General features: G+C 44.7%; 10 protein-coding genes across 31 annotated transcripts in view; 4 read left to right on the top strand and 6 right to left on the bottom strand.

Annotated features, from left to right (window-relative positions):
* The first annotated feature begins 5,527 nt into the window (after window positions 1-5,527).
* On the top strand, window positions 5,528-38,204 carry ppp4r4 (protein phosphatase 4 regulatory subunit 4). Of its 6 annotated transcripts, none has more exons than XM_023952866.1 (26): window positions 5,558-5,845; window positions 5,930-6,023; window positions 11,437-11,510; window positions 20,593-20,695; window positions 20,771-20,918; window positions 21,908-21,981; window positions 22,125-22,231; window positions 22,324-22,431; window positions 22,526-22,647; window positions 22,723-22,845; window positions 23,532-23,671; window positions 28,961-29,080; window positions 31,340-31,417; window positions 32,157-32,228; window positions 32,333-32,506; window positions 32,589-32,694; window positions 32,783-32,930; window positions 33,031-33,175; window positions 33,266-33,304; window positions 33,382-33,453; window positions 33,554-33,614; window positions 33,684-33,758; window positions 35,568-35,658; window positions 35,754-35,815; window positions 35,887-36,184; window positions 37,641-38,204. In XM_023952866.1, exons 1-26 carry the CDS (start codon window positions 5,817-5,819, stop codon window positions 37,678-37,680), a joined length of 2,703 nt encoding a protein of 900 aa, XP_023808634.1. In that variant the 5' UTR covers window positions 5,558-5,816; the 3' UTR covers window positions 37,681-38,204. The 6 variants fall into 6 exon arrangements, with proteins under 6 accessions (XP_023808633.1, XP_023808634.1, XP_023808635.1 ...); XM_023952867.1 differs by having other exon boundaries at window positions 5,560-5,845; window positions 5,916-6,023; XM_023952868.1 differs by having other exon boundaries at window positions 5,560-5,845; window positions 5,913-6,023.
* On the bottom strand, window positions 13,121-14,795 carry LOC111947062. The gene is made up of 2 exons (XM_023952873.1): window positions 14,081-14,795; window positions 13,121-13,507 (listed from the first exon to the last, which is right to left on the bottom strand). Exons 1-2 carry the CDS (start codon window positions 14,626-14,628, stop codon window positions 13,222-13,224), a joined length of 834 nt encoding a protein of 277 aa, XP_023808641.1. The 5' UTR covers window positions 14,629-14,795; the 3' UTR covers window positions 13,121-13,221.
* LOC101174720 (protein Z-dependent protease inhibitor-like) lies at window positions 38,163-44,897 on the bottom strand. Of its 2 annotated transcripts, none has more exons than XM_004083953.4 (6): window positions 44,713-44,897; window positions 41,802-42,104; window positions 41,400-41,690; window positions 39,964-40,237; window positions 39,571-39,718; window positions 38,163-39,294 (listed from the first exon to the last, which is right to left on the bottom strand). In XM_004083953.4, the coding sequence occupies exons 1-6, from the start codon at window positions 44,813-44,815 to the stop codon at window positions 39,109-39,111; spliced, it is 1,305 nt and encodes a 434-aa protein (XP_004084001.2). In that variant the 5' UTR covers window positions 44,816-44,897; the 3' UTR covers window positions 38,163-39,108. The 2 variants fall into 2 exon arrangements, with proteins under 2 accessions (XP_004084001.2, XP_011490419.1); XM_011492117.2 differs by having other exon boundaries at window positions 44,573-44,723.
* A 135-nt stretch (window positions 44,898-45,032) lies between these two features.
* xrcc3 (X-ray repair cross complementing 3) lies at window positions 45,033-50,163 on the bottom strand. Of its 7 annotated transcripts, none has more exons than XM_020714626.2 (7): window positions 49,889-50,163; window positions 49,637-49,815; window positions 47,506-47,643; window positions 47,225-47,437; window positions 46,722-47,155; window positions 45,765-45,799; window positions 45,033-45,681 (listed from the first exon to the last, which is right to left on the bottom strand). In XM_020714626.2, exons 2-7 carry the CDS (start codon window positions 49,779-49,781, stop codon window positions 45,462-45,464), a joined length of 1,185 nt encoding a protein of 394 aa, XP_020570285.1. In that variant the 5' UTR covers window positions 49,782-49,815; window positions 49,889-50,163; the 3' UTR covers window positions 45,033-45,461. The 7 variants fall into 7 exon arrangements, with proteins under 7 accessions (XP_020570285.1, XP_020570288.1, XP_020570286.1 ...); XM_020714629.2 differs by having other exon boundaries at window positions 46,722-46,934; window positions 47,001-47,155; window positions 49,727-50,156; XM_020714627.2 differs by lacking the exons at window positions 49,637-49,815; window positions 49,889-50,163 and adding an exon at window positions 48,630-48,847 and having other exon boundaries at window positions 46,722-46,934; window positions 47,001-47,155.
* A 291-nt stretch (window positions 50,164-50,454) lies between these two features.
* LOC101168760 (transcription factor IIIB 90 kDa subunit) lies at window positions 50,455-79,048 on the top strand. Of its 2 annotated transcripts, none has more exons than XM_011492124.3 (19): window positions 50,455-50,755; window positions 50,981-51,187; window positions 61,296-61,376; window positions 61,444-61,617; window positions 61,727-61,758; window positions 61,823-61,895; window positions 68,943-69,092; window positions 69,165-69,258; window positions 69,419-69,545; window positions 70,875-70,914; window positions 70,998-71,093; window positions 71,158-71,448; window positions 76,020-76,081; window positions 76,168-76,249; window positions 76,318-76,370; window positions 76,440-76,705; window positions 76,779-76,827; window positions 78,320-78,497; window positions 78,568-79,048. In XM_011492124.3, the coding sequence occupies exons 2-19, from the start codon at window positions 51,004-51,006 to the stop codon at window positions 78,603-78,605; spliced, it is 2,070 nt and encodes a 689-aa protein (XP_011490426.1). In that variant the 5' UTR covers window positions 50,455-50,755; window positions 50,981-51,003; the 3' UTR covers window positions 78,606-79,048. The 2 variants fall into 2 exon arrangements, with proteins under 2 accessions (XP_011490426.1, XP_004084058.1); XM_004084010.4 differs by having other exon boundaries at window positions 76,437-76,705.
* On the bottom strand, window positions 51,549-58,904 carry LOC105357248. Of its 3 annotated transcripts, none has more exons than XM_020714618.1 (21): window positions 58,794-58,904; window positions 58,658-58,713; window positions 58,497-58,577; window positions 58,304-58,431; window positions 57,917-58,057; window positions 57,773-57,850; window positions 57,343-57,513; window positions 57,184-57,280; window positions 56,890-57,113; window positions 56,620-56,785; window positions 56,343-56,551; window positions 56,129-56,246; window positions 55,848-56,050; window positions 54,688-54,805; window positions 54,432-54,601; window positions 54,141-54,238; window positions 53,964-54,073; window positions 53,691-53,901; window positions 52,779-53,617; window positions 52,469-52,723; window positions 51,549-51,603 (listed from the first exon to the last, which is right to left on the bottom strand). In XM_020714618.1, exons 1-21 carry the CDS (start codon window positions 58,817-58,819, stop codon window positions 51,587-51,589), a joined length of 3,516 nt encoding a protein of 1,171 aa, XP_020570277.1. In that variant the 5' UTR covers window positions 58,820-58,904; the 3' UTR covers window positions 51,549-51,586. The 3 variants fall into 3 exon arrangements, with proteins under 3 accessions (XP_020570277.1, XP_011490421.1, XP_011490423.1); XM_011492119.2 differs by having other exon boundaries at window positions 52,785-53,617; XM_011492121.2 differs by having other exon boundaries at window positions 52,797-53,617.
* Window positions 62,174-69,086, bottom strand: LOC105357249 (BTB/POZ domain-containing protein 6-B). Of its 3 annotated transcripts, none has more exons than XM_023952870.1 (6): window positions 69,002-69,086; window positions 67,371-67,623; window positions 66,757-67,009; window positions 65,929-66,019; window positions 63,377-63,495; window positions 62,174-63,294 (listed from the first exon to the last, which is right to left on the bottom strand). In XM_023952870.1, exons 3-6 carry the CDS (start codon window positions 66,984-66,986, stop codon window positions 62,262-62,264), a joined length of 1,473 nt encoding a protein of 490 aa, XP_023808638.1. In that variant the 5' UTR covers window positions 66,987-67,009; window positions 67,371-67,623; window positions 69,002-69,086; the 3' UTR covers window positions 62,174-62,261. The 3 variants fall into 3 exon arrangements, with proteins under 3 accessions (XP_023808638.1, XP_011490424.2, XP_023808639.1); XM_011492122.2 differs by having other exon boundaries at window positions 66,757-66,966; XM_023952871.1 differs by having other exon boundaries at window positions 66,757-66,969; window positions 69,002-69,085.
* LOC101174068 (activator of HSP90 ATPase activity 1) lies at window positions 78,714-86,624 on the bottom strand. 4 transcript variants are annotated; one of them, XM_011492125.3, is made up of 11 exons: window positions 86,498-86,624; window positions 86,320-86,379; window positions 85,616-85,718; window positions 81,369-81,559; window positions 81,061-81,143; window positions 80,870-80,987; window positions 80,704-80,798; window positions 80,484-80,621; window positions 79,846-79,947; window positions 79,708-79,759; window positions 78,714-79,639 (listed from the first exon to the last, which is right to left on the bottom strand). In XM_011492125.3, the coding sequence occupies exons 2-11, from the start codon at window positions 86,327-86,329 to the stop codon at window positions 79,482-79,484; spliced, it is 1,050 nt and encodes a 349-aa protein (XP_011490427.1). In that variant the 5' UTR covers window positions 86,330-86,379; window positions 86,498-86,624; the 3' UTR covers window positions 78,714-79,481. The 4 variants fall into 4 exon arrangements, with proteins under 4 accessions (XP_011490427.1, XP_011490429.1, XP_011490428.1 ...); XM_011492127.3 differs by having other exon boundaries at window positions 85,616-85,814; window positions 86,498-86,623; XM_011492126.3 differs by having other exon boundaries at window positions 85,616-85,787; window positions 86,498-86,623.
* vipas39 (VPS33B interacting protein, apical-basolateral polarity regulator, spe-39 homolog) lies at window positions 86,320-100,728 on the top strand. Of its 2 annotated transcripts, XM_020714620.1 has the most exons (21): window positions 86,320-86,520; window positions 86,628-86,849; window positions 88,064-88,156; window positions 88,656-88,758; window positions 88,836-88,973; window positions 89,042-89,080; window positions 89,583-89,644; window positions 89,715-89,771; window positions 92,824-92,856; window positions 98,782-98,874; window positions 98,962-98,995; window positions 99,067-99,169; window positions 99,233-99,260; window positions 99,351-99,424; window positions 99,523-99,598; window positions 99,668-99,802; window positions 99,880-99,921; window positions 99,993-100,169; window positions 100,248-100,337; window positions 100,408-100,512; window positions 100,585-100,728. In XM_020714620.1, exons 1-21 carry the CDS (start codon window positions 86,335-86,337, stop codon window positions 100,603-100,605), a joined length of 1,911 nt encoding a protein of 636 aa, XP_020570279.1. In that variant the 5' UTR covers window positions 86,320-86,334; the 3' UTR covers window positions 100,606-100,728. The 2 variants fall into 2 exon arrangements, with proteins under 2 accessions (XP_020570279.1, XP_020570280.1); XM_020714621.1 differs by lacking the exon at window positions 92,824-92,856.
* A 16,720-nt stretch (window positions 100,729-117,448) lies between these two features.
* Window positions 117,449-122,656, top strand: part of LOC101168513 (probable G-protein coupled receptor 132) — a 5,493-nt gene continuing 285 nt past the window's right edge. The window contains exons 1-2 of the mRNA XM_004084009.4: window positions 117,449-117,725; window positions 120,552-122,656. The exon at window positions 120,552-122,656 is cut by the window's right edge and continues 285 nt beyond it. Of these exons, the coding sequence (XP_004084057.2) occupies window positions 120,574-121,566 (993 nt within the window). The 5' untranslated portion in view covers window positions 117,449-117,725; window positions 120,552-120,573 and the 3' untranslated portion in view covers window positions 121,567-122,656. The remainder of the gene's footprint in view (window positions 117,726-120,551) is intronic.

The following is a 122,656-nucleotide window of genomic DNA, read 5'->3' as shown; positions in this document are numbered from 1 at the left end:
GCTAAAGCTCGTCTTTAGCGGTGTAGCTTTCCACAGAATCCGGTATCAGACTGGAACAAGTGAACAAAACCATGAAGCTCCGAAAAGCGATCTCCGCCGGCCGTTTTTATGCACTACATCTCCCATGATGCATTGGGTTGTGAGAGTGACAGCGTAAAAGGAGTTCTGTTGTTAAACGTCTTGAAAACAACGAACACACTTCAAACTTTTTTTTAAATCTTCTAACTTAACTTTTATTGCATCTTTTAGAAAAACAGATGCAGCTTCCAGCTTTTTCTGCAATAATTATCAAAAAAAATGCATGTGAGATTGTGGAGGGAGGGGCTGTAGATCAATACAGACTATGAGTTTCTCCTTTTTTTTTCATTTTTGGATGCTGGTGTGCCGCGGGATTTTTTTTTAAGCTTAAAGTGTGCCGTGGCTCAGAAAAGGTTGAAAAACACTGCCCTAGAGAAACAAATCGATCAGAGCCATGAAACGTGAATGCAGAAGAGCGGACAGGAAGTGGAGAAAATGAAATTAAGTGTACATCACAACATTTTTAAAGCACATCAAATGATGTACACTCATGCAATAAAACAGCTAGAACCCTCCATTTCTCAAACTTAATCATACAAAACAAAAATTACCCTAAAGTCATCTTTAAAAAATAGACACTCTAACTAAAATAGCTTTTCAGAGGTCTTCCATAGCAGCACTGAATACTACATGTGAGAGTTTTGCAGACCACTTCGGGTGTAAAATCAATGCTATTATATCTAGTCTTTTAACTCAAAAAGGTGTTGATTTTAATGAATTCATGGCAGGGCTGGCCAATTCTGGTCCTCAAGAGCCTCAACCCTGCCTGTTTTCCAGCTCTAGCTGCACTGCTTGGTGCTGACAACTTAAACCAGGTGTGTACAGTCAATCAGGATGTGGAATCACTTGAGACAGTCAATCAGTAGCAAGCTGGTCAGGGAGGACTGGAAAACAGGCAGTGTTGAGGCTCTTGAGGACCAGGGTTGACCAGCCCTGATCTGTAGCATTGTATTCATCAGAGGAACCACTGGAAAGTTTTGTCCTGGTTGATGCTGTGGCCCCAACGCATCTCTAACAGAGCCTTAAGAGCCCCAAGCCTCCTGACTTGTTGTGCAACGCCGGGCCGATGGTTCGGCCACGTCCTCCGTCTACCCTCTTACCATCCGACGCGAGCCATTTAGCAGTTTAATCCAGGGGCTGCGAGCTGGAAATGACCTCAAGGCAAACCCCGTACTCGGTGGACAGATGTCATTGCGGGAGATGTTATACCTCATGGGGTTGATATGAAGGATGCTGAGCTTCTGGCAGAAGACCGGAAAATATGGAAAACCCTTGATTTTTTGGTCGGCTCTACGCAGCCCCCCCTGCAAGAGCCTTGATTGATTGATTGATTGATTGATTGATTGATTGATTGATTGATTGATTGATTGATTGATTGATTGATTGTGTAACTGACGTTGCAGTTACATTCGGATATCTTGGGGAGCAGGAACCGTCTTTACGCGTGCTTCATAAAAAAGTTGTTGTTCTTCCTTTTAAGTCATTGATTTTCTTGCACTTTGTTGAACAATAAAAATATAAAGTACAAACCACAAAAATACTCTTTAAAGGCATGAATACGTCCTTACTATGAAAATAACATGTTCTAAACACAGTCTAAGCACGGTCTAAGATTAATGTGCTGCCGTACTTCCCAAGTTCAAAATCCAAAAGCAAAAACCAATAAAAGACACGGTGGCTCCCAAAATGCACCTAACCAATAGGAAGCCAGAACACCTGTATGGCCAAGGAATGACAGGCACATGCATGCATAAAATCTAATAAATAACCTAAGTTCAGCCAAATGGCTCCAACAGATTGGTTTGTTGATTGGTTGGTTGGTTGGTTGATTGATTGATTGATTGATTGATTGATTGATTGATTGATTGATTGATTGATTGATTGATTGATTGATTGATTGATTGATTGGTTGACGCTGTGGTACTTGGTTGAGTTTTCTCCCAGTTAACCCTTGTGCTATCTTAGATGACCCCCCCTTCCATTGACGTGTTCTCCCTACCATGACAAAGGTGGATAAAGGTGGAAGGATTTCATGTAATCCATGGACACCAGTGAAGATCCCAAATCATTGAAGAAAAAAGGTTCAGAGCACTGTCTAGTGGGTCTAGATGACCCAACTCCCAACGTTAAAGTGCCTAGGATAGCACAAGGGTTAAAGCCAACCTCCTGCCTCTTAGACCCAATTCCCACATCGCTGTTAAAAATATTTTATTACTTCTAGTAAAATCTAGAAATCTAGTAAATGACTCTCAAAAGCCAGGTGTCTCCCCTGCTGCCTTTAAGACGGCAATGGTGAGGCCTCTTCTGAAGAAGAGTAATCTAGATCCAAACAACTATAGCAGTTATTGGCCAGTATCCAACTTACCATTTTTAAGTAAAATGATAAAACAGTTTAAATGGAATTCAATGAGTTTTTAAAGAAGAAATAACATCTTTGAAAAGTATCAGTCTGGTTTTAGGACATACCACAGCACAGAGACAGCCCTTGTTAAAATGGTAAATGATATTAGATGTAACTCAGTCCTGGAACTACTGGATATGAGTGCTGCATTTGACACAGTAGATCACAGTATTTTACTTAACAGACTGAGAGGTTTGGGCATCGCTGTTCTGAAGTGGTTTTGTTCCTATCTCACAGATTGAAGATTTCATAAAAGTATGGATACATGCTTAAAGGTCTTTGAAATCAATTGTCGTGTCCCCCAAGGTTCAATTGTAGGCCCACTACTTTTTAATTCATAAATTATGCCACTTGGGAACGTCATAGGAGGCCTGGCATTTGTTTTCATAGCTATGCCGATGACACAACTCTACATCGCTGTGTCTCCTGAGGATGAAGAGTCAATCAACATACTCTAAAAAATGCATTTTAGACATTAAGTCATGGATGGCTGAGACCTTCCTACAGCTCAACCAGGACAAAACAGAGGTTTTAGTGATCGGTTCTGAAGACAAGAGAGAGATTGTTTTAACCAAACTAAAGAATGACAAAACTTCTCAGTGTGTGAGAAACCTCTGCATTTGTTTTTTTGACCCCGAGATGAATTTTATTCCACAAATTGAAAATAGAACAAAAACAGGATTTTATCATCTTAGATATATTGCCAGAGTCAGCCCATTTCTCTCTATTGCCCGCATAGAGGTGTTGATGCATATTTTTATTTCCAGCAGATTAGATTATTGTAAGGCCCTGCTCTCTGGTCTTCCCAGAACAAGGATATTGAATCTTCAACAGCTGCAAAATTCAGCAGCAATGTATTGACGAGGACCAAGGGGCGGGAACACATTACACCGATTTTAAAATCACTGCATTGGCTCCCTGTGTGCTTCAGGATTGATTTTAAAGTTCCTTTATTGGTTTATAAATGTTTTTATGGTTTCAGGCCTTCATATTCATCTGATATGATTTTAAAGTGTGAGCCCTCGCGGAACCTGAGGTCCTCTGATACAGACCCTTTGGTTATTCCAAAATTGGAAACTAAAACATACGGCGAGGCCTCATTTAGTTATCACGGACCTCGCGTGTGGAGCAGCTTCCCAGCATGCCTCAGGGCCGCAGAGACTGTTCATGTTTTTAAAGAAAGGTTCAAGACCTACCTTTTTAATATAGTTTAAGTTGAATTTAGTAATGAATTTATTTAATTTTTTTGTTATTTTGTTTTTTCTTTTCACTCATTTGATATTTTTTATTCACTTTTACTGATTTATATCTGTCTATTAAGGTTTATTTTTATATTTATTTATCCGTTTCAACTTTATTTTATTGCTTTCACAATTTATTTGTAACTTCAGTGTTTTCCTCAGAGGGATCCTCCACATCAGTGACTGACCTTTTTCAGTGAACGGGGTCACTGCAATGGGATCTACCAGGTCTGGCTCTTATACTTAGATCTGGGGGGTCCCGTGGCAGCTGTTCTGTGAACTTTAGTGGGGGTCAATGATCTGGACATGTCCCTGGACATGCAGATTTCTACATTGCATCATTTCTCTTACCATGGTGTGTGTATGTGTGTGCGGGGGGGGGGGGGTTCTGGGCACTGTATTGGTTTTGGACAAATTATTTGGCTATTGTCTTGTCTTTTGTTTTTAAATTTTAATTGTTTTCATGTAAAAAAAGGACTTTGATTAGCATGGCACATAACAATTGAAAAAGTGCTGTAGAAATAAAGTTTGATTTGATTTGATTACTGGACAATCATCTCTGAAGTCGGCCATTACTTCTACACTCCCCTACTGGAAGGCTAAAATGGCAGCTCTCATATTGGCTGATGTTAACTTGAACCTTTCTCATATGGGGAAAAAAGGCAGGACCGGATTAAGTCATTTTTTTTCCCCTTTTGTTTTTGTCCACACCCATGTTGTACGCCGGACCCTCCATACTAACGCTAACTACTTCAGCTACTTCAGCTTGGAAATGTTTTTTAACATTTAAAGCTTTTATAGTAGAGTGGTGCAACAAACATTTTCACTTATTTTAGTACAAACAGCCCCTTCTAACACATGACAAGTTTGAATGTGTTATTTCTGTGGTCCTAATCTGTCATATCAAAATATGATATCCTATTGTCATTAATCTCTTGATGCTCAAGCTAATATTTAAGTTAACCCTCTTCACACACAGTCACAGCAGGACCCCATAAGCAGAATGAACATCTGTGGCCACAGACCCCAAAATGTGATGTCCACCCATGTGGACCACATGTCTGCAGAGGGTAAAAATGCCTGATGCTGCCTCCTCTTCTGATGACAATCCAAAGAAAAGTAAATACAGAATTGTTCTTTTGAATTCAAACTCATTTACTTAAAAAATGTTGTCAAAATATATTTACATATGGTATGTATGTTGAGTATGAACAAGATTAAATAATAATTATTAAATATTTTCCATTGTGTATTTCAGACACATCTTTGCAAAACCAGCGAGTGTCCAAATGTTTTTTGAGTGAAATCTATTTTATTTTCCTCACAATTGCAGTCTGAATTATCAGTGATGGTTAAGTCTGCCGGGCATCAGAAAGTGCAGCTCAACAAAACCAGATATATCAACATTTACTACGGCGGCGGACGGGATGAAAGAGGACGTCCAACATGCCACAATGCTTACCCCCTTTTTTCTTTTCTTATTTATTTAAAATTTTACATTTTAAATTCTTATCAAAACATTTGGATTCTTGACATTGAGGTTGTCTAAAAGTGGACCAGTAAGGAAGTTATTTGACGTTTTACCCTACAGATAAGGATTTAAAAAAGTGAACAAAACCGCAGCAGAGGGCCCCGTGTCAAAGTTTGCCTGGGGCCCCCAAACTGCTAAATCCGCCAGTGCTCAGGTCAGGGTGTTTTTGTCATTCTGTCCCGGATCAAGCCGTATGCTTCGGAGTTTCCGCAGCTCCGAACTTTGCGTTAGAAATACTTACAGTCGTGTTGGGTTTCTGTTTATTTTGTGTGCGCTGCCACTTTTACGGACAAGGCTGCTGTGGACGACGTGCGTGCTTGCGTGCGTGTATGCACAATGTACTGTAGGCAGTAGTGAGGGGGTGATGACATGCGCACACATAATGCGCGTGACCAGAAGGAGTGGGCATTCAAAGTAGGCTAAGCTCTGCTATTGGTAACACACGCCCTCCCGGGACCAGTTCTGAGAGATCCAGGATGGAAGGTGTGCGTACTGCGGGTTCGGAGGATTCGGTTCGACTTATGTGACGTCTCCCATCCGCGAGCAGGGATCTCCTTGGAAACGGATGGTGGCAGCCTCCCCCCTCCCTCCTCGGTTGGTGCTGAGCTTGCTGCCTGGCTTCCCACAGAAACTACTGACCGACTGGGCCGCTTTCATTCAGCAGATGTTTCCCGGCAGGATGGCCCTGAGCCCCCCCAGCCCGCTGTGCGGGCCCCCAGAGGAGCTGCAGGAGCTCGCCTTCATAGAGCGGCCGATTCGCAGGACCCTCAAGGTAGGGATGCCCTGTCCACGCGCCGGTGGACAGTTCTAGCACGCACGTGCGCGAATAGGCGCGTGAAAACTATGCTGATAGAATGATGGTTCTATGAAGAAGCGGGGGGAGGAAGATGGGCAGCCGAGGAGAAGCAGACGGAGACCCGCAGCGTGACGCAGTTCCTCAGCCTGTCCATACAGAGACGGAGTTAAGATGACGGGCACGCGCTCTTCCACTCTGTTCGAATTTGAAGAAAGAAAGACAGCACGTTTAAGTAGCTGTCACCTCACTGGTCACGCGAAGATGGTAATGACATGTTGGGACAGAGCAAGGGGGTAACTCTAGCGGGCGGGGGGGCAGTACCTCTAATGACCAGAGAGGCTGGTGCTCAGACTGAGCATTTTGTATTGACGAAGTTACAATTGGGATTCCCCCCATAAATAAACCCTTTTATTGCCTGGTGCTTAAACCTTTTTTGCCTAAATGGTTGAACATTTAATACATGACAATTCTGGGGGCAGTGTATATTTTTTAAATTTGTAGCTTTTTTAAACAGTTTATTTTTGCTTAATGGGGTGGCACGGCTTTATGATTGACCGATGATGATCGCGGTGGATTCAAGTATTTGCGCTTGGAGGAGGAGGTGATATTTGAGCCCAATCAAAATTGACATATTTCATAAAACTGCAATAAAAACACTTTTTTTCAAATTAAATGAATCACGTGCCCATTAACTCTGCACAGGTAGCCAGTTTGCATCCATTTTCTTACCCACCGGGGTGCTGAGTTTGCGGAGACTGTCCGGCTACTGTTGGCCGAAGGAGGGAAACACCCTGAACAGATCGCCAGCCGGTCGCAGGGCTATGGGGCTGGAGCGACTGCGCTGGCTACGCCGGCTGAAGAGCAGACAGAGCACCACTGCTGGATGGGGAGGCAAAAAAGTGCACTTTTCTTATTTTTTCATTTTGAATACTTCTTCGTTTGGACAAAATAATATTTTGAGGGAATTATTCAATTATTTCACTGGTTCCAAATCAATCCCCTGGTGCCATTTGTCGTCACTCCATTGTCATCCTGGCATACATGGAACTGCTACTGTAGTCAGAAAGAGTTTTTGGTGGCCTTCCTTACTCTCTGACATGAGGAAATATGGGACTGCAAGTCCAGTTTGTGCCAGGAACAAAACCTCCTGTCTACGACCGTCTAGTCTCCTCAACCCTCTACTATTCCCTGCTGGCCCTGGTCGCATGTCACCATGGACTTTGTGACTGGTCTTCCAAGCTCTGAAGGTAACAACACTATACTAACAGTCGTTGATAGATTCTCAATAATGGTGCACTTTATCGCTCTACCAGGGTTACCTTTTAGACCGCTGAGGTACTCTTGCGTCAGGTTGTCAGGTTGCACGGCATCCCTAGACACATAGTCTCGGACAGGGGCCCACAGTTCACAGCAAAGATCTGGTCTGAGTTTTGCAGACTGCTGGGTGTATCTGTTAGTCTCTCATCACGTTTCCATCCCCAATCCAATCTCCATCAGAGAGACTTAACCAGCAGCTGGAGACCAGCCTAAAAATACTATGCTCTTCAGATTCTTCGTCCTGGTCACGCAATCTGATTTGAGCAGAATATGCCCACAACACCTTACATTGACCTCTACTCGTCCTTTGAGGTTGTCTACCACCTGTGTTTCCCACCCTGGAGGGTGCTGTCTCTGTCCCATCAGCTCAAGCATCCATTCGTATGATCCATCTTTTCTAGTGCAGGGCTAGGTTGGAAATTGTTCAGGACTGTGGACTCCTAAAAGCACCAGGCAGACAAACACAGAAGACCGGCACCCGTGTACGGACACGGTCAAATTGTATGGCTATCCACCTTCTGCTGTGTGTGACCCATAGGAACCTGGCACTCCGTTTCATCTAACCCTTCCCTATAACCAAAGTAATTAACCCTGCTGCTGTAAGGTTACGGTTGCCCTAGCCCCATATGAGTAAACCCCACCTTCCATGTGTCCAAGCTCATGCCTGTCCAGGAATCTGACCTCGTTCCCCCTGACAGACCCCCTCCCCCTGCTCGGTTCATAGATAGGGGTACCGCCTACACCATTAGGGCTCTTCTCAACTCACGACGCAGGGGAAAAGGCTACCAGTATTTGGTCAACTGGGAGTAATACGGTCCAGAGGAGCAATTTTGGGTCCCCTCCAGGCTCATTTTGGACCCTGTCCTGATTGGTCAGTTTCATCGGGATCACCCTGGGCAACCGGGTGATCCATCAGTAGACGGCACTTAGGTGTGGGGCACTGTCAAGATTTGTTTCTGGTTCTCCATTTCTGCCTTCCTATCCCCACTCGCTTCAGCTGTGACCCGGGGTATATTAGATTGGTGTGTTCGCTCATTCTCTGCCAGTTCGTGGTTCCTCATCTGTCGTTGAATCCAACCGTTTGCTCAAGTAATTCTTGTCTGTCTTGTTTCTACTGGCTTCCCAATACATGACTTCCATGGAGTCTGCTCCCCTCAGCCCTTGTCGCTCATGCACAGAGTCTGCTGGCCCCACCTCCCCAACACTCACAGGATTCCCCTCCATGTCAATGACGTCACACTTCCTCAGACGCTCACCAGGACATCGGGCCATTCAACGATAGGACCTTTGGACTCTAAATAAACTTTTTCCTTCCCTGTGCGTGCCTCAACTTAGGTCTCCACTAAAACATAACAATAAAAATAATTTAACGTTTTTGTGAATGACAATTTACTTTTCATTAGAATGATGTATTTATGAGTTATGTTATGTATTTATTTTTAAAATATATCTATTTATTCAAAACATTAAAAGTCATTAACACTGATAATTCTGTACATTTTTTCCTTCATGTAAAGCAGGGGTGCCCACAGTTTTTTGCCGTGCGAGCTACTTTGGAGGTGACAAGCTCTAAAAGATCTACCCATCTATTTATATATATATACCAGGGACGGAATCAACTATCAAGGCTAATGGGGGAATTAAAATAACAATGGTGAGCTATTGACATAATCCAGTGAGGGCCCCCCTGAGAACCCATGAGAGACAATGAATCACGTCATGCCAGACGTCGCCCGTCCAAACAAGATCCGCGTCAGGTGCTGGGGAACCAGAGCACACTGATGGAAAGTGAGCTACTGGAACAAGACGGAAATGGACTAGATGTGAGAACAAGGTTCTGTTGGAATGTTACTACTCCAGTAAAACTACTAATAGAGGTTATGTGCAGAGAATGTGGAGTGAATGGATGCTTCGAAACCCACAAGAAAGGCTAACTGCCAAGCTCAATGTTCCAACATCCGCAAATGGCAACTCCTATCACAACTTGAGATTGAAGCGGTACAACACAATTGTAACACAACGGGAGTGCCAGAACACCAGGTCAGAGAGAAGGCTAAACCACACTCCTAGCCTGGCAGCAAAAGAACCAGCTGCTAAGAGACAGGGACTTACCCCGAATGGCTAACAGAAGGGCGAACAATCCTGATCCAGAAGGATCCCTCAAAGGGTGCAGTCCCATCCAACTACCGGCCAAAAACCTGTCTCTCCACAACATGGAAGCTCATGTCAGGCATCATTGCAACCAACATGGATCAATACATGAGAAACACACAGAAGGGCATTGGTAGAGACTCCAGAGGAGCAAAACACCAACTCCTGGTTGACAGAACAGTCGCTCAAGACTGCAGGTCACGACACACCAACCTGTGCACTGCCTGGATTGATTACAAGAAAGCCTATGACTCAATGCCACACACATGGATCACTGAATGCTTGGAGCTGTACAACATCAACAGGACTCTAAGACCCTTCATAGGAAATTCAATGAAGCTGTGGAAAACCTCTAGCCCAAGTGTCTATCAAATGTTCGATATACCAAGGTGACACTCTGTCCCCACTGCTGTTCTGCATAGGTCTGAACTCCCTCAGCCAAATAATCAACAAGACCGGCTATGGATACCGACTTAGAAATGGGGCCAACACCAGTCACCTCCTCCACATGGATGACATCAAGCTATATGCTAAGAGCGAGCGTGACATTGACTCCCTGATCCACACCACCAGGATCTACAGTACTGACATTGGGATGTCATTCGGGCTTGAGAAATGTAGCCGGATGGTGACAAAGAGAGGCAAGGTAGTCCACACAGGAGGGGTCTCACTCCCAGAAGAAACAATCACAGACATTGAGGACAGTTACAAGTACCTTGGAATTCCGCAGGCAAATGGCAACCTGGAGCAGGCAACAAGGAAAGCTGCAACAGCTAAATACGTCCAACGAGTAAGGCAAGTCCTGAGAAGCCAGTTCAATGGCAAGAATAAGACCCACGCAATAAATAGTTACGCACTGCCAGTTATTAGACATTCTGCAGGAAATGTAAGATGGCCAAAAGAAGAAATACAGATTACAAATGTTAAGACACAAAAGTTCCTCACAATACATTGAGGCTTCCACCCCAAATCCAGCATCCTGAGACTGTATGCCAACCCAATTAAAAGGAGGCAGAGGATTAGTGAGCGTGGAAGCCACTATCCAGGATGAAACATCCAAGATGCATGATTACATCAAGCTGAAGGCCTCAACTGACAGTGTGCTCAGTAAATGTCTCAGGCAATGGACAGCAGAGAATAAAGTGCTGGAGGACAGATCCTCATGGGAGGACAAACCCCTGCATGGGATGTACCACCGGACCATAACTGAAGTGGCTGATATCAAGAAGTCCTACCAATGGCTAGAAAGGGCTGGCCTACAGGACAGCACTGAAGCGCTCATCCTGGCAGCTCAGGAACAAGCCCTGAGCACCAGAGCCATAGAGGCTCAGATCTACCACACCAGACAAGACCCAAGGTGTAGGCTGTGCAAAGAGGCGCCTGAAACAATCCAGCACATAACTGCAGGGTTGAAGATGCTGGCAGGTAAAGTATACAAGGAGCACCACAATCAAGTGGCTGGAATACAGTACAGTACAGGAACATGTGTGCAGAAGATGAACTGGAAAACCCAAGACAGGATGGTATTGGCGAACCAACCAGACATTGTAGTGGTGGATAAAGAACAGAGGAAAGCCATTGTGGTGGATGTGGCAGTGCCAAGCGATGGGAACATCAGGAAGAAGGAACATGAGAAACTGGAGAAATACCAGGGACTCAAGAGAAGAACTGGAGAAAGCCTGGAAAGTGAAGATGACAGTGGTGCCTGTGGTAATTGGAGCACTCGGGGCAGTAACCCCCAAGCTAGAGGAGTGGCTACTACAGATACCTGGAAAGACCTCAGACCTATCAGTCCAGAAAAGAACAGTGCTAGGAACAGCTAAGATACTGCAGGACCCTCAAGCTCCCAGGACATGTCAATGGGGCAGAGGTGTGGGGTTATTGCAACAAAGGCTTCACACTGATTTGTTTGCCCTGACAGACTGCTGAGGAGATTGATCAGCTGACAGTGGATGAAGGCCTGAATGAAGTTGAAAGAGCCGTGTACCTGCTCAGGTGAGTTGTGAACCTGTCCAACCATCACAATGATAACAAAAGTCAGCAATATATCCTTTTTCAGCAATTTTATCCAATACCCTGCTGTTGTTCATGTTTCTTCTGACTGGCAGAAGATATGTACTAGGATATGGACTTCAGTTTCATGGACTCGGGTTTGAAAGTTTTTTCAACCCTGAACCCTCCTTGAGATTTATTAGTGCTGTTCAATTAAAAGTTGCGCACTTTCCTGTGCGTCCCTAGCGCACAGGGTGCATGGGCAATTGCGTGGGCATCCTTCAAGAACCACCTTCATGCCTTTTCAGCAGTATTGCTTGGACTCAGTAAGGAGCCAGTGTGTACCTATGGGATATGATGACTGTCAATAAGAAACGTTTGCATGAATTGAGACTTTGTTTACAATTAAAAAAATATGAATACAACATCTAGTGTTACGTTTGACAGATATGTTTTGAATACGACTTGCTTGTCTTGAATACAAAATTTCGCCGGTTAAAAAACTGTCAAATATTCGTCATGGGGTCCCAGACATACACATCCAGAAACATTAATTCAACTGAGTGAGCATGGGCTTTGAGCCTCATTTATTAAACTAAAATAGAATAAAATGTTTTAGAATGCTATTGATCCCCTGGCAGGGATAGTATCTTAATACCATAGCTCTGTTGAATTAAAAAAAAGTATTTAACAGCTACGTCCTGCTGCATGCTTTGTTGTTGTATGTATGTTTCCCGACACAATAGTCATGCCTTTGACCCTGTCACGTATTTTTGACAGTGAATTAATCTGGGTAATTTGGTATTCAAGACAAAGACAAATAGTAATAACAACAGACATGTTAAACGTCAAACTAAATATTATACATTTTTCTGTAAAGTTGTGCAAAAAGTATTAATTTGTGCAGAACTTTGTCTTTATGAATATGTTTCTTATTGACAGATTAAAACTAACTGACTAACGACTGGAGTGCTGTGTAAAGGGTACCATACGACAGTATGCTTAGCAATACATAACGATACTACACAATGGTACATTCCATTTTTCTGACTAAGGTGACTGCAAGAGCCTCAAGGGAACTGCAAGACGCACCTGCGCTCTACCTGAGATAGATCTGCTTTTCTTTAAAACATTGGATACTCTAATGCTATATTTTGGTCATATACATAGGGGATTAGTATTTGTGCCGGCTTGGTCATTTTTTCACACAGACGAGAGGCGTTCGAGTTCCTTGTACTGCTGTTTAATGTGGTGTTCCTTTCTTTAAACTTTACACCGCATCAACATCCGTAGAACACTTTGGCCTGCTAATGAACCAACCGGTGAACTAAAACACAAAAATTCTTCTTAATTGTTCTCTTATTGCCGTCTGTCGTGCTGACTTTGCATGTGCTGCTCTTATAGGAAACAGGAAGTGCCTATTACAACCTGTAACTGAACTCAGGTAAACTAAACATTAAAAACTCTTCAAAATTAAATCTTACTGCTCCTAAAGCTTCATAGGTGTGATATAAAATGTAGAAAATACAAATATTTAAATCTACAAATTAAAGAAAAATAATTAAAAACGTTTTAGGTAGCACTGCGGCAGAGCGCCCTCTGCTGTCAAAATAAATAACTACTAAGACATCAACTGCTATACTCCCACCATCACAATACTAACAGTATGTGATTCTGAATAGAAGCTAATACTATAAATAAGCATTAACAAATACTACTCTGCTTCAAGTAAGAGAACAGTCTTGTGGACTGGTCTTTCCAGAACAGTCTTGTTGGTACGTGTTCCTCCTTTATCTTCAGTAGAGTCACCAAGAAGAAGTTTAACCCTTCTGACCTTGCCGTCGGCTCCTGGAAGGACTTCTATGACTCTGGCGAGCTTCCACTGGTTTCTTGGAACACACTCATCTTGTAACAAAACGATGTCGTCCACCTTTGCATTTCTCCTGGTCTTGTTCCACTTACTTCTCTGTTGCAGATTTAACAAATATTCCTTTCTCCATCTAGTCCAGAACACATTTGTCAAATACTGCACTCTTTTCCATCTTCTCTGCAAGTAGAGATCCTCTTTAACGAATTCTCCAGGTGGTGGTGAGATTACTGTTGATTTCATCGTCAAGATGTGATTTGGGGTCAGCGCCTCAGGTCCAACAGGATCGTTGAGGAACTCCACAGTTAGTGGTCGACTATTCACCACAGACATAGTCTCATACAAGAATGTTCTCAGTGATGAAGTATCTAATCTTGAGGCAGACTCATCAAGAATAGAACTCAAAACATTTCTTATTGTCCGAATTTGCCTCTCCCAGACACCTCCCATGTGGCTGGAAGCAGGTGGGTTAAAGATGAAACTTATACCCAACTCTTTCGCCTTCTCTTTAGAAGCTTGTGTTAAGCTCAGGAACTCATGCTTGGCACCAACGAAGTTAGTTCCTTGATCACAATGGAGTTGACTGACATTGCCCCTTATCGAAATGAAACAACGTAGTGCATTGAGGAAACAATCTGTGCTGAGATCGTCCAGGACTTCAATATGAATAGCTCTGGAGCACATGCATGTAAACAAAAGTCCATACCTCTTCATCTCCTTCCTTCCTTCCTTCACATAGAATGGTCCAAAGCAATCCATTCCGCTGTATGTGAATGGAGACATAGCTTCCGTTCTTTCTGATGGCAGGTCGGACATCTTCTGCTCCTGACTGTTTTGTCGATATTTTCTGCACTTGACACACTTGCGTATAAATGATGCAACTTCACTACTGCAGCTAATGATCCAAATGCCATTAGCACGTATTTCATTGACCGTCATACCCCTTCCCTGATGATGAATCTTTTCATGGAAGTGCTTTATAAGTAGACGTGACACATGATGTCCCTTTGGAAGTATGGCTGGGTGTTTGACGTGTGGATGGAGTGATGCTTGCGAGAGTCTTCCTCCCACCCTCAAGACATTGTGCTCGTCGAGGAATGGGCTTAATTGATGAAGCTTGAAGTGAGAACCCTCCACTTCTTTATTTTGCTTTAAAGACTTGATTTCCTCGTCAAATGCTTCCTTCTGCACAGAGCGTATTATGAACTCCTCCGCTTCTTTCCTTTCTTCCAGCGTGCTACTTTCATTGGACATTGCCTTGTGGTTTGTTGCATATTTGGCTCGTCGCTTCAATCTTGCTATTGCTTTCACAACTCTTTTCCAGTCAGAAATTCTTTGTAGTCTGTCAACAACTGACTTTTCTTCTCTTGCTTCAACTGTGAAGACTTGCGTGACCTTGAATTCCGGATCTTCTGAGTTGATCTCTTTCATTTCCACTTCTTCTTGAGGCAGTTCTTTTTGCCATAAAAAACTTGGTCCTGTGAACCAATTAGACTCCGCTAATTGTTTTGTCATTTCTCCTCGAGATGCCCTATCAGCAGGGTTTTGTTCAGAGGCAACATATCGCCATTGACTTGGTTCTGTAGTTGACCTGATTCTCTGTATTCTGTTGGCAACAAATACATGGAACCGTCTGGCGTCATTGTTAATGTAACCAAGGACAACCTTGGAATCGGTCCAGTAGTATTCTTTTAAACCTTGAATGTCCAACTCCTTTTTTAGGAAACTCGCAGTTCTGACAGCTACTACTGCAGCTGTGAGCTCCAATCTTGGGATGGTTGTCACCTTTGTGGGAGCTACTCTGGCCTTTCCCATTATGAAGTTGCATTGTACTTCTCCTGTCTTAGTTACAGTCCTGAGGTATGAGCACACGCCGTAACCGGATACACTGGCATCAGAAAAACTGTGTAGCTCACACTGCTGAACGTGTTTGAATGTTGAGGTGATGTAGCATCGAGGTATGTTTATGGTTGGCAAGTTCTTGAGGTCTTTGAGCCAGGCTTCCCATTGTGGTTTGAGGTCTAGAGGGAGCGGCTCATCCCAACCCAGCTTTTCTTGACACATCCTTTGTAAAATTCTTTTGCCGACCAGAATGAATGGGGCGACAAATCCAAGTGGATCAAATATAGATGCCACTGTGGAGAGCACTCCTCTTCTAGTGAAGGGATTGTTCTTTACATCAACTTTGAAGCTAAATGTGTCAGACGTTACGCACCACTGGACTCCTAAGGCCCGTTCCATCTTTGGTTCTCCCAAAGCCAGGTCCAGATCAGTATCTCCTGCTGCACGTTCTTCTTTGGGGATTGTGGCGATCACTTCTTTGCTGTTACTGATGAACTTGTGCAGGTGCAACTTTCCTGTGTCACAAAGTTCTCTGGCTTCTTTCACAAGGTGAATCGCTTCTTGCTCTGAGTCTACAGCAGCCAAACCATCATCTACATAGAAGTTACGTTGTATGAACTTCACAACAGCTTGACTAAACTTGCTTGCTCCCTGTGTGGCTAGATGCTTGAGCCCGAAGTTTGCACATCCAGGTGAGGAGGCTGCACCAAACAAGTGGACTTTCATGCGAAACACAGATGCTGGATGTTCCATGTTGCCGTTTTCCCACCATAGGAAACGAAAGTAATCTTGGTCTTGTGGAGCAACATGAAATTGGTGGAACATGCGTTCGACGTCACACATGATGGCCACCCGTCCTTTCCTAAAACGACACAAAACTCCCACTAAAGTGTTAGTTAGATCTGGTCCTGTCAAGAGCTGCTCGTTCAGTGATGTGTTTTGGTACTTGGCTGATGCGTCAAAAACAACTCTGATCTTATTCGGCTTCTGGGGATGATAGATGCCATGGTGAGGGATATACCAAGCTGGTAGGTTGTTTATTTCGTCTTCCGGAACTTTCTCAGCATCTCCTCTGACTATTATGTCTTGCATAAACGCCACATAGTCGTTGTAATAATGTTGATCCTTTCTCAAACGTCTTTCTAAGCACTTCAGTCTGTGTTCTGCACAAGCCTTGTTGTTGGGTAGGTCAGGTCTTTCTTCTTTAAAGGGTAACGGCATTTCAAAATGACCGTCTGCCTTTTGCCTTATGCCTTCCTTTACTTTAGCCAAGAACATCATGTCTTCTTGTGACATTGATTCTTCTTCAGCCATGTTTTCAACAAAGTCCTTTTCCAATGCTTGGATTATCTCAGATGGAACAATCATTTCCCTTACTTTGCTTCTCTTTACAAAGTGGACTTGAGTTTTAATTTCTGGAGATGACTCAATTACTGGTAAGACTTGTTTTACAATAACACGATGACTGACTCCGATCTCATCTTCATAGTCGCTTGCAGAACAGCTGTAACCAATAATGCTCCAACCAAGCAGAGACTTTTGTGCGAAAGGCTGGTCTCTCTCCCCGCTGATTACTTCTATGGGAAGTAACGCTTGAGGACAATTATATCCTATGAGCAAGCCAACTTCACAATCAAGCTTGGGAGCCATTTCCTTTGACAAATGCTTTAGATGGGGCCAATTCTCTGCTGTCTTGTTTGTGGGAATATGAGATCTGTTGGCAGGAATATAGTCTCTGGTGTAGGTCGTTGGTAACTTGACTCTCAATTCTGAGTTCATGCCTCGTACTTGTAGGTCATTCAGCTTGTGACTGGACACAACCTTAGTTTTAGATGTTATTGTGGAGATCTTGAGCTTGACTGGCTCTGATGTTGTATTGAGTGACTCTGCTGTGTCCTTTAGAATGAAGGTTGTATCGCTTTGAGTGTCAAGCAATGCATACACCAACTTCTCCTCTTGTGGGTTGTCTTTGGTAGAGATATAAACTGGAATGACTGAGGAAGTGCAACCTTGTAACTGTTGTTGCACCACTCTGTTCGATGTGACTTCCTTAGACTCTTGCTTGGTTTCTTGTTCCCGTGGATTAGGCACATTTTCTTTCACTTGATTAGTCTTTAGAGCTTCTTGATTTGTCTTTGGATTTTGTTCTTTGTCTCTTTTCTCTCTTTCTTGGTGTAAACATGTTGGGTGTGGCTTTTGGCATTTATCACACACGCTTCTGGAATAACAGCTTTTGGAGTTATGGCCTGACTTGAGACAGCCAAAACACAACTTCTCAGACTGCACAAACTTGATTCTCTCTTCGACTGGGTTTTCCATTAATTTCCGACATTTGTGGAGTGAATGACCTGGTTTCTTACAGAAAAGACACGTCTTATTTGGCTTTTCACTGGTACTTGTACTCAGAGTTTTAGTATTCAAAGCGTGACTTCTTTTTGGCTTGTCTCTAAGGAAGTGGTGTTGTTCTATGTCAGATGGCTTTAGTGCTTGCAGTGAGGTTATAGGATTGCATGCAATTCTTGCTTCTTTGTTCAGAAACTTGACAAAATAACTGAAATCAGGGAACACTTTATGTTCGTCCAGGAATTTTGTCACTGTTCTATTCCAACGTGCACTCAGCCAATCTGGTAATTTTGCTGCGATTCTCATGTTTTCAACACAGTCATTCAGCACTTGTAAGCCTTGTACGTACGGAATTGCGGACTCGACACTGCTCAAAAAGTCTGCAAACTCACGTAGATCTTTGCTGTCTTTAGTTATTTTTGGCCACATTTGAATCTTGTCTCGATATGCCTTGCCTATTACAAAGGGATTTCCAAATCGATCTTCAAGTGTGTCCCAGGCTGCAAGATATGCTGTGTCTGTTCCAACTAAAAAGTGACCTTCAATAGCCTTTTTTGCTGAACCTCCAACATACTTTCTTAAGAAAAAGAGCTTTTCATGTATGGGCAGGTTTTTACGGTCCACTAATGTTTGAAAGGACAGCTTCCAATCATTATACTGCAGCGGATCGCCTGTAAACACTGCTGGTTCAGGAATTGGAATTCTGTTAGCCGTGATAGCTTCAGCGAGTGTCTTTACAAGTTCGATGGAAGCCACTTGTTCAGAAGAAGAAGCTGCAATTTGTGTTACAGATGCTTGAGGAGGAGCATGGCAGCTTGAAGGAATCATGGGTTTAGATGGGATGAAAGGTCGTGAATGCACATTAAGGAAACTTGGTAGTAGGAGAGAACTGTCCTCTTTTACTTGTGTGTGCATAAGAGGCTTTTCTTCATCCTCATCTTTAATACTTTCAGCGTAAACTCTTAACCTTGCTTGTGCTGCGTTATGCTTTTGCATCTCTTTTAATAGTTCCACTTCTTTTCTTTTCTCCTCCAACCTGTTTTTTATTGTTGCACTTTCTGTTAGAAACTGTGCTCGTTTTTTTGCATCTTCAACTTCTAGTTCTCTGATTTCTTCTTCACGTTGATGTTGGGTTTTCATTATTTTGATGACTTCTTCTGAGGCGGCTACTTCAGCTGCTGCTAGTTGTCTTTGTACTGTGTCAGAAGATGACCGCTTGGACATATCAGACATGACCTTTGATTTGTAAGACATGCTTGAAGAAGTACTACTTGAACTACTGTGAAACACTGATTCAGAATCTGGCCAAGGAATATCTTCTGGATTGCCATCTTGTTCGAGTAAACACTGTGCTTTAGCTTTGGCTGTGTGACTGATCGTATGGCACATGTCACATTTTCTTCTTATTTCAATGTCTGGACTTCTAATTTGTCTTATTGAATCATAGATATTGCAGATTTCTTTCTGAAACGTGTCTATTGTGTCCACAGCTTCAGCGATTATTTCTATGTCTTTACCTCTCATAAATCTCCTGAAACAGTTTATGTGATACTTCCACTTTTTGTATAGACACTCAAATTCTTTTGTTAAATCAGTCAGGTGAGCTTCTTGCAGAGATTTTCCCTTTTCAGTTAGTGTGCGTTTGCGCTGACTTTTGCGAACTGCTGTTTGTTTACTTTCAGCTGATACTGATGTTTGCAGAGTTTCTTCTCCATCTGACTGCTCATTATCATCATCTTGTGTTTTACATTCTGCACCGTCTTCCTTAGTGCGCCCTTCTGTATCCTTCTCCTCATCTGCCATTTTGAGTGTAAATTGTAGCTTGTAGTTGTCTTAAGCTTGATATGCATTCACTTTTTGATGCCTCAGCTCTCTATCTTTAGCTTTCACATGCAGCTGTCTAGTTTTGTGCTGCTCCAAAAAATGCACTTTGGTTCTTGTTTGTCTAACTCTCACTTGATCACTTTACCTTAGATTTTGCAGTGCTTCGTTTAAGCATGTGATCCTTCCCTTGTATTTGCAGCTTCTTGCTTGCAGCTTGCTTCAGTCCCGACAGTGCTTTGCCTTCTCCGGGGCAGTAAAGTGTTCTACTGTGCCGGCTTGGTCATTTTTTCACACAGACGAGAGGCGTTCGAGTTCCTTGTACTGCTGTTTAATGTGGTGTTCCTTTCTTTAAACTTTACACCGCATCAACATCCGTAGAACACTTTGGCCTGCTAATGAACCAACCGGTGAACTAAAACACAAAAATTCTTCTTAATTGTTCTCTTATTGCCGTCTGTCGTGCTGACTTTGCATGTGCTGCTCTTATAGGAAACAGGAAGTGCCTATTACAACCTGTAACTGAACTCAGGTAAACTAAACATTAAAAACTCTTCAAAATTAAATCTTACTGCTCCTAAAGCTTCATAGGTGTGATATAAAATGTAGAAAATACAAATATTTAAATCTACAAATTAAAGAAAAATAATTAAAAACGTTTTAGGTAGCACTGCGGCAGAGCGCCCTCTGCTGTCAAAATAAATAACTACTAAGACATCAACTGCTATAGTATTTAATTAAGTCTATCTAATTGCATTGTAATGGTTGGACTAAACTGGATTGTAACATCTGTAATGAATCTGGACATGTTTATATTGATTTCTCATGGCTTATGTGCAGCTCTTTGAGACACCCTTGGTTGTGAATCGGTTCTCTGTAAATAAACAGAATTGACCTGAAAAACGAGAAATAATGACTGTTCATGCTTTACTGCACATAAGCAAAACTGTGATATAGCATGATATTTAGGTCTGGGGTCTTTTCTATTCTCTTGTGTCAGGGCTCAGTAAGTTCTGCAGCCAATTTATCAGTTGTGCTAATCCTCAGTCTGGTCCTGGAAGATCCAAACTAGTTCACTGAAATGATTCTTCAACAGACCTGAGGCCTGCAGCTAAAAAGGGAACCAGAAGAACATAGATTGGTTAAAGTTTTTAGAGTCTGAACTGGTTTTAGTTCAGATATTCTAGCTCTAATTAACTCTCATGTCTTTAGCCAGGGTCAGGAGATGCAGAGGGCCTGCGTCATCAGTAACTTACCCAGTCTAGTTCGCCAGAACCCTGCTGAGACATTCCGCCGGGTTGTACCAAAGGTTCGGGTATGTAAACACCATAAAGCTGCTTCAGATTTCAAGAGGTGACGGGGTTTCACCTGATATGCTTCTGTTCTCCAGGAGGTCCTAAATGGTGCAGGTGTTGAGATCCAGCTGGCAGCAGCAGCTTCGTTTTTAACCATCTTGCAGGATGACATAATTCTGATCCACACTCACACCTATTCCATTCTAAAGACTGTCCTGCAGCAACTGAACCACAGAGACACAGGTAAACTCACCTGAACCACAGAGACACAGCTTGGATTTGATTTGGATTTGAATGATTTATACAAGTATTTAAATAATACAATTTTAAAAAGTATAAAATTCAGAGTTATCAAAGCTATTTTACATATTAGGTAATACATTAATTAAAAAGCAAATATAATAAAAAAAAAAGGGCTGCACGGTGACGCAGTGGTTAGCGCTCTTGCCTCACAGCCCCTGGTTCAAGTCCCAGCTGGGGGACCTGAACCAGAACATCAATGGGGGGCCCTTTCTGTGTGGAGTTTGCATGTTCTCTCTGCGTGGGTTCTCTCTGGGATCTCCGTCTTCCTCCCACTGTCCAAAAACATGCTTCATAGGTTAATTGGTCACTCTAAATTGTCCATAGGTGTGAGTGTGAGAGTGATTGTGATTGAGGCCCTGCAACAGACTGGGGACCTGTCCAGGATGTACCCTGCCTTCGCCCACAGGTAGCCGTAATTAACCAATCAGGACAGGTAATTAATAGGCTCCGGCAGCCCCGTGACCCCGAAAGGGATAAAACGGGAGAAAATGAATGAATGAATGAATATAACAAACAAAGGAGAAAGAAGATGCCATCTTTTGACAGAGTAATTACTCATAACTAAAAATAAAGGTATTTTCCCCATACATAGAGTACAGACACAACACACATTAGATTCCTTAACCCTTGTGCTTTCTTAGATGACCCCCCCCTTGCATTGACGTGTTCTCCCTAACATGACAAAGGTGGATAAAGGTGGAAAGATTTCATGTAATCCATGGACACCAGTGAAGATCACAAATCATTGAAGAAAAAAGGTTCAGAGCACTGTCTAGTGGGTCTAGATGAGTTGCAGAAACTCAGATTGTCTTTGTAATGTTTACGTTTTATTACAACCACTGAATTAGGATGCTCAGAGCTGAGATGTTGAAATGAGGCCAATGCTGATTTTGCCTTGTGTTTGGCTGACATTGTTGTTTCTGTCACAGTGGTGAGCAGCGCCTGGTTGGAGACTCTGCTGTCAGCCATAAATGTTCTTCCCAAGGAAACCATCAAACAGGAGGTTAGCTCCAACTCAAACTTCCTGTTGTATTTGTGATTGTGTTCACCTGCTCTTTGCTAACTGATGAAAAGAACTCAGTGGATGTTCAACATTATAAATCTGTAAAATATCTTTGATAGCTGTGCCTGTCTCTGTCCTTCCAGGTGTTGAACTCTCTCATGTATCAGACGCAGATGTCTCATTTCCTTCAGGGTCGTTTGGCTGCTTGCCGTATTTTAGGAAAAGTTGCCTCTAGGTTTAATTGTCACATGTGAGTTCCACAAACTGAAACACAATGCTCCTTGTTTATCACACCTTCCTGGTACTGTGAAGACCTGAACAGGTACATCGTCTGCTTGTCAGGGTGATGAAGGAGTTGTTGCCACTGGCTCGTTCTTTGCTTCAGGATGTGGAACCTGAAGTCCGTGCCTGCATGTGCAATCACTTGGAGAGCATTGCCAGAGCCATTGGGTAACTGCTCCCAAACAAAAGAGAAACTGAACAACAGGTGACCAATGCACACCACATGTCTCTAATAAAAGCTTTCCTTGGGTTTATGCTTCAGTGAAGACAATTACAGGACAGAACTTTGGCCAGAGCTTGTTGAGCTTGCTGGAGATGAGGAGAACAGTGTCCAACTGGCAAGCTTTGACACAATCATCAACCTGATGGAGATGATAGATGGCAGTGAGTGCAGAATGAAAGCCCTCCTTGCTGAGCAAATCCCTGTACAACATATTTAAATTCCTAATTTCTTTTCAGAGGACCTACTTCCTGTCATGGTTCCCATGGTGATGATGGTTTGTGAGGCTGCAGCACAGGCGGATGAAGCAGTTATGGTGTCCCTGTCCTTCCAGTTTGGGAAGCTTTGCAATGGATTGGCTGGTGAGACCAGCACTGCTTGTTTGTTTGTTACACCTTGAAGTGTTCTTGAATCCTTACATGGATAACAAAGGCTGTAAGTGGATGTTCAGGCACCACATGAACTAAAGTTGAATATTTTATTAAGAAATGTAATTTTTTTAATATGTCTATCATTATAAGAAAAATGCTCAAGAGCAAACACCAAAAATATAATTTTCATTGGAGTGTGTCTTATAAGAACCCATCAGTGTAACAGAACATTTTCTAAATGTCTTCTATGGTCTACTTGGTCTGTAGTATATTACACATAATTTTAGTTTGAAGGAAAAGTGGATCTGGATTCGGATGGGTTTAAGAGAAATACACAATGAATTCAAAAATGTTCAAACCAAGAAAATCATAAATCTTTTTGCTACGAAAGATCATCTGAGCCTGAATTAAATTCTCAGTGTTAAAATGGCATTATAGATACGGTTTTGAATTTAGAAACAACTTCTACAAATCAACAACTTTGTTCTCTTCGATCTTTACTACCTGTAAAATATCAATACAATTTTTAGATTGTATTTTTAAACAAAATTATATGCATTTTTTGGAAACCAGAAGCTAAAAAACAATTTGTAAAAAAAAAAACTAAATAAATGGATTTAATAACAGTCTTTTGTTCCAGGCAGACACTCTGAATACTGATCCACATTTGTTTCCAGGGTATCTGTCAGAAGAGCAGAAGGGTCAACTTCTGCAGAGGTTTAGGCTCCTGTGTGTGTTAGGACTGCAAGACGAGAGCCAGCAGACAGACAGCAGCGCCCCAACTTTGATCCGCTGCAACTGCTGCTACAATATGCCGGTAACTCTCACACAGACACAGATTTGATGAAAAGCTATGTCCATGATGTCCTCTGGGTTTTTCATGCCAATAAGAGGTTATGTGATGCTAATGATGCTGAAGTGTTTTAGCAAAATGGTTTTATTGCTCTAGATCAGGGTTGCTCACACTTTATCAGGATTTGACCTACTTTTGGGGAGAGATGGGCATTGTGTGTATATATATATATATATATATATATATATATATATATATATATATATATATATATATATATATATATATATATATATATATATATATATATATATATATATATATATATATATATGTGTATTATAGATGTGTGCGGAATATGAACTGGAAACCCCAAGGTCAAAATGAGAAACACCTCTGAAGGTGGTAGAGAATGAGAGGGCAAAGATCCTGTGGGACTTCCAGATCCAGACTGATAGGATGGTAATGGAGAACCAACCAGACATTGTAGTGGTGGATAAAAAAAAGAGGAAAGCCGTTGTGGTGGATGTGGCAGTGCCAAGCGATGGGAACATCAGGAAGAAGGGACATGAGAAACTGGAGAAATACCAGGGACTCAGAGAAGAACTGGAGAAAGCTTGGAAAGTGAAGGTGACAGTGGTGCCTGTGGTAATTGGAGCAGTCGGGGCAGTAACCCCCAAGCTGGAGGAGTGGCTACAACAGATACCTGGAAAGACCTCAGACCTCTCAGTCCAGAAAAGAACAGTTCTAGGAACAGATAAGATACTGCAGGACCCTCAAGCTCCCAGGCCTCTGGTAGAGGACCCGAGCTTCTTTCACTTTCCTTATTTTTCTTTTTTTTTCTAACTTGTCCTGTCCAATTGTAGCCAGAGACAATTCTTGCATTGTGTGCGGCCAACAACAAAATCCAGCCTTGGTCGCACTTAAAATGCGTGCGGGGAATGCAGCAATGTGGCATCTTCTCTTCTCCTGCACCTTCTCCTGTTAGTCATTTATTAGTCGTCTTCTTTTTTGCAAAAAGTTATAACTGATAAGTCCATATCCAGGCTTTTACACTGACCCTGCCAGTTCAGAAAGCCTCTGCCAGTTCGGCTGCATGTTGGACAATTCAAGCATTTACTGAGCGTGCACAAGCGTTGAAGTTTGCAGCACCGCCCGAGGAGTCGATCTCTGCTGCTGCTTAGCACTAGCTTTAGCAAACTGCGCAGTCAACTCGTTTCTTGGATAACTCCAAAAAAGAGAGCGAGAATTGATTAAAAAAGAAGTGATGAAATCATTTCAGTGATAAATAGCAGACAAAACTCTGAGCAGCGGCTAAGCTCAGCTGACAGGTTGTGTCTGCTGGGACTGTGAGTGACGGAGTGAGACGAGCAGTGAAGGAAGTGGCCACTCGCTCTTTTGCATCAACTAATCAGCAGCTTCGGGGGGTCGGGTCCGGTCGGGGGGTCGGGTCCGGTGCCTGGGTGGGGCGGGCTGGGGCGCTGCGCGGTCTTCTGGGCTTGGGTGTGGAGTGTGTGGTGGGGGGGGATGGAGTGGTGGTCTGGCTCGGCTTGGGGGGTTGGTCCCTTTGCCTGTGCTGGGGGGAATTGGCGGGGGGCCCTGCTCGGGGGGGGAGGCCCAGCGGCGCTGGATGGGCTGCCCGTCTACACCTGGGGCTGGGATCAACCCTTCCCTGGCTCTGGGACGGGACGGGACAACCCTCTTGGGGCCCCCGGTCGCTTTGGGTGTCATCCGCTGTGGCTGCGGGGTCTGGGGTGGGGTGGAGGGGGGCTTGCCGGCTCTGTCCTGTGGGGGGGCTTTCTGGGGGGGGGGCACTATTGGTACGGGACCTTGGGGGGTTGACGGGTCGGGGTCTCCGCTGAGGCATCGGCGGTTGCCCCGGCCGGTTGGCTGCCCCCAGGGCCAGCACTTGGGGGTGGGGGCCTGGACTTGCCTCAACCGCCGGGGGGGCGGCGCTTTCTGGCTCCTCTCTCTCTGTGTGGGGTGGGTGGTGCTGGGCCTGGGGTTTCGGCGCCTCCGGGGATGGGACCCCTGGGCTGAGGGGACCTGGCCCCTATGCTGGGGGGGGCTGGGGGGGGGGGCTGTTTGACCACCGGGGGACAGTCTACCAGCTGTCCCCAACTTACCCCCTTCCTCATATAATCTCATATTAGGGTGAGGGGGTGGGGGGTTTAGCCTGCAATGCACCATGGGGGGGAGCTACTTGGCAGTGGTCCCCCTCCCAAGGTTGCCGTATGGAGTGGGCCCCCCCTCTCTCGGTTTTATTTGCACCTTAGACATGTAGGGCCCTTGGTAGGGGGGGTGCTTGGACATCACTGCCAGCAAGCAGCAGATGTCCTCCTAGCACCCTACCCGCCAATTTTAACTGCACCCCCTTAGTGCACACACCCTTTACTCCTCAAAATATACATTCAAACATAAACACACACACACATGCACACACACACCCTCACAAACACACACACATGCACACACATATTGCAAGGAAGGTGGGACATAGGACCATTTGTCGCCTAGCCCTTCCCTGGTGGGGGGTACTGGGCCCTTGGCAACGGTGGCCGTGGCCCCTGGGTGCCGGTTTCCTGGGCCCGGCGGTGCTCTCTCCGCGCGGGAAGAGGGTTCACATTACACCTGTGGGGTGGGTTCTGGTCCTTGCCCCTGAGCGCTGGGCCCCGCCAAATTTCCAACTGTCGAGCCATGTTTACAACACCCCTCGTGGGCCCCCCTTTTCCGCGGGGTGCTCCCCTCCTGGGCGGGGGCTGCTGGCCCCTGCTTTGCTCCTTCCTGGACCAACCGTGGGCCGGGTGGGTGGCTGCCTGGAGTGTGGAGCGGGTCTCCCTTGGGGGGTCCTGGCTCGTACCTGGGGTTGGGGCAGGGGGATGCCCAGAACTCTTGGGTGGTGATGGGGTGCTCGTCTGGGGCTGTGGGCGCCCTTCTCGGGTGGGGCCCAGCGTTGGGCCCTCCCGGTGCGGCGGGGGGGCTGCTCTCCTGGTTGGGCTGGGGCGGCGCTCTCTTTCCCCCCATGCCTCCCTGCTCTCTGGCTCTGGGGGCCTCGTGGCGGTATTGCTGGCCCTTGCCTGGGTGGCGGATGTGATTGCCGGGGGGCGGTTGTTCTCTGCCTGCTGCCGTGTGGCGTTGGGGGGTTACAGCTGCCGCTGCGGCGGGGGTCTTGGTGTGAGGGTGGCTGGGCACTCTCCCTCCTTCTTTTCACATTCCATCATCCATTTTAGAAGAACATGAACACTCACCTGAGCACAGGTGTTAGCTCACATTTGCAGTAATAGTTTGCGTGATTGAATGAATGAAATATTTCACACTAGTTGGTTTAAAGGCATGGGTATGCGTGTGTGAACACTATCTGTTTTGTGTACATGTTGACAAGTGGACATTTTTGCAGCTAGCAGGTGTGTTGATAACATTTGAGTGTGTGTGTGGACAGGCCCCGCCCTTTGAGATTTGTACCTTACCGTAATGATAAACAACCAGTAAACCTGTTGCTTTATGCTGCTTCATGGTCTTATCCTCCCCCCCCACCTATTATCACCCTCCTAACCCCCCCCCCCCTCTCTCTAACATCCCTCTCTCTTTTTCCCTTCTTTCCTTTTCCGTCCGGTCCAACACCAAAGATTTTCAAACATGACTGAAATTAATAAAGTCTGGCCTTGATTACAAAAGGGGTTTATTCAGACATACCTCTGGTTTGTCTGAAGATTAATAACCCCTGTTGTTAAAGTAAAATATGTCCAACACAAGAGGCCCTCAGTTCTCATCTGCCTGACCAGCTGTTGGACAGGACAAGTAAAAAAAATAAATAAATAAACTAATCAGCAGCTTCTTTGGAAGGAGGCCAGGGAGAGCAGAGAGCGCTCTATTTGTCTTTAAATTATTTTGAAATATTGTCCAATTGTCCAAAAATGGCGAGCATTATCCGATATTGCCCACCATTTTTGTTTCACCACTAATGTTAGGTTGGGGTTATGAGGGGCTGTAAGCCAGTGGGAGGGAGTGTAGACAAAGAAATGATAAGTGATCACAAGGTTCATGCGTGCATTTGCTCTGTATCCGTTTAAGTTGTAGTTTTAGTTTGATTGTTCCTGAGCACCTTTAACGCCACATCATCCATGTCTCCCCCTGCTTATCTGAGATAACAGGCAGCTCTCTGCCGGGACCCTCGCATCATTGCTCTTGTGGATTCAATGTTCTTCCCTATTTTCTTTGTTAGTCTGCATGCGTCCATGTATAAAGATGTCAGTGTTGTCTCTTTTAGGATGTTTATTCAGCTGTTTTAGGGATGTGTACTCTATTTTGTTCACATTCTTGAGTTTACTTAAATTAATGTCTTCCGGAAATGTTTAAAACTGAGAGGAAGTGGGTTTGATATGATTACACTTATGTTCAGGTCCATGTTTATTTGATCAAATCCTTGTGGTTTGGGGATGCACGGCCCTGACAAAGATGCATTGTCACGTTCTCCGGGACACATGATGGTGTTGGGGATCTTTTAATTTTGACATTTAAATGAAAGAACAGCTGTCTTTCATATTTTACATGTATGTTTATATTTAACAACATTGATTCTGTTTTGTTATTATTCTAATCTCTTGTCTTGTTTGGCTTTGTTTAATAGAAACCATGAATTATATGAAGCACATGAACAATTCCTTTGATAAGTAAGTGGCGTGTGGGTGGATCGGATTGACGTCTTATCATTTTTCAAAGTGTACAATCCTTGAGGTCACAAGGTTGAGATGAAATCACCAATACCTCCTTTACAATGGGAAATGAAGATAGGCTTACTTCCCACCAATGGTCCCACCAGAGTTGAATTTCTGATAAACTCCTGATGTCCTAGAAAAAGACACAGGTCTGTTGATTTGGGCTAAAAAAGTAATTAAAAGACCACTGCAAATGCTTTTCTAATAGATCAAATTTTGATTAAATGAAGACAGCTGTGGGTAATCAAAAACCTGACCTTGGGGTGACTCTGACAGACCTGAAATTCTAACATGACATGAAGCAACACCAACCTAAAGACAATCCATCCACACATCAATCCTTCTACCCTCCTATCTGTTTATTGTTCTTTTCTTTGGTCAACTAAATGGCAGACTGTTTTGTCAGAAAACATCAAAGTGTTCCAATAGTTAAGCAGGTTGCCTTATTCTTAAAAATCCTATAAGATACAAAAATATACTTTTAGACTTCTAAATAGAAAGAGACAACTCCTAACTTTTGTCATTTGGAAGCAGCTTCTTTTCACCTTCAGGCCCTAAAGCACAGCAGAGTCTTATTTTGTGTCTTCTTTTTATATAGGCCATGGTGGCGTTTGCGGACTCTGCTCACTTCCTTTCCAAGCTCTACTCCTCCTTCTCTAGTCTCTGCACTGACCCTGAGGTCAGCGTCAGGCGAAGCGCCGCTGCCAGTTTTCATCAGGTCAGACCATAACCCCTCACCCCAACAGTCAGGAGGTATGTAGGAAGCGTTCGTGCAGGGTTTACCTCTCCCAGAACAAAGTGGGCTGATTGTGAATGAGGCAGACATGAAACTTTTCATTTCCAAAAATGGCTTCATTTAACAAAAAACAAATGAAACTCATGATTAACTAATATATGTAACCTTTTGAATGCAGTTAGTGTTGATTTACACATCTACACAGGGACCTTCTTCCCTTACAAGTACAAACTTGGCTCATCCTGAATGCTTATTGTCCTTATTGTTACAGTAAACATTATTGTAGATCAAATTGAAGCATCTCAAATAAACATATTTAGTTCAACCTCTAATTTTCATAATATTCCCATGCTTCCTTGAGCCCTGAAACCCACCTTTGATCTCATTCTGTCTATTGAAAAGATACATTTTTATGCATATTTACACAGGACAGCAAGTCACTTAGGTCATCGTTTTACCCAGATTACACTGGACCTGAGAACAGGAGGGTCGGGTAAATGTTTAACACAGGACCGGTTAGCGTATTTCATCTATGAAGCACAATGTTTCATTTCCAGAGCAAACTTTTTGCCAATAAAGCATTTTCAAGGAATCTGACCCTCCTTGATCACCTACAACAGCCACATATGTTTGTGCAACTTTCTGTTGTGATGGAATCGTACCTTCACCCAAAATACAGTAGAGCTATTGGGAAAGCACACTCTCCAGCCTCCTCAGAAAAGTCTATTTCAGAATGTTGAAGAGGAGAGATCGGCCAATAGTTGCCCCTCAGATTTAGGAACAACACTGCGGTTTAAGTCCTGGTCGTTGAAATGTGAGTCAGTCTCTCTATTTGGTTGGTGGAAGTTCGCTCGTCCAGTCCATATGTGTTTTGTGGATTTGGAGAAGGCATTTGACCGTGTCCCTGTGGTTTCCTGTGGACGGTCCCTCTGGGGGTTTGGGGTCTGGGGAGCCTTCCTGTGGGCTGTCCGGTTGTGTTTTATGTCTTAAAGAAAAACATGTTAAACGCGGCTCCATCTTACCTGATCCACCCTTACTCGTGTGCTGTAGTGTTCACCATGACAGCATGTCCATAGAAAAAATGTACATGAACATTTTCAGTGAGCGTTTTACAACTGTGACATTGTGTGCAGGCCGCCTGTGTGCCCCGTACACGTTTGCCCATTTCTTCCAGTAGGCAGCCCACATCCACCTGTGAGGGCAGCTGTGATTAAGGCTTAATGGAAGCAAATTTGAGCTAATGAGGAATGAATCCAGCACAGAGCCTTGTGGTACACTGTGACTGAGCTTTGTAAAGAAGACACATCATTTACATGAACGCACAACAATCTATCAAATAAAAGGACTTCAAGTAGCTTAAAGCTGTTCCTGCAGTGCCAAAGACATGTTCCACCCTCTAATAAAAGTTTCTAATCAATAGTGTCAAATGCAGCACTGAGGTCTAAAAGATCAAGAACAGACACAAGTTCAATGTCTGCAGCCATGAGGAGATCTTTGTTCCCTTCAGCAGAACCTTTTCTGTGCTATGAGAGAAGGTGAGATTGGATACAGGCCTGTGTTTATCTGAAACGTCTTGATCAGGGCTACATATTCAACTGAAGCCGTAATCCAAAGCAACAAAAGTTATTATTAAGGACAAATGTGGTAACATTTCTCCAACCAAATTTCTGAAATATCAATCTCCAGCTGATAGGAACAGGTAACTGAAGTACTTTTTTCCTGTAACATGTATTCAGGAACTTGAAATGAACTGGTCTGACCACTAGCATGGCATGCTGGGTTTCAATTATCTGGTTCCAAGTGCTTTCTGAACAGTCAGATTTTCCCAGGAAATGGGTGCCGGGGGGAAAATCTTGGTGAATCTCTTTTAGGGAACAACTGGCAGCCAAAGGCGGTTTTGCCAGTTCTACAGTTTCCTCAAGTCTTTTGGTCCAGCTTTTCTACCAAGGTTCCAAAACGAAATATTTCACTTGTTGCACAACACACTAAAGCAATGCATTACATCTAAAATTGTTTTCTTTTAAGACCTGTAAGTTTAGTTATACAATGACAGTTTAAAGCAAAACACAAACAAAGGCAGGATGGTAAATGTTTGGTGAAAGAAATAATCTATGAAAATTAGAAATATGTGAAGATGGAATGAGAACAAAATGCTGCAACCTATTTGCCCCAGGCAACCTGTCTTTGTCACTCCTGCCATTCTGATCTGGTTTACATGATGGTTACACCTCTTCCTGTCAGGTGCTGAAGCTGATCAGCCCAAACAGCCACCTGGTGCACAAAGAGTTTCTGCTGCTGCTGCAGGACGACTCCCTGGAGGTGAGACGCTCACGCACAGCAGGAGCTGCAGGCTTTTCATTTGATGTAGTGCTGCGCCCTCTGGAGGACAGAAATCCACCGTACTTCAAGAAATGGAGTAAAGGAAGCTTGAATTTTCTCATTTTCTAGAACTGAATAAAATACGGAAGGAAACTCAGAAACGGACCTGTTTTTGCCGGTGTGTAACAGAAAGTCTGTTCTGGGGCAGCATCTTGGACTGCTGATTTGCTCTTTACCCTACCAAAGTAAAGTTATTCGTTCCAGTCTTGTTTCAAAGATATTTCATTATTATTGATAAAATCATTATGAAACAAGACTTGAAGAGTGTCCCTCAGCCGTCACATACTGAGCTCAGATGAACAGTTTTCCTCCTTGGCTTGAACAGTCAGATTTGACTGATGTAGTGTGGACAGAATGGAGGCAGCGTGTGGATGACACACAAGGAGATGACTTGTTAGAGTGTAACAGGTTTCTAGTGTTACCGTTCTCATTGTCTCTGCTAGAGCTGTTATCTGTGTTTTGGAATCTGCTACAATCTTGTCATTAAACCTTTCGAAAAGCTTCTTGCACGTACTGTACGTGTGAAACTGGGTTCTGAAGAAAGGGAGCTCTGAGAGGTTTTTAATGTGTTCCATGTAGCATGTCTAAATGTATGTAGGAGAACCTGCAGATTCGTGAAACAGGATCTGTGAAAAGACATACCTGAAGCTGTTCTTTACATGCCTGCTTTGCTGTTTAGGTGCTGGACGCTCTGATGAACCACCTTGAGGAAACTCTTGAGCTGCTTCTGTTGGGAGAAGACTCCCCAATGGTAAAGATGTGGTGACACAAAGAAGCTCAGTCCCTTTCTGATCAGATCATGGCTGCCTGAACCTGATGTCTACTTCCCTCTCTCTGTTCTCTTGCGGGACTCAGCTGCCAGAGCTGCTGTCGGTGCTGCTGTTAGCTGAAAAAAAAGTTGGAAGTTCCCTGCGTTGGCGGCTTCATGAGAAGTTGCTCCAGCAATACAGCTGCTTGGCAAGGCTGCTTTCTGGGGAGCTGCTGCATCAGAGCTTTTCCCACCGCATCTTCAGCCTCCTCATCACCAACGTTAGCAGCCCCGTAATCCATGCTCTACAGTAGCTACAGCTGAAGGGGGTAACTAACTCTGCTCTGCTTTCCATGGCTGCAGAAAGTCCTTCCAGTGCAGAAGGAGGCTGCACGAACTCTTTGCACAATCATGCGTTACAACCGCAAGCAGGAACAACGTCAGGAGATGATGGAACGTTTGATCCAAGGTCAGAGTATCTTCTGCTTTTTCCAGCTTTAGTGAAGATGAAAACAAATGTGTCAGGACAAGACAAAGAGGACTTTCTCTGATTGTAGATTTGGCTTTGGGTCGAAGCTATTGGAACCGTCTTAGGTTCCTTGACGTCTGTGAAATTGCCACAGAGATTTTCTCAAAAAAATACTTCAGTAAATATTTCCTGATTCCAGCGCTGGAGCTTGCCCATGACCCCATTGCCAATGTGAGGTACTTCAATGCATTTCTACTAAGCCACAAGCTGAAATTTGACAAATATTAAGGTCACCACATCCCACTCAATAGCTTGTCCTGCTCACCTGTTTCTTAGATACAAGCTCTGCCAGCTGCTGCCCAGGTTGCGCTTATGTCTCTGCCTGCCAGCAGACAAACTTCTGCTGCAGAAATTGGACTTTTGTGTTCAGAAACTTTTATGCAGGGAAAAAGACAAAGATGTGGTGGCCACAATCCCGAAGGTAAACCTCACCAAAGAACTGTCCGGATTGAGGATGGGCTGTGATGGTGTTCAAGATTCTGTGTGTAACTATATCTAATATCATTTTCAGACTGTGCTGGAACTGAACAAACTGGACCTGTCAGAACCTGTAAGCTGCAAAGCATGTGTTCTGCAAATGCATTAGGCAAACATTTGTTCCAAACTCCATCTTCTGGGTATGTGCAGTTTCACAAGAGGCAGGAGAGGGACCTGCTGGACCTGAAGAAAAAGAAAGAAGAGACTGTCCAGCTGGAAATGGTGAGTCAAAAGCCAGAACGTGACTCCAGCTTGGAACTGGCCAACTTGGTCCAACTGGTTTTAATGTCATACTGCTGTTTGTTGTGTTATGTGTTGTCAGGAACAGTTGGAACAGGACAGCGATGGTAAAGTGACCTCTGACAGGCACACAGAGAGAAAGCGTGAGCTGAACCTTCATCCTCTCAAAAGATTTTTGGACCAAAGCTTTGGTTAACCTTTTCCTCCAACAGGAAGAGACAGCAAGACCAGCCTGACTTTCACTAAGTCTGTGTCCATCTCCTCCCCAGTAGCAGCACCACCCTCTGGTAAGTTGATGATAAAGATGATAGCAATAACCATTATTTCTTAAATACACCTTTGTCCTCTTGAGCCCTCTACACTAGCACAAGTAACATACAGCTGCAAATCTTCCTTTCCTTTCTTGGATCTGATTTCCTCTTATTGTCAACTGAGAATTTTCCTGTAATCCATGTTTCTAGAAAATTGATCTGAATAATGTGTCTTAAAAATAGAGTATGTTCCTGTGGATATAAAGGTTACAGTAATTACAGCGTTAGCTAAAAATCAGAAAATATCTCATTATTTGAAAAATCATCTAAGGTGCTTGAAAAAAAACTGTTGCAGATCAACTCCTTAAGCACCTGATCAAAATTATTTTTTAGGATTAAGGAGGATTTTTGAGTGAGGATTTGGAGCTCATCACAGCATAGAAATGGTTCTGCTAGAGGGAACAATGATCTCCTCATGGTGTAGACACTGGACCTGTTCTTGTTCTTTTAGACCTCAGTGCTGCATTTGACATCATTAATCAGAACATTTTTTTGCAGAGACTGGAATATATCATTGGTATCACAGGAACAGCTTTAAGCTGTTCTATTATGTCCTTTTTTATGTCAAACCTTTTATCTGATAGATTGCAGGGTAATTGTGTAACCGATGAGTCTTTCTCACCCAGCAATCAGTCATGGTGCACCACAAGGCTCTGTGCTTGGTTCACTCCTAATTAGTTCAACATGCTCCCTTGGGTAACATTATTCAGTAGCACAGCATACATTTTCTTTGCTGCTGATACTCAGATATATTTACCTATTAAACCAGGAAAGGTTGGTTCTCCCAGCAGATGAAGATCTGTCAAGAATGTCTTGAAGATAGATCCAGGAGTTTTGTGTTAGTCACTTTCCTTGTCTCTCATTGTTAAAGTTACTAATACAGTGATCCCTTGCTATATCACGGTTTACTTTTCACGGTTTTGCTACTTCACGGATTTGGATTGTGCATTGTGTTCTGCATTCTGATTGGCTAAAAAGTCACTCAGCGAGTAGCTCAAGAATGGGACCCTTTGATGAGCCGTTCATTACAGTTCTCCAACATAATCGATGGGGGCATGTCGGTGTAAGAGGGTCTTTAGCAAAGAAGAAAAAAGAGCGACAACAACTGCCTATCACTATGTTCCTCTCCCGAACAAACACACCTGCAGCTGCACCGCGGGCTTCAGAAGGAAAAAACGCTGCAGAGGATGCAGCGGCTCAGTATGAAGAGCAGTGAAAAAGTAGACCGGAGTCACTATCTGTCCCACTGTACTTTTTTATTTTTTTCATAATCATTTTAAATTTTCTCCCGTTTAATCCAATTACTCTCGGGTCGCGGTGGGCGGGGCTAATCTCTGCAATTTAAAGCCTTCTGTTCTTATCGATGATTGAAATTATTATTTGACAGCACACTACAGAAGTTATTTGTTGAAAAACGTTTCTAAAGTTAAATTGTTAAAAAAACAATTGATTTAGCCTGTTAAATGGTTTGTTCTTTCTTTTCAATGTATAATAGTGAATTTCATTGTATAATAATTGTAAAAAAATAAAGGTTTCTACTTCACGGGTTTTGCTTATCACGGGTTCTATTTGGAACGTAACCCCCGCGATAATCAAGGGATCACTGTACTTTTGTTTCATCCTAACAGGTAAACTGGTTGATTTTATTGCTTGTTGACTTTCTTTTGTCTCACTGCTGAACTAACTAACTTTGTCTCACTGGACTATGGATGGTAATAATGGTGGTGCTGAAAATCTAAATAAAGATGATTGATGATTTGGATGATGAGGCCTTCCGTCTTCCAGGTAAAGAGAGGAGGAAGCCAAAATTGTCTCGCAGTCGTTCCCTCAGCAGTCAGCCGTCATCAAGCAAACCTGTGAATTCTGACAGACCACTGTAAGATGCACTCACGTAGAGACACGCCACAGATTGGTTTTGTTTCTGCCTTTAAATCTTTGACAAATATTCTTATAATGTAACCTTTTTTTCAGGAAGGTCAAAGACCTAAGTGGTTCGTTTCGACTTGGGAAGTCCTCTGTGTTGGTTAGCAAAGGTAACAGTGTGCACTCAGGACCTTGCATGTTTTTCTGACATATACAGTACATCACTTCATGTGTTTTGCAGATGCCTCCCTGAGAACAAGTCACTTCACCATGACAACCCAGACCACCTCCTTTATGCCGATTCTGGTACGAAATGACACAAGCCTATCAAGTGTACTGGACAGACCCAGTATCTTGGACAGAACTACCAGCGTGGACTCCATGAAAAGTGTGATGGAGCACAGCAATAGTGGTTTTTATTCCAAAGACCACAGAACCAGTACTTTGGACCACAGAGGGCACAGAAGTAGCACTTTGGAGCAGAGCAGTAAAACAATGGAGCGTAGCAGCGGGGTGAAGGACAGTCGGTCTAGAAAACTGTAAGTCCAGACCAATTCTGAAACTGCTTTGTTTATCCTGTATCTTTCACAAATCCAAAGAAGAGTTTTATTTCCTGTTGAACGAGCATCCTTGTGATGGTTAGACCTTGATGTTCTGATGTTTCTTTTACACAAACCTTGTCTGTCGTGGTTGGACATCAACTTAATTTGGGACAGTGCATACCCTATTTTAATCCAGAATGTTCTGCTTTAGTCCTTAGCTCAATCCACTCAACAGTGTTCTTCCACCAGCTAGAAGCAGAGATGGCGTTATGTCGTTATGCAGATGAACATGTCAGTCTAAAGAGGAAGAAAGACACTCAGGCAGAGACTGAACTTGGAGGAGTTCCCTGTGTCTAAACAGGCTCTGTTGTGGGTCTTCTTTGATAGAACTAACATTCAGGCCCTAGGTGTTCTTCAGACAAGACAAAGCAGAAGTGCATTGAATGTTTATCATAGAAAAAAGGTTAATGTATCTGTAGTTGGACTGTTGAGTTGTACGGTCTAACAGCGGTTGGAATGCAGGACCTGTGGTACCGCTACTTCTAATGCTGCATTCACACCGGGTCAAATCCACGTCTGCTGCCTCTCTTTTGATCAAATTTACTGTCTGACACCTTGACGCCCCGGTCACAGAGCAACCAACGTTTTTATGGACTTTATTCATCTCCACATCTTGGAAACATGGATGACGTTAAGCGAGTAGCTTGGGTTTATATGTTATGGAGAGCTTGTCGCCGTGTCTGGGTTCACCAGATCATTTAGTCTCTCCCAGTGTACTTCACTCCTGCAGTGAAAGCTGCACCTGGGTTACAGCCGTTTAAACGTTACGTCCGTCTGTCTGTGGCCCAGGGGGTATTACCAAAGAGGGGAAAAGAAAAGAAAACTGGGGGATCTTTTTATTATTTTCTCAATGAAAATAAGATAAACATCATAAGCCCATGGAGCTGGAGTGATGGTGCCCACTATGACAGCACCCATGGTGGCTCTCCGTCTGCCAGTATAGCGGGCTCGGCTGCCCAGGGCCTGACAGCCTGGGCGGTGAGGCACACTAGCTCTGACCCTGGCATTGGAGCCTGCTAGCTCCCACACTGTCCACTGGGGGGCTGGTACTCGAAGCTGTCCATCGTCTCAGTGCCCGAGCCCTGGATGCTCACTGGTGAATAAAGTATAACAAAAAGCTGTTACCCGTTTTTTTTTTTCTCCATGGAAACTCTTGATTCTGTTCTTAGCCATTTCAGAATCAGGATTTTAGATTGGGGGGGGGGCAGAACGATATCAGGCTATGGCTCAAATGTAGAACCAGCTCTTAGATAAAGGGTCTGTAGTTTAGCTGTAATGTTTGCTGCAGAACCGACTTGTTTCTGCGTTGGTCTGATCCTTTCTTTAGCTCTACACACTTGCAGTTTCTGTGTTTGTCTATACAATATAACCACTTTTGTTTCCTCCTAAACAGGAAGTCAGGCTCCTTCAGCGTCCAGTCAGGACAGGACTAAAGAGGACGGGGGTCACCATTGCTCCACAACTACATCAGACAGAAGCTAAAGAAAATTACCCAAAATCTAACGCATCAACAGAAGACTTTAGTGTTTTCCTGCTGTTCATCCCCTCACCGACTGTTGACTGCAGTGTTGCTGCTGCATCATAAACCGCCATGTGTTTTTTTTTCTACCATAACAAATCCTTACAATAATCTTATTGTACACATGTGAAAAAAGAGCTCCATATTTTTCCAAAATAAGACAGCAGAGTGGTCAGGTCTGACCAACTGTGTCAGGAATGAAGTCTATTTGAATAAATACTCGTGAAGTCATGCATGTCAGAGAAAGATCTTAATTTTTGAGGACATCTAAAGCAGGCAACCAACTCCTGAGAAATCAAACCAGCAGCTGATTGGTGAGGTCACTGTGATGCATGGTTACTCCACATTGACTTTCTGGTTCCAATCTTCATCAGACAGTAAAATGCAGAGGCAGACAATGTTCCACAAAGCTTTAATATCATTAAAGCCGTCAGCATACATGGTTTCCTAGCATGTGCTTATTGGCTTTGAAACTCTAAACTTGGTGCAGCCTTCATCCGTCTGAAAGAGATGACCTTGGACAGCATGTGGAAAGCTTCATGCACTCCTTCAAACTATCTGAAAAAGTGCTCCAGAACTTGCTGCTGATTTCCTGGATCAGTCAATCAGGATGTGGAACCACCTTACAGATATTTGTTGTGTAATTATATGTCCTATAATACAGCTTCATAGATAAGTTGATCAGATTTCAGTTGGTGTCCTGTAGGGAGCTTTAGCCAGAATAAAGTGCTACATTTCTATTTCAAACTAATTTTGTTTAAATAGGAAAAACTGTTTTCTCATAAGCAAAAATTTAACAACTTAAGAAACTGTTAGTAAAATGTTATTTTCTTACATTTGAAATTAACATAAGCTATTTAAACAAAAAATAATCAAGACAAAGCTTTAAAATGAAACTTAATCCATGGACATACCATGTTTTATTGATAGAGATTTGCTTCAATAGTTTTTTTCATAACCAACCTTCACTGGTGCCATCCAACAAAAACCTGCAGAACGCTGCTCTGAGTGAAAATGTCCCTGAAGCACGAGGCTCCATGCTGACCACCCTGACCTCACTGGACTCATTCCACTGTTCATGTGTTCACAGAATTCAACATCAAAAACTTCTACTTGAACATTTCATAAATAACTAATGGCTAAAAGACAACCAACACAACATTATGCTAGGATATTAGCATCAGCATGAGAGAACAAAAACACACGGCTAACGTGGCATTAGCATGCACAGAGCAACATCATGCTAACCACTGATTAATGGATAATATTTACATCAAACGGTTTAGTTGTTGTTAAACAGGTATACTCAAAAGCTGGGCGGAAAGTTTAGCTTTTTCAACATTTAATTTTTGAGTGGATTGGTAACCCGCCCCATGAAGAGCAGGCTGCCGGTGGTCTGCTGAAAAATGATGAAGATAAAAGGTCTGTTGATAGTCAGCCGAGGAGGAGGGGTGGCGAACGCAGCGTCTCTGCCCTGAATGCCATCATCGGTGGCCTCATCAACGGAGATGACAGATTTATGATAAACCTGAGGGGCAAAAGACGCCACATTTAAGACACCAGACATTTGGTTGTTAAACCAAACAAAAGGTTCATGCAAATGTCAAAGATTTTCACACAAAATCCATTTTTTAAATGTTCCTAGCATCCATATAGTGATTTTACTTTATTTACACTGAGCTCAAGGGTTTGGAGTCCAGAAGGTGAGTCACTTTAGCATGTGAAGCGGTTGTTTTGTGTTTATTTGTGAAAAATAAAATTCCTCCCTTAAACTTTAGTTAAAGTTTTTAACTTCATCACCCACCTGAGTGAGTTTAGTTCCTTTAGCTCCACCCATGTTGCTGATGTCAGCGTCGTCCTCAAACACCTGAGTTATATGAAGAGTCTGGAGGGTGTCTTTCAGAGAGTAAGAACTCTCAAGTGTGAAACGAGGAAGCTGGACCTCCAACTTCCTGTTTTCAGAGAGAGGAAAAGGTGTGTTCTGTTAAAGTGGCTGCTTCACAGACAGAACAGTGAAGGACGGGGAACAAATAAAGGAAAAGGGGGAGGAGGCAGGAATAATTAAAGCTTCAAATCAGGGAGGGGCAGGAAAATCAATGAAAATAAAAGAAACAAGGAAGGGTGGGAGAAACTAAGTGGCAAAAAGTAAAGAGAAGAAAAGGAGACCATGTAAGAAAAGACCAATGAGGAGCCTCACGTCTTCTTCAGCTGTCGGATCCAAGCTTGAATATTCTCAGATGTCACTTCATCCTCCACAGCAGTGATGTCAACATCTTCATCCGGCAGCACCACCAACATGGCTGCTCCATCTGCCATGGGCAGCTTCAGCACACCCACCTTCACCGAGCGGTCATACGCCAGAAAGTACTTATCAGCTCGGAACATCATGGGAACCATGACAACATGGTACTTATCCACGAAGAACCGCTCGTCCAGAGTGACTGAAGAGTTGAACGGTGGATTAAAGCGAGCTGAAAGATGCAGAACAATGGAACTTAAAAAACGCTGTTCATCAGCTTTTGTCTTTTCCCTTCAGGGGTCGCCACAGCGAATCCGCTTTCACTGATGGCACATTTGGTTTGGCAGAGAGTCCTAATGCCTTTCCCGACACAACCTTGTAATTTTTCCAGGCTGGGACCCAACCCAGGGAGACTCAGACTCAGACCAAATCCGAATTCTTCCCCTACCACTCTGGCTTCTTTCTCCCTGGTCTTAGATTTAACCCTCCAAACAGAGAGATATGGAAAAACAGTGTCTTCAGATTCTTATGTCACTACCACTAGATGATGTCGTTAATATTCACTACTCGTCTACATAAGCGCAGGAAGGGCTCAGACTAAGGGCTCAGGAAATACATTATAATGGTTTTATAGCTTTAAAAAGCCGTGCTAAAACCTCCCCGTGGAGGGATAGCCAGCTCTAAGTCACTACGGCTTCCCTTAATAAAAAAACAAGTTCAGACACGACTACAGCTCCAATTGGAGCAAAGTGGGGAGGGTCAGAATTTGGATTCTGCCTTCGGCCCCTTGTGGCCACATATTTAGGCAGAAGCCAAATGACCCACACTGGATGACACTCATTGTTGTGCACCCTGGGAATCAAACCCTGGTTTCCTGCACGTCAGTTCTGCACATTACCAAATGAGCTATCGGACTGATTTTCTGACCGATGTAACATCAAAGTGCTGCACATAAAACATTTTCCAATTTTAAAAACCAAAAGCAAGACCAAAAGAAGTACACATACAATGCCACACTCACAAAAACTCACACACACATAAAAAGCGTAAAATGATACATTGATAAGAAATCTGACTTGATACTTAAGTAGGGAAATGATCATTTGGGACCCAATCCACACCAGTGACCGCCCCACTCATTAACACAGAACACGCCCCCACAGGATCTCCCAGATCACAGCAAGGAGCCAGACCCGGGAGATCCCACTGCAACAAGCCTGCTCACTGAGAAGATACAATCACTGGTGTGTAAAGTATAAAAAGGAAACAAAAAGTGAAAACAGATATTAATAACCAAATAAAAATGTAACCAATGTTTGTGGAAACCACATGTGATCACAGAGAAAGAGCATTTTACATAGCCCTGTCCCTTGGTGCACTCCAGGGTTACGTACTTTGGTAGGAGGCAACAGAGGCAAGCAGTAGCTGTGTTTGTGGGTCTAGGGTGGGCACCAGCTCCTGGATTTTGCCTTCAGTTTGCTCCTGAGCCCAGCCGTTGATGGCATCTTCAGATTCACGAGGCAATGTGTAGGACAACTTCTGAGCCTTCACTCCAAACTTGTTCTGAACCAGATCTTGAAAGGCTGTTGACAGCTGGAAATTCTCTCCAGGGAATATAGCTGCACCCTGTTGTAAGTTGGCTGCATCCCTTCTCAGGACCACGTTTCTCAGAGTCCGGAACAGATCTGAGAAGACCAGAAGAACAGCTTTATGTCTCCACATTCTGGCATCTCACCAGCTCCTCTGGCTCCTGAACTTGGGCTATTGTGTTGAAGAAGACACAACACCTGACTTACCTGGAAGGCTCTGATGGTCAAGACCAGTCAGTGTGAGTCCCTGAAACAGCTGTTCTTGAGTTGAACCACTGGTGGCGCTCAACAACACAAGCAGTCCAGTTGACAGCGTGAAAGGAGACAGGAAGATATTATCATCTGTTCGACTGGCGATGGCTCGGTACATGCGAGTGCCAAAGTCTGCGTTCCTGTTCGTCAGATCAACCAGAGCGGGGTTAATGGTCTCCTGGGAAGCTGGACCGAGCAGGACAAGAAGGAGGATAACTGGTAATAGGGGAGTGCAGGGAGCCATGGTCACCATGTTGTCTGCGAACAGACAACAAGACAGTTTTCAGAGGTTTACCCACTGGATGGATTAAAGGCTCTAGATTAGGCTTTTCTTAAACCTTTCAGAGTAAACTTTCACTTCAAAGTTAAGATTGAGATGGAATTGTGTTATCATTTGCCATTATGACAGAGTTTCTCCCTGTGAGAAACTCTAAATTCAATGCATCAGCAGTTCAATTCAATTGATCAATTATCAACATCTGGTTTGGTATTTGATTGTGAATTTTGTAGAAAAAGTACTATATCATTTGCATAAAGACTCAATTTTTGATGGCTGTGCTTTTTTTTAGTTCCTTTAATGCCCTCATGCTATCTTATTGCTGCAGACTGGTTCAATAAATACAGAGAGGGGGAGAGGGGGCCACCCCGTCTGGTTCCTCCTCCAAGACTGAAGCTGTTTTAGAGTGCTGGTCTTTTGGGCTGACTGATGCAGTGGGGTTTTTCTCCAAACCCAAATTTATGGAGGGCAGCGGTGAGAAACTTCCAGTTTACTCAAGTGGTTTTTTTTGCGTCTAACAAGAGTATGTACGGGGGTTTCTTGGTTTTTAATAGTGGAAAAAGCCTGTTATGTTAACAAGTCTGTGAACATTGTCACTTTAGCGTCCACCTTTGATAAATCCAGCTTGACCAAGGTTGCTGTTTGCAGCCGTTTGCTTCATTGGCAGGACTCATTTTCTGGATGGTTGGCACCATCTCTGCATTAGGATAAACACAACAACCAGAGGTGTTGGTCTTCTGGTTTTTGTTGTGTTTTATTTATTTGGTTCCTTCCTATGCCTACTTCTACCACATGCAGAGTTTAGTCCAGAAGTCTGTTGTTTGGAAATCCCGTTTGGATCAGAACCACTGCACCAGGGGGGTATTCCAGGAAGCATGTTTAAACTCCCCTGACTTTAAGCCTGAACTCTGGCTGAAATCCGCCTGAACTTGCTTACTCTGGGTATGTCGGTTCCAAAAGACCGGATATGAGTTAGCGTAATTACGCTGGACTTGGAAACCCTGGGTTAACGCATGTGCACAGCAGGTACATAAAGACATTCTCAATGGATCGCGATTTCCAGAGACACCATGGAAACGCGCGGAGAAAAAAAAGATAGCGCTATCCTTCAGTGAGACGGAGTCTGAGATTTTAATGACGGCGTATGAAGATTATACGTCCATCAAAAAAGTAACACGGCTGCATCATCATCAAAAGAAAGAGTTTCTGCTTGGAGAAAAAGACCAAAGTAAACGCACGAGTTTCTGATCTTACATTAAATTGTGATGATTATATACATAACTTATAACACTTAAATGAATTGATTCAATTGGTAACAAGTAATTGAGTTAAATTTATCCAACCTAATTTCTTACTAATTCCTTCTCAATAATTGTTTATACAACTCAAATTTACATATTTATCTAAATGAATGTCATATTACTCAAATTCAATTAAACGTTTTTCCATCTTCATTTAATGCACTTCTTGAACTCCCATATAACTAAGTTAGAGGCTGCAGATTTTCTCATTTTTATAATATTAAAATATATAATACAATGTGGATTTTCAATATGTAACATTCTTTGAATTATAACTGTAACTTCAGCTCTTACACCATACTGCTGCACTAGGGCTGCTAAATATCATCATCGTCTTCCTCCCTCTCACTCATGGTGCAGAAAGAATTAAAAATAACAGGACAAATAACTGGGCAAAACAGTAAAAAAAGAAGAAGCTACAACTAAACACATTTGGTCAAAAACCCACACTTAAACCCAAATCCGTCCAGACAGGAAAAGGGATGATATCCCACAATCCCTTGCGGTGCCGATCTAACAGCAGCACCAAAATTACACCTACTTAATTGAATTAATTTGAATGAAAGTAAATAACTGTCTGATAACTACGTGTTATTTTTAAGCTGACTTAACTAAAAATAATTGATTTATCTCAACTGAAGCAAATAATTAAGTTAGATCAAAGTAAAAAAGTTTATCTTTCCAACATCCATATGTGGTCTTATCACCCTCTCATGGTGGAAAAAGTATTATCTGAGCTTCTTCATCCACTAAATCATCTTCAAATGGACACGCCATGCTGTTTCACCTCTCTGTAAACAAACTAACCTTCAACTAAACCTGCTCCAGACCAGGTTATGTTCAGAGCATGAGTTGCTATGGCAACTTGACTTACCCTGAAACATACCTCTGTTTCTGGAACTGAAAGCTGAGGTTATCAACTTCCTTAGTCTCAAACTTACAGTGGGAGCTAGCAGAACCTGCTTTCTGGAAGACCCCCCGACCCCACCATGTGAAACCTACAGCCGTCCAGACGCAAGGAAGCCACGCCCCTGCGCCTCCACCCACTACAGCGGAACCGGCCCGGTTAACTAGAATCAAGGACATGTCCGAACCACTTCTGGAGCGTCTTCACTTTGACCTGGGAAGCCTCAGTTACGTCATCTTACCGCCATCATGATTTCATCAAAACGTCGTTGGTCAGAAGGGCCGCGCCTAATGCTCAACATGACGTCATCTGTTTTTGATTACGGACCGACCTGACTCCACTTAAGACAACAGCTCGTCTGGTTTAAGCAAACAAACTCACCGCTGCCGTATGCTGCTGAGGAAACGGTCATCCGATGTGGAGCACCGATGCTGCGCGTGCCCGTTATTTTCCCGGAAATAACAGAACCACCTCGGCCAATCATTTCAAAATAAAAGTCCTACGACAAACAGGTTTATTGTGGATTTAAGTGTGTGCGTGTGCAGATGGGAGGCATACATCCTCCTGACCTCTGACGTCATTTCTGGGCAAAAAGCTCTCCTGGTCCAGCAATAAAGAAGACTTAAAGGAGACGACATCTATCAGGTACAATCAAATGAAGAGACAGACGACTAAGTCTGGCAATAAAAAACCAGCAAAGATTTTTGTTGGGCTGCAAAATGTGGTAATTGTTTACTAGGAACACAAATTCAGAAGCTGTTAGAATTGTTGAATGACAGACAAACATTTCTTATTTTCATCAAAATCCAATGATGAGCTTCATTTAGAAGTTTGACTGGTCCTCAGAACTCTAGCATACGTTTGCAGGGTAATGATGGTTTATTTTGTAAAACTGTATAACAGGTCTAATTGTATTGTACTGTTGTACTGATCTAAAACCACCACAGCAGTACAGGTGTAGTTCCAGAGTGATATCATTGTAGTCCAGCAGTAGCATAGCTATAGTACAAGTGCACTGAATAGAGTGAGCGGCAGTCAGTCATTGTTCTTGGATCAGTCCTTGAGGAAGTGCTGACAGACCTGTGCACACAGAGACAGTCTGACATGTCCAGGTCTGTCCAGGTCTCAAGTTACTCAAAAGCCGCGACTCCACGGACCCCCTCCCTCCAAACAGCAACTTCACATTTGCTGCGGGCCAGGTGCGGCGCAAACACCACCTCCAGCTGGCGGAGGGCGCTACTTTGGTCGCCACGGGAAACTGTCTTCTGAAGTCGCCGTATCATCAGCCGCACCAGAACCTGATTGGCCCAGGCCAGGCCAAGAGCGGGAGTGACGGAGGAGGACAGAGGTCTGACACAGAAGGAAACACACCAGATGGTTTGGCCCTCACCACTGGATCAAGAAGAATTGTGAGAGGATGGAAAGCTCCTTACCCCAGACTGTCATGATCCTTTAGAACATCCGTGACCTGCAACACCAACAGTCATCAGCAAAAACTCGCCAATGAGCGACAGCTCAGAGTCTAACAGCCGGGACGAGGAAGCGTGTTTATGAAGTGTAAAGCAGAGATTTGAACCTGAGCGCGTACCCGCGGATTTAGACAACTTTTCATTCCAACACCATCAGGTGCTGCAGGTTTCTGTTAAGAACGTATAGATCATTTCTGTTTCTAAACGTATTTTAAACATAAATGACTGTTTCAGATTCATGTTGTCAGACAGAGAGCAGCCCTTTCTGATCATGCAATCAGGTGTTAATAAAGAAAACGTCTTGGAAAGAGGACAGCAATATACAGAACTTTATTATTTTGTGGAAAAACAGTAAGAAACTTTGGGGCGTCGGAAGTGAAGCAGTAATATTAAAACATCATTTCTCCTTTATTTATTATATATATATTTGGTGTTTAGCTCCGCTGGCCTTTGATTCCAGTAATACAGTTCCCGTGACTCCATTTTTAATTGTAACTTTCCTCACTGTTTTAGATAGTTCCAAACTGTGGGGATGTGAAGAAAAGCGTGTCAGCCAGAATCAACAGCAGCTCCATGTGGTTCACGGAGCTTTGTGCTCTTTTGGTGATAGCTTTTCAAAAGTAAACATCTTCATCTGTGTTTGACGGTGTCTGCAGATTGTTTGAAATGTTGCTGCTTGTTTTTTTCAATCATGGCATCTTCATCTAGCTGAACATAACCTCCATCATGAATGGATCCACCATCAATGCTTTTCAAAAGACAAAATGACTAAAAAAGCTGGAGACAATCAAAATCTAAATCCCAAATATGTGATTGAGATCTACAGAAACGACTCCATCCTTCATTCACTTTTAGTGGTCATATGTTTCCAGCTGATATGTTTCAGGCAGTCGTGGAGAATGTTTCCTTCAGTTCACTGACCTGATTGATGCAGAGGACAGGAGTTGTGAATTCTTGACTCAACTGGTGCAGCATGGAGGAGAAGGTGAGCAGCTGTTTGTTCCTCTCCATCCAGTCTTCTGCCTGAAACTCACTCCTGAACAAAGCTGCCACCGAGTCCACCACAATGAGCCGCACGAGACCTGCAGCCAGCAGGACGGGGGCGCGGCGAGACAGACACACCTGCAGGGAGTCCTGCAGGCCAGGAGGACCCGTCAGGCTGCAGCTGTGATCCCAGAAGCTGAGAGAGGTCAAACTCACCAGATCAGCTGCGTGTTCGATGTAAACATGGTCACTGAAGCGCAAACCCCTGATCAGAGAGGAAGGAACCTCCGAACGCAGGTTGGCCTGCTCTGAGATCATCTGCTGCAGGCGCCGAATGGGGAAGGAGTCCTCGGTGCAAATGTAGAGCGCTCCTGCAAGACATGCTGCATTCACTGACCTGTCTGAAAAAATGCTGTGTTCACTGACTCACATTTATGTACCTCCTCCTAGGCCTCCATGCTCAACAGGGTACTGCACAGACAGGGAGATTTGCAGGGCCAGCTGGGTCTTTCCAGCTCCACTCTGTCCTGACAGCTCAGTGATGCCCCCGACAGGCAGACCCCCCCTCAACAGCCCATCAAGAACTGGACAGCTTACACCGAGTCTGAGTCCAGACTCACACCTGCAACACTCACCGCGCTGCAGCTGCAGGACTGAGCAGAGACACACAGAGGAAACACCTGCCCTGAACCACGCCTCCTCCTAGAACACACTGCCTCACCTGAGAGAGGGGCGTGTCTTCTGCAGGCGTGTGCAGCCGCTGTGAGCAGCTGATGCACCTCAGGATGGGCCAGCCCAGTGAGTCTCTGGACATCCACAGCAGGCAAGGACAGGACTTCCCGGACCGACTTCAGATTAGCTGCAGAAGGAGACACGTAGGGTTGTCAAATTATAGTGTGGCTCTTGAGTGTGTCAAGCACATCATCCACCTCCTGACGTAGCTTTGTGAGGAGGCTGGCGTTTCCGTTGGCATCTAACATCAATGATGATCATGAATGGTTCTGGTATGGAGACAGCATGCATGTAAAATTCTATGATTTGTTGTTACCCAAGAAGTTAAAATATTTTTCCACAAACATTTGGATAATTTAGTCTACAGTATTCTGACTCTTTGTAGCTTATTTAGCTGGTTTTGTTGTTGTTCTCCTGCATCATCTGTTTCATTCAGACAGTTGTTCTCCAAGGATGAGCATATTGCCTGATAAAAAAAGAATTGGTTGATTCTAGTAAAAGTGAAACTGATTTGCTTTTAAATGTATAAAAACATCATAATGGTGCCAAATGTGACCTGTGTTACACACCAGCAGAGTCACACAATCACCCTGACAAGTAACACAAGCACTTTACCGCGCCTGACATTAATAGATGTACTGTTCAAATTTTAAAATTAGTTCATAGTTGAAAGAATTAAACGTTTCCAAAACCAAACTATAATTTCCAATGTTTTCTTTTCAAACCTCCTCATGTATATTTTGATCTACAGCGTTTTTGCACATTTCACCTCCAGCTTGATGTTCACAGTAACTATAAGTGTCGTTATAGCATGTAGATACCCAACCCATTTATTGTAAGAGAAAGATGCAAGCCCAGACAAGCATGTTTGGGAGCCTTTCAAAACCTTTTCGGCTTTAATTTCAGGGACCAGTAGGTGGCCCTAGTGTTCATTTGAGCCCTAAATCATTTTCCATCACACCTGGCCGAGAGGCCTCAAAGCCTGATGAGGCTTCGTTTGCCATCACTTGTCACTACAACAATAGACAGGCTGACAGCTTGTTGTTTTAAATTTAATCAGCTTATTCCACGCTGGCTACGTCAACCCATTCAAAAGACGCTGCGTTCACTGACCTGACTGAAAGTGGCTTACAATACGGCATTTCTGCTCCTGTGCTGGTCCGTTGACCGTGGTTGGTCTGTAGCCTGCTAAGCACTGTAAAATCTCTGTCATATTTTTTATTCTTTGTCTTTTAAGCTGCTGCTTTTGACCCCAGCAAATCATCCGCCTCTATCTCATCCTCTTGTCTGCATCCTCCTCACTCCCACCAACCAACCACCCTCATGTCCTCCTCCTCTACATCCATGAACCTCCTCTTTGGTCTTTTTCCTGCTAGCTCCAACCTCAGCATCCTTTTTCCAACATCATCACTGTTCCTCCTCTGAAAGTGTCCGACCATCTCCATCTGCTTCCCTGCATTTATCTCTAGAACATCCACCATGATCTGTTCCTCTGATGGATTCTTTCCTGATCCATCCTGGTCTCTCCCAAAGAGAACCTCAACATCTTCATCTCTGCCACCTCCAGCTCTGCCTCCTGACTCCCACACCAGGAGTCTAAACCCGTTTGTTGTTCCATGTCCCTGTTCCTACCGCTCTGCTTTTTTGCAACTAACCCACTTTCAGTAGTTGTTGATTAGCTGAACTGATTGATCCCAAACAAGAAGGAGCTCAAAGCAGATCCTTGATGGAGTCCCACCTCCACCTGCAGAACATCTCACCACTGTGGTCCAGCTCTCATCCATGTCCTGAACAAACATTCTTCTCTGCCACTCCAGACTTCACGCACCTATGGGTGTGAAAGGCGTTCTCTGCATTTGATCATGGGGGAGCTGCAGAAACAGAGTCAGGAAACTCTGACCTTAAGTTCCTCCAGGTCTGTGCAGCTAAGAACAGATTCAGCTCTGGCTGCACGTATTTCAAAAATGACATGCGAATAGACACTTTCTTCCTTCTTTCAGTGTTTGTCCATTAAGTTTTTTAATGACTCGAGCAGCTGAGCTTTTGACTTAAGTACAGTTCGGTGACCCCGACTTAATCTAATCATCTAAGATTCCTAAATCGTTTCAGAAATGTCAAACCTGTAGTAGCTTTGGGTACTAGAAGTCCCACGCAGCGAGGATTCTCTCTAACAGAACTGGAGTGTTCGCGTGAAAAACAACAACACTCACTTCTCTGGAGCGCAGAGCTGATCCTCGGGGGAAGCGACAGCTGATCCCAAACCATGACCTGCTCCTCCTGACCTGTCCACGCGCCCAGCCTCTGTTTCTGTGTTAGCCTCCTGTCCACGCGCCCAGCCTCTGTGTTTTTAGCCTCCTGTCCACGCGCCCAGCCTCTGTTTCTGTGTTAGCCTCCTGTCCACGCGCCCAGCCTCTGTGTTTTTAGCCTCCTGTCCACGCGCCCAGCCTCTGTTTCTGTGTTAGCCTCCTGTCCACGCGCCCAGCCTCTGTGTTTTTAGCCTCCTGTCCACGCGCCCAGCCTCTGTTTCTGTGTTAGCCTCCTGTCCACGCGCCCAGTCTCTGTGTTTTTAGCCTCCTGTCCACGCGCCCAGCCTCTCTGTGTGTTTAGCCTCCTGTCCACGCGCCCAGCCCTGTGTTTACGGCATCGAGAATCTCCCGCCCAAACATGTGACGCCATCCAGAGCCGCGGGTCGGATCATTGTGTGCTTTGGGGGTCACCGAAGGCACCACGGATCTGTAGAACACTCCAGTCATTTTCTTCGTCGCTGACCGACACAGCATGGAATGACGAAGATATCCAGAATCAGAACTATTGCTTAAAACTATAAATAGTCTCAGTTCTAACAGATTTAGTCTCTCGTCATTGATCGCGCTCCCCCTTGATCCATGCGACTTGTTTACGTCATAATTGTGCGCCGTCAGAAAACAAAGCTGGTGTATTAGTTTATGATCCATAAGCGATCTTTATTCGTTAGTAATCTCTGTGGATCAACTCGGAGGGGGGGGGGTCTTCGTTGGGGCAGAAAGAACCGGAGTCTGACCCGAATATGACGCCGAGGATTTGGTCGTCCTAACAGCCGAACTGGACTCACTCTGGGGTTTGTTATTGAATTATTGTAGGCGGCGAGCTGGAGGAGGCAGGAGCGGAGTAACCCATGTGAGGTTCGAGTCCCGCTCAGTCTGATTAGGGCTGCTCGGAACCAGCTGTACCGGATCCTGGAGCACAGGTCACCTGTACAGGTATGAGCCTCGTTTACAGAAGTGCTATGTCAGAGGAATGAGTTTCTTTCTGTGCGTTTACAACTTTAATGAAATTTACCACAGCTCTTTCAAATATATAAGATTAATAATTAACAGTAGCACAATGACAAAATTGGTGCGTCTAGCAGTTGATGTTGCAGCAGTAAAACTGCAGGGGAAAAGACCCCCCCAATGGGTTTCATCCTCTGACCCCTCCCTCCTCAGATTACACCCACCTTCCATCTACCATGAGCTCCCGGGTGTGTAAGACTTGTGGAGGGGGTGACATTGACGTGGACCAAGCCCGGGGGAGCGCCGTGTGCACCAGCTGTGGTTCTGTTCTAGAGGACAACATCATCGTCTCAGAGGTCCAGTTTGTGGAGGGCAGTGGAGGCGTGTCTTCTGCTGTGGGACAGTTTGTGTCTGCTGATGGTAAGATGGACGGCCCAGTCTGTCAGAGCTTAGCACTCACACTCTTGTCACTGAAACTTGGTTGAAGTTCGATCTGCTTGTAAGTGATCTTTGGATTCCTGAAGATCCACTTCACGGCTCAGTTTAATTGTTCTAGTTCTATGAAGTCAAATCACCATCTTTATTCTACTTAGAGATCAGTTCTATCTGGTTCTGCAGAGATGCAAAGTAATGCACCCTGAGCAGAATTGGACTTTATTTTTAAAATCAGGTTGAGCCGTCTGTGCTGGATGAGGCCCAGGTCAAACCTTATGACACTGAATGTTTACCAGCATTTAGCTTCAGGGTTACAACAGCTTTAGAAAACAGATCAGACAGTAGATGTGGAAAAAAAAATCTTTAATAGTCGTCAGTCAACCATCAGCTGATCCATTTACCTGCAGAGAAAGCAGAAGTACAGCCCATTAACAGTTTGGAAGATCCCCTCTGTGTGGTGGTGCAGTAGCAGTGTGTGGTCTCAGATGGACATGTGCAGAACTGGATCCACCTCACTTTTAGGTGGATCAATAACTGCTTTCAAATGCCTCTTTGCCCTTTTCACTTCTCATTGAATCAAAACCGGCAGCTGTACTTGTTGGCGGAGACATTTCCCTTAGTTTGTACTAAATGCCATCAGTGGCATTGTGTGGTTGCTCTCTAGAGGCTAATGACGCAGAGACTGCATGCATCTTTACATTTTATATTTCAGGGGGTGGGTGGGTAAGCAATGTACCTCAGAGGAACTTTTGAGCCTGACCCATGAGGAGCACTAACAGGCTAGCAATCCACTGCATACAGTTAAAACCATGATAATAAAGAGATGGAAGATCAAAATTAAAAGTATTTCCTGTCCTAGATGGTCCATTGCCAAGCCAACTTTTCTCCATGTGATAAGGGGAAGCAGCTTTTAGCACAGGGTTGGGGACATTACATGACTTACTTACTTTTAGGTTCTAATTTGTTGAACACACTCACGTGGTATTAAACCACCAGAAAAGAAAGGATAACTGGAAACTGCAGATATACTGGCCCTTTTGGCTGTGGATTCCCCACCCCAGGCAGAACAGTTTCCCCTCTGCACTGAAAGGGGTTCATGATAAATGGGAAGCATTTCAGATTTGTTGAGCTCAGACTCAAAGCAAAACTTTGGTTGGAAAAAAAACAGCAGCACTTTGGACTCTAGTCAAACTTGTAGCAGAAATTATGCTTTTGTTCTTACAAGGAGGTTTTCCAAGGGGTGGAGTTAGATGTGAATGTACTTACCCATGCGTCTGACAAGACCTTGATGGACACTAGTCCCTCGCAGGTCAGACTCTTCTCCACAGCTCAGCACTCTCTGGTCCAAGTCTTGGAAACTGTTTTGGAGGGTCGACCAGGAAGCGACTGAGGAGTTTGTGTTTCCTGTGCTGAAGCCCTTCTTGTGCACTGAGCTGTGGAGTTGCATCCTGGTAGCAATCTCTGGATTCTGGCCCTCAGACTGAACCTTTTCTGCAGCGCCATAGCCACCATGAGGCATCCCTGATGGAAGAAGAGGTCAAACATCTGAAAAGCAAATCATTTAACAGTCGGTTACCTGCACCTTGAAGATCACCTCCTCCAAATGACCCCCATGTTTTTATGCCAGTTTCCGCCAAGGATGGGACCCATTTCTGCTGCTGTGAAGAAGGACCAGGGCTTTGTTTTAACTGATCTGGCTTGATCCTGTGTAGAGCTGGTTCCTGTAGGGATGAGACCTTTGCTCTCTGAAAGACTGTGTCCTCCCTTGGGTTTGTGCGTCTGTGCTCAAACATCTGTTGGGGTATCCAGAGGTTCTGTCGGCTTGATGTGGTCACAGAGGCATGAGGGTTTTCTGTCTGAGGGTTCACTCTCTGAACTAGAGGCTTTTGGTTGAGATTTGGGCTCAAAGACATAAATTTACTTGGAGGTTTTACTCTTATGCTCTGAACGTTCTGGCTCTCAGTCCCAGCTCTGTTTGGGGGCTGGGCGTCTCTGCTGACCACGTTGGTCATTTTGGTCCCGGGAGGCTCCAGGACCTTCTTGGACCAGTCAGTGACTGTGTATGTGGTGGAAGAAGCTGGTGCCGGTGTTTTGTCTCTGCTGGACACAAGTAACTGATTTCCAATGTGGTACTTTGGTGGTAGTAGTGGGTGGAGGTCAGGGGCATGAGGCGGTTCATGTGGACTTGCAGGCTGGTGGATTGGCCCATCTGTGTTAAATCTCTCGTAGTGTGGGGAGCCAAATCGCTCAGATTTCTGTCCCCACCCCCTTGAGTCGCCACTGCCCGACGTGTCAGAAATCCCACCAAAAAACTTCACGTTTTCATTTGGTCCTTCCCAAGTTGGCCCCACAGGGCTTGGCGTTGGCGTCCTGAAACGTACCCACTGGGTTCCACTGTCTGGCAACCTGTTCAGTCTAGACAGAAGAAAAAGTTACACACCAGTAGCTTTTGTGGTCACTCATGAAAAGAGCAGGACCAGGTACCTACTCAGGGACTTGCTGCGTTTGAGTTTCTAAAGACTTTAAAGGATTTGTGGAGACATCCATCTTGGAATTAAATTCTGGAATCAAGTGACTCTGCACAGGTTGAGGGGTAATGACTCTCTGGGTCAGGTCTTCCCCTGCAGCCAGGTTGGGGTGGAGCTCGTCAAGGGGAGAGTTTGGAACAGCCTTATGTGGACAGTGTTTGTTCCCAGGGTCTGTAAGAGTATGTAAAGTTTAAAACCTTAAAGAAGGCAGTCAGTGTCATCACTGAACTGACCTTTGTGGCTCTGAAAGACTTTGATGGATCCAATTCCAGGAGCTGCTGAGAACCGGTCTATGGATAATCTATTGATGGCACCAAGGGGATAGAAGCACCTTACTGTCACTCTGTAAATAGAACTGTGATCAGTGCTCTATCCTGATATTTTTAGATCTAGTTACACCGACTTCTCACTTGAACTGGGGCTCCCTGGAGATGAAGTTCGGGCCGTCTGCGATCAGTTGCCGATCGTGCAGGATCTCATTCTCATAAACCACGTACCAATCCCCAGCCTGTTGAACGGACTAGTCAACTCTGAAAAATCCCATCTTTTACCAATATCTGCTGCTTCTATAAGTGAAGACTTTATACTCAAATTCTACTGAACCCAAACAACCCATTTACCATGATCTGAATATTTGAATAAAAGTCTTGTTTTGCATTTGTCCATTTTAGCAAACAGTCATCGTCAAAGAGGATTCATACCACAGCCCTGGTGCCACAGGAGTCCAGCTTAAACTCAAACAGAGCGCGGCTTGTGTCGGTCTGTTTAGGCCGGCAGTGGCGGTCTAGCAGACTGGTCCTCTCAGGCTGTACTGAGGGCCAGGTGGAGGCTGGGGTTGCCACCACTGTCATGGTCCCATCTGAAGAGCAGACTGAAAAACAAAAAAAAAAAAAAGACATCTCAGATGAACCAGGTGACGAATCTCATCCAGCAGCATTTCCAGTTCTGGTGGATTACCTATCATGTCTCTGGTTTTAAAGAGGCAGCGTTTAGAGGTTGATGCTTGGACCTCCAGAGTTTTAGAGTCTCTTAAAAGCAGTTTGAATGTGGCATAGAAGTTCGACAAGTTTATTTCCTTAAAAGCAGAATTGGAGAAACAGATTTAGTCCAAGTTTTGCATGATGTACAAGACCTAAAATGCTAAACTAAACTGGTCAAACAGAACCAGACCATGTCTCCGTATGGTTGCAGTCAGGTCAGTGGTTTATCATCCCAAAAACTACAGTTACAAATGTTTACACTTGTGTGGACATCGTGGACATCCAGCAGTTGCTAATCAATGGAGCCTTGCTTGGTGTTTGAAATGTTCAGATGTTTGGGAGAGAACCTGCTTATTAAAAGTAGGGAAATGGGGGGGGGGGGGGGGGGGGGGGTAACCAATAACCTATAACGGATCCCTGCTTTGAGCCTCTAGTACCCTCAGGTGAGCATCAGCTTTGATCAGAACAGGCCTTTGATGAGATCATGACCAGCTGGTGGTCCTCAAAACCCAGACGCTGCATCATTGGAATTGACCCCCGAAAGCATCTCAAGGCACAAGCACAGTGCAGATCAATCTGAATGATAAGCTATAGGGAAGAGATTCAGTAATAATCATTTTCCCCAAACCACAATCCAAGGCAAGTAATTGAACCCACACAGCACTTCCTGAACTCCAGAATCTGGGAGTCCAGTGGGTGCTTAGACCCGTCAACATTCCTCAACCTCATTGATCACTTGTATCAATTTGGATTCCTCCTTCCATATAGACCAGCAGGCAGAAGACCTGTGACCACTGAAGGATGGGATGATCCTACAATACTGTTTGGCCAGGCAAGGGGAGGCGCCAGCATTTGTCCTCTTTAAAACAAACAAGCCCAATAAGATTGAAAAAAAAAATCTGAATACGCATTTTGGATGTACAGAAGCTGCTTAGAATTTTTAGTTTTAAGCTGGTGTAATTTCAAGTTGTGCGTGCGCGGTGCGCATGTGAATACACAATTTCAAGTACAGTCTCTCCATATGAAACACAGAAGAAGAAGAAACTGAATGTTTAGTGGCTAAAGTGGAAGAAACTGAAGATAAACTGCAGTTAAAGAAGCAGCTGAAACATCTGAAGGACTTGGCGGCTCCCTTACTTCATAAGTGTATCCAACAGAGAAGATGGGGACCTCTAGGACAGTTCTGAGACTGTCGTTCAAAAGGCGGTACCCCCTTTGCGCCACCAGCTCCATCGTCAGCGGCTCCTGGTCGATTCCTACTTCCCAGAGACCAAGTGTGGGTCTCACCACACTGAAGGAGATTCCTCCCTCCAAACACTGAGCTGTGATTTCTGGAGGGACTTTTAAGAACAGCAGGTCTCAGAAAAAACATGATAGAGTCCAGTTCCTGAATCAGGACAATTCTGACAACCACTTACATGCATTCAGCACCTGCGCTGTGATCACAGTGTTGTAGTAGTAGGACTGCCTGTGAGGCATCACAGTGAGTGTGAAGTTTGCATCTATAGTATACAGCACCACACCTCCACCCATGTTCTGTGGGGCAAAACCAAACATTTTCAGCAGATAGTCAGACAAATGTGACATGACAGCCAGAAACTTCTGCCAGAAATCTAAACAGGAGCGCCTCACCGTCCAGCGAACAGCCGGATCATCAAAGGGCAGCTGAAGCTCATAACCTCGGCTACCGTTCAGGTGCACGACTGGCCTGATGCTCAATCCCAGCTTCGGCTCCCCCGACACCAGCAGCTGCTTTCCATTTATCAGAACTTCTTCCAAGAAAACGTCTGCAGGAATGTTCCCCAAGTAGATGCTGAACATCTGCTGCTCACTGATGCTCTCTGCATACAGACATGAGAATCATTTATGCCGACACCATCCTACAATTTCAGCCAATTTGAGAGCTCACTGTTGAGGCTGAAAGGCACGCGGCAGATCAGAGGTGATTCCAGCACTTTCAACATTCTGTGTTTAGTCTGGAAGCTGCTCCCATCTTCAGAGACCAGCGAGAAGACATGTTCATACAGGAGCTCCATCGTAAATGCCTCCTTATACACGTTCTCCAGAACCAGACTCTGCAGAGAGAGCACAGGATCAGGTCTGCGTGTCTGGACAGACCACACACTCCACGGTGCGCGTTTCCAAACAAACCTCTACCCCCACAACAGACAGGGTGTACCTTTGTGTAACCGCCTTCTGCCCCAAAAGGAACTCTAATTTTGACCATTCCTCCTTGTTGAAGCAGGCTCAGTCCTCTGGAGGCGGCAGTGGACTCATCCAGCAGAAAGCCCTCCACTCCCAGACTAAAGTTTTGACTTTCAAATTTTGCTCCGTCGCCAACAAGAGGAGGTATAATCTGGGGGATGTCCCACTGTAATTGGGTGCCGTCAAACATGGCAGAATCTGAGGAAATCAAACTGTATGAGCCCAGACTGAACAGTTGCTTGTGCATACAGGTCAGTGAATGACTTACTGACGGGGCAGGCCATAGACACGTCTATCATCACCACCAGGAGCTTCTGTTTGAAGAACAGGAACACCCGGAGGACCTCTACAGGGACCCCATCCACCTGAAAAAAAGCTCAGTCTAAACCACTCATTTTCAAAAGTCAACTTCCTGGACACCACCCACCTTTGTCAGCACAGCATGCGGTCGCTGGTACGGAGCACGAAGTACCAGCCTGTGGGTGGAGGCCGTCAGGCTGTAGCCCCACCTCTGCGCCTCAAGGGGAGACATGGAGGGAAATCTTCCATCCTCCTGTAGGAACATCAGCTGCCAGGCAAAACTGGCCGTTCTCTGAGCCTGAGCACCAAAAAGCAGACCAGTCACACGGATGTAGAAAATGCAGTGCTGCAGTTTTGGTGTCAGGGTAAAAAACAAAAAACAGTTGTTCTGCAGGCCTCCTGCTGTGCAGATGTGAAGCTGTGTGCTTCCCAGTGTGTGGAGTGTGCAGGCGATGTGTGTGTGTGTGTGTGTGGGGGGGGGGGGGTACTCTAGCCGACCGTTGACATTTTAACATGGGTTGCTTTAGTAACCACTGTGGAGCAAACACGCGATTTACCTGAAAGAGAGCTTCCTGCCACACCTGTGCCCCCTCCCCCATCTGGCCCCCACACGAGGACTGTCTGTTCACGTTCACCTGTGGACACAGCACTGTCAAAGCGGCCTCAGCAGCTTTCCATTGGGTCAAATGTCCTGTCCTTGCCTCCATGTAGTCCTCCTCACAGATGACCTCCCTGTGGGTCCAAACCAGACCGGGACAGAGCGCAGAAACGGACCGGCTGCTCCACCTGCCGCTATCGTCACTCACCATCACATTGAATTTGAACACGAACACCTCGTCGTTCTGCATCATCCAGCAGCATTAAATCAGACTTTCACCCAAGGTGCTGCGATGCATCAGAACTGAACTTTGTCATTTCGTGAAGTTGGAAGGTAACCAGAGTAGGAGCTGGGGCGGCACCACAGCAGTCATAGGCTTGAGAGAATGCATCCTTAGGCTTTAAAAGTTCTCTTTTCAATATCCTAACCACAAAGGACACAGGGTTCTGGTACCCAGACAAGCCTCCAAACCTCACCTGGGGGGCCTTACCTGGTTGTGGGTGAAGCAGGAATAGTAGGAGGCTCTGAATGAGTAGAAGGGCTCAGGCTTTAAGGAGCTGATGGTGTAGCCACAGCGCGAGGCCAGCTGCTTGTCAATCAGATGGACCTCACTTCCATCTGCAGGGGGAGCTCACAGTCACACAATCCTCACAGCCAGCAACCAATGAATGAGTGGAACTGACCGACAGCTTCCAGGCGCGGTGGCTGAGCCGAGACCACCTGGATCCACAGGTGTCGATCACGACATTCCCACTGAATAAAACCTGCCAAGACCAAAGGTCAGCCATGTCAGCAGTCCTGAGAACCAGCCCACTGTCACCTGGATACACAGAAACCAACTCACCCTCCAGTTGGTCTGCAGCCACTCCTTCATTAAATCTCCAGCAGAACCATGCCAGGCTGGAAGATAGAGTTCAGCAGTTAACTGCTGAGGTGGGAGGGGCCTCCCTCCAACAAGAACAACCTTCTGAGAAACTCACCCAAAGACGATCACAGCAGGTTTCATGCTGAGGTTGAAAAAACTCAAACTCTGGAAGATGTCTCTGTGTGCAGAGGAGAGCCAGTCACTGCAGCCAGGTGACCTTATCAGCTGGCTGTCAGGGAGGCTGGTCCCAGGTGAGACTGGTTTAGTCTGATTACAGCTGAAGGCTGAACCCTGCTGGCATGAAGCAGGAAGTGACCTCATCTGTGTCAAACTAAGGTCAACATTTAGGGAGCTTACAGAAATAAAAGGCATTAAAGACATTTGCATTTATGAAAATAACGATCATAAAAAATAAATAAGAAAAGATAATCCTCTTCCAACAGAGTCATGCTGAACATCACATCAGTGGGGGTCATGTGCTCCGATGAAAGGGGCCGATTCTTTGCTTGACCTGTTTTTAAAGATGTCATTTACTGTAGAGTCTGTGCTTGTGAGTTTTTTCTGGGTGGGGGGGTTGCTGAGACGTTATCGTGTCATCTGTAGTGCTCTAGCTGGAGCTGAGTTGTTTGGTTTTTGATAAGTGCCCCCTCCCGAACTGTTTCCTAGGGGGCACAGAGGAGCCTCTGAATGAAGGTTGGAGGATGTTATCTGGGGTTTTTCTGCCTTCAAATCCGTCTTTTGTTATTTTACCGCACTCTCAAATTTTACCGAAAATTCACAGTTTTCTTTTTGTCTGTGATGTCAAAAATTCCCAGATACCCTTTCACAGTGTTTCCATGTGGGTTTAATAAGTTTTTTTCTCTACTCTTATCTGCTGCTAGACTTGTGATAAAGTCTCTGTGTGTATCTCACATGCCTGTATGAATGTTGTCTTTGTTGTTTTTGATCTTGGATTTCGAAACATGCAACAAAACTGCACACCAGCAACAATAGATCTTTACAGAAAAATCACATGAAAATATGCAAAAGTTCTGTGAACCAACAACAGTTGGATCACGTCATGACAGAGCGGAACATTCAAAGAAAGATTTCAGACTGAAAACACGTCAGAGACCTACACCTTTATTCTGAAATCCGTCTGTCAAAGCCAAAACCCTCTAAGTTTCTGAAGTATTTTTATCTTAAATGTTTGTAAGGTGAGCCGAGAAGAATCTAAAAGAAAACCTTTGTTACAACACGCTTCTGTGTTAGCAGATAATGTGAGGGTTTCCCACACTGTTGTTTCAGTAACAACTATCAGGGCTTCTCAACCGCATCTTTTACAGGCTTTAATGTAGAGTCCCTTAAGATTTCAGACCTCTCTAGGGCCGTAACGATTCATTTGAACAACAATTTGATTCATATCATAATTTATTTAATGGTCAATTTTCCTAAAGTGGATCCAGATCATCTTGATCCAAACTTCCAGCAGTCAGACTCAGACAGAAATTCCTGATACTGAACAGTGAAGTTTTCCAGATTCTTGGATTTCTTCCAGATCATCAAGTGGAAATGAAATCTGTGTCCAAACCAACAAGTAAACTAGAATGAATGTCAAATCCATTCACATGTTAGTTTCCTAAAGTTCACCACTGTTGTTTTTCCACATCCAAAGAATCCAAAGGGAACATTCTTAGAACATTCTAGACACTGGATGGTCACATGACTTTATTCAAAGTCTGTCCACACATTGGACTGGAATGACGGACTGATGATGTCATCACATGTGTGTTGTCCGCTGAAGCACTTGGTCGTTTTTACTTTATAGTCAAATAAACCTACTGTGACTCAATCCAAATGGTATTTTCCAATACTGATGAATGGATGTATTTTATTTTGAAATGATTTTTTAAGGGTGTAGGTCAATTCAATTTGATAAACAATTTGCTTCAGACAGATCGTTCTGGTTGGTAGGAATATAAATTGATCAAGTCAAACAATCGTTCCCCCCCCTACACCTCTCTTCTCTTCTTGGACCCCTCCCCCTTATGGAGAAGGGCACAGGGTCTGGTTTTCCAGCCTTGGGTTGGGATTACAATACCACAGGCCGAGGACCGACACCCCATCCCCCCACTTCTTTATCAGACTGAAAGTACATGTGAGCCCCCTTTGGGTCCAACCACCCAGGACAGGGAAGTGTGAAGTATTGGGAAAACAGAGTCTAATGTTCTTGATAATTGAGGATAAGTCATGATCTGTGAAGCAGGTCTGGGTGAACACGAGAGGATCGTTTGCACGGAACCATAACCGGGAACGTTGGGTCCACGTTTCCTCTCTGTCCCTGCGTGCTTTCTGTCTGCAGGGAGGGTGTCACCTTAAACTAACAGAAACAGTGGCTTTAAGCTTCTCATGGTTTGGGTCACCTCCTTTCTGCTCACTAAGGATGCTTCAAGCCCTCTTTTCCTCACCAGGCATCTTCTTTCTCAACCACAGGGATTGGGAAGTCAGGCTCCGCTCCTTACTCATGGTTACCTTTAAAATCCTGGTTACATTGTCCAGTTTTGGAAATGTTCTTTTGACTTTTTCCAACGCTCGGTCCAATGTAGACATATTTTTGAACAGATGTCTGTGTCCTCAGGTCCAGTCAAAGCTCCCCTGCTTGGTTCTGGGTTCCACACCAGTGTTGGGAAGGAGTCTCGTGCTCAGACCCTGCAGAATGGTGAGTGCAGGCTCCTGTTCTGGTGTCCTTGCCGACTCCAGGTGTAAGCAGGTCCTGATGTCTGCAGGTAAGCGTCAGATCCAGAAGCTTGGCAGCCAGCTTCAGCTCAACCAGCACTGCCTGGACACGGCCTTCAACTTCTTCAAGCTGGCGGTCAGCAAGCATCTGACACGAGGACGCAAGACGGAGCATGTCATTGCCGCCTGCCTCTACCTGGTGTGTCGCACAGAGGGGACGCCTCGTATCCTAGCAACCCAGTCGTGTCCTGATCACCTGCCTGACTCAGCGCAGTCACTGTAAAACTTATCAGGTTCAGTAACCAGTGAAAGAGCTCCTGAACTGTGCCTCAGACATGCTGCTGGACCTGAGCGACCTGCTGCAGGTACGACTGACTGTTTATATGCTGGGCGGCCCACCAGGTGGATTCACCTGTGTCCTGTTTCCAGGTGAATGTTTACGTCCTGGGAAAGACATTTCTGCTGCTGGCTCGAGAGCTGTGCATCAACGCGCCCGCCATCGGTGAGCCTCTTCTTTACTCCGGACAGCCCTTCATCTGAACAGCAGCTGTGACGCTCCTGAATGTGGCAGAAACGCTTCCTCTGTGCTGCTGCACCGGATTTATGCAGGAAGTTTGAAATACATTCTACATGTTATTTGAAGCTGTAAGCAGCATCTCATTGACCCAGCCACTATTGAATGGTATTGCACCTCTGCTTGGCTCTTGAGCTCCTCTGAGCGATGAAGCACCTAGTGGCATAAGTAAGAAACTACAACACCAACATACTCAGAATCAAAAGCACACTTGAGTCAAACCAATTTTAATGTTCTTCATTTCTGTCAACAAACCCCTAAGCTGCAGTTCCTTTTCTACACATAAGTACCAATTTAACAGAAAAAGACCAGTTCTGGTATCTGCCCCCCCTGTACACCAGTGCCATTGGTGCTGTCTGATGAGCACTGGAACTGGAAGGTCACTTTCCCACACTGCACCTCGGTCATCCCTTCCTGACCAAAGTAGCTCAGCTCGTTCCCGTCCAGCACAGCACTGACCGTGTAGAAGGTGTCCTGTTCCACTTGGACCGGGTGCTCGAACCACACTGGAAAGGTACTGCTCGACCCGTCTGAAAGGAACTTGGTTGGGTTCTGGGCCAAAACAGATCCATGTCTCTTTAGTTCAATCTTAACACTGTACTCAGCCTTCCCACCACTGGACCCATAAAGGCCTAGCCCGGCTATAAAGATCCTGCTGTCCACAGCAAACTGGATGCTGTCACATCGACCCCTGTAGCGCCATTGGTTGCTCCTGTAGGCAGCAGACTGGAACCTGTGGCACTTCTGTGGCACCAGGCCAGCCCGCTTCACCACAGGAAAGTTGAGCTGGGGTTTGTTAGTTGCTGTGTACCACAAGAAAATGCTGTGAGTCTCCTTTAGCATGAGCAAGTCCGACTGGGCTGGGCCATCTGCAAACTCCTGGAGCGACATGGAGGGGATCCGTACCAGATACAGAGCCTTACCCAACACCGCCCGCTGGTTGTGGGGGGTCACAGGCATGCCCTGCCGCCAACACTCTGCTGTGGCCCAGTTAAGTGCTGCCTGGAAGACCACCAGCTCGCGGATGTGGAGTGTCTCTCTCTGCAGGATGATTTCCAGCGTGGGCTTGTCAATCTCACAGAAACCTTCGGACAGCAGAGCCAGCTCAGCCTGGGCATCTATCACCTCCCAGCAGCGCTGGGTCAGCTCCGGCTCCTCGAACAGCCGGCTCTGAGACAACAGCACGCAGGCATTCTTTGCCTCCAGGCTCGTCTCCAGGAAGCTGACACAGGCTTTGGCCAGGGCGGGAACGATGTACTTCTTTGCAGCGTAGAGCGTGGCAAGGACGGTGTCTGCCTCCAGCTCGATTTCATCGCTATACATGTACCTGACAGAGAGCACATGGTGAAAACATGCAAAGGGCACTAGAACCATACCAAGATCAAGTTCAGATTCCAGCTTGAACTCACTTCAACAGGATGAGGAAGGCAGCCGGCTCCACGTCAGGAATGTGAATGACAGACTGTCCCTCTGCCAGATCCCCGTAAAACATGGCTCCAAACACAGAGCTCCCAACTGCCAAGACGTACTGCAACACAGACAAAAACCGCTGTAGCCTGACCGAAGAGACTCGTGAAAAATCATGAAGCTGTTTTAGAGAAGAAATGAAGAGGACTGGCATCATTCAACTCCAGGTACAGCACAGTGCTTCAGTCTGTTCAAGCCCACACTCTGGCTGGATTGGCTGCAGAGATGCTTCTAAAAATGTTTGATTTTGAGAATCACTTTTTTTTCTAGAAGAACATTCAGGTGTCCCCCTAAAGACGTTATACAGTGGAGGACAAAGTTGTTGGTGCCCCTCAGTTAAAGAGAGAAAGTCCACAATGCTCACTGAAATGAATTGAAATGTTCAAAAGTAGCAATAAATTAAAATTTATTGAAAATTAAATCATCAAAATCAGCCATTACTTTTGAGTTGTTGATTAACAGAATTATTTAAAAAAACAAACTAATGAAATAGGGCTGGACATAAATGATGGTACCCATTGGGCCTGCACAATATACCGCAAATTTATCGTTATCGCTAAATCCAGCTCTGCAATATGCATATCGCAAAAGACGGTAAATATCGCAATAAATCGTAAACCTTAAATATGCTAAAAGAATCTTATGTCAGCTTGAACCATTTAACGAATCAAATAAATCCCTTTATGCATTTGACCAATCGGATGGAGGCCTATTATGTTAGATGTTTGTCACCTATGTCGACAAATGACATTTGGAGTATAATTTTTAAACTGTTGCAATGTAATGGGAATGGTTATTTGGTTATTTTGCTATTAGTTTATATACCGCAAATTATATCGTTATCTCAATTTTAATCTCTAATATCGCATATCGCGAGTTTTCTTCATATCATGTAGCCCTAGTACCCATAACTTAATATTTTGTTGAACAACCTTTTGAGGCAATCACTGCAATGAAACGGTTTCTGTATTTGTCAATGAGCCTTCTGCACCTGTCCACAGGTATTTTGGCCCACTCCTCATGAGCAAACTGCTCCAGTTGTCTCAGGTTTGACGGGTGTCTTCTCCAAATGGCATGTTTCAGCTCCTTCCACAGATGTTCAATGGGATTCAGATCTGGGCTCATAGAGGCCACTTCAGAATAGTCCAACGCTTTTCTCTCAGCCATTCTTGGGGTTTCTGGCTGTGTGTTTTGGATGGTTGTCCTGTTGGAAGACCCATGACCTGCGACTGAGACCAAGCTTTCTGACACTAGGCAGCACATTTCTACCCAGAATGCCTTGATAATCTGGAGATTTCATTTTACCTTCACAACTTCCAGACACCTTGTCCCAGATGCAGCAAAGCAGCCCCAAAACAGAACTGAGCCTCCTCCATGTTTCACAGTAGGGACATTGTTCTTTTGGTTGGATGCTTCATTTTTGTGTCTACCAACATAGAGCTGATGTGTCTTACCAAAAAGCTCCAGTTTGGTCTCATCTGTCCAAAGGACATTTTCCCAGAAGCTTTGTGGCTTGTCAACATGCATTTATACAAATTCCAGTCTGGCTTTTTTATGATTTCTTTTCAACAGTGGTGTCCTCCTTGGTCGTCTCCCATGAAGTCCACTCTGGCTCAAACAACCACGAATGGTGTGATCTGACACTGATGTACCTTGATCTCGGAGTTCACCTTTAATGTCTTTGAAGGTTGTTCGGGGCTCTTTGGATACAGTTCCAACTATCCGTCTCTTCAATTTGTCATCAATGTTCCTCTTCCGGCCACGTCCAGGGAGGTTGGCTACTGTCCCGTGGGTCTTAAACTTCTGAATAATATGTGCCACTGTCGTCATGGGAACCTCAAGCTGCTTAGAGATGGTTTTATAGCCTTTACCTTTACCATGTTTGTCTATAATTGTGTTTCTAATGTCCTGGGACAATTCTCTCCTTGGCTTTCTGTTATCCATGGTCAGTGTGGTACACACCTTTTCACCAAACAGCAATGTGACTATTTGTCTCTCTTTAAATAGGCAGACTGACTGATTATGGGTTTGAAAACAGCTGTGATGTCAATTAAAGGACATACCTGAGTTCATCATGACCCCCTGGACAATTAGATCTCAGTCTTTTACGGAGGTACCATCATTTTTGTCCAGCCCTATTTCATTAGTTTTTTTTCTTAAAGAATTCTGTTAATCAAAATCTCAAAAGTAATGGCTGATTTTGATGATTTAATTTTCAATAAATTTTAATTTATTGCTACTTTTGAACGTTTCACTTCATTTCAGTGAACATTGTGGACTTTCTCTCTTTAACTGAGGGCTACCAACTATTTTGTCCTCCACTGTATCTGCTCAGAAAGCGTCAAATTGTATTAATGGACAATGTGAGGCCAGCCAAGGAGGAGCCAGACTAGGAGAATAACTGGGATCCAGCACAGATCAGTACAGACTGATGCAGTGAGCAGACCTTGAGAACATCTACAAACCTGAGACCAAGACCCCCAGGGTTATGTACCTTATGAGCTGGGACCATCTGGGTGTCTCCTGGTGGACCAACAATGAAGTGGACATCAGCCATGTGCTCATTGTTGAACATGAGGGCATTCCTGCAAAAGAACAACAAACATCATGAACTCAGCAGCTTCACCATAGAAGCTCTGCTCTTACCCTGACAGAGCACTTTGTTCTGACCCGTACAGGCCCGCTATTATATCATCAGGAGGCCTGCTTTTTATTACTTTGATACAAAAGAACTTAAAGTATAAAAAGATCTTAAGTGCCCAACACCATGAATTACAGCCACTGCCCAGCTACACCCTGGACAGGATGCCAGTCTGTCAGTGGGCCACAATCTCACATTCTCAACATTTTACAGTCACCAACCGATAAAGGAAGCATGTTTTTGGGGCTGTGGAAGGAAGCCAGAGCGCCTGAGGAAAACCCAGACAAGCACGGGGAGAACATGCAAACTCCATACAGAAAGGTCTCACCCCCTGTGAGGTGAGAGTGCTAACCACTACACCACCCCACAGCCCAGAGTGAGTCTGATCAAGCAGCATGTAATTTGTAAACTTCCAAGACAAGTTTAGCAGACTGATGAAAGACAAATATATCCACATACTGGAACTGAAACAGGAGAAACTCTTTAAAAAAACACAAATCCTTCCACAAACATAATTTTTCCCTGAAATACCCAAACAGTAAACCAATGGGTGGGTTTGAACCTTGTGGACAAACATTTCAAGAAAGTTTAGAAAGTCATATGAATTAGTTGCTTAGTGGCATCTGTTGCCGTGGTGATGGTGGAGGGGAGGATGCTGAACTGAGGTGTGAGCCTGTTTACCTCTCTCTCAGGGTGGGGTGGGCTGCCTGCCAGCCCTCTCCGTCCTCCTCGCCCTCATTGCTGGCCGGCCCCCCTCCGGGCTTGCCCTCCTCATCCACTGGGAGTTCTTGCTCGCTCTGCTGGATGAAGCTCCTCTTAGCCTCCAGCACCTCAGCCTCCTGGCTGTGGGGGATGCTGGTGGGGAAGACCTCTGCTGCCATCTCCTCCTCCCTGCTGAGGGGGCGGAGCATCCAGATTACAGCATGATCACATCCTATATACAGAAAGCAGGCCTGTGATCTGATGACACAACACCCCCCCCCCCCCCCCCCCCCAAAAAAAAAAAAAAAACAACCACACACACACACACGGATGCAGTGCAGCCCTGCAGGGACTGGCCCTCTTCTGCCTGCCAGAGTCAGCAGCTCTGGGACTGGTTAGATCTTTGAGGCCCAGCAGCTGCAGAACCTGAACCTCCAGATTGGGTTTCAGTTCTAAAACCACAGAGTGCTGTTCTGGCTTTAGGAACTTGCATGTCTGGTTCTGATAGCGTCCGCTAACATTCAGTAGGCGGAAATCTTTGGTCGGTCTCCCCGCCGCGGGACCGGGCTGACGGGTAAATGTAGGCACATTACCTTCGAGTCTCCGTCGCTGCCGTTTCAGCCGCCTGCCTGCATATCAACACGAGCGACGCCGTTCGTGTCCAGACGCCATCTTAGTGCTTGTGTTGCTCTGCTGTGCGTTGTGTGGCCGCTGGGGGGCGACAGAGCGCGTCCTCCCACACGAACCCTCTCCTCCTGCGCTCTTCTCTGAATATCACTTTCAATTGAGACAGTCCAGCAGGGACTGCACACCAGTGCTTCTCAATTGTTTTTTGCAAGGTCCCCCCTAGGGAAAAGAAAATGTTTCGGCATCAGCAAAAGTTTTTTACATCATTAGATATATAATTTCCTTGGTGACAATCAGGGTTTTGACTTTTTCCTTAATAAAGAGAAGAAGCACACAGGAGATGAGAATTTTTGCGAGTTCTTACATTTCTCCCCCTGTTGGTTAGGATGTGCACCAACTTAGAATGTAGGAAGTGTCTTCCAGGCCACATATCTTAAGTTCTTTATTCCATGCAGCTATCATCACCTGGGAAATAGGTTCATCTGTCAAATTTACCCCATTTTGTCATTTGCTGCCTGCTAATTAAGCTTTGATTGGTATTCCCTTAACAACAGTCCCCTCCACTTCCTTCCATCATGCAGTGTTATCTGATGAGCACAAACACAACAAGGTAGACCCTGATCTCCCTTATCTTTCTTCAGTTGTAACGTTTTGTACTGGACTCTTGATGATTTCCCTTTCCAAATGTATTGATTCTGTTCCACACTACGAATACTTTTTGGGGTATGAGAATTGATGAGCACTAGACTATGTAAAGCCATGGAGGGGGGGTTGTTCTAATTGAATCTATCCTAGAGTATAAGTCCAAAAAGGCATGGTATTCCATCTCTGTATTACTGATTTTGTCGCCAGTCTGAGGGGGCATAGTTGATTTCAAACATTTTGGTAAAGTCTCAGTGCAATATTACCTCTAAATAGCTATACTGCCTGCATCCCATTTCCATTTATAACTATCCAAAAATTCTCCAGGTGGGACGTTCAAAGATAGTACCTGTGTTTTCTGTACATTAACCTTGTACGCTGAAAAAGAGCCGTAATCAATTAGTAATTTGGTGATTTTGGGAACACTTTGGGTTGGGTAAGAGATAGTCAATAGTAGATCATCAGCAGCAGGTTATTGTATAGTCCTGAAATATCTGAATTACAGATTTATTAAATTCAAACTTCTCAAGCACCTTATATAAAAAGGACCACCTAACCGAGTCAAATTCCTTTTCAGCATTTAAACTCAGTATTAGGGGCTCCAGTTTTTGCTTCTATACTTGCCTCATTATGTGTAAAACCTTCCTGATATTAGGTTATAGGCCCGCTCCCCGCTCCCCCCAGTCCACTGATGTTGTGTCCATAGGCAAGACACCTTATAGTAAAGATTACAATACAAAAACCACACAACACAACTTTAACTGCATTGGTGTAATCAGAGCAGACCTCTGTTCTGCTTCTTCACCAAACACCTCCGCCTGGAAATTTCCATTAAAGTAAAAGACTTTACACATTTTATGTGTTAATGACCCCCCCGCCCTCTCTCTCCCTAAAAGACCCCTGCCTGTACATCCCTCGCTTTGCTCACATGCTGGAGTTTGGGCTGAAGACTCACGAGGTTTCCATGACAGCTCTACGCCTCCTTCAGAGGATGAAGAGAGACTGGATGCACACAGGGCGGCGTCCTTCTGGACTGTGTGGTGCAGGTACTCCATGATGACTGCAACACAACAGCAGACAGCAACAGTACAATTCCATGAAACCCTCCTTCTTCACAGCACTCCTGGTGGCCGCTCGAATGCACAAGTTTCGTCGTTCAGTGAAGGATGTGATCAGTGTGGTGAAAGTCTGCCACACCACCTTGAGGAAGAGGTAATGTCCAGAAGTAAATCATTAATTCTTACCTGACTTGATACACTACTGGACGTCATAGTAGACCACTTCAGGTCTCAGTGGATCACAGTAAATGTTAGATTACATTGGATCTCCTTAAATCGCAGTAGATCTCATCAACATCCATCCATTTTGACAGGTTGACAGAGTTTGAGGACACGCCCACTAGTCAGCTGACAATTGATGAGTTCATGCGGGTGGATCTGGAGCAGGAGTGTGACCCCCCCTCCTACACTGCTGGACAGCACAAAGTAAAGATGCTGCAGGTAAATGTCCTGCGTGACTGGCTTCTGGGGTTGATGCTCCCTGCAGCGACCTTTTCTATGGTTTAGAAGAATCTTCTGGAAAACAGGGCAGCTTCCAAAGGAGAAATCAATCGACTTAACCTTCTGTCCTGTATGTAAACCTGGACTGAAAACTTGTTTCCTGGGTTAGGTTCTTATGTAGGGAAAGTTCTGATCCTGTGAGGGAAATACAAGACCCTCCCTAACACTAAGCAACAGGATCCTCCATGCGGGAGCTGCATGTACAAAAGCTTTCTTCCCAAATGACTGATTGTAGGGAGTGGGTGGAAAGACTTCTTTGCCTAATTATGGAGGATGCCAGATCAGACACGTCCCTTCTAAGTTTGCTGGGTAATGGAGTTCTCTTACAGAACTGACTTTCATAACACTACAGTTTGTTTAGTTTACATACTTACAATCCAATATTATTCTGCATTTTAGAGCTACAATCACATGGTCTGATGCGTGTTTTTACTAAATTCTACTGCAGTTATAAAATTCACGGATGTCAGAAAAGATTGGTATTTGTTTTGGGGAACAGCTGGTGCATATCCAGCTACTCCTTACTGTGAATGCAGCAGCACCTGAGCATTACACTGAAACCAACATGGAGCTGATGACAGAAATACCACATCAGCAGGAGAGTTTCAGAATATGCTAAGGAGCTGCATCATCATCCTGAGGTTGGACAAGGGCGTCAGCTAGATATTTGTCAGAACGAGAAACATTGACTGTATAAGAGAACTGGACTCTTAGAACCGTAAACCATAATTCAAAATAGGAAGAACCTGCCGGCTCCAAGAAGCCAAGATCTCCTAGACTTCTATAGAGAAATAAACAGCTGTTACTCAGTCATTCTATTTGTTAGCATATTCATTCTTGCTCTGATACCTTTTCTAACATGTTCTTGCTAATTCTATTATTTGAAAGGAACTTTATAGGAACTCAGATGCCTCAATAAAAGCATGTGGTGCCCCCCCCTCAAACATGTGATTGTCAAATTTTCCTTTAGGGGAAGGGGTGTGGCCTTGCAACAAGCTCACTCCTGATTGGTGACAGTTAGCTCAGACTGACTCGGACCAGTCACTGATTACTCATCTCATCTCATCTGGCTCCAACGTGGTGAAATTGACTTCATGTCGTTGGAGCAGGAAGTAACCCGTTTTCTATAGGTGGCGTCACGCTCAGTCCCGTTCTGTTCTACAGTCTAGTGGTGGGAACAGCATCACAGAAACACCACTCACAGCCTCAGACGGGTTGTGGGGGGTTTCTGGAACTCTGCATTCATGCAGTCTCCTTTTTTCTTCACAGCTTGAGCAAGAGCTCACCAAGAAGCTGGATGAGGTAGAAGGTGTGTCTTAAATTTGTTTTCTCCAGGCCGTTTTAATGCCTGTGCTGGTTTTAGTAGATTAACTGATGCTCTGGTTTCTGCAGGAGAAATCAGCTGCTACAAAGATGAGATTGAGAATGAGCTGGAGAAAAGTCGTCCTAAACTTAGAGGCATCTACGCTGCCTACTCCAAAGAAATAGGTGGGTAGTCTCCAGCTGGGGCAGGGCTGTGAGGGCCTCCTCACTAAGATTGTCTTTCTTTCAGCCCCTGAGAATGAAGAGGCGCTCTCGTCAACCTCTGAGGAGGCAGACGGGGAAGACATGGAGCTCCAGGCGGCCAGTGAGCACCTGACACAGGACTTCCTGTCCCAAGTAATCCAGGAGGTGAATGAGAGGCAAGACAAGAGGCAAGGTTCCTGCAACCCCGAGGTGGAGTCAGAGAACAAGGTCACCCACCTGTCCACCATCCAGGAAACACTGCTGAACACTGCCAGCCTGTGCCTCCAGGAAACCTTTCACACCTTGGAGAATTCAGGGATGGAGAACAAAGTGGACAGTGAGCATTTTATGTTTTCTAAACCACTTTCATTCACTTTACCTATAAAGCAATATAGTCCAGATCATTCCAGCAAGGCCAGGCTATCCTTATTGTTCAACAACAATCTAAACAGTTCAGTATATAAGTGAGTGACAGATCAGATTGAGCGGTTTTCAGTGTAATCCTCATACGGAGCAAACAAAAGATGACAGTGAGGAGGAAAAGCTCCTCTATATGTAAGATTAGGTAGAACCTCCAAAGAAGACAAACCTGAAAAATACTGGCACATCTGTGAGAGGGCAGGAGGGGACAAGTCAGTGACATCTGTGTTCATAGATGAAAGCAGACAGAGGAAAGCATGGAGAAAGCTCAATTTAAACATTCAGCAGCACGACCAGGAGGAGGGCCCAGGGTAACCTTTGACCATCAGCTCTATCAGACAAGAAAGTCTGAAATCTTTGAGACTGAGGTGGTGTCTTCACTAAACACTCCAATCTACAGAACATTCTATCAATACCCAGGAATCAGTTGGAAACAGATCTACAGGAAATATTGTTGATGCTAGTTCAGAAAGCGCAGGAGAATAGAATTAGTCTAAAGACGTACCCAAATGAAAATACTGTTAACAGAACAGAACATTATGCTTAAATGCATTTCTGAGTACTTTTTTATTCAAATTGTTAACCAGGAGCAGATTGTCTGACATTTTTCTTGGGCTTTCAGATTTTGCTTTAACATCCACTCTTCCATTTCTTAAATACATTCTGAACAGAGGATTTTGGCATCTGAAAAGGCTTTACTCTCTTCTTATAGCCTTTCCAGCTTTGTGAGCATTAACAGTTTGGAGTTTCAAAGTTGTAGACAACTGCTTGGAAGAACCCATGATGCTAATTGTTGAGGTAAAGGTCAGATGACTCGGATTATTTAAAATCTTTGAGATCAGGTCAGGTCTCATTTTTTGACAAAGTGGGCGGAGCATTCTATAAATTCTGCTGGCTGCCCAAACTTTTGCACACACTATTATTTTATTTTCTGGTATTTTGAAAGGGTAAATGATAGAAATAAAGCCCAAGTATTTTTTTAACATATTACAAGAATGTCTCATCTGTAATCTGATGCCTTTTGAAGATTTTTCCATTTTTCCTCAGCTTCCATACGCACAATCATAGAACGTTTGACCTGTTGCGCCCAGACTTTCAATCCTCACTGTAGATCAACGTCTTTGTTTTCCTTGTCTGAGCTGGACTCTGGGTCTAAACTAAACAACGGGATAACTCCAATATAGATGTCCATTTCCCTGCACCGCTTATGCTAGGTTGTGGGTTTGAGGGGCTGTAAGCTAGCGGCAGAGAATGTAAAGTGATCGCTCAGTTACGGGTGATGTACTTATGCTTACAACTCAGAGGAAAATTCCTAATGAACTAGTGTCTAATTTATGTAAAAAGGTTTTAAATGTGTGGATCTGAAATTTCCAGTAGTCTTAAGTCCTACTTTATTGTTCTGACTTGAGAGATGAACCACGGAGCCAGTCAGTAAAGATTCATCGATTAATTGATGAATCTTTTCTACGATTCAACCCGATCAATCTGTCTGAGGCAGAATCGAATCGAATCAACCGCTACAGTTAAAAAATATTTTCAAAATGAAATAGATATATTAATCGAACTTGGAAAATACTATTCGGATTGAGTCAAAGTAGGTTTATTCTATTATAAAGTAAAAACGACCAATCACAGCAGACAACACACGTGATGTCATCAAACACAGATCAGTCCATCATTCCAGTCCAATGTGTGGACTGACTTTGAATAAAGTCATGTGACCATCCAGTGTCTAGAATGTTCTAAGAATGTTCCCTTTGGATTCTTTGGATGTGGAAAAACAACAGTGGTGAACTTTAGGAAACTAACATGTGAATGGATTTGACATTCATTCTAGTTTACTTGTTGGTTTGGACACAGATTTCATTTCCACTTGATGATCTGGAAGAAATCCAAGAATCTGGAAAACTGTTCAGTAGCAGGAATGTCTGTCTGAGTCTGACTGCTGGAAGTTTGGATGAAGATGATCTGGATCCACTCTAGATCAGTGAATCAGATAAATCGAATCGTTCAAATTAAACCAAAATCGAAAGTGAATCACATCAGCAACACAAATATTGAATTGAATCAAATGGTTAAAATGAATCGTTACAGCTCTACTTTTTTCCTAAGAGGAAATAGAATGTTGAATGTTGAAAATGCTGACACAAACCATTCAAGAGCATTATAAATCTTTGCTGGAGTAAAGGCCAAGACGTTTTCCTGGATCTACTAGCACAGGGGTCGGGAACTTTTTTTTGCCAAGAGAGCCATAAACGCCACATATTTTTAAATGTAATTTCGAAAGAGCCATACAATAATGTAGTGTCCCTTTCCCACACTGAGGCACGGAGACTTAACCTTTTTTAAGGTTCTTTATTCTGGTTACTGCAGACCGCAACAAACGCCGTACAATTAATTCAGCAACTCCTGAATCTCTCCCGCCGAGACAAGAGCGCTTCTCCCTACTTTATATTCACCTGCTCCCGTTCCAGCCCTCCCATTTCCCTTATTCGGCCCATAGCTGAACCCCATTGGTCCAAATTACCTAGCAACAGGCTGAGCGACAGAACTGAGGGCCAATCAGATCTCTGCTTGACGCGTTCAATGAACTCCAGAACTTTTAACGCGACCCAACAGCCACCCAGTCCAACTCAGTCCACGATCATATGTTTAAAACTAAATATACAAGTGAATGTGTGCATTTGATGTAATTTCAACATTTTTAAAGTACAATAAGTCTGTGGATTCTTTTTAATAACATTGTTATGCTGTTGCTAATAAATGATGAGTATTTCTCGTGGTAGTTTTGCTGATGGTCTAGTCTGGTTGATCCGTGGTGAGTTTCTGCTTCATGCAGGCGTTGAGACTTTAAACGTGATCTTAGGTTGGTATGAATGTTCTTTAGATGTGACAAAGACTGCTCACCTGCAGACGGGGAGCCAGACACACACCGACGCTGCAGTGAGTGACGGGCAGCGGATTTTACGTTTTTACAATCCCAGCGCGATTCACCTGCTGCCAGTCCCCACAACCCCTCACCCCCACCCTCTGCTTTCTTCCTCACACATCCCGTCCCCGCAACTGCGCGCTCTTTCTCAGAGACGGGAGCGCGCAGTTTTAGGCACGTCAATTCACAGGTTTCCGGCTGGTACAAACTCTGTGAAATAATAGATCATAGTTAAGTGATAGAGCTGGCGCAGATTTTTCTCTCCAAGCACCGCTACTACTGCGCGCCTCTGGCATCGCATCGCGCCCGAGAAGGACTGGTCTAATGAAAAAAAAAGTATAATTAAAGATTTGTCTGCGAGCCACATGTGACCATCAAAAGAGCCATATATGGCTCGCGAGCCATAGGTTCCCGACCCCTGTACTAGCAGGTGGTTACAAAGAGAGCATCAGAGCTTTCTTGAATTAAGTTGCAGTTTTTTCTGGAATCGATCACCTCTGTAAATCCAGTTTGCCTGTTTTCAGGGTGACCTCAAATCCTTGAAAAGTTTTAAAAGGTCTTAAATTTAATGTAACTCCAATAAAGCCTTAAATCAGGGGGGTCAAACTCATTTTCACTGAGGGCCACATCAGCATAGTGGCTGTCCTCAAAGGGCCAGATGTAGCTTATACATGTAACTAAATGCACTGAAAAATAAATGTAACTACTCCTTAATGTTAAATAACTATAATTATTTATTTCTTATAACTTTTTAAAGTGACAATTACAGTTGCATAGAAAACATATGTTTGCTTGTTATTCTAGCATGAATCCTTTAACATTTGATTCTGTCAGTCTAGGTTACATGGACAGTGTTGAAGACCTAATGTATAGTTGACCAATCCAATATTTCAAATCCAATTCCCCCTAGATATGAATAAATACACAACAATTTTTATTTTAAGAAATTCACTGGCCACATAAAATGACATTGAGGGCCACATTTGGCCCCTGGGCCTTGAGTTTGACACATGTGCCTTAAATTGTCTTAAATTCTGGTGAATGGGTTTACTTTTTTCTCGTCAAAGCGATGTGACTTCCTGTCACTTTAAACAAAACCCCCTGGATGTGCTGAGTAAACGGGTCGTGAACGGGTCGTTTAGCCTCAGCCAGCTAAATAGTTCAGGTCCACTTGTGGAAAGTGAAAATTCATGGTGAAATTCAGAACCAGGTCAAGAAAGTTGTGGAGCATGTGAGAAGGTCTGAGAACTCATGAGTAAAGTCGACTGAGTTCAGAATAAAAGTAAATGCATTGTTTATGTTGTCAGTGACTTCAGTTGTGTTCAGCACAAAGTCACATCAATTCAGAGAAATCTCACAGAAGCTCTGAATGAACAAAGAACAGCAGCCGTGATGAATCTCTCTGACTTTGACTGAGAGAAAAGTCAGCCATTCAGTCGAGTTAAAGCCAGAAGTGCCTGTTCGTCACATCCTCAGCCGTACTCTGACAGGCTGCAGTCACTTTCATGTCATCCTCATGGTTTCTGAATCTTACATCCATCGGATCTCTCCTCTTTCAGACCCCATGGAGCCAAGCGGAGAGCTGGACCTGGAAGGCATTGACGATCAGGAGATCGAGAAGGTGAGATTGGAGGATGTTTATCTTGAGAATGGACATTCTGGTGGGGTGTGTTGAACCTGAATCTGTTTCTGGGGGGTTGTGGACAGTACATCCTGAACGAGAAGGAGGTGGAGGTGAAGACAGGGCTGTGGATGAAACAGAACGCAGAGTATCTGCAGGAGCAGAAAGGTGGGTTGGAACGCCTCTGAGCGCCCCCCCATATAATGTGCTTGACTGATTGGTGTTTATATGTGCAGAGAAGGAGGAGAGGATCAACAAGGAGAAGGAGCAGGGTATCTACAAAGAAAAGGTCAGTGAAAGACAGGATCTCCCAGCTTCAGGACAACAAAGCCGTTTCTGACTTTTTTGTCTGCAGCAGAAAAAGAAATATCGGAAGCGGGAGCAGATTGAGGCATCAACTGCAGAGGAAGCCATTGAGAAAATGCTGGAGAAGAAAAAAATCTCCAGTAAGATCAACTACGATGTTCTCAGAGACTTGAACACAGGGGCTGGAAGTCCCAGCCCTTTGTCCCCCGACCCGCCCAAAGGCTCTTCTGCTCAGAAACGACTCAGTCGCCGTCGCCGCAGGAAGACCAGCGACACCAACCAAGACCTGGCTGCTAACGCCACCATCATGGGGAAGAGGTGAGGCCTGAGTCATGGAAGACCTGCAGCTCTGATGATCCTAAGGTCCTCATAGGTCCCCTCTGTGCTTCAGGTTCCGCCACCTAATCTCCACATCACCAAAGAAGAAGACACCTGCTCAGGTAAACACACAAACCTAATGCTCTTCTCTAAAGTCATCATCATTTCCTACCCTGCCTGCCCTATGCGTGAAAAAACTCTAACCCCAACATGGCGCCAGTGTTCAGCAGCAGGTCAGTGTGTGATTGGATGAATGGGACTGTGACTGTAAAAGGCTTTGTGGCTTAAAAGCAAGGTAGAAAAACGTCTTACAAGTATGCACCATTTACTATGTATTTACCATCTCTCACCTGCTGGCCAAAGGTCACACCTGTGTGGAAATGGAGACCTGCAGACTGAGCTTCTCATCGTTTGTTTGATCAGCAGATAAATGTATGTCTAACCATCAGCCATAATGTCTCCAGAAGCTCCAGCATAAACTAAAGCCAGAGCAGCAGAGCAAAGCCTCATGGTTAACCCCCAACCATCACCGTCTGAGCACCACCAGGAGGCTAGACTGTTCTTAGAGTCCCACTCCCATCCTCTTTTGATCTACTGTAAAAGTGTCTTTTAATTAGGATTAAGCTGTTTTTAGCCAAAATATAAAAAGCTGTGTCGCTTTCTAGTTTAGATACAGATTCCAGCTCAGACCAGGAAAACAAAGACGTTCATGGATGTATTTGTCTGACAGTGGATGATCAGAATGGAGCAGAGCAGGGAGACTTTGGCCTAGTGATATTTTTAATCCATTCACACATTTCTGAGTATTCCTCTAAAAACCTGCTCTGTGAGCACCAGCCCCTCCCAATCCACGAAAACATGTGGTTGTTCTTACATTGTGACATCACAAAGAGAGGAACAGCCCCTTCCAGGAAGATTCTGCACTGCTAGCTCCGCCCCCAGGCTAACACACACCCACTTTCTCTGTGGAGCTAGCAGTGATCATTTTATATGAACAACATGCACATCCATCTTTGCAAAAGTTTAGATGTTTGTTTTCGAGAGAGAAATACAGACACACAGCTGAGGCCGGCCCTAGGATGATGTCATGAAAGGGGCGGCATCCAAAGGGAGCGAAAGGCGGGGCCTCAGAGATCAAGTTGTCTTGCTTCTGGGTAGTAAAATGAGTTGTGAAAATAACTCATATTTCATTAAATAAAATTCTTCTCTAGCCAAAGGTGTAATATATTATCATATATGATAATATACATGATAATGTATTATATATATAAATACTGTTTACTATGAAATGCTTCAGAAAAGCATGATATATAGACCCTTTAAATAATACAAAATATGTAAACAGGGACTGTGATAGGTCGTCTCAAACTAAAATTTAAAACACAAAAAAACAGAAAACCCCAACCTTAGCTGCAGGCCTGAGTGTCCTTCCAACTCTGCTCAATTCTGCTTAAGGATGAGCAGAGACGGATCCCCGCTGACATGACAGATGAGCAGTGCTTTATTCTGACAGCAAAGACGTCAGAGAGCATGCAGCCTTGGTTCAAGCAGGACCAGAGAAAACTGCAGCTGCTCCAGGCATCATCACCACAGCTTTGTTTCAATTTGTCTCAGTCCATTCAGGTTGAACCCGCGGTCACCATAGCAACACATTCAACGGAGCCACCTGATAGCGTTCCAGATGCAGGCTTCACCCCTTCAGCTGCTCTACCGCCTGCAGAGGAAGATGAAGAAGAAGAGGAAGAGGAGGAGGTGGAGAAAGAATGTGTCAGTGCCCTGCAGCTCGTAGGAGGTCAGTCCAGGACGGGGTCTCACCATCAGACCATTTGGACGGTCACTGACTGCTTTTTTGTGATTGGCAGATTATGGCTGTGAGGCAGAGGAGGAAGAGGTATTTTAGCCCCGCCCCCTGAGCCCCCCCACTGTAGGAATAATCTCCGTCCAGGCTGAGGATACTGCAGGGGTCAAAGTTCAAGTGTCCAAAAATGTTTTCCATTTTCTGATGAACTGGTTTTAATCGGATTTTATTCTGAATCAAGCGTTTATTTCATGTTATATTTGAATGTAAATTGAAAACAAAAACGTACACATACACAGTGTGTCTTCAGTGTGTTAGAACCCACCAGAACATTCTTTCAGAAACCAGAAATGAAGCTGATAATCATTTTTTAATCAGACTCCACGCTTTTAAAGCAGACTAAGTCAGAGAAGAGGGTTGCTGGTTTCACCTTTTAAATGCAGGGACCCTCTGCTGAGATGTTCTGAGATGTTCAAGCGACACTTCTTAGATATTAAAAAAGAAAGGATTTGTAGAAAAAATAAATGTACAGAAATGTTGAAATATTTGTGCCTGGCGTCTGACACCTGCTTGACTGTTGATCCCAGATGTGTGTGAGTGAAGGGGGAGTGAAAACACTGAGGAGTGGAGCATGTCATTGTGTGTCCATCTAATGACATTCAATGTGCTTTAACGGTGATGAGCAGCTGGATGGCTCAGTTGGCAGAAAACAAAAAACAAATCCAGTGTGGGTCCTCAGGCAAGAGCCTTCATCCTGCTGCCTGTCTGGGTCTCCCTGACCCAACCCAAATACAGGGTTGGGTCAGGAAGGGTATCCGGACCGAGTCACTGTGACAACCCCAAAAGGTGAACAACGTGCTTCAGCAGTGATGAAGTGACTGAGCAGCACTTCATCCTGCTGCTCAGCAACAAGATGAACATGATTTCCCTGAACAGTCTGATAGGGAGCCTGACAGACGAGCCATAGGGATCAACGGCTCAGTATCCAAAGGCTTGCTTAATAGCATTAAAGTAGAAGCGCTTCCAACCCTCCTCGGTGGACCCCTCTTGGCCTGCAGGGACCCCTCGGCACTCCATTCTCAGCTCCGTCTCATCTCCATGATCCTCCAGCTCCAGACTGACAGCAGCAAAGTGTTCTGAAGGAAAGTGCGCAGTAAGCCGAGCACACATTCAAACCACCACAGCATCCTTCAGGTGGACTCACCACTGGGCCACGTCCTGAAGCGCCACTTCATGTGAATGCGCTGGTGGGGCACCTACACATACAGCAGCCATGGTGATCTGAGCATACTGTATGACCTATAACATGCTGACATGTGATTGGTTGGTTAGGTGACCTCACCAGCTCTGTGAACTCTCCGTGGACACTTCCATCCAGATGCCAGAACTTCCCGCCTTTCCTGCTGTCCACAGCTGCCGGCAGTCTTGTAAAAACTTGCACAAACTGTGCAGAGAACAGGCATTGCAGGGAACTGGACCATTACTGCTACTTCTGGACTTTAAGTTAAGGCCCAGATAGAGGTGCTGACAGGACTCACTACAGTCTGGGAGCACCGTCACACCGAGTTCCCGGTGTGCTGCTGCCGTAATAACATGGTTGGGTGAAGTTTCACTTAATCAGCGCTCAAGTAAGACCCAAAGATATGTGCCAAATCCCACACCTGTATGCCCATCTCCATCCAGTGTGGACCAGGAATCAGCTTTAGCTCGTCTTCTAGGCCAGTGGGCATGTAGGAATAGTGCAGCATCCTTGAGAGCTGGACATTGTTTCCCAAGCCCACTCCCAGACTTGGGACTGTGTTTAACTTTGGGCTAGGCCCAAGAAGAACTACACCACAACTGTTCTACAATACAGCAGTGTGGCCGTGTAACTGCTTTCTTTGACTAGAGTGAGCGCTTGTGTTTCTAACTTAGTAGCTCTAAATGCTGCTGGTTCACACAACAACAGTGAATGTGACTTTGGTCAATCCGGTTTGGTACCTCTTGGTTGATAAAGGTCTCATAAAGTTCTTCAGCAGAAGTCCGGAAACTTTCTTGAAGGTTGAACCCACAGGTTGGGATAAGGACTCCTGTGGAAGTTTGGGTCGGGCTGGACAAGCTCTTTTGAGATGGGGTAATCTTCAGGAAAGCAAAGATGAGTCAACACTCTTACCAGTTTACCATTAGCCAGTGCTGGGTTAGAAATACCAGCCACCTCTACCTGAGTTCTGGTTTTGACAAAGTTCCGCTTGGCTTTTGCAGGAACTGATGGATCTTTCCCATCAGCAGTTGGAAGAATCATCCCCTGACTAAACTCTGTAAGTTCAAAGGTCACTGTTACTACAGGGTTCTGAGGAGCAGGTCCTCGTGACAGCTGAGTAACAAACCTGATTTAAGGTCCTGAACGTACTTGGTCAGAACTCTGCGGACCTCTTTAACCCCTGTCCTTTTCATGAGGTCAAGGAGTGGTGTGTTGGGCTGATCCTTACACAGAGACACATTGATCTGGACAGGAGCATGCTCATTACAGAGATGAATACAATTGTACGTATGCTGAGTCCCTAGGAGCCTGACGCACATCCAGGTCATCTTCATCGTTCTCGTCGGACAGGTTGGAGACCTCTACAGTACCTCTGTACTTCACTCCACCAACTGATGTTCCTGAAGAGGGAAAATAAGAACAATTTTGTAAAAATCAGAAACACCACTTCCTTTGTAGATAGAACTAGAGATATCGAAGAATAGATGAACAAATCAATAAAGGAATTGACAAATGGGGGAGGGGGGTTGATGAATAAATGACAGGTGGATGTGTAAACAGCAGGATGAAGTCAAAGTCAGTGGTGGGGATATTCATAGTCAGACATCTTCAGTGACGTCACTGACCCAGCCAGCTGGCCTTCAGCTGCCACTCGTAGAAGAAGAAGAGTTTTCCTTTGCGGTTGTTGATGGAGGCTTCTCCATCTAACTTGCTGACCTCAGTCATCAGGCAGACTCCTTCAGGTCCCTCCACCCGAATGCTGAGCAGGAGCTGACGTAGGCGATCTGAAGACCAGGCAGAGACATCCCTTTCTGTCCTGCAGTAGGGAGGGGGGGTGATGAAGCGTGAGTCTCAGCTGTTCCTGAAGTTCTGGAGACCCACCCACCTCTGACATCAGAGCCTTTAAAAAGAACTGGACACGTACCCAACCCACTGCTGGGACACATGATACTCTTAACACACAAGAATAACTCATCTCAAAATATCCCACAGAACCTCCATAATCTGTTACTGTTATGTGGGGTTTCCATGACAGCAGTGAATTCCTGGTTTCATTCAACAGGAAAGAAGAGCCCCTACCCCAGGCATTGATTCAAAAACTTGATTCAAACTCAGATGAAAGTCAAACGTTATAACTACTAAGTGAAGAAAAATGTTGAAGACAAACTAAGCCTCCTTCACCGATGTTTTAAACAAAAAGTACGGAGCCCCCCTCCTCCTGACAGTCTCCAGACTCATCACAACAACACAAACCACAGCAGAAGAACACTGACCAGTGCCAGTTGTTGACATTTGTTGCATCAGCTCTCTCCTCAACAATCCAGCGAGGATCTCCTTCCCCCCATTTTGCCATGAATGCTCGCAGATGTGTGATCCGTTTGGACTGAAGATGAAGACTTAATGTTGCAATGACTGTCTGTCTGCCGACAGCACAAGGAGGGGGGGGGGGGGTCTCTTGACTGAGAGCAGCTGAAAGATGAACCCTACACTTCCTGTGGGGCCTTTCAAAATAAGTCTCACAGATAGAGGGTATCTAGAGAGTCGTCCATGTAATGTCAATATGTTCGTCTAAAGCTCCTAACCAAAACCTCTTCCACTTTCGGCTTCTCCCATCAGGGGTCGCCACAGCGAACAAGTCGCATGGTAAATTTGGCAATGTTTTACGCCGGATGCCCTTCCTGACGCAACCTTCTCAAGCCGGGCTTGGAACCGGCAGAGGTGGAGAAGGGAACAGGGAGCAGCCCGGAGTCGAACCCGGGTTTCACGGACGGAAGGCGCCGCAAACCAGCACGAGCTAAACTGGCTCCTCCTAACCAAAACCTATGACAACATTATTCAGCCTTCAATCAGCTGGACTAGTCACCTGATTTGACCTGATAGAAATAGAATGAAATAGACTGGTTTCCCCCGTTGGAAAACAAGTGTGTACATTTGCACACAAAGATATTTATCAAAATCTTGCTCCAATGTTTGCCCATTGTGGACCTGTGGGGCTAGTTTTTATATTCCATTTACACATGTAAAAGTACTTTGTGACTGCAGATGAAACTCTCAACCAAGCTTCAGTTTCACATGGAGCATTTCAGACTTTTGTGGAAAGCAGTAGCAACAGAATGTGGAGCACTGTCAGATCAGGTTTAGCAGGGTTTGCTATGTCCCACAATTCCACATTAAAGAAAATGCTTCCTTCTCTAACATGAAGACCAAAGTAGTCAAAGAAAATTCCGTTTTTGCCTAAAACAAGAGAGGTATAATGTATAAATTAAGAGGACATGCATTTTCCAGAAAAGAATTACAGGAATTAAACAGGAAAAATTGAGTCTGAATGAGAGACACACAGCCGGTATGTCCCTAAAATAAAAGGCTACCAGGAACCATCAATCAGACACAGTTTGATTGATGGCTAGTTCTTTGTGTGTCGTGGTAATTGGATCCTGTCTATGGAAGCGATTTTGAAGCATAATTAAAAATAAAAGTCAAAACCAGAAACGCCTTTTCATTTTCTAAATGAAACTGCATTTTTTGACTCAAAATGAAAATGAAAAAGCAATCCACTAAAATGCTTTTTCATTTTCTTCTTCAAAACCGTTTATTCTGTCACTTAATTAAAATGATAATGAAAATGGTATTTGACATTTCATTTTCAAAAAGTTCTCTGGTAATGAATTTTGCTGAATTCATTTAGAAATGTCTAACTTGACAATTAAAATGGATAAATAGAACTGCTTTTTTCATTTTCAAAATGTAGCTGCATCTAATGACTCAAAATTAAAAATACTTCAAAATGCTTTTTCATTTCTACCTAAAAAACGCTTATTCTGTGTCATAATTAAAATGAAAATGCAAAGAGGGGATTGCATTTTCATTTTCACATTCACCCTGCGAACGTTGTCACATAATTCAATTAGAATTTGCATTTCCAGCGGGGAGGCGGGGCGATGACGTCAGAGCTATCCCTGTGTGTCCGGCTGCTAAGAGACACAGACATACTAGCAGCAGTGGAGCTTTGTGTTAGCGGCAGAGAAGAGGGCTTTGTGATGGTTGTGAACTTCTGATGATTGTTCACAGCTTCTCAGGACTACGTAGCAGCATTTCTGCCTTGTGCGTTTGGGACCACAGCCTCCTTTGGAAGCCCCCACTGTCCACACGGTGGGAATTACATCAGCCTTTATTTTGTCTGGTCATCACTTGAAACACAAATTCATATGGTTTAGTTTTTAAGGTCAGCACTTCCGCCTTCGGCGATCCGGCTGCAGGTCCGAAGATAGCTAATCGTCCGGGGGAAAGTTTCAACGAACTGCAGTGCGTCCAAAGGAGGACCACAGAAGGTGTAACTGATGCTACATAGTCCCGAAAAGCTGTGTACTTTTATTTTTAATTATGGTACAGAAACGCTTCCATACCTGTTGTCCTCATTTGTTGGTACTTCTGCTATCCATTAACACATGGATTCTGAACTTTGCTTGTCCCTCATTTCACGGATTCTGCCTGACCCAACAGCAAAGGACTGTGAGGGATTTTGCACTATTCTGCTCATTGTTGCCCAGTAGCAGACCACACCGCCTCCTGCCTCGTCTCCTGCTACTTCTCGCCTCTGCAGCTCATTGAATCAACCTGCTGTCTTAAGTTGTTGCATTTTAGGGTCCACTTCTTTATCCATCGAGTTTGGGCATCATGTTTGTTATAAAATGGGGCTCAAAGCAACGTTTTCTCAATCAGTCACACTGAGTCCAATGCACATTTGACCATTTGCAAATGACATGATGAGGTGGTTCAGAGTCTCTGAAGATTATTTTTTTTATCAACACTGCCCACTGTGTAGCAGGAACATGCTTCCCAGCTGCAGTCAATCCCCTGATTACCCCTCCTAGGTAATCAGGGGATTAAGGGATTAACCCTTGTGCTATTTTAGATGCCCCCCCCCCCCCCTTCCATTGAGGTGTTCTCCCTACCATGACAAAGGTGGATAAAGGTGGAAAGATTTCATGGACACCAGTGAAGATCACAAATCATTGAAGAAAAAAGGTTCAGAGCACTGTCTAGTGGGTCTAGATGACCCAACTCCCAGTGTTAAAGTGCCTAGGATAGCACAAGGGTTACGGGCGGTCAAGTGCCCATTTCTTGGTGACCAACCTGCTGTGCTCTCTGGTAAGTATGGAGATGCTCTCTCCCTATGGGCCTGGTTTGGGGTCTCAATAAAGTTTTGTTTGTAGCCAAGAAAGAGAACTCTGGCATCAGGAGCTCCCATCGACGCTCAAGCATGTTTAAGGTATGACTCTCCTCACTAGAGATGGGATAATGCCTCAAGAAGTGTGACACATTATCCAAACTGTGACACTAGTGATGGGCAGATGAAGCTTCATGAAGTGATGAAACTTTCATCCAGTTAGTTCGCTCAAGCGCTCTAGGAGGATATCTAGTGGATGCAAAAAATCTGTTGAATTTGAAATGTGACACTTTGAAAAGCCAATGAATGGACATGTCAGCAAAATAAAGTTTAACATGTATGTTGCCAAGTACTCTGTTAACCTATGACTTTGGTGTTCAATCATACAGAATAACAGACTAAAAGTGGATTCATTCAGACATTTCAGTGAGACGACAAGTTTTTGCTCCAAGATGATCTCTTTTGGTAGAACATATGAAGCTGCAATGAGCTCCAGGATCCAACAATCCCTCCTTTTCAACAGTGATGAGTGGCTGACAGTCTTTGATCATCTTCACCACGGCCTCCTCTGCTGGTTAGGAACTGAACACTAAAGGAAATATTTCCTTTAAAGATCTGTCATTTTACAAACAATATAGCAGAGTCACACAAAGCCTTCGGTGTGTAATAAACTATTCTTAATCAACATATTTGTGAGATACTCACATGAGGATCTGCATATTGTCTGACAAGTTAGGCTCTAACACGTGCCCACCAGGGGAGCTGGAGGGAAGCCCGGGCATCTTCTGCTGCCCCCACAGACCCGGTCCTGGATGAGCGGATGGAGATGTTAAGCTCTATAATGCCTCAGCGTTGATGAAGTGTTCTTTTTGATGCTCTGTGGAGTTGACACTTCTCTTAATGCCTACAATAAAATAAGGTTCATTTATCTGAAATCAATTCAACTTTCTTACAGAAAAGGATAGACGCATGTTTCATTCAAAAACTAAAAGCAAACAATGTCCAAAGGTGAAAAATGTTGACTTTTTTGCTATCAAAAGATCAAAATGGTTCCAGACTGGGGGAAATTTCTTATTGGAACGATCCATGTAGTCAGAACAGTTTCATCTCCATTCAACAAATCTACAACACAAGGCTAAACGCAGCAACACTCACAAACACAATTTGGCACAACTCTCCCAAACAAAAGCCGTCCTGACAGCCTCCCTAATCCCAGGACTCTTCCTGGGTTTAGGGAGGCGGCTTTTCCAAACTCCCCTCTTCCAGATTCTAGACTGTTATTGAAAATGCCTGAGAGAAAATGTCAGTTAAGATCTGTTCACAAGTTCTGTGAGCTGCAGAGACATAATGTTTAAATGAATGCAAAAAAAAAGATCATCTGAGCTCAAAAAGGATGCAGCTAAACGTACCTTTTAGCATGAAAAATGCAGAAGCTTGGAGTCCAGTGGGGTCTCTGCCAACCCGGGACCCTGCAGAGAGTGGAAGTCAAATGGATTTTTCCAGGAGGGACTTCTGCATCTGGCACCCCCGCCCCGTCTCAGTGGACCACTGACACGAGTATTTTGTCCAGTCAATGGGTGTACTCACAAAGGCATTGGCTCCTCCCACAGGTGAGCTCTTAGGTATGACTGACGTGGTTTTCTTCGCGGAAACTATTGAGTTTCATGATGGAGATGAAAAAAACCATGAACGTCTGGTTTTTACTGATAAATACCAGGTTAATGGGCGGAAGAGCAGAAAACATCTGCATGTCAACGCGGACCCCTTCAGGGCCGTGTGGCCGGGAGGAGGTTCCGCTGCGACCAGAGGGGGCGCTGTTTCCCCTCTGAGGGAGGAGGGGAGTCGCCGCCCACCCTCAAAGAAGAATCAGTCAGGAGGAAGAGGAGCAACAGCTGGAGGAAGAGGAGCAACAGCTGGAGGTGTCGTCTGCACCGTAGAGGTTGGCATCAGTTATCAATTAGTCTGATTGTGTCTGTTGTTCGTGTCAGCTGTCGTCATGTTTACGTCACTACGTTCGTCAGGAGATGTTTGTTAGCCTGCTAGCATGCTAGCATCTCAATTGCGGGTGCCCAAATATTTTCACGTCAGCTCTTCTTTACCTTATCTGTAAACAACAAACAACGTCTCACGACACCGAGGCTGGCGGGGGGGGGGGGGGGCTGAAGCGGACAGCGGGGGTTGAGTCTGCAGACGGTCTGACTGATGAAGATGATGAAGAAGAGGCAGCAGACCGTCCTTTCCGGCGCAGGTGCTCAGCGGAAGTCCTGACCATGATGGAGCTTCCTGTTAAATCCTGTCAGTATTGTTTCCTTGGACTCCGTGAAGACTTCCTCCGTCTGCTGTGGCTCTGAAGGCTTGTGGAGAGTCTCATCCTTCCTGTGGAAAAGCCCACGTAAAGCTGCGACTCCGCCAAATCTTCAGGACCTCTTCCTTTTGGAGCTAAGACTGTCAGTCTGTGGTCTGAGGAAACTGACCGCTCCACGAGCCGCTGCCTCTTCCTCCAACACCCCAGACTTAGACTGAGCTCACTGTAGAGATGAGTTGCAGTAACTGCAGCAGGTGGATTAAGGGGAAAAAGGTCAAACATGCAACACAGCTGAGGCCCAGGTACAGACAGCGATGTCTTTCAGGTGCCTCTAACCTCCAAAACAGAACCATCTCCACTTCACCACTTTGGTTCGGCCTCTTCCATGACGTTTGGGATCCATCCTTTCAAACGGATTCATCCTCGAAGCGCCGTTACGTTCCGTGACATTCCGAAAGCCGGAATGAAACTGCCTGCAGCAGTGTGTCTTTTTCAAAGACTCGTAACTTTGGCAGCAGGAAATTCAACCAGCAACCCTTTGGTTGGGTTTGGTTCTTCCGACTAAGTTTTCCATGGTTGTTTTTAGGCTGCATGTGTGATCTGAGTTTGAGGTGAAAATCCACAAGCATCACTGCAGAAGGCTCATGTCACGCCTTCCCAGCAGCGCTCTCACTGCAGTGTTTCCAGGCAGCAGGTGTATATTTCCACTGTATGTTCTTTTAGAAGAACCTCCACCAATTGTTGTGGACCCCCCTGCTTACAGCCCCTTATTTTGAAAACCCACCAACCTCAAAGAATGACAGAGTGGTGACCAATGTCTCTGAAGCGGATTCTGTCTCTGCAAACAGATGATGAGGAGCAAGGCGGATGAGGAAGAGTACTGGCACAGTTCCAAGTTCAAGGCTTTCACTTTCGAGGACGAAGATGAAGAGCTCAGCAGGGTAAGATGCTTTTAAGTGAAGTCACTCAGACTCCTTTGTCTGTTTTCTGATGTGTCCAGGTCTAGACTCCTTCAGAGTTCCTCTGGGTCCCATAGGGTTCTTTGGGTTTGTGAGGTCTCCTTAGTCTCTTAAGGTTCTTTGGGGATCTCAGTGTCACTCTGCATCCTTCGCCCTTTTTGTTTCTTTAGATCTTTCAGATTTCTTCAGAGATGTGAAATGATCCTTTTATGCTCTTCAAGTTCCTTTGGGGTTCTCTGGGTTCATTGGAGAGCCATAGATTTGTTTTGACATCTTTGGGTTTTTCAGGTTCTTCAGTTGATGTTTATTTTTCTTAGAAGTCCAAACCAAGACAGCCTTAGGTTTCTCTGTTCGGTTTAACAATCTCTACAAAAATAATCCATCACTAAGTGAAGGTGCTCTGATGAGGGTTGTGGGTTTCTGTTGTGTTACTGAAGTGGGGGTGAATAAAGTTGGTTGAATCAGGACTGTGCTGTGATAGCTGAAGGAGTCAAAGCAGGCGGTTAACAGCATTCGGCAGCTGGTGGAGGAAGATGATGATGATGACACGGAGAAGGTCAGCTGGAGTGGAGAGCCAGTTGGCAGTAAGTCACCTTAAGGTGGGGGGGGGTCCTGCTTTGTGACTGGCTGCAGGGATATGACCTAGGGATTGGTTTTTCAGGTATCTCCTGGTCCATCAAAGAGATGGCAGGGTCCAATCAGAAGATAGACAGAGAACCCGCCTTCCCCAGAATCCCAACAGAACCATCAACCCTTAACAAAAGTCACTCCGGACTCTCTCTGAGCTCCCTGTTCAGAGGTATGTGGTGGGAACGGGTCATGTGACCCAGACAGACAAACATCTGACTTACATCTGTCTGCCTGCAGGAAAAGCAAAATCAGAAAACTTCCAGAGCTTCTCCGACGGTCAGTGATGGAAACATGCATCATTTTAAGACTTAAGGCCACTGTCAGGTCTGTTGAGGGATCCCCAAATCAGAGAAAGAGGATTGTCTGATGTGATGACCACAGATGATGGAGCCCTTTGAAGAAACCTTTTGACAATCCTTATTCTTTTGTATTTCTTGCAAGGTCACCTCAAAAGTGGTTTCATGTCAGCTGCTTATAGATGGGCTGAACTGTAGACATATAAACGCATGAGAATCTCTGATGAACCCATCTGGTTCTGCAGAACAAAAGAGAGACTTTGAGAAAGGGGGACCGCATGCCCAGGGGCGTTGACTCCACCCACCTCAACAACATTCTGAAAATGGCAATTACTGCTATGCCCACCCACCTGCCAATCAAAAACCATGCTCCTAAACATGCTAAAAATGGAGCTGCAGTTCAATCAAAAGAACTGGGGAGGGGGGGGGTCAGTTTACTAGTACTGCATTTAGAAGCTAACTCCACTCCTCCTTTGTTTCAGCATTCAGTGACTCTGTCCGGATCTACGCTCCCGAGTTACGAAAACCTAAATCTGAATACAAGGTGCACTTCTATCATTTGGTTACAGATGAAGGCATTTACTCTGGTTCTGATGATGTCACTGTCCGGTTAGGATTATGTCTGCGACTGGTCGCCGGAAGAAACGGTTCAAAGGCTGCTGCAAGGAAAGGTGACAAACTGCACATACATGTACTTCATAGCTGCAAAGTACTTCAGTATAATTTAGCATAACTTTGGGGAGTTTGTTGTACTCCAGTGTAGTCTGCTTTAGTTAGGGGTGTAACAATCTGTTTATCCAACCAGATCGATCTGTCTGAGGCAAGATGTTAATCAAATTAAATTGAGCTATACTATTAAGAAATCATTTCAAAATGAAATAAATCTATGAATCAATCTTGGAAAATACCATCTGGATTGAGGTACAGAAGTTTATTTTATTATAAGGTAAAAGCGACCAATCACAGCCATCAACACACATGTGATGTCATCAAACACGGATCAGTCCATCATTCCAGTCCAATGTGTGGAAAGACTGAATAAAGTCATGTGACCATCCAGTGTCTAGAATGTTCTAAGAATGTTCCCTTTGGATTCTTTGGATATGGAAAAACAACAGTGGTGAACTTTAGGAAACTAACATGTGAATGGATTTGACATTCATTCTAGTTTACTTGTTTGTTTGGACACAGATTTCATTTCCACTTGATGATCTGGAAGAAATCAAATTATTTAAAATGAACCCATCGGATCAGATCCCAGGAATCGGTTTGGCAACCACAAACTATGAGATGAATCGAATCCTTGTTAAAATGAATCGTTACACCCCTAACTTCAGTGTATTAAAGCCGAATAATTTCTTGTTTTTAGTTTATGTCTGTGTACTTAAGCTTAGTTCAGTGTTCAGTATTATACTTCAATGTATTTCAAGATACATGAACATACTCCAGTGTTCTACAGCAGGAGTCCCCAACCCTTTTGCCACTGACCTCACCGGTCCGTGAGTGACTTACACAAAATGACATCTTTACCAGTTGATGTAGTGTCTGAATTTGTAGGATGTTTATTTTGAAGAAACTCTCAGATTCTCTCCTCCAGACCAGGATGTTTGTCTCAGTCACCTTTGTTATCTACGCCCACTACCTTCTTAAAGCGGCGCGTTGGCATAATACACAACCGCTAAATTGAAACCCCTGAGCTAGTAAAGTTAACTAAAACCACCAAGCACCTTTTGAAAGTTTCTTTGTGCAAAAAAGCCAGTGTGGTGGCTTAAAAAGATCTTTATTTAACAGACAAAACTAGGAGTCTTCACCCAAAATATGGATTTATTGTGACAGTTGTTCCCACACGTCAAGCCTACTCTGCATATATGCAGCAGCCGCCTCTAATATAATATAAGATAAGATAAGATATTCCTTTATTAGTCCCACGATGGGGAAATTTCCGTGTTGCAGCAACAGTACAGGTTCAGAGAGCGATATATAAAGAAAAAAGAAAAATACACAATATAAACACAATATACACACATACATTGCAGTCTATATATATATCTATCTATAATCTAATATTGAGAGGATGCTGCTAATAAAGTTCTAAAAACAATTGCTTCATTATTATCATAATCATAATTAAAATAAATAATAGTTATTGTGGTTGTCATATAATTTTATTGTGTTGTATTTATTTGACACACTTTAAAGGTCTGTCTGTAAAATATTCTCTGACTTTAAACCCATATGTGCAAAAAGGACCTCTGCTCTAGAGAATTCTACAGTAGGCGAGAATGTGTCAATGCATGAAGAAACACACTAGTTCAGTTAGGTGCTCTAAAGCAGTGTTTTTCAACCTTTTTTGAGCCACGGCACACTTCAACCTCGACAAAAATCCCGCGGCACACCGGCATTCAAAAAAAAAAAAAAAAAAAAAGGAGAAACTCAGTCTGTATTGATCCACAGTCCCTTCATGATCTCACATGCATTTTCTGTGATAATTGTGGCAGAAAAAGCTGGAAGCTGCAGCTGTTTTTTAAAGATGTAATAAAAGTTAAGTTAAATAATTTAAAAACTGTTTGATTTGAGGTCGTTGTTTCACAACGTTAAGAGGAGAGAGTCGTGCACCCAGACGCTCACACTGTCACTTTAATAACCAAATGCATCATGGGAGATGTAGTTCAAAAATCCGCCGAACGCAGACAGACTAGCGTCTCTGAGCTTCATTGTTTTGTTCACTTTTTCCACAGTCCGACACCGGATTCTGTGGAAAGCTACACCGCTAAAGACGAGCTTTAGCTGGTATTTTTCTTAGAACTGAGAGACTTTTCAGCAGAATTCAGAACAAGGAAGTGAAGACTTTAACCACTTCTGATTGGTCAGAATGATGACATGTGATTAAGATCCCAAGACTTATTGGTGGAGACAGTTAAAGGGGCGCAACATTTCCTAACACAGCTGAAGCTGCGGCTAAATCACGGTATCGTCATCCTTATCAAAATGTATTTAATAGAATCAAATAAACACAAAGAAAAAAGTATTTTATGATCTTTCATATTCCCAATTTCTTAGTGTTTTATCAGGGCCTGTTGGGATGAACAAAGAACTGAGATCCTGGAGATGGGAAATGTTTTAGATCAGTTAATGAGGGCAATTTCCCACGGCACACTTGACCATCTCCCACGGCACACTAGTGTGCCGCGGCACACTGGTTGAAAAACACTGATCTAAAGTGTGTGAAAGTAGACTATTCATGGATTACTAGCTTGTAATTTATGCAGACTGGTACCAATAGACTCACAGACCTGTGCTGGTCAGCACTCCGGGGCTTTGGGACCTCTGCTGTGGCGTACTTCAGGAGACTCTAGAGCAGGGTGTCAAACTCCAGGCCTCTGGGGCCGTTTTTTCAGAAATCCTGCCTTATCTGCTGCTGTTCACCCAGATCAGGTGTGTTTGGCCAATGAGGAGAGGAGCTACAGTGGTTGGTTGGAAAACATGTTGGATACCGTCCCTCGAGGGCTGGATTCTGACACCCCTGCTCTACAGTATTTCTAGCTTTAGTCTACTGTTGTGTACTTTCAAGTATTTTGACATTGTCTGGTGTATTTCAGAATACTTTAGCCTGCTGTAGTAATTAATAATGTACTTTACTATAGCATACACTAGCCTATTCATCACACACTAGTTTACTGTTGTGATCTTTAGAATAATTCTGTTTACTCTGCTCTAAATTAGTGTACATGGAAGCATACTTCAGGATGCTGGAGTGTAATCCAACTTACTTTCACACACTTAAGTATTCTTTTGTATTCTCTTACATACTCTGGAGCTCTTCAGTTTAAACTCTAGTGTACTTCTATGGTTCTAAGTACACTGTTTGCCATACCTCGGCGTATACTACCATAGTTCAGCTTACTGTAGCGTACTTCACTATCATAGTTTAGCTTACTCTAGCGTACTTCACTACCATAGTTCAGCTTACTATAACGTACTTCACTACCATAGTTTAGCTTACTCAAGCGTACTTCACTACCATAGTTTAGCTTACTCTAGCGTACTTCACTACCATAGTTTAGCTTACTCTAGCGTACTTCACTACCATAGTTTAGCTTACTCTAGCATACTTCACTACCATAGTTCAGCTTACTATAGCGTACTTCACTACCATAGTTTAGCTTACTGTAGCGTACTTCACTACCATAGTTCAGCTTACTATAACGTACTTCACTACCATAGTTTAGCTTACTATAGCGTACTTTACTACCATAGTTTAGCTTACTCTAGCGTACTTCACTACCATAGTTTAGCTTACTCTAGCGTACTTCACTACCATAGTTTAGCTTACTCTAGCGTACTTCACTACCATAGTTTAGCTTACTAGAGCGTACTTCACTACCATAGTTTAGCTTACTGTAGCGTACTTCACTACCATAGTTCAGCTTACTATAGCGTACTTCACTACCATAGTTTAGCTTACTGTAGCGTACTTGACTACCATGGTTCAGCTTACTATAAGGTACTTCACTACCATAGTTCAGCTTACTATAGCGTACTTCACTACCATAGTTTAGCTTACTATAGCGTACTTCACTACCATAGTTTAGCTTACTCTAGCGTACTTCACTACCATAGTTCAGCTTACTGTAGCGTACTTCACTACCATAGTTCAGCTTACTGTAGCGTACTTCACTACCATAGTTCAGCTTACTGTAGCGTACTTCACTACCATAGTTCAGCTTACTCTAGCGTACTTCACTACCATAGTTTAGCTTACTCTAGCGTACTTCACTACCATAGTTTAGCTTACTCTAGCGTACTTCACTACCATAGTTTAGCTTACTCTAGCGTACTTCACTACCATAGTTTAGCTTACTGTAGCGTACTTCACTACCATAGTTTAGCTTACTGTAGCGTACTTCACTACCATAGTTTAGCTTACTGTAGCGTACTTCACTACCATAGTTCAGCTTACAATAGCATACTTCACTACCATAGTTTAGCTTACTGTAGCGTACTTCACTACCATAGTTCAGCTTACTATAGCGTACTTCACTACCATAGTTCAGCTTACTATAGCGTACTTCACTACCATAGTTTAGCTTACTATAGCGTACTTCACTACCATAGTTCAGCTAACTCTAGCGTACTTCACTACCATAGTTCAGCTTACTATAGCGTATTTCACTGCCATAGTTTAGCTTACTCTAGCGTACTTCACTACCATAGTTCAGCTAACTCTAGCATACTTCACTACCATAGTTTAGCTTACTCTAGCGTACTTCACTACCATAGTTTAGCTTACTATAGCGTACTTCACTACCATAGTTTAGCTTACTCTAGCGTACTTCACTACCATAGTTCAGCTAACTCTAGCATACTTCACTACCATAGTTCAGCTAACTCTAGCATACTTCACTACCATAGTTTAGCTTACTATAGCGTACTTCACTACCATAGTTTAGCTTACTGTAGCGTACTTCACTACCATAGTTTAGCTTACTCTAGCGTACTTCACTACCATAGTTTAGCTTACTCTAGCGTACTTCACTACCATAGTTTAGCTTACTAGAGCGTACTTCACTACCATAGTTTAGCTTACTGTAGCGTACTTCACTACCATAGTTCAGCTTACTATAGCGTACTTCACTACCATAGTTTAGCTTACTGTAGCGTACTTGACTACCATGGTTCAGCTTACTATAAGGTACTTCACTAACATAGTTCAGCTTACTATAGCGTACTTCACTACCATAGTTTAGCTTACTATAGCGTACTTCACTACCATAGTTTAGCTTACTCTAGCGTACTTCACTACCATAGTTCAGCTTACTGTAGCGTACTTCACTACCATAGTTCAGCTTACTGTAGCGTACTTCACTACCATAGTTCAGCTTACTGTAGCGTACTTCACTACCATAGTTCAGCTTACTCTAGCGTACTTCACTACCATAGTTTAGCTTACTCTAGCGTACTTCACTACCATAGTTTAGCTTACTCTAGCGTACTTCACTACCATAGTTTAGCTTACTCTAGCGTACTTCACTACCATAGTTTAGCTTACTGTAGCGTACTTCACTACCATAGTTTAGCTTACTGTAGCGTACTTCACTACCATAGTTTAGCTTACTGTAGCGTACTTCACTACCATAGTTCAGCTTACAATAGCATACTTCACTACCATAGTTTAGCTTACTGTAGCGTACTTCACTACCATAGTTCAGCTTACTATAGCGTACTTCACTACCATAGTTCAGCTTACTATAGCGTACTTCACTACCATAGTTTAGCTTACTATAGCGTACTTCACTACCATAGTTCAGCTAACTCTAGCGTACTTCACTACCATAGTTCAGCTTACTATAGCGTATTTCACTGCCATAGTTTAGCTTACTCTAGCGTACTTCACTACCATAGTTCAGCTAACTCTAGCATACTTCACTACCATAGTTTAGCTTACTCTAGCGTACTTCACTACCATAGTTTAGCTTACTATAGCGTACTTCACTACCATAGTTTAGCTTACTCTAGCGCACTTCACTACCATAGTTCAGCTAACTCTAGCATACTTCACTACCATAGTTCAGCTAACTCTAGCATACTTCACTACCATAGTTTAGCTTACTGTAGCGTACTTCACTACCATAGTTCAGCTTACTATAACGTACTTCACTACCATAGTTTAGCTTACCAAATTGTACTTCACTACCATAGTTTAGCTTACTCTAGCGTACTTCACTACCATAGTTTAGCTTACTCTAGCGTACTTCACTACCATAGTTTAGCTTACTCTAGCGTACTTCACTACCATAGTTTAGCTTACTGTAGCGTACTTCACTACCATAGTTTAGCTTACTGTAGCGTACTTCACTACCATAGTTTAGCTTACTGTAGCGTACTTGACTACCATAGTTCAGCTTACTATAGCGTACTTCACTACCATAGTTCAGCTTACTATAGCGTACTTCACTACCATAGTTTAGCTTACTATAGCGTACTTCACTACCATAGTTTAGCTTACTCTAGCGTACTTCACTACCATAGTTCAGCTTACTATAGCGTACTTCACTACCATAGTTCAGCTTACTGTAGCGTACTTCACTACCATAGTTCAGCTTACTGTAGCGTACTTCACTACCATAGTTCAGCTTACTCTAGCGTACTTCACTACCATAGTTTAGCTTACTCTAGCGTACTTCACTACCATAGTTTAGCTTACTCTAGCGTACTTCACTACCATAGTTTAGCTTACTCTAGCGTACTTCACTACCATAGTTTAGCTTACTGTAGCGTACTTCACTACCATAGTTTAGCTTACTATAGCGTACTTCACTACCATAGTTTAGCTTACTGTAGCGTACTTCACTACCATAGTTCAGCTTACAATAGCGTACTTCACTACCATAGTTTAGCTTACTGTAGCGTACTTCACTACCATAGTTCAGCTTACTATAGCGTACTTCACTACCATAGTTCAGCTTACTATAGCGTACTTCACTACCATAGTTCAGCTTACTATAGCGTATTTCACTGCCATAGTTCAGCTTACTCTATCGTACTTCACTACCATAGTTTAGCTTACTCTAGCATACTTCACTACCATAGTTTAGCTTACTCTAGCGTACTTCACTGCCATAGTTCAGCTTACTCTAGCGTATTTCACTGCCATAGTTCAGCTTACTCTAGCGTATTTCACTGCCATAGTTCAGCTTACTCTAGCGTATTTCACTGCCATAGTTCGGCTTACTCTAGCGTACTTCACTACCATAGTTTAGCTTACTATAGCGTACTTCACTACCATAGTTTAGCTTACTCTAGCGTACTTCACTACCATAGTTCAGCTAACTCTAGCATACTTCATTACCATAGTTCAGCTAACTCTAGCCTACTTCACTACCATAGTTCAGCTTACTCTAGCGTACTTCACTACCATAGTTTAGCTTACTCTAGCGTACTTCACTACCATAGTTCAGCTAACTCTAGCATACTTCATTACCATAGTTCAGCTAACTCTAGCCTACTTCACTACCATAGTTTAGCTTACTGTAGCGTACTTCACTACCATAGTTCAGCCTACTCTAGCGTACTTCACTACCATAGTTTAGCTTACTCTAGCGTACTTCACTACCATAGTTCAGCTTACTCTAGCGTACTTCATTGCCATAGTTTAGCTTACTCTAGCGTACTTCACTACCATAGTTTAGCTTACTGTAGCGTACTTCACTACCATAGTTTAGCTTACTGTAGCGTACTTCACTACCATAGTTTAGCTTACTGTAGCGTACTTGACTACCATAGTTCAGCTTACTATAGCGTACTTCACTACCATAGTTCAGCTTACTATAGCGTACTTCACTACCATAGTTTAGCTTACTATAGCGTACTTCACTACCATAGTTTAGCTTACTCTAGCGTACTTCACTACCATAGTTCAGCTTACTATAGCGTACTTCACTACCATAGTTCAGCTTACTGTAGCGTACTTCACTACCATAGTTCAGCTTACTGTAGCGTACTTCACTACCATAGTTCAGCTTACTGTAGCGTACTTCACTACCATAGTTCAGCTTACTCTAGCGTACTTCACTACCATAGTTTAGCTTACTCTAGCGTACTTCACTACCATAGTTTAGCTTACTCTAGCGTACTTCACTACCATAGTTTAGCTTACTCTAGCGTACTTCACTACCATAGTTTAGCTTACTGTAGCGTACTTCACTACCATAGTTTAGCTTACTATAGCGTACTTCACTACCATAGTTTAGCTTACTGTAGCGTACTTCACTACCATAGTTCAGCTTACAATAGCGTACTTCACTACCATAGTTTAGCTTACTGTAGCGTACTTCACTACCATAGTTCAGCTTACTATAGCGTACTTCACTACCATAGTTCAGCTTACTATAGCGTACTTCACTACCATAGTTCAGCTTACTATAGCGTATTTCACTGCCATAGTTCAGCTTACTCTATCGTACTTCACTACCATAGTTTAGCTTACTCTAGCATACTTCACTACCATAGTTTAGCTTACTCTAGCGTACTTCACTGCCATAGTTCAGCTTACTCTAGCGTATTTCACTGCCATAGTTCAGCTTACTCTAGCGTATTTCACTGCCATAGTTCAGCTTACTCTAGCGTATTTCACTGCCATAGTTCGGCTTACTCTAGCGTACTTCACTACCATAGTTTAGCTTACTATAGCGTACTTCACTACCATAGTTTAGCTTACTCTAGCGTACTTCACTACCATAGTTCAGCTAACTCTAGCATACTTCATTACCATAGTTCAGCTAACTCTAGCCTACTTCACTACCATAGTTCAGCTTACTCTAGCGTACTTCACTACCATAGTTTAGCTTACTCTAGCGTACTTCACTACCATAGTTCAGCTAACTCTAGCATACTTCATTACCATAGTTCAGCTAACTCTAGCCTACTTCACTACCATAGTTTAGCTTACTGTAGCGTACTTCACTACCATAGTTCAGCCTACTCTAGCGTACTTCACTACCATAGTTTAGCTTACTCTAGCGTACTTCACTACCATAGTTCAGCTTACTCTAGCGTACTTCATTGCCATAGTTTAGCTTACTCTAGCGTACTTCACTACCATAGTTAAGCTTACTCTAGCGTACTTCACTGCCATAGTTTAGCTTACTCTAGCGTACTTAAGTGGACTTGTTCTTTGTTCAGGCAGTGTCTCTGGAGAAGTTCCGTTCACTGCAGGACAAACTGCTGCTGCTGGACTTTGCAGTCGCCGCTCATGATGGGAACGTCATAACTGCAGTAACTTCAATGCTCTAATACCTTTCATCAGAAACCTTACATGCCGTCTCAGATTTCTTAACAGCTGATGTCTCCATTTGTCTCAAGGTTTTAATTCACCTAAAGAGGTCTCTACGTAAAGGTGAGTTTCCTGGATGAGTTCTGTCAGGATGGATCTGGGTTTCTGGCTGACGCCCTTCCTTTCCGGCTCAGAGGTTCTGTTTCGTGAGCTGCAGTCCAGGCAGACGGCTCTGAGGCATTTCATCCACTACCTGACTGAGAGCAGAGAGCAAAAGCTGCTGCTTGAGCTGCTCAGGTATGAACACACCTGAACACAGCAGCATGCACGTCACAAATCTGACGCCTTTGTTGTCCTTAGGGCTCTAGGCAGGACAGAAGATATGGCGGTATGTGGTACTCGGTAGTACTGAGACACTGATTCTTTCCTGTATTATTACATTTGAGCTGAATTGTTTCATGTGTTTCCATGGAAACAGTTGCTGCAGTATAAAGAACACCTTATCATCACAGATGAAAACAACAAGCGAGACTTCCTGAAGAGCTGTCTCAGGTCAGAGACCTGATCAAAGAGCTGATCCGCTTTCATTTGGTTACCACGCCTGTAATCTGATTGCAGTCAGTAATGTTAATCCGGTTTCTGTTTGCCAGCCTTCCATTTTCTGCAGAAGACTCTACTCACGTTCAGGATCACTATACACTGCTGGAGAGGCAGATCATCGTTGAGGTAAGAAACCCGTTCAGATCTGGTCTGCATTGGTCCAGCGGTTGTCTGATGCTTTGGTGTTGTTGCCAGGCAGCAGACCGGCAGGCGGAGCGTGGAGGAAAGGTGGATATATTCCAGAAGTTTCCCAGAAAAGCTTCGATCCTAAACATGCCTCTGATCACGACTCTGTACTACTGCTGCTTCTACCACTACGGGGAGCCTGAGGTGAGTGCTTCGTCCTGCAGCTCACCTGCACAGGTGGGCTCAGAGCCACAATGCAGGGTTGTGTTCTCCATCTGCAGGGGACCTTCAGCAGCCCTCTGAATGTGCGACGCACCTTCAAGGTGAGAATATTTCCTCTGTGAAGTCTAAGCACAGAACTCTGAAGTTCTGACTCCGCCCCTTGTCACCTCAGATCTCGGAGAAGCAGTACTTTGTAACGGCGCTGGCAGCAAGGGCGAAGCTCAAGGCGTGGTCGGATGTGGACGCGCTGTTTACGGGCAGGAACTGGTTAGGCTTCACCAGAAAGAAATCCCCTTTGAGCTTCCACCGGGTTGTCGACGTGCTGCAGAGAAACTCCGCCCCTACACAGGTGAGGGGGGAGCCAGACATACCAATTTAATGGTCGTTGAACTAATCGCTGAGCATGCCGTTTCTGGACTTCGGGCAGGTGCTACAAGACTATGTTGCCCTAATTGATGATGCAGAACTGAGGATCAGTTTGGCTCAGAAACTGAAATGCCATGACATCGTCATCAGCGTAAGTCCGCTCTTCATCATCATCAGCCAGGGCTGCCCTCCGCTGGTTAAAGCTTTCTTGTCTCAATCAGACGTTCCGCGACATGAAAGACCGGCAGATGCTGGTGGCCTACAGAGGAAAGGTGGAGCCAGGCTCGGCCCCCGAGAGGAAGATTGATGATCTGCTCAACAACCAGGTAAAGGCAGAGGAGAACCAGCATCTTCATTCACATCAGCAAGTCCAGCCCAACGTTTTTCTCCTCTTTCAGCAAATTCGCTGGAAAAACTGATGAAGCTGGACAACAGAAGGACAGCTGACTCCTCACACGAAGCACAAAGCAGGCCCCAAACTCCTCACTATTACTGTATTCCTGAAACTTTTTGTACAAATAAAAGCCAAACGAAAACACAAACAGATGTTTCACATAAATGAATCAAAGTCTATCGCTTGATCCACCTCCGATCCTGTCTGTCACCTTCTACACAGACACAAAAAAGGGGGAACCCACACACCTTTTTGTTCTTTTTAACTTGTTCTGGTTCTACTATCACAAAAAGAGGTTATGTATTTTCAGAAAACCAGAGTGTAGATTTGTATAAACCCCTATTTGTTTTTTATTTATTTGTTACATTTAGTGTGTGTGGGGAGGGAGAGGGGAAAGGTGTGTGTGTGTGTGGGGGGGGGGGGGGGGGGGTAAAAGGGAGAGAGGTGAAGAATGTGGGGGATTCAAGTACTGATTGGAATAAGTTATTATTTTAAGCTGTAACAATTATACCAGATCTGCTGGAAAACAGGGGACCCACACATCTAATAGAAACCAAGGCATGATATGGAATCACCATAAAGCTGTTTTCATCTGTAAACTGAAGACTTTCCCCCCAGATGATGTATTTGAGTAAACATTTACTCCAATATCAGAAGACAAGTAACGTTGATATAACTTAGCAGACCTTGGCGTTGAATAAAACAGTTCCTCAAGTTAGTAGATCACAATTCCTTGATAGTACTACCTAGTACTTTATATAGTACTAACACACAAAGTATCGACTCAGGTTACTGTGTACTTTTTGAGTACTCTCTGGGTGACCGAGCTTTTCTCTTTATCTCTAAGAGAGCGCCCAGCCACCCTACAGAGAAAACAAATGTTGGTTGTTTGTATCTGGACCGTGTTCCAGTTGAGGAACAATGGCCTCAGACTCAGCGGTGCTGACCATCATCCCAGCAGCTTCACACTTTAAACTGTCCAAATGTATGCTGGGTTGATGAAGCAAACAGGACTACATCATCTGTAAACAGCAGAGAGGAAATCGTCTGGTCCCTAAACCGGACCCGGTCCAGCCCCTGGCTGTGCCTAGAAATTCTGTCCATAAAGACTATGAACAGAAAACTCAGCTGGAGGTGGAAAACATGGTCCACTCGGATCCCACTCTCCCTCGCTATCTGTTTGAAACTCTCCTGGATGTGGGAGTTAAAGACCCATTAACAGTACGTTTGGATCTGCCAAGTCTTTCCAGCCTCCTTATCCGCCAGCAAATCGACTGGCTCCTTTAGGAGGACAATAGAGTGCCCCGTTGGGGGCTTTTCTAATACCCTTGTAAGAGACACCAAGATTGTTGGGGACTCCAAACTGCTGTTCAGCCTGTGGAACTACAGTCAGAGACTCATCTCCTGCCTCAAGGCCAAGAGACACGACTCTCTAGTCCACTAGGGAGAAGTCAAACAAATGTTGGTTGTTGAGCTAGGAGCTCATGCATAAGCCCACACTGGCCCTCCCCTCATCACGAGCAAATCCAGAATGGTGGAGAATCCAACTCCTCTTGATGGATTCAGTGTTTTATGTGCACGTGTTCAATATTTTATGTTTGAAAATTCTTTTCTTTCACATTCTATGCCAGTCTGTCACAGGGCACACAAGCAATTACACATGCAATGCACAACTTTACCCAGCAGTAGCCAGGACAGGCTCCAGCAACCCTGTGATCCTGAAAAGGATAAAGCAGGTAGAGAGGAATTTCTATACAAAAGTTACAATGACAATTTAACTAAGTTACACTATCTTACCAGAAGTATTTGCTCCCCCATCCCGATGATCAGAATCAGGTGTCCTTATCACGTGATCTGACCACAGGTGTATCAAATCATCACTCAGTCATCCAGACTGTTTTCACAAACATTTGTAAAGGAATGTTCCGCTCTCAGGAGTTCAGTGAATTCCAGCTGTCATTGGACGCCACCTGTACAACAGATTTGTATTTGTATTTATTTATTTAAGGGACAATGCATACAACAAACAGTGTAGAATACTCTAAAAGTAATGAGACACTGTAAATATGCAGGATTGTAGCCTAGGCTAATTTCCATCCTCTGTCCCGTTCTGACCATGGCCAGCCACCTAGAGACTAAAAATAAAATGAGTAAAACAAAGTAAAAATGTACATATATGGCGTAAAATTGCATTAAATAAATGACATAAAATTACCATAACTCGGATAACATTCAAAACTGTTTCAAATGCATAGTTCCCCAAAATATACATCAATAAAATTGCCAAAATCAGAACAACACTATGACAACTGTGACCACTTTTTTCACCCCCCAATGATTAATTTTTTATTTTTTATTTTTGTCAGCAAACAGTTTTCTGGCATTGTCCCTAAAGTTAGCTATGAGTGCAAGTTTGGTTTTCCAGCAGCCAAGATCTTAATTGTTTTGAGAAAGATAGAAGTGTAGAGAACTGTCGAATGCTTTCTGGGATTGTGTTCCAGGTTTGAGAGGCTCGAAAGGAGAAAACAGTCTGTCCAAAGCTGCTTTTTCTGGAAGGAATGATGCAGTCGCCTCTTGAACTTGCTCTGGTGCCTCTGTTTTGTCTTTTTTTGACAAAGTCCTGAAGTGGGGGAGGAGCCAGACCGTGAAGGATTTTATAGACCAATATGCAATCTGTATGTTGAATCATATTTTTGAAGCTCAGTATATTGTGTTTCTGAAGTATTTTACAATTATGGTGGCTTTTAGACTTTTTGTCCAAAGTTTTCAGAGCTTGTTTGTGAACAGCTTGTAGAGGTTTCAGAATGGTTCTGCATGCTGATGCCCAGCTGGTCATACAGTAGGTCATTTGTGAAACAATCATTGCATTATAGTACAGCTTAGCAGCTTCCAGAGTTAAGTTGTTTCTTATGTGTCTAAAATTTGATAAATTGAATTTAATTGAGTTCACAACCTTTTTGATGTGTGATTTGAATGTTAATTGTGTGTCAATTGTTATTCCTAAATATTTATATTCAGAGACAGATTGTATAGCTGTTCCATTTATCAATACCGGAGGGGTGTCTTGGTTAGTTGAGCTTTTAGAAAAATACATGCACACGGTTTTAGATACATTGAGAATCAGCTGGGATTTTTGGAGCCACTCTGAGATCTTGTTCATGGCTGATGTGAGTTCTTGAGCTGCTTGGTATCTGTCCCTAGCATGAACATAGATGACAGCATCATCTGCATAAAGCTGGCACTGCACATTAGGTGGGCAGCAGCTAGGGAGGTCATTGATGTAAAGACTGAACAGTAATGGGGATAGTGATGAGCCTTGAGGTAACCCTAGTTGATTTTCTCCACATGATGATGTTGCATTATTGACTCTGACCTGTTGTTTCCTGCATGTCAGGTAAGATTCCAGCCAGAGTAGAGTTCTTGGTGAAAGATTAAAATGATGTAATTTTTCGGTTAAGATATCCCTGTTGACTGTGTCAAAAGTTTTCTTAAGGTCAAGGAACACAGCTCCCACAACTCCTCCTCTGTCAATCTTTAGTTTTAAGTTTTCGAGAAGAAAACAGACTGCTGTTTCCGTAGAGTGATGCTTTCTAAATCCAAATTGCATTTGATGGAGGTTATAAGAACTATAGTTAAGATGTCCTGCAAGTTGTTCTACTGCACACTTTTCCAGCACTTTAGACACGACTGGCAAGATGCTTATTGGTCTGTAATTGTTTATTTCTGTTGGATCTCCAGATTTAAGGATTGGTGTGATCACTGATGTTTTCCAGAGGTCTGGAAAAGTACTTGTGTTTATTGATTTGTTGATTATGGTGGTAATAGGACATACCAGTGACTCTTTGTGAGTTCTTATAATTAATGTGCTCAGGCCAAATGCATCTTCAGCTTTAGAATTTTTGAAACCACCAAGTATTTTTCCAATTTGTTCTTGTGATACTGGACTTAGACTAAACGTTGGTTCTTTTACTGAAGCAGGCATTACAACAGGCTGGATTGTAACAGGAGACAATGTCTGTGTCAAGTTTATGGCCGAGGTCACAAAATATGTGTTGAAGGCATCTGCAATATCTAAAGGGTCATTGGATGGACCCTTCTTTAATTTTATTTCACTAATGTTACGTGTTGCAGTAAAGCATCCTGCCAGTTTATGAATGTGTGCCCAGACTTCTTTTGCATTACCTTTTGAGTTAACTATAGCATTGATGCTGCCCAGCTGAGGCCTCTTATCTGCATGTGCTCTCCAGTTTACACGGCAGGATGGAAAGATCTAGAGCTGAAAACCTTTGATAAAATACCATTAAAAGCTTTATTAGCAGATCTCAAGTTACAGAGGGAACTTCCTTTACAGGATGACCCCTTAATGGATATGATGATTAAAACCTGGAATGACACAGTTAAGAAATGAAACTTGATGGAAGACTCAAAAATTCTCTGATGGTGTGCATATGACTCAGAGTTCACTCCCAACAAATATGACGGTAGATTTAAGTTATGGATTGCAAAAGGGCTAACAGATTACAACTCATTTGTTCATAAGGGAGCGTTTCAAACATTTGATACCCTAAAAGACAAACACGGGTTAATTTCTGAAGATTTCTTCAGATATTTACAGGTTCAGCACTATTTCAATCAAAAAATTAAAATACCTACAGATGACCCAAGGTTTCTTAAAACATTTAAAATATTAATAAAAGCAATATGCCCTACAAAAATAATTTCAAGATTATACAATAGTATCTTGTCGCACAAGGGGGAGAACACCTACTATGTAAAGGAAAGATGGGAGCGAGAAGGACGGCTCACTATTACAGTGGAGGATTGGGAGCAAGTATGTCGGAAACAATGGGTCACAACAGGATCAACCATTTAGCGTGAATTCTGTTGGAAAAGCGTAATGAGGTTTTTTACTACACCCTCTCAGAAAAAATACCTAGGAAGTAGTAAATGTTGAAGGTGTGGTAATAATGGAGCCAATCACTTCCATATATTTTGGGACTGTATGTGTCACGGTGCATGTGTCAGCCACCTCCCCCTTCCAGCACTCCTGCTCCTGCTCTGCTGATTGGAACCAGCTGTCCTGCATCTCCTCATCTCCTGCCTGCCTTCATAAGGGTTCTCCTCTCCAGTATCCAGCGCCAGTTTGTTATATTCACTCCGGTGCTTAAGCCTGGCCTTTTAGTCTATGCTAACCAAGTCAAGTTTCCATGCTCACCTCGTTCTCTGTTCATCTCCAGGTTCCTCATCCATTGGTCACGCTGGTTCCTCGTCCAGAGCTATTCTCCATTCCTCACCTCAAGCTGGTCACGCCATCCTCGGCGTCACGCCTCTCTCCTAGGTGGTCCCGCCGTCCTCGGTGTCCACGCCTCGCCTCACCTTGCCTCGCTTCACGGTCCCCGAGGTTGCGCTCCACCGCAAGGAGGCCCGGCCGTCCTCGGCTCCCATGTCACGCACCTCCGGAGCCTGGTGCCACAGCGCTCCTAGAAACTCTTTTTCCCTTGGAGCAATAAACTCCGTTAATAACTATCCGGAGTCTGAAGTTCTTTCTGGGTTCCAGCATCTGGGTCTGCCATGTCTACGACATCCCTGACAGAACAAACTGGCCAAAACCCAGACCCAGCTGACCCAGAAGGACTTCGCCTCGCCGTCACGCAGCAGGGACTAGCGCTCGGACGGCAGGCTGAATCCCTCAATCAGCTGGCTTCGGTCCAGCAGGATTTATTCCGCTGTTTGGACGGCATTTCACAGGCTTTGTTGGACCTGACTGGACAGCAATCGGCTCCGATTACGTCCTGCCCCATGCCTCCCTCTGCTGGGGGTTCTGGTCATAACGCCGACACCAGGGCTCAGGAGAACTTCCGGCTACAGCCCGAACCATTCCTAGGTGGCATTGAATCCTGCAGAGGTTTTCTTTTACAATGTCAATTGATCTTTCAGCAGGCCCCGCGGTACTACCACGCTGAACACTGCAAGATTTCCCTCGTTGTTAACTCCCTCCGAGGTAAAGCCCTTCAATGGGCTCAAGCTTATTTATCCTCTAACCCTGTTTCCCAAGTGCCATTTGAACGTTTTATCGGGGAGTTTTGTTTGGTCTTCGATCAACCCCGCAAGTCTGAGGAAGCCACCCGCCGCCTGCTGCTCCAAAAACCCCCCGCTAGGAGACAGGCCGCGGGAGGGTTTTTCGTCCAAGACTCAGGGAAATAACTTCCTCTACGTTCCTGTCAGGCTATGTCACCAGTCTCAGGCTCAAGAATGTCAGGCTCTCATCGATTCTGGAGCCGAACAAAGTTTTATTGACTCTTTTCTAGTTTCCAAGCTCTGTCTTCCTGTCGAACCTCTGGAACACCCGGTCAAAGCTGCTGGGTTAGGTGGACAATTACTCACACGCATCACTCATCGTACCCAGCCAGTCCAACTCATCACCTCTGGTAATCACCATGAACTCTTGCAATTTTACATCACCCAATCCCTCCAGTCTCCTGTTATTTTAGGTTTCCTCTGGTTACGAAGTCATAATCCTCAATTCGACTGGGCCAACCACCACATCACTAACTGGAGCGCCCACTGTATGGCTAATTGTCTCTGTTCCGCCATTCCCTCTGTTCCCCCCAGTCCGTATCCTGTTCCAGAGGAGATAGATCTCACCAAAGTACCCTCCTATTATCATGACCTTAAGCCAGTGTTTAGTAAAGTAAAAGCGGGTGCTTTACCCCCTCACAGGCCCTACGACTGCTCCATCGAGCTTTTAAACGGGGCCACGCTCCCTAAGGGGCGCCTTTTCAATCTGTCCGGTCCTGAGAAACTCGCGATGGAGAAATGTATTCATGAATCCCTTGCTTCGGGTCACATCCGTCCCTCCTCATCTCCTGTGCGCGGGTTTTTTCTTCGTTCCGAAGAAAGACAAGTCCCTGCGGCCCTGTATTGATTACCGGGAACTTAACCAGATCACCGTGAAAAATAAATATTCCCTGCCACTTATCAGTTCCACTCTCGATTCTGTTCAGGACGCGTGTGTGTTTTCCAAATTGGACCTTCGTAACGCCTACCACCTCGTTCGCATGCGTGAAGGGGATGAATGGAAAACTGCCTTCAACACCCCTCTAGGGCACTTCGAATATCTATTGATGCCCTTTGAGCTCACTAAAGCCCCCGCTGTATTTCAACACCTCGTCAATGACGTGCTCAGAGACTTTTTAAACAGGTTCGTGTTTGTTTATTTAGACGACATACTCATCTATTCACCCAATGTCGAGCAACACACTTCCCATGTGCGTCAGGTTCTGGAACGCCTCCTTGAGAATCAGCTGTTTATAAAAGCTGAGAAATGCGAGTTCCACGTTTCCACGGTATCATTTCTGGGATTCATTATTGAAGCGGGAAATATCCATCCAGACCCTGCTAAGGTTTCGGCAGTTTCTGACTGGGAACCTCCCGTAACACGGAAACAATTACGTTTTCTTGGGTTTGCTAACTTCTACCGCCGGTTCATCTGTAACTACAGTTCTCTCGCCGCACCCCTCACCCGACTCACTTCCGTCAATAAACCTTTCATTTGGAGTACTGAGGCCCAAGATTCCTTCGATAAACTCAAGAAGATGTTTGTTTCCGCGCCTATTTTGATTCAAACTAATCCGCAACGAAAATTCATTGTTGAGGTTGACGCCTCAGATACCGGGGTTGGGGCTGTCCTGTCCCAACGTGAAGACTCCACTGGTAAACTTAAGCCTTGCGCGTTCTTTTCGCGTAAGCTTTCCCCGGCGGAACGAAATTATGATGTAGGTAATCGCGAACTTCTAGCGATTAAACTCGCACTGGAGGAATGGCGGCATTGGCTAGAGGGTTCTGAACAACCCTTTATCGTATGGACCGACCATAAAAATCTTGCTTATTTGCGCACAGCCAAACGTCTCAACTCTCGCCAGGCCCGTTGGTGCCTCTTTTTTGACCGGTTCACCTTCACGATCACCTATAGACCAGGTAGCCGGAATGTCAAACCCGACGCCCTTTCTCGGGTTTTTAGCACCCACGACCACCAAGAGGCAGTTCCGAACATTCCCCCGACCTCGTGGCGTCGTGGGAAACCTTACGTGGGACATTGAGACGTGGGTCCTGCAGGCGCAGGACGAGGAACCAGGTCATCCCGCTCCTCCCGCTAACCTATTATACGTTCCCGTCTCACTTCGATCTGATGTTCTGGTTTGGGGTCACTCATCCCGCGTTGCCTGCCACGGGGGTGTTCATAGAACGCTGAGTCTCCTCAAGCGTAAGTTTTTCTGGCCTACTATGGAACATGATGTTAGGGAGTTCGTTGCAGCTTGTACCACCTGTGCCAGGTCCAAATCCTCCAACGCACCCCCGGCCGGTCTGTTACATCCCTTGCCTATCGCCGACCGCCCTTGGTCACACCTAGCCTTGGATTTCGTCACTGGTCTGCCCCCGTCATTGGGCAACACGGTCATCCTCACTATTATTGATCGCTTCTCCAAAGCCGCACAGTTCATTCCCCTGCCCAAACTCCCCTCAGCCACTGAAATGACTGAGGTTTAGGTACACCAGGTTTTTAGACATCACGGCATTCCCAAGGACATCGTGTCCGACCGGGGACCACAGTTTGTGTCCCAGGTCTGGCGGTCGTTTTGTTCTGCCCTAGGCGCCACGGTCAGCCTGACTTCGGGGTATCACCCACAGTCTAATGGACAAGCAGAACGGGTGAATCAGGAACTTGAGGCCGCTCTCCGTTGTCTGGCCGCCCAAAATCCTGCTAGTTGGGCTAAGTTTCTGGTCTGGGTCGAGTATGCACACAATAATCATCCTTCCTCCGCCACGGGACTGTCCCCTTTCGAAGCTTCCCTTGGCTATTCACCTCCTCTGTTCCCTTACCATGAGCTCGATATAGCAGTACCCTCTGTTCAGCACCATCTGCAGCGCGTCCAACGCATCTGGCGCCAGGCCAAGGCGGCTCTCCTGCGCACCCGGGAGAACAACTGCCGCTTGGCCAACCGTCGCAGGAGGTCGGGACCTGATTACCAACCGGGGCAAAAGGTCTGGTTGTCTTCTCGGAACGTTCCCCTTCAGGCGACCTCCCGCAAACTGGCACCCCAGTATATCGGACCCTACATCATCGAGAGGATTATTAACCCCTCCTGTGTCAAGCTACGGCTCCCGGCGGCTCTTAAGGTACACCCGTCCTTCCACGTTTCTCAGATTAAGCCGTTCCTGGAGAGCCCTCTTTGCCCGCCGTCCGCTTCCCCGCCACCCGCCCGGGTCCTCGACGGCACCCCTGCCTTCTCCGTCAGTCGTGTTTTGGACATTCGCCGCCGGGGCCGTGGTTTCCAGTATTTGGTGGACTGGGAGGGTTACGGTCCGGAGGAGCGTTCGTGGGTCTCCCGCTCCCTTATTCTGGACCGTTCCCTCCTGGATGACTTTTTCTGGGTCCACCCGGATCGCCGTCCCGGACCGCCTGGAGGCGGTCGTTGAGGGGGGGGTACTGTCACGGTGCATGTGTCAGCCACCTCCCCCTTCCAGCGCTCCTGCTCCTGCTCTGCTGATTGGAACCAGCTGTCCTGCATCTCCTCATCTCCTGCCTGCCTTCATAAGGGTTCTCTTCTCCAGTATCCAGCGCCAGTTTGTTATATTCACTCCGGTGCTTAAGCCTGGCCTTTTAGTCTATGCTAACCAAGTCAAGTTTCCATGCTCACCTCATTCTCTGTTCATCTCCAGGTTCCTCATCCATTGGTCACGCTGGTTCCTCGTCCAGAGCTATTCTCCATTCCTCACCTCAAGCTGGTCACGCTGTCCTCGGCGTCACGCCTCTCTCCTAGGTGGTCCCGCCGTCCTCGGTGTCCATGCCTCGCCTCACCTTGCCTCGCTTCACGGTCCCCGAGGTTGCGCTCCACCGCAAGGAGGCCCGGCCGTCCTCGGCTCCCACGTCACGCACCTCCGGAGCCTGGTGCCACAGCGCTCCTAGAAACTCTTTTTCCCTTGGAGCAATAAACTCTGTTACTAACTATCCGGAGTCTGAAGTTCTTTCTGGGTTCCAGCATCTGGGTCTGCCATGTCTACGACATCCCTGACAGTATGATTATCAAGAAGTATTGGTCTGACCTACATGAACATCTGCAAAATGTGTTTTCTATTGTTTTCCCCTTGTCCTTTGAAAGTCTGTTTTTGAGTAAAATTGATGGCCTAGACAACAAAAATAAGAAAGTGCTTCACATTCTGCTGGCAGCCAGTAAGAAAGCAATAACCAGAAAATGGCTTAAACCTGAACAACTAACGACAGAGGACTGGATTGATGTGGTACAGCGGATTTATATAATGGAAAGAATCTCACACTCATTACAAATAAGGCTGGATGTTTTTTTACGCTACTTGGTCTATATGGACAGAATATGTTAAGCCTGTAAGATCAGACTTTATCTGAAATCATGTCGTATCATTTATCTTTCGAAAGTCCCTGCTTCCTCACATGTTCCTTTTTTATTGATTATTTTGTTTTTTTTTTATTTTTCCATTAAAAAACTGAGAAAGCATGAACATTGTAACCCGTCAAAACAATGTACAATTTATCCTGTGCTTTTTCAATAAAAAATAAATTGGAAAAAAAAAAAATTATAGTATTGATGAAGAAATTAGCTTTAGCATGTCTGATTTCTGTAGTAACTTTATTCCTTAGTGAGGGAAACAGCAATCTATTGGAGGTTTATTTAGTTTTCATGAACATTTTAAGTGCTTTATCTCTCTGTTTCATCAGTTTCCAGATTTTGTCATTCAGCCAAGGCAGATGCTTTTTTTGGTGCCTTGCATTTACCTCTTTTTTAAATTGAAGCGATACATCCTGAAGTATTTTGGTAAATGTTTTACAGTTTTCATTCACTTGATCATGCAAAAGATGTTCTGACCAATTCACTCCTTTCAAAGTTGTCTCTAAGTTCTTAGTTTCACTTTGTGGTATTTTTACCTGCTTCACTGGTTTATTAAGGGGGCACAAGGACCTAAGTTTGGGTAGTTTCCTTGAAAAAAGAATTAAGTTATGATCTGATAGACCGGTGACTAAATTGTAAGTTTTATAAATTCTTTCTTGTCTATTAGAGAACACTAGGTCTATACATGTTTCCATTGATTCAGTTATTCTCGTTGGTCCTTGTATTAGTTGTACAAGATCATGTCTGTTTACAACTGATTCCAGTTTCTTGCGGCTTGTTTTATCCAACCAGTTTACATTGAAGTCACCAAATAGGATCATTTCCTTTTTCCAATTACACTGCTTTAAAATGTCCTCCAGTTGCTCATAGAATAAATTGGAGGATGATGGAGGCCTATATATTCCAATTAGTATAATGGACATTTGAGGAGAGAGGCTTACATTAAGTCCAATACATTCTAAATGGTTAGGAAATGTATATTGTATTTGACTGCACTTTACGTGATCCTTTAAATAGAACATTACCCCTGCGCCCCTACCCTCTGTTCTGTCCCTTCTAAAAACCTTGTATACTGGTACAGACAGGGCAGCTAGGGGGAATTTTTATGTAACCAGGACTCTGTTAAGCAGAGGAAGTCGATATTTGATTCATTCAGAAGGTGCTGTATTTGATCACATTTAGGTGTGATACTTCGGGTGTTAATAAGACCTCCCAGCAGCCCTTTCGGTTTGTCTTTCATACACCATAAAATTCATGTTCTACTTATTTAACGTCTGGAAAAAAATTTGCTTGGGATGCTTAAATATGACTTCCTTTTTCACTTGATGAAGTGGTTTGACAGTATTAATAAAGGTAGAAATAGGGTTTGTTGACCCATTTGAAACAGGTGTTCCAGACCTGGGTAGAACTGACCTAACAGACCTGAATGGTGCCCATGTTACTGATCCAGCTAAGGCCGACGTCCTGGGCTTGGGAGGGACTGATGTTCCGGGCCCAGGTGAGGTTGGTGTTGTGGACTTGGGTGGAACCAGTGTTCTGGATCCATGTGAAGCCGGTGTTGTAGGCTTGGGTGGAGCTTGTGTTCTGGTTCCAGGTGGGACCGGTGTTCTGGATCCAGGTGATGCCGGTGTTCTGGATACGTGTGATGCCGGTGTTGCGGGTTTGGGTAGAGCCAGTGTTCTGGATCCTGGAGAACCTGGTGCGGCAGTCTTGAGTGGAGAAGGTGTTCTGGTTCTTGGTGACTCCGGTGTTGCGGGTTTGGGTACAGCCTGTGTTCTGGTTCCAGTTGAAGCCGGTGTTCTGGATCCAGGTGACGCTGTTGTTGTAGACGTGGGTGGGGTAGGTATTCTGGATCCAGGTGAAGCCGGTGCTGCAGTCTTGCGTGGAGCCGGTGTTCTGGTTCCAGGTGAAGCAGGTATTGTAAACTTGGGTGCAACCAGAGTATTGGCTCTGGATGGAGCCAGTGCTCTGGGCTTAGGTGGAGCATGTGTTTCGGATCCAGGGGAAGCCCGTGTTGTAGCCTTGGGTGGGGCCGGGGTTCCGGGCCGGTCCAGACCTAGTTGATGTAGACGTCCCGGACCTAGGTGGAGCCGGTATTCTGAACCTACGTGGAGCTGGCATCCTACACCTGTGTGAAGCCTGTGTTTTAGGCCTTGGTGGAACCTGTGTTTCGGACCTGGGTGGAACCTCTCTCCTGGCGCTGGATAGCACCAAAGTCCAAGCTTTGGGTGAAACCAGCATTCTGGATTTGGGTGCAGCTGATCCCCTGGTGCTGGGATGAACAGGGGCCTCTGAACAGGATGAGGGTAATCCAGGGGGGCATGGTTTAGATTTTTTTGCTGTCCATGGGGTTAGCATTATTGGTGCATCCTGTGGCTTTGGGAGTGAGTCCGGTGGGGGTGGAGTCACTATTGGTTGGGATGTTTGCCATTTGGTGGGTTTTGCTAAGGTCAACAGTGATGATGTGGTAGCTCTGGGTGGTGGCTCAGCTCCGTGACTAGCAGAGTTGGTGAGCTAGTTAAAAGGGGGGGTATCCAAGGTGGTGTGCCAGTTTGCAATGGAGCTAGCAAAAGAGCTGTGGTATCCAGCCAAGTATTTGCTCCAGCTAACTGCAGGGCTACTTTAGACTGAGCCTGATTAGTAGTATCTATGTGTTCAATGTTCGAAAAAGAGGGGCCTGGGTTAGTCTCAACATCCCCAGGTAGGAGCATAATCATCAACAGGTGTAGAAGTCCCAACCAAGAAGTAGATGGCTTTCCATCTTTACCTTCAGGCCTGGCATAGCCATTCTCCAGAACTCTTGTGAAGAGAATGTGCTGACTCCTTGTAGCTGGAAAAAGGATTTGTTGGCTGTTGTTATCTTGATTTACCTCTTTTCATAGGTATTTAAGGCCCATCAGCAGGAAGAAGGGTATAAATGCAGTTTGAGTAAGTATTGGAGGTAGAGACTGTAGTTTGTTCTTGTATTTAAACCAATTTTTGGGCAGGAAAGCTGGAGCTGACTGACTGTGTGTCTGCATCACGGCGGCCATCTTGGATCTTGAAAATCTGTCTGGATCAGAAACCAACAGCAGACCAGATCCAGTGGTGAAATGTCCTCTCTCCTAAATCTTCCACCGTCAACTGTCAGTTCTATCAGAACAAAATGGAAGAGTTTGGGAACAACAGCAACTCAGACACCAAGTGGTAGACCACATAAACTGATGGAGAGGGGTCAGGATGCTGAAGCATAAAGAGGTCGAGGACTTTCTGCAGTCAATTGCTACAGAACTCCAAACAGACCTTCAGATTAGTCCAAGTCCAGCATGCAGAGAGATTCATGGAACGGTTTCTATGGCCGAGCAGCTGAATCCAAACACACATCACCAAGTGCAATGCAAAGCCTTTATGCAGTGGTGGAAAGCACGCCGCCACTGGACTCTAGAGCAGTGGAGACGCCTTCTCTGGAGTGACGAATCACGCTTTTCCATCTGTTAATCTGATTGAGGAGTCTGGGTTTGGAGGTTGCCAGGACAACGGTCCATTTTGGACTGCACTGTGAAGAGAGAAATTTGGTGGAGGAGAAATTATGGTGTGGGCTTGTTTTCTGGACTTGGCCCCTTAGTTCCAGTGTAAGGAACTCTGAATGCTTCAGGATAACAAAACATTTTGGACAATTCCATTCCAATTTTTCAAAAACTACAGAGTAAAATTAGTTGAAACTGTGTGTGTTTGTTAGTACTCTATGAAGTACTACGTAATGTAGAGGTATGGTGATCTACTTATTTAAACAACAGGTTTTATTCAAAGTCAAAATTTGAGTTTTAATCTATTTTATTATTGGAAATTTACAAAGATGCATGCCATTGTATCTTATGGTTTGCATTGATTACATTCCTCAATTACAGCAGTGGTCCCCAACCTTTTTGTCACCGCGGACCGGTACAACGCAAGACACATTTACCGCGGACCGGTGGTGGGGGGGTTGAGGTGCAGCGCACAGCACGTTTACCGCTGCCCGTTAAAGGCAGATTTCCGGATTTTCCAGGTTTTTTAGCGGGTGCAGGTTCCTCTTCTGTCCCTTCAGTGGACCGTTTCCCCTTGATTTTTGCTCATTTTGGTTGTTTGGGTTTAATTTTAGCGGGGTGTATCACATGATGTTTGGTGTGTCGCGACTTTGACGTGCGTTAAGGCCTGTTCACACCAGGACGAATTTCGCCGGCGATTTTCGCCGACGTTTAACGCCTCGTGACTAAACAAAGGGCACCAATGAGAGTGTGCACACCGACGCGAAAAAACGCCACGCGACAAAGCGTCAAAAAAAAAAAACGCCTCGGGTTCGTTTTTTTTTTTCGACGCATCGCGTCGAAATCTATTCGACCAATGAGAATGGCGCTTTTGCACACGTGTCTGGAGCTTCTGAAGTTACAGTAAAACACAACTTGGGGGCGCTCAAACACAAAACTGCCTTGCTGAGCACACATACCAGCGAAGAAGATAGACGCCAAGTAGCGTCAACACTGCCGCAAAGAAATAATGACGGACATTCTTAAATATCCCCGAACCAAGTACCAGTTGGAGCTACTGATGCTTGAAACATTCATGTTTTCTTTATATTATTCTGACAAGCGCGTAAATACTTGCTATCTTCTTCTGAGTGAAAAGCGACTTTAAGAAGCGTAAAGTTGCGCAGCGCCACCTTGTGTACAGGAGTATTTCTGTTTACATTAAGCGCCATCTAATGTCAGGGAATGAAATTGCATGTTCGCTCGGCTCACCGTCAGCGAAAATCGCCTGGGTGTGAACACAAAAAACGTGGCGAAAAACGCTGGCGAATAACGCCTGGCGAATATTCGTCCCGGTGTGTACGGGCCTTTAAGTGTGACTGATGTAACAGAGAGAATCCGGTCACTTTTCAAAATAAAACGTTTTTTTCGAGAAAAACAATAAAATGGAAATTGTTTTTTCTTTCTGTTCGTCCCGGTGCCAAAATTTCCCGCTGCCAAGTGTCCCGGTGGTTTGGGACCACTGAATTACAGCACTGTTACCATAATTCTCACACAAATTCCGCGTGCATCCCTTGTGCTATCTTAGATGACCCCTCCCCCTTCCATTGACGTGTTCTCCCTACCATGACAAATGTGGATAAAGGTGGAAAGATTTCATGTAATCCATGGACACCAGTGAAGATCACAAATCATTGAAGAAAAAAGGTTCAGAGCACTGTCTAGTGGGTCTAGATGACCCAACTCCATATGTTAAAGTGCCTAGGATAGACGTGTCAGCCAAGACACTTCCACAGCATCCAGAGACTTGAGATACTCAGGGCGGACTTCATCCACTCCCGGAGCCTTGCTACCAAGGAGCTCGTTGACTTCCTCAGTGACTCAATGTCCTCATTCTCTGCTTCCTCAAAAAAAGGCGTGTCAGTGGGATTGAGGAGATCCGTGAAGTACTCCTTCCACCATCCTACATTGATCCCAGTCGAAGTCAATAGCTCTCCTCCTGTACTGAAAACGGTGCCTGTAGAGAACTGCTTTCCCCTCCTGAGGCGCCGAACGGTTTACCAACCGATAGTCCTTCTCCATGGCCTCACCAAACTCCAGAGAAGTGACGTTCCATGTTTCAAAAGCCAAGTTCCATGACCGGGTTAGGGGTTTGGGCCGCTCAGGCACCCGCCTTCAACTGCCACCCAAACCACATTGCATCTGCCCCTTTTGAGGTCTTATACAGGTGTTGGGCCCATGGGAGAGTGGTCCCACGTTGCTCCTTTGGGCTGAGCCTCGGTCACCAGACGGTCGCCTGCGAGGCCTAACCCCAGGCCTGTTTTCAGAGTGGGGCCCCACTGATGCCAATCCGGCCGACGTAATTGGGTCCCTGGTTTTCCTTGTCATAAGAGGCTTCTGAACCGCTCTTTATCTGACTCGTCACCCAGGACCGAACATGGGACAGACAGCTTAGCTCCTGGGATCAATCAAGCTCTCAAACTCCCCCTCAACGTTATGGTGGTGGTTCACGGGGGAAAGAGCAGGGTTAGAAATGTAGACATTGAGCAAAATACAGTTTTGGGATTTTTTTTGTGGTGAATTAACATCAAAATGGATTTAGCATGAGATAAGCAATTTAAGGACACACATTTCTTATTACAGGTAGGCTTACAAAACCTTTTACAGATGAACAATCCTTTTGCAACGAATCTAACTCTATACTGTTTGCCCTGAACTTAGTTTGAACTTAACCTGCTTCCACAGCAGCCTGATGTTCCAGCTGTCACCACCAGAGGGCGCGCAGGGTCCGCGTGCGTCAAGCCTCTTGCTTGTTTCGGTCATAGAGATCAGAAAATGTGTGAAATAACTGAAACCGTTGGAGGCGCGCTCCTGATGACACTCCTCCCACTCATAAACATCCCGTCATCATAAAACTGCTTGGTAAAAAGCGACGTTTGTTCAAAAACTGCACGCACACGCACGGCGGGAGTCACGTAGACCTCGGCTCTTCCTGCCTGCCATAACCCCAAAGGATTCGAGCACTAATACGCACGAGTCATCTGAACTCCGGTCCAAGTCCCACAGCAGAACCCGCGGATCTGGTGCGTTCAGAGCGCGCGCTACCACCGCAGCAGGCACTGCCTACGGACGGGAGGGAGCACGTGCACCTTTGTGATGCTGGCCCAACGTTCACTGAGGATGAAAATGATGAAAGAGTGCAGCTTCTTCACAGTCTGAGTCTCAACGTTTACCAGGTGAGTTTGGGATCAACTGATGGCTGTCTGGTTAGTTTCATCAGGAGCAGACAAGAGGAAGGGGAGGATGCAGGGAAGGGGGGGGCGGGATTACTGAGGGGAACTTATGATGACCTTTGAAAAAGGTCATCAGCAGATCAATAGGTGAGCTTCCTGCCTGACAGGAACAGGAAGTGTAACCGCAGTCTCCGGCAGCAGACGTGCAGGTGTGAAGAGATGATAGCGATGGGGTTCTTTCTGAGCCGCTGTGCAGCACCAGAGCAGAAACACAGTGCTTATGGTCGTTCAGACATGTGTCCTGAGGGGAAGTGTTTCAGTTCAGTGTGGTCCCACGTGTGTGTTCACCACCAGTTCCCATGATTACACCAACACTAGATCTGGGTCTGAAAGAACACAGAAGCCAGTGGAGTCTAACACTTGAAGAAGCAGATGGAGGTCTTTACAGAAACGTGCTGGACTCAGTTGTAGAGTTGATCTGAACCAGATTCCATTCTCTGAACCCAATGTAGCCACAAGGGGGCCTAAGGGGTCATTGTGCCGGTCCCAAAAAGCAGATGAGCCATACAATGAAGTTATGGGAAAGAGTAGTTGAATCTAGACTGAGAGCAGAAGTGAACATTTGTGAACAGCAGTATGGTTTCATGCTAAGAAAGATCACTACAGATGCAATAGTTTCTTTGAGGATGTTGATAGAGAAGGTCAGAGAGGTACACTGTGTCTTTGTAGATCTGGAGAAAGCTTCTAACAGAATGTCCAGAGAGGAACTGTGGAATTAAGTCTGGAGTGATAGAGAAGTATGTTGGAGCAGAGCAGGACATGTATGAGGGCTGTAGGACAGTGGTGGGGTGTGCTTTAGGGGTGACAGAGGAGTTCAAGGTGGAGGTGGGATTACAATAGGGATCAGCTCTGAGCTACTTCCTGTTTGCAGTGGTGATGGACAGACTGACAGATGAGATTAGACAGGAATCACCATGGAGGAGGCTTCGGACGCTCGCTCACGCGGAGCGGCCGGACTGACGGTGGAGGAGAACCGTGTGTCTCGGGGGATTTGTATCTCCAGACAGCGGACGGGCTTTGGGGCGGGTGGAGGCGGCTTTTGAATGAACAGTCCTGAGAAACCTTGCAAACAATCATGTGAATTCGTGTTTCCAGTCGGGTCCAGACAAAATAAAGGCAGATTTTATTCCAGTTTAAATTCATCCGCGGCTAATGTTGTTAGCACGTATTAGCCTAACATGCACTTAGTAATAATCATAACAATAATAAAAGCCTATTTAGAAGATCATCTCGCTCTATGTCGGACCTTTGTTTACAACAGAACTCATCATTTCTTCTTCTATGGTTGTACTGTAATTTGTCCAGACCGGGGGTCGGCAACCCGCGGCTCAGGAGCCGCATGCGGCTCTTTAGCGCTGCCCTAGTGGCTCCCTGGAGCATTTTCAAAAATGTTAAAAAAAAATTTAAAAGATGGGGGAGAGAAATATATTTTTGTTTTAATATGGTTTCTGTAGGAGGAAAAACAAGACACAAACATTATTAACGTTTTCCAATGCTGTGAGAATATGTAGAATAAATATTGTAACGCCCAGCAGGTACGTCACTTGCAACGGGAAAAACGGGAGCCAAGCTGTCAAAAAGTTGAGCTGTCAATCAACTGGCTGCTATGGAGAACTGTCCGTGTCACACGCACCACACGACTCCAAACGGTCTCAGAGAGGAGGAGGCAGAAAGAGAAGCTGAGAGCGAATATTCTGATCTCCTGCTACACAACGAAGTCTGATGGCTGTCCAGGGTGACATTTTGCGTCACTTTGTCGTCTGTTTAGAAACAGAAACATTCCTGAAAAGCAAAGATCTGAACTACCCGCAACTGGAAAATGCTCAGTGGCTCGAACAGCTCCACTTTTTGGTTAATTTTGCAGGATGTAAGCCCTTTAATATAAGTTTGCTTAAGCCACGCCCACAACAATCCACTGGAAATATCACTCAGAGGTTTTCCTTAAACCAGCATGTACTAACATCTGTTTTTGGTCAGAAGTTGGATTTTTTTTACTTTGAGTTGAGAAATTGCTTTTCTCTGACACCTGCCTCCAGTGGCCATTTGAGGAACTGCAGAATTTGGTCGTTCTTGGTTTGCTTACATTTGGAAAGAAGGTGGGGGTTTGGAGAAAACCTGTTGAAAAAAGGGCAGAAGCTAGAGAATTTGCAGAGTTGGATCTCTGAAGCTTTATTCACACTGAATGCTATTCACACTCAAATCGGCACGGGACGCCTCTCTTTTGACGCGCGTCAAATTGGCTGCTTCAGGTATGCCTAAAAATGTGCTTGATGCCTGGATGTCCTGGATGCCAGCAAGCTCCGCCCCCACAAACACTGACAGCGAGCTCTGCTGCCAGGATCCAGCGAAGCAAGTTCAGCTTTTGTAGAGCTACAAACGTGCCGTTGAGCTCCACCGATTGCAGGCGCACTCGCTCCAGCTCCATGTGCTCTGTGCCAGGCTGGCGACCCGTCCAGGGTATACGCCCCCTTTGCCCCGCAGTAACCGGGACAGTCCCCGCCAACCGCAGCTGCAGCGGGTTAAGAAAATGAATGGAAGTTCAGGATGAAAATCCTCGCATCGAGCAGCCATGTTGGATATTTTTTTACCATCTGATTGAGTTACTAAAAACATCACGTGCCCAAAGCTGAGTCTCTGATTGGTTGACACGCCGCAGGACTTCAGGACCTACATTGACTTAACATTGAAAGTTGAATGGCGTCTGGTGTGAAAGCAGCATTACGGTAATCAAAAAATCTTAAAGCATTTTCTTCCACTCCTCTCTGATAGATCTCTCATCCTGCTGGCCGTCATGCTGCCTGATGAGGCCCCCCCCCTGAGCAACATGACACATGTGGGCTGTGAACCCCCCTATCAGAAGGACCGCCTGCCCCTGACACTTCTGTACAGCGGCGTGATGGTAATTGGACTTCCTGCCAACCTGCTGACCCTCTTCTTGAACTGGATGCAGGTGCGCAGGAAGAATGTGCTGGCCGTGTACCTGTGGGGCCTGTCCCTGTGTGACCTCACCTACCTGGGCACGCTACCTGTGTGGGCAGATTACGTGAGCAGAGGTCACATCTGGCAGTGGAGCTCCTTTGCCTGCAAAGTCACTGGCTTCATCTTCTTCACTAACATGTACATCAGCATCTTCCTGCTCTGCTGCATTTCCTACGACCGTTACACCGCCGTGGTACACAGCCTGGAAGTGCGTGGCCTGCGCCATCGCCGCCATGCCGTGCTGGTCCTGGTTGTTATTGTATTTGTGGTGGCAATTGTGCACTCCCCAGTCTTCATAATGAAGGAGGGGGCTGCAGAGGGCCTAAAGCGCTGCTTTGAGCCAAGTCAAAGCAGCGCCATGGTGGCAGGCTTCAACTACGCCCGCTTCACCTTTGGTTTCCTGCTGCCGCTGGTGCTGCTGGTGTTTACAAACCAAAGGGTGCTGGCCAGCGTGCAACGCAGCACGGGTTTGCGGGGGGAACAGAAGCGGCGTGTGCGTCTGCTGGTGGTGGCTGTGGTGTTGCTCTTCTTGGTTTGCTTCACCCCCTACCATCTGATTCTGCTGGCCCGGGCCATCAGCTTCCATCTGGACAGCGGTGACTGCGAGTTCATGTACACGCCCTACACCATCTCCCTCGGCCTGGCCACCGTGAACAGCGCCGTTAACCCCATTCTTTATGTCCTAGCCAGCAAAAATATACGCAAAGACCTGTGGCAGGGACTGGCTCAGCTGTGTGGCCAGGAGAATGCCGGTGTGCCCTCCAGCAGCAGCCAAAACCAGGTCCAGCAGTCCATCAAGTCCTGAACAGTTCTTGAACAGATTCACAAATCTTTACCAAAGAGCGGACTGGACCCAGCTGAACCCAGTCCACTGGCTAAACTCTGGAGTATGAAGAACAGTCCAGTTTCTTCTTCAAGTGAAAAAGGATCAGAACACAGAATCAGTTCACAGCTAAATCAGTAACAGAAACAAGCCTGAACTGGATCAGCTGAAATCGGTTTTCAACCCTGTGGATGCTTTAGAAAGACAAACCAGAGCATCATGCTCCGATTCTGCAGACATACATTCATTTTTTGTGTGTGAGTTTTTTTTTTAATAAAGGTGGTATTATTTTGGGTCAGAACCAAATAAGGCGAACCCACTTCAACTGTTGTAGTTACTTCGGCTAAATGAATAATATTTTTGGTGGAAATTGTTTTGTACAGAAGCCTAGAATGGCCCACGTTGGTTGTTTTTTCCCATTGTCTCATGATAAGGACTGACTATCATGGGGGAACATGTTTTTCAGTCGTGTCAACAGATAGTAGACATCATTACTAGAAGACAACAAATTTCATTATCTTGTGATAACGAGATAAACTTTTTTCATTTTTCTACCATCTGCAGCAAAACTAGTTTTTCAGTGAAAATGTGGAACACATTGGAAACGTGGTATAACTTCTACTGATGTTGTCATTCATTGACAAGGTCCAAATCGGTCATCAAGACGAGAAGGTTGGCTCAGCTGAAGTTCAGTAATCCTTCAGTTCTTGGCAGCTTCCTCAGTGACCAGATGAGGGGACCGGGCGTCTACACAGGGACAGAATACTGGAAGGCTTCTGTTATTGCAAGAAAAAAGAAGATGTTAAGAAGATGGTAGATCACGAGAAAATGGGCACAAAAAAATCAGTGGGTTGTTCTCTGTTTTCCTAGTTTTGGTCTATTGGTGAAATATATTGCTAATTCAAAATTACAGCAAGACTGGGAACCAGGCGACTCCAGGCACCATCTTCTTAAAAAAGTGTTATCTGCAGAAATCCTTCGTACTGACCGCTAACCCTGGAAAAGACTTATTATTTATATTTCTTATTTTAAAACTAGGAGCCATCGAGTGTTTACAGCGATGGCTCCCCAA

Source organism: Oryzias latipes, chromosome 24, assembly GCF_002234675.1.
Source record: "Oryzias latipes chromosome 24, ASM223467v1".
Taxonomy (NCBI): Eukaryota; Metazoa; Chordata; class Actinopteri; order Beloniformes; family Adrianichthyidae; genus Oryzias; species Oryzias latipes.
This window is presented reverse-complemented; position numbering and strand designations above follow the sequence as displayed.

Bases quoted from the DNA above. Each gene is read 5' to 3' on its own strand.
- ppp4r4 (XM_023952864.1), top strand. From the start codon at position 5,817: ATGGTGGCAGCCTCCCCCCTCCCTCCTCGGTTGGTGCTGAGCTTGCTG. The intron at 32,695-32,782 runs GTCAGAGTATCT...CTCTGATTGTAG, and splicing joins GATGGAACGTTTGATCCAAG to ATTTGGCTTTGGGTCGAAGC. The intron at 35,659-35,753 runs GTAAGATGCACT...CCTTTTTTTCAG, and splicing joins GTGAATTCTGACAGACCACT to GAAGGTCAAAGACCTAAGTG.
- LOC111947062 (XM_023952873.1), bottom strand. From the start codon at position 14,628: ATGTCCAATGAAAGTAGCACGCTGGAAGAAAGGAAAGAAGCGGAGGAG. The intron at 13,508-14,080 runs GTATGGACTTTT...GTTCTGGACTAG, and splicing joins GGAAGGAAGGAGATGAAGAG to ATGGAGAAAGGAATATTTGT.
- LOC101174720 (XM_004083953.4), bottom strand. From the start codon at position 44,815: ATGATTGGCCGAGGTGGTTCTGTTATTTCCGGGAAAATAACGGGCACG. The intron at 40,238-41,399 runs GTACGTAACCCT...TGCATCTTTCAG, and splicing joins CTCTGTTGCCTCCTACCAAA to CTCGCTTTAATCCACCGTTC. The intron at 39,295-39,570 runs GTGGGTGATGAA...TTTGCCCCTCAG, and splicing joins AAGGAACTAAACTCACTCAG to GTTTATCATAAATCTGTCAT.
- xrcc3 (XM_020714624.2), bottom strand. From the start codon at position 48,780: ATGATTTGCTGGGGTCAAAAGCAGCAGCTTAAAAGACAAAGAATAAAA. The intron at 47,644-48,629 runs GTCAGTGAACGC...CTCCTTCTGCAG, and splicing joins TGTAAGCCACTTTCAGTCAG to CTAATCTGAAGTCGGTCCGG. The intron at 45,800-46,721 runs GTCAGTGAACTG...TTGGTGTTGCAG, and splicing joins CTGTCCTCTGCATCAATCAG to GTCACGGATGTTCTAAAGGA.
- LOC101168760 (XM_004084010.4), top strand. From the start codon at position 51,004: ATGAGCTCCCGGGTGTGTAAGACTTGTGGAGGGGGTGACATTGACGTG. The intron at 61,377-61,443 runs GTGAGTGCAGGC...TGATGTCTGCAG, and splicing joins TGCTCAGACCCTGCAGAATG to GTAAGCGTCAGATCCAGAAG. The intron at 61,618-61,726 runs GTATCCTAGCAA...ACTGTGCCTCAG, and splicing joins TCGCACAGAGGGGACGCCTC to ACATGCTGCTGGACCTGAGC.
- LOC105357248 (XM_020714618.1), bottom strand. From the start codon at position 58,819: ATGAAACCTGCTGTGATCGTCTTTGG. The intron at 58,432-58,496 runs GTCAGTTCCACT...CTCCCCCTGCAG, and splicing joins ACCGCGCCTGGAAGCTGTCG to ATGGAAGTGAGGTCCATCTG. The intron at 54,074-54,140 runs GTGAGAAGTCGG...TTCTATTTACAG, and splicing joins TCCAGGGAGCCCCAGTTCAA to AGTGACAGTAAGGTGCTTCT.
- LOC105357249 (XM_023952870.1), bottom strand. From the start codon at position 66,986: ATGCTCCGCCCCCTCAGCAGGGAGGAGGAGATGGCAGCAGAGGTCTTC. The intron at 66,020-66,756 runs GTAAACAGGCTC...GTTCTTTTGCAG, and splicing joins CACCCCACCCTGAGAGAGAG to GAATGCCCTCATGTTCAACA. The intron at 63,496-65,928 runs GTACATAACCCT...TCTGTGTTGCAG, and splicing joins AGATGGTCCCAGCTCATAAG to TACGTCTTGGCAGTTGGGAG.
- LOC101174068 (XM_011492125.3), bottom strand. The intron at 81,560-85,615 runs GTGAGTATCTCA...TCCCTACTGCAG, and splicing joins GACAATATGCAGATCCTCAT to GACAGAAAGGGATGTCTCTG. The intron at 81,144-81,368 runs GTCAGTGACGTC...TTCCCTCTTCAG, and splicing joins GCTGAAGGCCAGCTGGCTGG to GAACATCAGTTGGTGGAGTG.
- vipas39 (XM_020714620.1), top strand. From the start codon at position 86,335: ATGCAGAAGCTTGGAGTCCAGTGGGGTCTCTGCCAACCCGGGACCCTG. The intron at 89,772-92,823 runs GTGACAAACTGC...GCTCTAAATTAG, and splicing joins AAAGGCTGCTGCAAGGAAAG to TGTACATGGAAGCATACTTC. The intron at 98,875-98,961 runs GTAACTTCAATG...ATTTGTCTCAAG, and splicing joins ATGGGAACGTCATAACTGCA to GTTTTAATTCACCTAAAGAG.